At 49.0% G+C, this 144,179-nt stretch overlaps 1 long non-coding RNA gene across 1 annotated transcript; it reads right to left on the bottom strand.

Moving 5' to 3' along the window:
• Positions 1-61,124: 61,124 nt before the first annotated feature.
• On the bottom strand, positions 61,125-134,975 carry LOC117096295. The gene is made up of 3 exons (XR_004442440.1): positions 134,902-134,975; positions 119,507-119,688; positions 61,125-62,363 (listed from the first exon to the last, which is right to left on the bottom strand). It is a non-coding gene; the product is annotated as an uncharacterized LOC117096295 (long non-coding RNA).
• Positions 134,976-144,179: the final 9,204 nt, after the last annotated feature.

Genomic DNA, 144,179 nt, shown 5'->3' with positions numbered 1-144,179 from the left:
AGAGGCACCATGCAGTGTGTCCTCTGCAGGGCAGTAGGCAGGGAGCCGCCAGTCACACCTGCTAAAGCCGCTGTTCTGAAGGCCTCGATCCCATCAGAGAGAGGAGACTTCAGAGCCTCATCACAGGCTCCACATCTTCCCCCCATCACACTGGGTGCTGTTTCAACACCTGAATTCTGGAGGGTCCACATTCGTGCCACAGCAGGGAGCGTGACCTCATTTCCCTGGAATCTGGGGTGAGGAGGAGAGGTAAGGCCATGGGGAGACCCTGTGGTCACTGGCTGGTTTTACTTTTTTGAACACATAGAAAAAGCAAAGAAAAGAACGAGTTGATCACAGCAGAATTATATTCACATCACATCAAGAGATTTTATTTTATGAAATGTGAAAACAAGATGAAACTGTTAGCTAAACATCTAAACATAGAAGGAAGGGCCACAGGGAGATGCCAATCCCACAGACTCTGCCTGAAATAATCCAGGATTCATGTCACTTTTTCCTTAAAGTGCTTCAGTGCTGCAGGGACGAAAGGAAGGTAACAGGTGCCCCGAGCAGCTCCTTCCAGGCCGAGAGGGGCACATGCGGTTTCCGTATGGGACTCAGATGGAGCCCCACGGCCACTGCAGCACTGCCAGGCCCAGGGAGGAAGCCACAAAGGTGACCCATTTGCGGGACCTGTCTCAGTGCCCTCTGCAGGGGGCAGGAATAGAAGCTTCATGAACTCATCGGGCCCTGGTGCAGGTCTCAGCTTCTGTGTTTCCTGAGCAACTCCTCGGGGATGCCCGCTCAGGCACATGGGTGCTGGGCTTTATCCTGCCATGTGCACGATCACAATGTCACCATCCAGGAATTGACAGGTGACTATTACATAGCTATTAAAAATCATGTTGCAACATGATATTCAATGTTCGCATCACCAAATAGCATCATGAACATTTTAATTCACTTTATTGATGTATAACGAATGTACCATCCAAAGTGTACAATTGGAAAAGTCATGGCAAATGTATACGCCAGTGGCCCCACCACCGTGGCCATGATGACAAGCATCCTACAGTCAGCAGCGGGCACCAGGGGTCCAGGTGACCACCATCGGGACATTGCATTGCTGTGAGGTCAGCCCTGAGTAACTTCACCCTGCCTGGGGGCTGTGGTCAAATTCTTCAGCTGACACATCCTGGCAGCAGTTGTCTGGCAATGCATTTGCTCACTTCATCGAATCTGTTAAATCTTTAAAATATTTAACAACCTGACACATGAATGAAACGTGGGACTCTCACGTGCCGGTTGTCAGGGTCTAAGATGACTGTCCTCAAATTTATGCGGGCAAATAGCAATGCCCTTCCAGTTCCTCAGTCTGGGACGATGTGGTCTGAATCAGTCACTGTTGGAAATTCTCATTTTGTGCAATTTCAGGCATATATTTCGACATTTATCAGCTCAACTATCCCTCAAATTCAAGAGTACATTCTTCGTAATTCTTTGAGCAAAGCAGAACATTGAATGGTTTGACTGATTTATGTCAGCATTCATAGCTGATGAAACACAGGAGAGATTCACCCAGAATGTTTAATGTTGGAGTAAAAGCCTCTGCAGTTAAAATGGAGATCGTTTCCTTGAAGTCCATCCCTGAAGCCTCACACTTTCCTTATATTTTTAATAAGCTGTGGTCTGATTAAAAATAAATTTCAAGGCCAGGCGCAGTGGCTCACGCCTGTCATCCCAGCACTTTGGGAGGCCGAGGTGGGCAGATCACTTGAGGTCAAGAGTTTGAGACCAGCCTGGCCAACGTGGTGAAACCCCGTCTCTGCTACAAATACAAAAATTGGCCGGGCGTAATGGCGGGCTCCTGTAATCTCAGCTACTTGGGAGGCTGAGGCAGGAGAATTGCTTGAATCTGGGGGGCGGAGGCTGCAGTGAACAGAGATCGCGTCATTGCACTCCAGCCTGGGCAACGAGAGTGACACTCCGTCTCAAAATAAATACATACATACATACATACACACATACATACATTTCAATAGATGAAGAAAGCAAAGTGGCTGGTCATCCTTGGCAAACTTCATTCCATACTCCCAGTGAAAGAAACGCAGCCATGGTGAGGTTGAGGCCGGGGACATTTGCAGGGGACAAGACCGGACCTGAGCGGGGCCCCCATCCTCCTCCAAATGCATAGCAATTACAGAAACCATAATGTAAACCAAAGCCACAGCCAAGCTCTAAACCATGACTGGGAGGCCCATGGGTGCCAGGAGTGTGGAGGGGCAGGGAGAGGGATGAACAGGAAGGGAAGCCCGTGGGATGGAGCTCATGGTAGCCCCAGGACAGGGCTTGCAGAGGACACTGGCCAAAAGCTCAGCTGCCCCCTGCATGCCCCCTGGTCGGCTTCTCTCCTCCTGACGGGCCCCTGGGTTTTGGCTCATCCAAAGCTGAAGCCAGCACTCCACACCACCCATGCCTCTGTGCAACTAACTCGAGCATCGGCCGACTCGTGCCCGGGGCCAGCACAGCGATGCCGGCCCCTGTGACATCGCCCTTGTCCTGCTGTGTCCTCAGAATGTGGCGCCATCTTCTTCCTGGGTGAGTAATTGGAGGGGACACAAAGCAGGAGTCAGGACTTTTCTGGCCTCAGCAGTTGAGCATTGGCAGAGACCTGGAACTGCAGAGATTCCGACGCCCTGTGGACGGGAAGAGAAGTGGATATGGCCACCGTGGAAAAGAATTTGGCATAACTGAGCTTTGCCACATGTGCACAGCCCTCAGATTGATTCTTAGGCACGTGATCTAGAGCAGCACACACACAGGTACCCAGAAACAGCTCCCGGTGTGTGGCCTGTCCACAACCAAGGCTCGTCAGCCACGGAGCCACTGGCCCAGGGCATATTCGCTCACCAGAGGGTGGCACGTCGGTGAAAACTCAAGCATTTCCCCCGTGCAGGCCAAACAGGTGTCCCTCGGGGAGAGGCGTCAAGTTCCAGAATCAAATATGCAGCCTGACTCCACCTGCTTGGCCCTCAAAGGCACCTACAACTCCAGGACACTGTTTGGCGCAGCCGTTCTGAAAGTTTTGGTCTAGGGGCACCTTTATACACCCAAAGGCTGTTCACGGCACCAAAGAGTTTTGTGATGTGGGTCATGTCTATCAATATCTATTGTGTTCAAAGTTGACATAGGAAGTTGAAAATATTTTTATTAATTCATTTCAAAGTAGCAGTCATACACCTATTACCAGTTGATGTAAATACATATTTTAATGGACAACGACTGTATTTTCAAAAAAAAAACACCTAGTGATAAGTGAGGCACCCCTTCCTGTAGCTGCAAATCTCTCAGATGCCCGGATTCATCGACAGCTTCTCGAGACTCATCCCTGCTTCCACATTCAAGCCGCTGTGAGGTCGCACGTCATGTGACTTCTGGAAACTCACAAACGCACACATCACGCCACACTGCACACACACAGAGACACACGCACTCCACACACACTACACACACACCACACACCACATATACTACACCACACACACGCAGACACACTCTCCAAACACCACACTCTACACAAACACCACACACCATATATACTACACCACACACACAGACACACACACCACACACCACACACCATGTATACTATACCACACACAGAGACACACTCCACACATCACACTCTACACACACACCACACACCACATATACTACACCACACACACACACACACACACAGACATGCACTCCACACACCGCACTCCACACGACACTCCACACACCACACACATGCAGACACACTCTCCACACACCACACTCTACACACACACCACACACCGTACATACTACACCATGGGCGCGCACACACACACACACACACACTTAAATGCATGCAGACTGGGATAATTGCTTAAGGAAAAGTGTAGACAACAGGATATCCAAGCAGAGAAGAAGGAAAGAGAAGTTTTCTCTGGAAACAGGTTTGCTGCTGGGAGGAAGGTTTTGCTGTGTCTACCAATGGGGGTGGTGATCCCACGAGGGTGTGCTCGGGTTGGGGAGGTGGAGACACATTAGAATCAGGTCTGGGAGGGCTGGAGGCGGGAGGGGTCATTTACACCTTTGCAGGCCAGGGAGGCCGACTGCGACGTCCGCATACAGGCTCTGCACGGGGCCTCCAAGCTTGGCACCAGCACCTGCAGGACTTTGGCCTCCCTGGCCTGGGTTTGGGGGAGCCCAGAACAGGCCTGCATGGGGCTGCAGGAGGCAGTGGTGCAGATCCACCAAGGGAAGGCTGCCTCACAGAGCCTCCGCCCCGGGGACGGGCAGCACCCATGCACCAGAGTCCCAGCGGAGTCCCAGCGACTCACTTTTCATTCCTCAGTTAACAAGATTTGTCCAGAGCAGCGTGTTCCCTACAGAAACTCAGACGTTGCTCTAAATGGAGTTTCCTGGAGTTCCGTGCTGGCCACAAGCGTCCTGTAAATAATGCAGAGAAAACGGAGATCGCAGTTTGAGCCTATTTCCGCCGCCCCGCTCGAGAAACAGCCTCTTCCCTCCTTCTCACGAATCAAGATTCCACGCCACAGGTTAGCATTGCACACAGCCAAGCCAGCAGCCTCGGAACTAAATTTTTGATGAATTCAACTGTAAAATATTTACAACCTGGAAATTCATAAGGTGGTTCATGTTTTTATCATTTTTTTCTATGTGGTCTCATAAATGCCACAGGAAATATTAGTCACGAGGCAACATGAGGTTAGGACCTACGTGAAGAAACAGCTTCCCCCAGGAAAATAGAATGAATCCTCCTCCCAGGACTCAAACCGCCCTGGGGGAGCCACGGTGTTTTCATTTTAAAAGACAGTCAAAATAAATAAAGGTGCGTGGATGCAGAGCCAGCAGTGGCGGCTGCTCCCTCCTGTTTCATTTCGCAGAGGGGATACTCCTAAATGAACCTGCTCCAGAAACTGAAGTTTGAAACGGAGCTCCTAACTCACTTTGTCACGCAACTGAGAAATGCCCTTTTTAATGGAAAGACACGGAAACGGCCGATTTCGTCTTTGATTGATGGACTGCATTACGGGGTATAAATAAAGGGAAGGGTGATAACCTCACTGAGGGACAGGCCAACCGCAGAGGCCCTAATTGGGGTGGCTGTGTCCACACAGGACTCCCAGAGGTGGCCATGCGTGGCCTGGTGGTCAAGGGCAGTGAGCATCGATGGAGAACTTGCACCCCATGAGTGGGACCAGCAGAGGGCCCCCGAGACATCCCCAACGTGAGCAGTTCATTTTCAGGTGGGGAAACTGAGGCCCACCGAGGTCTGTCCCACCCGAGGTTGTCTCATGACAAACCCGGGCGCAGGAATTCCCACCCAGGTCTTCTCAGGAGCTAGAACGTTCTACCCGCTTCTTCACGGTCTGTCATCTCCAGGAAATTACTGGAAATTAAAGAGGATTTGTCCACATTCTACTGAGCAATGTCTTTGATGCTGTAGAGGAAATTTGATCTTTGAATTCAAGTGGGAGCCCCGCTGTCCACCGAGCCCCAGTGGAGTGTCTGGGGCCCTCCTGCAGCGCACAGGGCATGGGGCACACTGTGCCGTCATTCCCGCGGGCTCCTTCCCAGGCCTGGGGTCGCCAGTCTTTTTTGACCATGGGGAATGCACGTGGGGAGGCTCTAGGTAGCAGCTGGTGTTCTTGGAATGTCAGAAGCTTCCTGAAGTGCAAAGTGCAGGGAATTTCTGTTCCTCCCAAGCCTTGGCGAAAGGTGGCTCACACCAAGCCGCCTGTTCCCTGAGGTGCGATGTGAGTCCTCGGGTGCTGACGGCCTGGTGTCCATATGCCCCCGTCTTCAACACGCAAAGTTCTGTGAGCAACACGAGCCTGGATTGTATTTTGAAGCTGAATGTTAAAAGTCCAGGTTCTTTTTCAATCATTTAGAATACAGCAATTATTCTTGCATTGTACATGGATAGTGTCCCAAGCTTTTGTTTCTGTGGGTGCCCCTGGGCTCCATTCGGGTGACAGCAATGACCTTGGACCTTCCTGAGTGTGGGAAGGACTAGCCAGCGACCATCCCCCTCCAGCGGGGCCAGTGTCTGGGGCACCTCCCTCACTCGCCTCCCCACAGGGAGTCCACGAGATACTCAAAAAGTCTACTAGCTGCTTCCCAAGCACATTCCCTCCTCCTCCTCCAGGTAATGTCCGAGTGTTCCTGGCAGTTGAGTGTGGCCACTTTGCTGAGGAGGAGCCTGTGGACTGTCGTAGAAATGAGGCTGCGATCTCTGGGCCTGGTGAGAAAAGCTCCACGCATTACTGGTGGGACGGAACCGTGTAAGTCTGCAGCAACCTCATTTTGCCTCCTCAGAAGAAGGAATTTGACCAAGAGGCATGAGGCAGAAGGAGAGACTGAGGCAGGGTTTACAGCAGGAGCGAACGTTTATTAAAAAGCTTCAGAGCAGGAACAAAGTGCACTTGGAAGAGGACCAGGCAGATGACTTGAGCGACCCAGTGCCCAGCTCCACCTCTTGACTCGGGGTTTACACGCTGGCATACTTCCAGGCACCTGCGTTCCTTCTCCCCACTCCTGAGATGTCATCAGGATGCTGCTGATCACGAGTTTCAGTGTTTTCTATCTAGTAGGAGCCTGCCTTACCCTGGTGCCAGCTCTGCCAATTTAGAGAAACCTTTAAAAACCGCCTGACCATCACCTGATGGTTGCCGGACACCCCTGGTGTGTGGTGGGGGGTAACCCCCTCCTTCCCTGCTCATACCTAACTAGCTACCCACCGTGGCGCAAGCATCACCCTTCAGATTCTCTCTCTGGCAGCCTTGGGCAGGTGGGCTCAGAGTCCTCAGGCACCACAGGTCGGAGGTGGGGAGGTTGTGGGATGCGAGGGCCTGCGGCCCTGAGTCACCAGCTGGAGCAGAGCAGACCACCGGTCAGGAGCACGGTGGGTGAGCTTGACTTTGGTGTTACTAAGACACTAGGATGTCAGAGTTCATCTGCTGTAGCCTCTGGCATTGCCTTACACAATAGAGTGACTTTGAATAATAAAGAACAAAATTCTGCAAGAGTTGAGAATGATGCCCCAGAGAAGCTGAATTAAGAGAGGGTAAGATGAGATTGAGTAGAGCCTGGAATTTTTCATTATAAGCCTCACAGAGTTCTTTAACTTGTAAAACCTATACGTGTATAACCTGGACCAAAAATATTAAAATTTCAGAAAAATGTAAAAGCTGATGACAAAGGGAGTCATGGTGTATGAGTGAGATTTTGGCTTCAAACAGTAGCAAATAAAAGGAATTCTAACAGTAAGGATGTGTTGTTGGTTTAGGAGATGTAAATGTCCTATTCATTTGTTTGAGTACAGACTGTTCTAGTTCACGTTTCCAAGCTAACGGAAGTTATTTTGAAGAAAGGCATGTGCTAAAAACAAGAAAAAGAAGGAAGACAAGCAAGCAGGTGAAACCTTTAAGACTTAACATGGCTGGAATCCAGGATTCAGAGCCTGGATAGAGGTGGGACCTCCCTGTGTTATAATAGGAGGAAGAGAGAGATGGTGCAGATGTGGGAAGGTTTGCAGATTTGGTAGCAGAAAGGGTTTGAACAGCTCCTAGATGACAGCAGCCAGCCTCTCTGTGGAACATCAGGCAGGGTGGTAAGTTAGAAAACAGGGGCAGGGTGGGACAGGGAAGGGCTAGCCCTGAGGGAGGGGTAACCCTGTACATGCAGCATGGACAGCCGCCAGCCAGGAGGACACCGGGGGCTCCAGAGTCTGGGGGCCCTTGTCTGAGGTCGGCCGTGGCAACCTCACCATGACTCCAGCCTCCAGACCCTGCGATTTTCTCCGGAGGCCTCAGCGGCATGAAGTCAGGTGCACAAAGGCCAGTGGTGAGATTCATCCAAAGTTGGGTTCTTTGGGCAAAAATCGTAAGTCCAAGGAGGAACTGCCGAATTCAAGCTGGAAAAGGCGGAGAATCAAGAACGAAGGGGCTGGGTGGAGGGACGGGGATGAGCGCTGTAGTAGTAACAGCAGTGAGTGTTCACGTCACGCTGATTGTGTCTGCCAGGCAGTGTTCCTTCTCCTTTAGACTGTCCACAGATTTACACCTGTGACATTCCTCCAGACACCATGGTTATCCCTACCTTACAGATGAGAACACTGAGAGACGGAATGGCCCCACTGCTTGCCTGTGGTCACAGTACGGGAGCATGGCTGCAGCTGGGAACCACCTCCTGGTGACAGAGCAACCCAGCACGGGAGGGTACGGAGAGGCCGTTCGCCGCGGGGCAGTGCGTCTTGCTCACAGCCTGGGGGTGGCCGTGCGGTGCTGCTCATCACAGCGGGCACGTTGGCCGGGGCTGACTGTGAGAACTCAGCTCTGCCCCAGAGGCCTGGCCTTGGCTGGTTCTCAGAGGGAGGAAGAGAGCCCAGAGCAGTAAGCACAGCCTGGCAGAGAGCGGGCAGAGACGCACGGTGCTTCCTGAGACCACGGCTGTCACCGGCATGCACCGCGTCCCTGCATTCTGCTCTTCAAAGACACACACAGAACCATCAGAGTGTTGAAAGGGGCCGCAAAGATCACAGCTCTCAGCGGGGGAGTGGTCAGTCGGTCACAGCGGTGGAGTTGGTGTTGAAAGCTGGGGATGGTGACTGACTGCTGAGCCAGGCTCTGCTGCTGTGCCTGTGTGAGCCGAGCTCCAGGGCTGTGCCTGTGTGAGCCGAGCTCCCAGGGCTGTGCCTGGGTGAGCCGAGCTCCAGGGCTGTGCCTGGGTGAGCCGAGCTCCAGGGCTGTGCCTGGGTGAGCCGAACTCCAGGGCTGTGCTTGATCAGGGCAGGGTGTGTCCATCCAGTATGTTGGAGGTCAGATGAAGAAACGCATGGAGTTAAAAAAAAAAAAAAAAAAGAGGGGGGCTTAAAATGTTTCCTTTATGAATTTTAAGAGTAAGAGCAGAAATTTTCATGTATCTTATGCCCTTGAAGATGTAAAGTATGTGAGTGACAAATAAACGGATGGAAGTCACTGATGAAATATTTAGTGATGGTTTTTCCCGGGGTGCGACCACAGAGACAGGCAGCTTGTTCTTTCTATTTGTATAAATGTTCCAATTGTTCTAAAATAAGAAGGCGCTAATTATGTCTCAAAAAAGATGATTTAAGGAAAGCTAATAGTGTTTGCCTTCTGAATGTGGATATACCTTGATTGTAAATCCCCTAAAAGAGACGTCTTCTGAACAGGTGCCTCAGGGTGAGCGTGGCTTCCAGGCCGCCACAGGGAAGCCTAGTTTTGGACTCTGGGCCTTGGGGTGGGGCTGGGGTGGGAGGGTCTTCATTCAAGGCGCCTGGGTCTTCAGTACCAATTTTATCATAGTTTCCTCTCGGACTATGGGTGGACCCAAGTGTAAGCATCACAGTCCCACCTGTGCGCTGGTCCGGGTAGGAGAGTCACAGCCTCACCTGTGTACTAGTCCAGGTAGGAGAGTCACAGCCTCACCTGTGTGCTGGTCCAGGTAGGAGAGTCACAGCCTCACCTGTGTGCTGGTCCGGGTAGGAGAGTCACAGCCTCACCTGTGTGCTGGTCCGGGTAGGAGAGTCACAGCCTCACCTGTGTGCTGGTCCGGGTAAGAGAGTCACAGCCTCACCTGTGTACTGGTCCGGGTAGGAGAGTCACAGCCTCACCTGTGTACTGGTCCGGGTAGGAGAGTCACAGCCTCACCTGTGTACTAGTCCGGGTAGGAGAGTCACAGCCTCACCTGTGTGCTGGTCCGGGTAGGAGAGTCACAGCCTCACCTGTGTACTAGTCCAGGTAGGAGAGTCACAGCCCCACATGTGTACTGGTCCAGGTAGGAGAGTCACAGCCTCACCTGTGTACTGGTCCAGGTAGGAGAGTCACAGCCTCACCTGTGTGCTGGTCCAGGTAGGAGAGTCACAGCCTCACCTGTGCGCTGGTCCAGGTAGGAGAGTCACAGCCTCACCTGTGTGCTAGTCCAGGTAGGAGAGTCACAGCCCCACCTGTGTACTGGTCCAGGTAGGAGAGTCACAGCCTCACCTGTGTGCTGGTCCAGGTATAAGAGCCACAGCCTGACTTGTTTTTATTAAGAAGAAAGAGGATATATTATATTGAATAAAAATGACACGCTACTTTACAAATGAAAATAGCTATGATAATCTAATTTATATGGATAATATAGGAGCCTCTCCCACACCTCAGCTACTGTCTAATTTATATGGGTAATACAGGAGCCTCCCCCATGCCTCAGCTACGGTGCCGGCCATTCTCATACAGCGTCCTGTTCCGGGCGCTACCACCTCACCCCAGCGTGTGGTCAATTATCATAGCAGAGGCTGCTTCTCACACTGCTGTCCTCACACGCCAGGTGCTCTTTGAGAAGCCTTACAGGTTTTAACTCCCTGAATCCTCACAGCCCGCATGGAGGGAGACTCCCCCATTCCTCCTACTGTACTGATGAGAAGATCGAAGCACTGAGCCTGGTGTCTTGCTCAAGGGCACACAGTTGGTGAGATTTTGGCTGAATTCCAAACTGCCATGTATGCTTTAACCCTATCCAATCTGTGAGCCTGTTCAGAGGCGACGAGTTCCGAATCCATGCACAGCCATGGTGTGAATAGGGAAGAGGGAATCAAGCACAGCACAGACTTAAAAGGACGGGGCTTTCAGGGAGACAGACCCCAGTGAGGGCTGTGCTGGCAACACTGGCTGCTAAGGAAACATTATAATTTTTTTCTGCCAGGCAGTGTTCTTTGTACTTTGTATTATTCACATACTTAAGCCTCATTGCCATCCTTCTGAATGGTAAGGCAAGGCATGAGAAGGTACGCCTTGAGACAAAGGAGAAGACATTTGGAAAACACCGGAAAGAGTGTAGGAGCATGGGGAGCACCCTGTGTGTGAGCAGAGCCCTAGAAGGAGGGAAGGTAAAGGATGAAGCAGAAGCAATATCCAAAGAACTCATGCCCAGGAATTCTCCAAACCAGATGGAAGGTTCTCAAGCCGAACGTTTAAAACACTCTGGGAACTCGAAGCAGGAGTCCTCCCCGCAGGGTAAACGCTGGGGGTGTCAGGGAAGGCATCTCTCCTAAGGGGCGTCGGACCACCAGGAGCAGGCTGTGGTCCTCGGGGTGGGAGAGATGGTGGCAGCAGCGGGCGTGGAAGAGCGGGGTCTGCCCTGAGCCCAGGAGAGGAGGTGCTCTGGCTCCCTCCTGGGAAGGACAAGAGGGGAGGGAGGCGGCGAGGGAGGGCTGGGCTGGTACCAGCGGCGTTGACAGTCATAGGAAGGCATGTGCGTTTCATCCCAGGAATACGAAGGGGCCCCTGAGGCTCGCAGCATGATCCCACGTGTGTTTATGAACATCAGCGGAGCGTGGGGATGAGGCGTGGAGTCAGAGTTCACAGGAGGCTTTCCTAATGCCTCAGAGGAGATGGGACGGAGCCTTGGACCAGGCTGTGGGCATCAGGGTTCACCGGAGTCTTCCCTAGTGCCCCAGGGACTGGACAGAGCCTTAGACCAGGCTGCGGGCATCAGCATTCACCGGAGTCTTCCCTAGTGCCCCAGGGACTGGACAGAGCCTTAGACCAGGCTGCGGGCATCAGGGGCTCATCCAAGTGAGTGGACCACAGTGGTCACTTGGAGAGAGAATCAGCAACCCCTGCTTCCAGTTTAATATGCAGAAAAGCAGATAGTTCTTAAAATAGTTCTCCCTAAAACAGAACATACACAATGAAGAGGCGATCGCATGTGCCAATCACTGAACACCATGACAGGAGCAGGGATGGTGAGGCAGAGACACAGAGAGGGACAGAGAGAGACAGAGAGAGACAGATGGGAGAGTCCTGGGGTCACTGGGCAGGGCCTGACCTGGAGGATCCACTGCAAAGCTGCTTCTCCACCTCCCTGGGAGAGGGAGGTTGTAGGAGGGGTGAGGGGAGAGGGGAGGGGAACATTTTTGTGACGCATCCTCACACCTCTCAACAGGTTGGCGTGAAGAAGAGGCATAGGTTGAATTTTCACCACCATGTAAAATACTAGAACTACTTTATCGCTTCCTTTGAGAATTCTCCGATGACCTAGGAGCTGTCAAAGAGAGCCCGGCACATTTTCCAAGCACTGCGGAGTTCCCCTGTAATCACCCTGGGGTGAGAGGATGCGGTCTGACTTCGGTCCTTTGACCTTGTTGAGACTCGCTCCATGATGAAGCACAGGTGCTCCATGAGAACAGAACAGAAATGCGTAGCTACATTCTTTAGCATCATGTCTCCATATCTCTATTAGGTGACATGTATTAATTATGTGCTTCAGCTCTTCAGTATCCTCCCTGATTTTTCTCTCTTTCCAACAGTTACAGAGCACTGAAAATCTATATATATGATAGTAGATTTGCCCATTTCTCTTGAACAATTTACAAATTAGTCAATGTTTACAAATGGATAGCTGTCATATACCCCATTGCTTTGGCCTTTTTATCATTATGAAATTTTTTATTTCTGTTTTTTTGTTTTTTTGTTTTGTTTGAGATGGTGTCTCGCTCTGTCACCCAGGCAGTGCAATGGCCCAATCTCGGTTCACAGCAAACTCTGCCTCCCGGGTTCATGCCATTTTCCTGCCTCAGCCTCCCAAGTAGCTGGGACTACAGGCACCTGACACCACGCCCAGCTAATTTTTTTTTGGTTTTTTTTTTGTATTTTTAGTAGAGACAGGGTTTCACCGTGTTAACCAAGATGGTCTCAGTCTCCTGACCTTGTGATCCACCTGCCTCAGCCTCCCAAAGTGCTGGGATTACAGGCGAAATTTTTATTTCTAATATATATTTTTGTTGCCTCAAAGTCTACTTTGTCTGATATTTGTAAACCCATTCCAGTTTTCCAGCTGGACTCTAATGTGCTTAGCTGTGGGTTTCTTTGTATTTATCTTGCTTAGGTATCCGAGATTTTTGAATCTTTAGTTTGACTCTTTCATCACTTTGGAAAACTCCCAGGAATCATTTCTCACATGCTGCCTCTGCTCCATTCTCTATCTCCTCTCCTTCTAGGATTCTGTCCGCACACACATTACATGTTCACCATGCCCAGTATGTCTCTGGCGATCTTTCAATGTTTTCCACGTGTTTTCTCCTTTGTTTAGATAAGGATATTTTCTCATGCCTTGCTTTCAGCTCACTAATCCCTTGTTCTATACATGTTGTGCTTCCATTTGACCTTCTGCTATGACCTGGCCTCTGATGCTCATCTCCACCTTCCTCTCTAGTTTCTGCACATATTATTGGTAGTTCAACTCCCTGCCTAATAACACCAATATCAAAGTCACCAACTTCTATTGTTTCATTCCTTCCTCTTGATTTTCAGTTATTCAGTTATACACTTTTTAATGTACCAAGTCTTGTAATTTTTGATTGCATGCTAAACATTGTGGGCAAAAAGTTAAACAGGTGCAGAATCGAGCTAGCTTCCTTCCGCCAAAAAGAGCTGACGTGTATGTAAAGCTGTTATCATTTAGGGTACATGGGTGGGAATTCTTTGACAAAGCTTTGCAACTTTCTTGTAAGCCTGAAATTGTTTTAAAATAAAAAGTTAAAAATAATAAAGTAAAAAATCCTCCCTCTAAATTTGGCATCCATTGACAGCACGCATCCCCATTCTTACTTAAACCAGTTACTTCTGTGGTGATTGCAAAATGCCCTGTTCCTCGGTCAGCAGCTACTCTGCAAAAGAGCCGTCCTAGTATCCACCAACCCCATTCACGGATCAGTTGACGAACTTATGAACTCATGATTTCTGTTGCTCAGTGATCTATAATTAATTTCCATCCTCAATTATTTTGATGTTTAAGTGGTCCTGGATTTGACCAGGGGCTCCTGTGTCCTCAAGACAGTTCTCCACCATTTGGGGGGCAGTTTCTCACTCCCTGGCACAACAATGCACCTTCCCCATTATAGCCCTGGAATTGGCCATTTCACCATGAAATATGTTTTGATGGAAATATTTTAATCAGAATTGTCTGAATCTGGTGAGCATCCATTGAGTTGAAATTATATATATATATTTATATTTTTTATTTATATATAAAATGTATTTTAAATATAGTTTATATATTTAATATTATATAATAATTTTATATACACACACACACACACACACACACACATATTTTGGAGTCTCACTCTGTCACCCAGGCTGGAGTGCAGTAGTGCGATCTTGGCTCACTTCAACTTCTGCCTCCCAGGTTCAAGCAATTCTCCTGCCTCAGCCTGATGAATAGCTGGGATTACAGGCACACACCATCACATCTAGCTAATTTTTGTATTTTTAGAAAAGATGGGGTTTCACCATGTTGGCCAGGCTGGTCTCCAACTCCTGACCTCAAGCGATCCACCCACCTTGGCCTCTCAAAGTGCTGGAATTACAGGCGTGAGCCACTGTACCTGGACAGAAACTTTTTAGATTCTATTAATCCAATTCAATTATTGAGTCAAATTTCAACACATGGGCAGATAAAGCAATATTCCCAATGTTTTTGTTTCCATTTCCATTAAATTGACTTATTTTCATTTGGATCACACTTTTCACAGTTTTATTTTTCATAAAGATATGACTAGTAGTTCTTTCCGCCATGTCAATCTTCCTGATGATAGTTTTTGCCTTTAGGGATTTTTTAGGGCAATTGTACCAATAAAGTTCAATTTGAGGGTATTAAATTATACATATCTAATTTATTTTTCAAGCACAATTCATTCATCCGTCAATCTTGAATCAAGATTCAATCTTGAATCAATGCTCAGTTTTAGCCACTGCTAGTTTTACTTAGGTTTGGCTACTTCTAACTGTAATCTTTATTATTGACTATATAAAACTGGCAGGTGGCACTGATGTCTCAGCTCACCTGTTCCTGGCCCCCCACCACTGCTGCTCTTCCCCAAGCCCTGTGAAATGTCCCCAACATCTGGACCCAGCCCTGTCCTCTCCTGCCCCTGGACCTTCTCCTGCCGTGAAGCCCTCGCCCACCCTCTGCCCTGCCCCTTCTTGGTCTTTGCATTTCCTCTGCGTCTCAGCTTCCCAGATCCCCTGGAGCATCTCCATCATCCCTCCATGTGCGCAGCTCACTCTTCTTTCCAGGCCGTGACTCAGGATCATAAACCTGCAACACCTCGTGTCTGTCACCGCCTCCACCAAGCGGGGTCTCAGCTCCTCTTGTGATGTTGCTTTCAACCTTCACAGACATCCTTTGAGTGAGATACTAATTTTCACTCATTTTGCAGGAATATATATAATTAATATAAATATTCACATATATTATTTATATAATTATAAGTGCAGAATAGTTGTATTTATTTTATACACATTATATATTTTATATAATATATTTTACATATCAATGTATAATATTTTCAAGTATGTGATGTCATATATCATATTCCTATGGATACTATATATCTAACAGATATTATAAATACTTATATAATGATTGAATAAAATTCTATATATTATAGTTGACTCTTGAACAATGTGAGGGTTAGGGACAAGGACCCCCTTACCCCCTGCACAGTCGGAAATCCCCATGTACCTTTGACCCCCCAAAACCTTAACTATTCATCTCCTACTGCTCAACAGAAGCCTTACCAGTAACAGCCAATTAATGCATATTTTGTGTTATGTGCTGTAGTCATGCAATAAAGTAAGTGAAAATTGTATTAAGAACATGGTGAGGAAGAGAAGACACCTTTACTGTTTATTAAGTGGAAGTGGATCATGATCAAGATCCCTATCCTCGTCTTCACGTCGAGTGAGTTGAGGAGGAGGAGGGTAGGGGTGGGTCTTGCTGTCTCAGGGGTGGCAGAGGTGGTAGAAAATCCACATCTAAGTGACCTGTGAACTTTAAACCCGTACAGTTCAAAAGTCTACCGTGATATTGCATATATATTATATGTTTTGCATTATGTATATTTAATATTAATATAAAACTAAAAGAGATCCATCAGGGATGTGGGTGGCACAGAATGCCATGGGCCTACATAAGCCCTGAACTCCCAAGGGGCCTCTTTGCTTCCCCATGGGACAGAAGGCTCCAAGCACAGACCCTGGTCACCAATGTCTTGGCTGACCTGGCGGCAGCTACTGCTTTTTTTTCTTCCCCAAATAAATGACGAATAAGGTAGGACTTGCCTGTCAAAATTAAAAGGGTGTTATTTTGAAACGTAGTCTTAAAAATGGATTATTCATTAAGTGGCACCAGCCAATCAGTTAAGCATTTGAGGAAAAATAATGTCTTCTTAATACAAATTAAATTCCCAAAGGTTAATGACTCGACATAAAAAAAGAACCAAAATAAAATATAGAGTATGTTTTATTGTTTTTATAAGGAAAGTCATTTTTTATTTTTAGAAGTTTTAATCCAGACCATAAAAAAGAAAGAATTGAGTGTATAAAAGTGTTAAAGGCAGCACAAAGAAGACAAATATATAAATTGCAAGCTGTAAAAAACTTTTGCATTCCTTATGCCAAAAATTCACATCCATAAAACATGAAATTTTCTTAAAGTCAACACATGAAATTTTCTTAAAGTCAACACAAACACCGCAACTGAAAAAACAAATGGGTCAAATCTATAAATAGGCAAATCACAGGAGAAGGGAAAAATCGGAAAATAACCAAGAAAAAGGATTCAACCTTAAAGGAACAAGACAAAGACAACGTGAAGTCACAGTAAGCGATTATTTGTCCAGGAACTCGGCCAGGACGAAATAACGGGAAGCCCCAGTGCTGGCCGGGTGTGGGGGGCCCACAACCCACCCAGGGGTACAGCTGGCTGGACTGCCCTCGAGACCAGCGGGTCAGAATTGACCAAAACTCAGTTGCAGGCTGGTTTTAAGCTGGCATCTCCTCTTCCAAGCATCCCCTGCTGGGACGTGCTGGGAGACCCCAGGGATGGGAGACATTCCCCCATCCACAAAGTGCATTTGCAAGAATATTCCTCAAATCTTCCTCAAAACCAGAAGCTCCCCAGTGACCATTTGCTGTGAATGAGTGAGGAAACACAGAAGGCTGTACGTTGGAAAGATAGGCCTGTCTGTTTCTGCACCTGGAAGGAAGGAGCCACAGGCTCTTGTGGAGTGACAGTGGGACCCAGGATGCAGGTGTAGACAGGTGCTGGTGTAGCAGGATGAGCTGCAGACAAAACTCCTCAGACACCAGGTTAAAGAAGGAAGAGGTTTATTCGGCTGGGAGCGTCGGCAGGCTTGCGTCTTAAGAGCCGAGCTCCCCAGGAAAGAAATTCTTGGCCTTTTTAAAGGCTTAAAACTTTAAGGGGTCCACATGAAAGGGTGGTGATAAATCGAGCAAGCGCGGGAAACGTGACTGGGGGCTACATGCATCAGCTAACAGAACAAAAAGATTTGCAATGCTTCCTTATACAGTGTCTGGAATTTACAGATAACACACGTCATTTAGGTCAGGGGTTGATGTTATTATTATTACTTTTTTAACTCCTAGGGCCAGGTGGTGGTGCCAAGGTTGTCTGGCTATTTATCTTACTTCTGTTTCTTTCCAAAGTTTTGCTTTCTCTCTTTCCTCCTGTCTTGTAAACTAGGCAAGGTGGAGGGGAGGAGGGCAGCAGGAGTAATAGTGGCCTCCTTCCCAAGCTCAGACCCTGCCTATCCCCACCGGATTGCAGGAGAATGGAATCCTGGCCTGGTGGCACCTACCAGTCCCAGTGCTTTATCAAATACACCCATCATGGTTTCAAAAACCTATGGGAATATTCCTCTGGGAAAGGAGCCCATGAGGTTGCTCCCTGGGCTGGTTCTGTGTTCGTGCTGCCCCAGCTTGAACCTGAGCCCAGCTGCCCCCAGGAGAGCTGGCCCACTGCGATGCTTTGGGTTTCTCTGCATCCTCCTTTGTAAAGTGGAGTGCATCATGCTGCTGTGTAACAAAGCACCGCAGGCGGGCAGCGTGCACCACAGACGTTACCTGCTCGGGGTCCTGGAGGCTGGAAGTCCCAGATCCACACATGGGCAAGGCTGATTCCTCCAAAGGCCTCTCTCCTCAGCTAGTGGACGGCATCCTCCCTTGGTCTTTCTGCTGCATGGGAGCAGCCCTGCTGTCACCCTGGGTGTCCTAATCTCCTCTTCTTATAGGGACTCTGATCCTATTGGATTAGGGCCATTATTGTGGCCTCATTGTAACAATCACCTCTGTAAAGGCCCTGTCTCCAAATACAGTGACATTCTGAGAGTCACTGGAGGATAGGGCTTTACCCTGTGAATCTGGGGGGACACCATCGGCCGATAGCAAGGAATGATAATGGTGGGGTCTATTGTACAGGTGCTGAGGCCACCAAACAAGCCAGTGCTTGTCAGCCCTGTCAAACACACAGAAGCATCTTGGTACCCTGAACCCTGCTGCAGCCGGGATGCATAGCCACAGCTGCAACTCACACTGGCCTCCTGAAGCCCCTGGAACCTGGTAGGATTACGTTCGATTCATTACAGGATGTCTAATCATAATAGGAACCTACTCAAGTGTTAGCAGCAGGACTCAACCCTAGATCGCCTTGCTTGGAGCCCTCTCTCTGAACCACCTTCCAAACACAAATGGCATACAATTGTGAGGAACACATTTCATCACGGCCTCACTTCTATTATAAGAGACAGGGTCTCACTCTGTTGCCCAGGCTGGAGTGCAGAGACACTTTCACGGCTCACAGCAGCCTTGACCTCCTGGGCTCAAGTGATCCTCCTGCCTCAGCCTCCCAAGCAGCTGGAACCACAGTGCATACTACCACACCCAGCTAATTTTTGAAATTTTTTTATAGAGATGGGGTTCTCACTATACTGTCTAGGCTGGTCTAGAACTCCTGGCTTCAAGTGATTCTCCTGCCTCAGATTTCCAAAGCATTAGAACTACAGGCACGAGCCACCATGCCCAGCCCAGTCTCGTATAAATATTTAAAAGGAAAACAACATTGGTGCTTAAAGGTGGGAGGGATGGGGGATAAGCAACACAGTTTCCAACAAACAAGGCCAAGGTTTGTCTACACTTTTGGCAGAGTCATCTGTGGCATCCTCCCGGTGGGCGTCACCTGTTGGGAGCTCAGCAAAGACGGTCACCAGGTCCTCACTTGTCATTCTTTGTCATTCTTCTTGCCACACTGACATCCTCTCTCCACTGCCTTCTGGGAGCAGGTCAGTTGGAGAGGGCTCCCTTAGATAGCAGTAACTAAGAAAATCAGGTTCCCATGGCTTGAAATCCTCATCATTTTACTCTCGTGCATCAAGAAATAAAGTTCATAGACTTGCTAACAGACTTTGCAAGGAGCACTCTTCCCCCCGGCTCCCTGCCACGCATTTTTTTGGTTACAGTAATTGCTGTCTGAGCCTCAAAGGCTAGAAATCGTTTTTCATCTCATGCATGAAGAATTTCCATCTGATTGATGACAGCCACGGAACCTTTCCTTACCCACGGAGCTGCACTAATTTGCAAGCTAAAACAATATTAGCAAATTGTTAATGGCCCATGAAACTGCAGGAGCAACGTTAAGTGCCGTGCTCAGGACTCCCCGGCAACTACAGTTGCTCACCTAAATTCCCAGGGTGGCAGCCAGAGGAGGCTTCTCAACTCTGTCATGGAGAGAGAAAGGGGCTGTCTCCCTGCAGCAAAGTCCTCTGCGGGGTTGGCACGGCAGGCATACCCTCAGTCACCACTGCTGTGGTGCAGACTGAGCAGGTCTGGGTAGCAGCTGGGATTGAGTTTTCATGTGGTAGGAAAGCTGGCACCAACTCCCCAGCCAAGCGGATGCCTATGATCTCCTTTTACAGCTGAGCCAATACCCTGTGTTTGCCTTTTACAGCTGAGCCAATACCCTGTGTTGCTTCCTCAAGGAAGAAGCCGTTCTGCATGGGCCATGGTGCCCACTCAGTCCCATGTCAGCCTCACAGGGCTCAGCAGATCCCATGGCATTCCTGCCACAACTGCCCCACGTGTGCCCAGAGCTTGGGATGCTGTACAGGCTGCCCAGGCTTGGAAGAGATGGCCCATCCTGTGCCAGTGGGGAATGAGCAGTGCTGTCATGTCAGGACACCTGTGCCAGGCGAGTTGGCAGCAGGTTCCTTGGTGGAAGGTCTTGCAGCTGTAAAAATACAATATTTAGGACCCATGATGGCAGGATTCAGGTTACGAGAAGGTTGATTATTTCAGAACAGATAGGTCAAGAAATGCACGAGATGTGGCTGTAAAGTGCAGGCACTGTCACTTAACTGATGCACTAAACAGGACTGGAGAAAAGAGTGGCTGCCTTCCAAGGAGTTTTATGGGCTGTGGGGCTTCTCGTGCCAATGCCGATACCGCTCCAAGAATATCTGGAGTTCTGTGCTAGCATCGTCTTTAAATGGCTGGGCTGGAAAATAAAGGCAATCCTGTCACTTTGTAGGCAAACAGCCATCCGTCCAACGGCGACAGTCTACACATGGCTTACCTCCCTGAGCTCAACGGCGACAGTCGACACGCGGCTTACCTCCCTGAGCTACCTGGCTGCCTGGGATGACAGCTCATTCCGAGGTCTAAACCCGTTTCAAGCAGATCATGAATTCTCATCCTGGAGATACTCCAAGGAACATGCCACAGGTTCCGAAAAGGAATATCGAAAGGGTATCGTAAATATGTGTTGCATGTTTCAGAGTATGTTAAATCCTCCAGAGATTCCAGTTTGAAAGAATAACCATTTTGTTTTTTTGTTTGTGTGTTTGTTTAATTTTCTTGTGAGTTGGACGTGTGGAAGCAAGATGATGGGGGGGAAGAAAAGAGGAGGAGCAAGGCTGGTTTTCATCCAAGCCCGGGCAACTCCACTCACTGGGATCAGGTCCCATTGAGAAACCTGGAATCCTAGACCCCCCAGGGGTTCAACATTGGAAAGGATCTCCCTCCATATGGAGAAAGTCCATCTCTAGACTCTGATAAATGGGCTTCCTGGAAGTTCCCTGAAATCAGATCCCTGCTGCTTGGCAGGGCCGCCTGCTCTGTTTGGGACACCCTAATTGTCAGTGGGTTCTCTGCAGTCCACCTGCCTCCAGCTTCTGATGGACCTAATTCTGGAACATCACATTTTCTCCTAAAGGATCTGTCTAGGCCAAGAGCAGCTCAGTGCCAGCTCTCCCCAAAATACAGCAGCAAAGGAGATGGGCACTGCAGGGAGCAGAAGGCCAAAGCTCCTTCATCCCCTCCCCCAGCCCGAGATGCCTGAGAGCCCCCACACTCCCTCCCCAATGCCCCCACACAGCTCCCTCGGCCGAGGCCTCTGGGCTCTTGGCTATCGGCACTTGACTGACACAACTGTCTTAGTCCATTCAAGCTGCTATCACGAAAATAGAGTGGCCTGGGTGGCTTTGGAGGATGGGAGCTAGACTGCTGGAAATAATATGTTATTAAATCAACAAAGGGGAGATCATCAACATGTGACATCATCCGGTTCTTATTAAAAAGCCTGATTGCTGCATTGTAATAAGTTTTCCAAAAGAAGAGTCAGCAAGAATCAGTTTCAAGATCAATAATCTCAGAATTACATGTAAGTCAGATAAAAGTTTAATTCTTCTAATTGGGAATTTAGTTAATTTAGACAGTGGCTGAGCTGTTTCCTTTTGATGTATAAAGACATAATACACATTTATGGGTAAGATAAATGCAGAAGCAGAAGTTGGCCAAAACCACAAATATCATCTTTGATGATAGTCAATGCCGCTTACAGATCACTATGATTTATCGTCAAATCTTAAGCATCCTAAAGACCTTCCTGGGCAGCCCTTCAGCGGCAGTGTTCACATACTCACTCATTCATTGGTTTGGTCTAACTTCACTGGACGTTTTAACTATCTAGAGTACATGGGGTTTGGGAAAGGACAGGACACAGTGCCTGGCAGCCTCAGGTGACCTCAGTGTCTGAGGAGGAGGAGAGCAGCAGTGTTGGGTGGCAACAGAACCGTCTCCACCAGGGTCCCTGACGTTGCAGCAGTATCAACACCAGGCCAGGTGCAGTGTCTCACGCCTGTAATCCCAGCACTGTGGGAGGCCAAGGCAGGAGAATCACCTGAGGTCAGGAATTCGAGACTAGCCTAGCCAACATAGGGAAACCCCATCTCTACCAAAAACACAAAAATTAGCCAGGCGTGGTAGTGGGCACCAGTCATCCCAGCTACTCTGGAGGCTGAGGCAGGAGAATTGCTTGAACCCAGGAGGTAGAGGTTGCAGCGAGCCGAGATCACGCCACTGCACTCCAGCCTGGGTGACAGAGCAAGACACTATCTCTAAAAAAAACAAACAAAAAAAAAATTAAAAAGAGCAAAAATTATGTTTGCTCCAGAATTTTCTTGTTTTACGGATATCTTACCTCAAACTCAACTCACAGTTTCCCCAAGAAAGAAACTAAAAATCAAATACATTCACTCTAGGGAATAAGATTACCAAGTGCTAAGGGAAATTACAATTAAAAGGTGATTTGGGGCTTTGCGTGGTGGTGCACGCCTGTAATCCCAGCTACTCGGGAGGCTGAGGCAGGAGAATCCCTTGAACCCAGGAGGCGGAGGTTGCAGTGAGCTGAGATCACCACACTGCACTCCAGCCTGGGTGACAGAGGGAGACTGTGCCTCAGAAAAAAAGAAAAGAAAAAAAAAATCAACACAAGACACTTTCAGGAAAGCAGGTGTTATTAGATCCCACAGAAAGCATTCTTGTTTTTCAGGATTCAGGAAGTCATGGAAATTGCCAAGGAAGCGGGATCAGAAGGTCTGGGCTGAAGCAGCTTTGGAGGTAGCACTCACAGGCCGGGGGGCTGCCCTGGGGCGGCTCTGCGGTGGGGAGAGCAGCCTGGGTCACGCAGGGGCGGGGCCTCCTGATGAGCAGAGTAATGGTCCTGCCACAAAGCCACGCAACCCTCTCTGGAGAAGGGACAAGTGCAGCAGTGAAGAGAGACCACCAATAAAAGGAGGTGCACCTGAACGAATTTCCTACAATGCATCAAGCAGAGAGAATGAGACGGAAAATCTGAAAGCAGAAAGTATAGGAGCTTGCCAGGTGGAGCACACATCTGCTCAGACCACACCACGGATGACGGAGAATAGAAGATGGCGTGCCAGGCACAAAGCAAACCCCAGCAAGTGGCCAAGAAGGCCCGTGTTTAAAACCCACACTCCCAAATAGCCCATGAGTCAAAGAAGGAATTATCAGAAGAATGAACAATGCTTGGAGGTGAACGACAGTGAATACATCACATACGAGGTATGGGAAATCAGGAAGAGCTTGGAGAAAACAGCATAGACTATAAAACTAGAATATGGAAAACAAAAAGGCATTACGTATAAGAAAAGCTGAAAACAAATCAACTAAAGACTTTAGAGAAAAAATAGAAAAATATATAACAAAGTTGGTGTTGTGAAAAGACTGATCAAATAAATAGTGTCTTACGAGATTGATAAAGGGGAAAGGAGATAAGAAACTATTGGATTTTATTAATAAGGCAATTGAGAGACCAGTTAATAATGTAGCAGATGTCGAAAAAACAGAAGGAAAAAACTTTGAGCAACTTTCTAAGATATATTTGAAAGCCTAAATAAAATAAACCATTTCAAAAAATCAAAACTGACTTAAGAAAAAATAGAAATTCTGACAGTCCTATAAATACTCAATAAATTTAGTATATACTTAAAAACACCAGATCCAGACGGTTTTAGAGGTGAATTCTGTCAACTTTCCAGGAATAGACTATCCTCTATTTATAGGAACTCTACAAAGACTAGAAGAGGAATAAATTTGGTCTCCAAACCCTTAAATTAGCTGACTATAACCTTGGTAACAAAATAAAACACACATGCTAAAACTCTATGCAAAAATATTCAGAGAATAATCCAGTGATCAATTAAAAATTGTGTTTGTTTTATCCAAGGAATGCAAGAGTGGAATACATAAGAAAAATATATAATTTTCACTCACCGAATTCACTTATTAAAGGAGAAAAATCTTATAATTAACCTATGCAAAAAGTATTTCATAAAGTCTAGTATGTATTCATTATTTTAAAAACTTGTCAAATAGAAATAGAATAATACTTTCCTAACCCAATAAATTTAATCTACCAGAAACAGGTAGCAAACAGAATCCTTAAAGACAAAATGAAATTTAATCCGTACCACACATTATATGCAAAAATAAGTTCCAGATGGGTTAAATGTGAAAGGCAAACCTTAAAATTCTGGGAATACCATAACATAAAACCACCTCACGGTAGAGAATAATTCCACAAAGCAAACAAGTACACAGCACATAAAAGCATTAACCATAAAATTAGAGACTGATTAATTTGTTTATGTTAAAATGTAAAATACCAGTTCAGGAAGATGCCATTAACTTGTGACAAAGTCATAAACTGTGTAAAGTTAGGAACATGCAAGTAACAAAAGAAACTACTGATCAGAAACAAACAAAAAAAATCAATAGAAAACAGATAAGTCACCAAACAAAACAAAAGGATAACACTCCTGGGGCTTGGCTGGAAGCTCATTTCACAGGTTTTTCTTTCACCCACACGACATATATGATTGTCCATGTGTTCAACATAGAGGAGGCTTATTAACCCACAGGAATTAAATTCCAGAGCCCATGTGATGCAAAGCTGACTCACGTCGTCCAAGATTCCCTTTCTTGGGGATTGTTTACTGTGCCTTCCTTTCCGTTGGGCAGTCTGCAACCTGAGACTGGCTTCCTTCTTGGCCACAAGAAGATTCTCCGTCTTCTCTGTCACAGCTCCCGTGAGACTCACCCCTAGCTCCTTTATTGACCTGCAGCCCAAACAGACACAGTCCTTTCCCCTTAATGGACCTGCTGACAAGACTAAACAGGGGCTCTTCCCCTCCCACCCCTCACCAGCTCCTCAATCTCTGCCTCATGAGTGACTCGCTAGGAACAGAACTCTGACCCCAAAACCAGCTGGGCACAGAGACAAACATGTCCTGTTTTTGTCTGAGTGACAGAGGGTTTTCCTGCTTAGGAAGCCTCCTTGCTGTGGTGTGGTATCTTCAGGTCTGGGTGCTCTCGGCCTGAAGCAAATCCATCCTCTCACTTGTTCATGTTTTGCCTTTGACATTGCTAGCCTGACTTGAGTGCTTACCAATTTGGAAAAGTTTGGGGCAACAATGTAAGAATGAAAGGGTGAAAACTATTCTGAACTGTTGTGGAGGCTACAGAACTGTTGATCCACCCCTTGGGCACAGCTTTGAAAACAGAAAGTGTTTCCAGGACGTCAGGCACAGAGGCAGGTGCACGCCCATGGGTATCCCTGTCTCCATCTCAGAGGCCTCCACACCTGCAGCAACCCTGATGAGCGGCCATGTGCATGTGCATGTGTGCTGGGTGAAGGCAGAGGGCGTCACTCTTGAGTCTTACCCACCCCAGGATGCAGCACTGGTTCAACAGTTAGCGGAGGAGCGAAGGAGCTTGCACCAAAAGTCAGGAGAGTGTCTGTGTGTGGCCGGGGCTGCAAACCCTACCCTGGACCCATCTTCCCACACTACACCAGGAAGGGAGGGAGAGGAGGTCACCAGCACCTAGAGGCTGCCATCTCTGTCTCCATCGTGCCTGGGGCTGCTGGGTGGCCACGGGCAAGATGAATTTTCATTCAAAGACGTCTACTGTGGAATTCATTGGCACTTCTGTTTTGTTACGTAGTATTTTACAATGTGCCCCATCGTGGAATCTTCATGACGGGCAAATAAAGAGAATATGGGGACTCAGAGATGCCCCACATTCAGGGATTACCCTGGACATTGTTCAGCACGTCTGTGCACGTCCCCAGGACCTGAGTGTCCAAAGGACTGTTGTCCACTTAGTCAGGGTAAAGGAAAAACGCGGATGCTAGTTTGTGATGGCTGAGACTTCATTCTATCAAAATAATTCTAGAAACACACAATTTTGCAGGAAGAAAATAATGTTTTTACAACTAGAGATGTTCAACCTGACTTCCTGAATTCTTTCCCCTTGAATCGGTGTGAGCACAGGCCTCTCCCATGAGCTCCGGTTCTGGGACACTGACTCAGCTTTAGTTAATTAACAGGAGCAAGTCAGTGAGGTTGAAAATACGTTTTGCACATCGATGTGAGGAAGAGCTCCAGCTGTCTGAAGGATCGTGGGGTCTTGGATTTTTAAAATGCACCTCTTCGTTTGGCTCCTATTCCAGTTCATTCTCTTGCCAACTTGAAAACTTGTAGACTGGTCATGTCATAGAAAGGGTTATTGCAGCTCCTAACGTAGAGACGGCTTCTTCCTGTGGACTCACAGCTGGTGGCCTCTCCACGCTGAGCTTCTCAGGGGCGTCTGTGGCTTCTGGGTAGGGTAGGAAGGCTGAGCTTAATGGATAAAGCCTTTCACGATCTGTCCCTGCATCATTTTCTCTCCCGATTCTTCACCAACCGTCACCTTCTCTGGAGACTTCTGCTGGAATTCCCAGTAGGTTGTTCCATAGGCTCCTGGCTCCAGCACTGCTCGCCTCCTTCAGCCGCCCAGGCACTGGGCATCTTTACCGCCTCCTCCTTGAGACTCCCCACCCCCACCCCCACACACACACCTGTTGCTTTCTCCCTGATCCCTGGCTGCTCAGATCACAGGTCTCCCTCCAGGCTCCCGCTCAGGGCTGTGTGGAGCCCTGGTATCCCGGAGGAGGTGCGCCGGATCCCGCCCGCAAAATTGAACAAAGTGCAAACAAGGAATCAAACGTAGCTGCAACGTTATCCCAGCGAAAGTCAGAGTTCACACTTCAATGCCGTGCCAGGCTTTCTCTCTGTCTGTGTACACTGAAATGCTAAAATGGGGCCACGGCGCACCTGCTGGTTTTCAGCCGGGACCTGCCTACTGGTAAGTCAACCTCTTGGACCTGGTGACAGAGCGAACTGGTGGGGCTCAGTCTCCTGACCTCCTTGGCTGCCTCAGTTACCCTGCTGCTGATGAGGACGGCGACTTTCTGCTATCACCTGCGGCTCTCTCATTCAACTGTCCCCAACCTTTTTGGCACCAGGAACTGGTTTTTTGGAAGACAATTTTCCCACTGATGGAAGTGGGGTGGGGAACGATTTCAGATGATTCATTTACTGGGCACTTTATTTCCATTATTATTCCACTGTAATATATAATACAATAATTCCACAACTCACCATCACGTAGAAGCAGTGGCAGCCCTGAGCTTGCTTTCCTTCAACCGGAGGGTCCGATGTGGGGGTGATGGGAGACAGGGACCGATCACCAGGCATTCCATCCTCCTGCGCAGTTCACAGTGGGGTTTGCGCTCCTCGGAGAGTCTGGTGCTGCTGTTGATCTGGCAGGAGGCGGAGCTCAGACGGTCATGCTCTTTCGCCCATCGCCCATCGCTCACCTCCTACTGTAGGGCCCTGTTCCTAACAAGCCTCCGACTGGTATCATGGGGTTGGGGACCTGTGCTCTAACTCACACCTGGAATCACGCCCTGTTACAGACCCTTGGAGGGCTGTGGGTGTGGGTCAACATCTGCTGAAGTGGAAAAGCCAATTCTAACAGCTCACTACTTAAGTGTATTATTTTTAACTTTTGATTCACTTTGTTAAATTGGCCTTTAAAATTTTGTTCCAGTTGACATTCCTACCCATTATGTATAAAAATATCTTTTTCCCACAGACTTGCTAACATTAAGAAAATCATGTTTAATGCCTAATGTAGAAGGAAAAGGAAAAACATATGAAATGTAACTTGTTAATTAGTGGCGCCTTGGTCATTTAAATCGCTTACTAGAAATATTTCTTTCATCTTTCTGAGTTTGCTACTTTGTGTAGTTTGACTCTTTCCCTGATCGTCTCAAGAAAAAGTTAAAATAAATCGTGAGAAACATTGCAAGAACTCCTTCTGAGACTTTGGAGGTAAGAATTTCCAACTTTCTCTGCTGATGGAAACCGCCTGAGATGACTTCTCCATCCGGAGGACAATCTAATTTTCCAGCAGAAAGCAAAAGAGTTTATTTCTTTATTCTTCTTCTCAGAAAAAAAAAATCATTCTAAGCTTTTATTTTAATTCCCTCCAGGAAAACAAAGTGGAAAAAAACATTGTTTCTGGGCCTTCTGTGTTCCTCCCGCACCCCCTGCCTCTTAGCTTGGATTGGCAAAGCTCATCAGGCATGAAAATTCTCCCAGCGCCTGCAGAAGTGGCTTCAGTGCCAACACCTGTTAGAGGCAAGCGGCTGTGTTTTAACTTTTAAAATATTCTCTCTGCTTTTTCAAGCACCACATTTTCTCCCAATCACCCACATTGATATGAAGTTTGCACCTGAGGCTGAGTCTACGTGTTATACGCCCAGGCTTCCCAGAAAGTCGTCCTCAAATTCTCTATAATGCAGGTTTGCCTGGGCTGGAAATTGGTGGTCCTATCTTGAGTATGTGTGTGTAGGCATGTATGCAGAGTGTGTGTGTGTGTGATTTGTTTTAACGAACTGGCTCGTGCAGTTATGGAGGCTGATGAGGTTGAAATCTGTATGGCAGGCCAGTGGGCTGGAGATTTGGGCAGAGCATCTGTGTTAGTCTCAATGCAGAAATCCACCTCCTCCAGGAAACCTGTTTTGCTCTCAAGGCCACTAGCTGACCAGGTGAGGTTCCCCACATGCTTGAAGGCCACCCACTTAAGGTCAGCTGTTGTGGTTGTGAAGCACATCTACACAACACCTTCACAGCACTGTCCAAACTGGTGTTTGAGCAAACAACTGGCCACCACAGCATAGCCAACCTGACACATAAAATCAGCAGTCATACATGCATGTGTGTCCATGTGTGCATGTGTGTATGCTTGTGTGTGTGTGCATCCATGTATGTGTGTGCATGTGTGTCTGTGTGCATGTGTGTATGCATGTGTGTTCATGTATGTGTGTGCACGTGTTTCTGCACATGTGGCCGTGTGTATGTGTGTGCATGTGTCTATATGTGTAAGTGTGTGCGTGCATGCATGTGTGTGCATGTGTGAACGTGTGTGCACGTGTGTCCATGTATGTGTGTGCATGTGTGTATGTGTGTGCATGCATGTATGTGTGCATTGTGCATTCATGTGCGTATATGTGTGTGCATGTGCCTGTGTGTGAGCACGTGTCTGTTGCATGCATCCATGTGCATGTGCGTGCACATGTCTATGTGTGTATGTGTGTGTGCATGTGTCTACGTGTGTACGTGCGTGTCCGTGTGTTTATGCATGCATGCATGTGTGTATGCATCTGTGGGTGCGCATATACAAGTGTATATAATTCTGCTCCAGGTTGGTTGACCTGACATTTTCCCTTAATGGTGACTGTGACCTTGTTAGCCGTGACTCAGTTCCTTCTGTGAGGAGTGAGAACTCGCTGTCATGAGGCCTGAGACAGATGTCTCTGGCTATTCCGCACCCAGTCCATCTTTCTGAAAAACAACACAATGGCAGCGTTGGTCCAGTTTGGGGGCTCACCAGAAGCCTCACTCCAGCTGAGTCACAAGTGTGAGGACAGGAGGTCCCCATCCAAGCCCCACACTCACCATTGACCCAGCCTTCTGCAGCGGGTCTAGGGTTGTGACTCCCAGCCTTGGGGTCATCACAAGCATGGAGTTCAGCTTGGCCAATTCATGGCTGGATCTTCTGCCTGGGTGTCTGCCATTTTGCCTTAGACCCCCTCCTCCCTTCCGAGACCCCCCTCCTTGGGCCCACACTGCAGACTCTGGAAATCTGTGCCTCTCTTCCTGCCGGGGTGGGGGATCCTCCACCTGAGCCACTGCATCGGCCTGAGCAGAATCTAAGCCTCTGAGCCGCACTCAGTGAAGGCATGCCAGCATCCTCGCTCAGCCCAAAGACCATCTTCTCAACCAATGAGGGGCCCCTCCCAGCCCCTGGCTCCTCGCAGTTGGTCCTCCCTGGGGCCACACTCCCCATCTCAGTGAAGTCATGCCAGCATCCTCGCTCAGCCCAAAGACCATCTTCTCAACCAACGAGGGGCCCCTCCCAGCCCCTGGGAGGACCTCACAGTCGGTCCTCACCTGGGGCCACCCTCCCCATCTCAGAAGCTCCCCCACCCCTCAGTCCAACCTCTTTCTGTCTCTCACCTTTAACCTCTCTCGCACTAAGGGATGGTTCCCAGTAGGAATAGGGTTTCTTTTGTGCCATCCTCCCTAAGATCAATGTAAAAAGAAGGTGTAAATTTCTAGAAACCCGGGCTGCCTGCTGGCCTCACCTGCTCCTCCTTGCCACCTCCCTTCACCACCGGCACGGGGAAGCGTGGAGCCACTTCAGGACCGCTGCGGCTGAGCTCGTCACACGCCATGCCTGGTTTCATCACAGAATTCTCAGAGATACCCATGCAGAGCTTCCATGTTCACTTGCAAATCAGGAAGCTGAGGCTCAGGGTGTATTCAAATAGGGCAATATTTTTATAACATATGGGATCATGTATGATCAACTTTCCTTTTTTGTTATTTTTTCTTGAGACGGAGTGTCACTCTGTTGCCCAGGCTGGAGTGCAGGGGTGCAATCTCAACTCACTGCAACCTCTGCCTCTCGGGTTCAAGCAGTTTTCCTGCCTCAGCCTCCTAAGTAGCTAGGATTACAGGCGCATGCCACCATGCCCAGCTCATTTTTGTATTTTTTAGTAGAGATGGGGTTTCATCATATTGGTCAGGCTGGTCTCGAACTCCTGACCTCAGGTGATCCAGCCACCTTGGCCTCCCAAGTTCTGGGATTACAGGAGTGAGCCACCGTACCTGGCTTTTTTTTTTTTTTTTTTTTTTTTTTGAGACAGAGTCTTCCTCTGTCTCCCAGGCTGGAGTGCAGTGGTGTGATCTTGGCTCACTGCAACCTCCACTTCCTGGGTTCAAGTGATTCTCCCACCTCAGCTTCCCAAGTAGCTGGGATTACAAGTGTGTGCACCATCACACCTGGCTAATTTTTTAGTAGAGACGGGGTTTCACCGTATGTTATCCAGGCTGGTCTTGAACTCCTGACCCCAGGTGATCTGCCCACCTCGGCCTCCCAAAGTGCTGGGATTACAGGCCTTGAGCCACCGCGCCCAGCCTCTGATCAACATTCCTGACAAACTATTACGGTAATAGGGACATTCTAAAACCATAGGAATTAAGGCAGTGAGGTATGAACTTAGAGACAAAGAGATCTCCAAGAAGCTTCAAAAATAGATCCACACATGTATGGAAACAACATTTGTGGTATTATAGAAATACTATGGCTGAGACAATTGACTGAAAGTTTTAAAAAAAGAAACAGGTAAATGCAAAACTGTTCATTAGACCCTGAGGAAGAAACACTGTGTGTTTGCCACAGCACCCCCTGCTGGGACACAGGGAGACTGCTCTCCGGGCCCTCCAAGGGGGAGCCACGTGACTGAGTTTTGGCTCCTGGAGTGTAGAGGAAATGCTTCCCATTCCAACCCTGAGAATGCCTGTTCCGCCTCCAGCCCTCAGTTCTGGTGACTGCCCTTCGGAGGAACATATTTAAGATGACAGCCTGAGGGCCCGGGAGCAGCCTGAATCCCTGAGTCACCGCCTGTCTGCAGAACTCCGAGGGCAGCTCCCAGCCCATGTCAGGATGTGAGACTCCTGGGAAGTAACATCTGTGTCCAGCCACTGAGATTCCTGCTGCCCCTTTACTTGCCCCCAACAACACAGAATATCCTGCCCTGATTAATCGTACCCCTGCCTCACCATCCACAGGAAGCACCTTTGGGTATGTTATGTCCTGGAGTGAAAAAGGAGAACTTTTAAGAATGTAGTAAAAAATACAGTTCTGCATCCAAACGCACAGGTTAGAGAAAGTTCTCATTTTTCAGAATTTCAAAATTGTTTGGCTACTCTAGATCCTTGACATCACCATAATGTTTTATACCAGCTTGTCAATTTCTGTTTTGTGTTTTTGGTGTTTTTTTGTTTTTTTGTTTGTTTGTTTTTAAAAACAGAGTTTTGCTCTTGTCTCCCAGGCTGGATTGCAGTGGCGCGATCTTGGCTCACTGCAACCTCCGCCTCCCAGGTTCAACTGATTCTCCTGCCTCAGCCTCCTGAGTAGCTGGGATTACAGGCTCATGCCACCACGCCCAGCTAATTTTTGTATTTTTAGTAGAGACGGGGTTTCACCATGTTGACCAGGCTGGTCTCGAACTCCTGACCTCAGGTGATCTACCCGCCTCAGCCTCCCAAAGTGCTGGGACTACAGGCGTGAGCCACTCCCCACCAGGGCCTCTTTCATTTTTAAAAAGGCTGTCAGGATAAGTAAATTTGGAAAGAAGAGTTATCTTGCAAATATTTAGTCTCCCAACCCATACACGTGCCATACATCTATTTCCATATCTTTAGCTCTTATTTAATTTCACTCAGCAGATATTTTTAGCTTTCAGTGTAAAGAGCTGGGATAGCTTTCACACAATTCATTCCTAAGTATGTTTTTCCTGCTATTGCAAATGGATTTTTTTAATTTCACTTTCCAATTGTTCACTGTTCTTTTACACAAATACGACGATTTTTGCATGTTGACCTTGTTACTATCCTCATATTTTTCTGTAGATTTCTTAGAATTTTCTGCATAAGCAATCATGTCACCTGCAAACAGAGAAAATGTTACTTCTTCTCTTGCTGTAAATGCATTTTACTTATTGTTCTTGCCTCAGTGCTCTCTCTAGAACCTCCAGTGCACTGCTAAATAGGTGTGAGTGAACATTCTTAACTTTTTTCTGATCTTAGGACAAAATATTTAATGTCACAATATTAAGTATTGTGTTACTTGTATAATATAGATATATGATTATCTATATACCCTATACATATATATATAGATGATTTTCATCAGGTGGAAATTTTGTTCTATGTTATTTAGCTGAGTATTGTGATGAATAAGTGTTAAATTTTGTGAAATTATCATTCTTCATCTATTAATAACATGTTATGGTTTTCTCCTGTAGTCTGTTAATGAGTAAATGGCAGTGATTAGTTTTTGAATATTTAATCCACCTCACAGGGCCTCTATTGGTCCCAGTCTGTTTTTTTATTGTTATAATCTTTTTTAAAAAATTATACTTTAAGTTCTAGGGTACATATGCAGAACGTGCAGTTTGTTTTTTTTTTGTTTTTTGTTTTTTTTGGTTTTTTTTTTGAGACGGAGTCTCGCTCTGTTGCCCAGGCTGGAGTGCAGTGGCACGATCTTGACTTACTGCAAGCTGCACCCCTCGGGTTCACGCCATTCTCCTGCCTCAGCCTTCTGCGTAGCTGGGACTACAGGCACCCACCACCACGCCCAGCTAATTTTTTGTATTTTTAGTAGAGACGGGGTTTCACCGTGCTAGCCAGGATGGTCTCAATCTCCTGACCTTGTGACCTGCCCACCTTGGCCTCCCAAAGTGTTGGGATTACAGACGTGAGCCCCCACACCCAGCCGGAATGTGCAGTTTTGTTACCTAGGTATATACGTGCTGTGGTGATTTGCTACACCCGTCGACCTGTCATCTATGTTTATGTAGTCTTTGTAGACTGCCGGGTTCTGTTTGCTAATGTTTTGTAGAGCATTCTTCCATACATATCCACGAAGAACATTTGTCATTTTCTCTTCTTGTTATGCCTTTCTTGGGTGTGGCATCATGGTGTTGCTAACCTCATGAAAATAACTGACTGGCCATGTGCAGTGGCTCACGCCTGTAATCCCAGCACTTTAGGAGGCTGAGGTGGGCGGATCACAAGGTCAGGAGATCAAGACCATCATGGCCAACATGGGAAACCCCGTCTCTACTAAAAATACAAAAATTAGCTGGGCCTGGTGGCGGCCACCTGTAGTCCCAGCTACTTGGGAGGCTGAGGCAGGAGAATTGCTTGAACCCAGGAAGCAGAGCTTGCAGTGAGCCAAGATCGCGCCACTGCACTCCAGCCTGGGTGACAGAGCAAGACTCTGTCTCAAAAAAAATAAATAAATAACAAAAATAAAAAACAAATAAAAATACATCTGGAACGTATTCCTTCCTCTTCCATTTGGGGGAAGCGTTGTGTGGAACTGGTGCAATTTTTTCCTGACTCTTTTTTTTTTCAGAATTCACAAGTAAAATCCTGTGTCTTTGTGGTTTCCCTTTGGAGAACGTTTACAATTTATTTCTTTAATAGATAATCAAGCTCTCCAGAACTTATGTTTATTCTTCAGTCATGTCTTACATTGTTAGACATTTATACATTTTATTAATACTGTCACAGAAATTTTTCTGTTGTTGTTTTATTGTATTTTTCTATTAGTTTTTTTACACCATCAACTTATAGCTCATATTTTATCACTGATTTTTTTCCACTCCTTTAAGTTGCTTTCCTTTTTATATCTGCTTATGTTGAAAAGTCAGATTACCAATTTTAAATTTTTCTTCTTTGCTAATATAAGTGATTAAAGCTGTAAGATTTTCTCCAAACCCGATTTATCTGCATCCCCAAAATGTTATATATCCTCAAGAGATTAAAAGAAAAGATATCGGAATAATTAAAGAAACCATGGCCTTGAGGAGGACGTGCATGGAGAGGTTCCACAGAGGAAAGCAAACGGAAAAATCAATCAATTGGACTCTTAGATTCAAGCGCCCTGATCCCATCTGGACCTCACCTTGACCACCGCTCATGGCCACTCCTGGGGAGGAGACAGCAGCTCCAGTGTTCCCTTCGGCTCCAACCTTCAGCGGCGGTGACCTCCACACTCCTGAGGAAATGGCTCCTTGGGAACCACTTGGGACTGGCAGGAAATTGCATGTTTAAAGCAAATGCTGTATATTCAAGTTACTTAGAAAGTTCTCAGGAGAACGCAGGCCTGAGAGGAGGGTGCACTGGGGCAGGTGTGCTGTCCATGGGGCTTGCTATTGCTTTGTTCCTTGTTTGCCTTTGAGCCTGTGTGAAGTTCCCGGGAGAGCAGAGAGGCTGAGCTCCCAGCCTGCCCCTGCCTCGCACCGGCCCTGGGCTGGCCTCCTCCAGGTCCCATCCCCCAGCCTGCAGCCTGCACTCTCTCTGGGCCCCTCTTCACGCAGCAACCCTGGAAAGGCCGGCACTGGGGAACTCAGCCTCCCGACGGCCCCAGGGGCGTGAAGCTGCCTCCGTATGCCTTCAATGTCCATGTCCCAGCCCGAAAGACACAGATGCGTCCTCCCATTTGTTCTCTAGGTCATGACTGTAATCTCCATCACTTTGCTAATTAATGCAAATTGCAAGCGTTCCTATTGGAAACAAGCGTTCTGGCTTTTTTCAGTGGCCATCCATCTTCCGGGCTTGCCTCTGTGACCTCCCAGGGCTGCGGACAATTTTTCTGGGGGCAGCGGCCGTCCATCTGCCCTCTCCCTGCCTGGCGAGGTCCAATACTGCTGCATCATGAGAAATGCTGGGGAGTTGGGGCAGCGGCCGTCCATCTGCCCTCTCCCTGCAAGGGAGCTCAGGCAGTGGCCGTCTATCCACCCTCTCTCCCTGCCTGGCAAGGTCTCCAGTACTGCCCCATCATGAGAAACGCCAGGGAGCTTGAGAGGGCGAAGGCCGATGGGATGGACTTGAGTGGCCACTCCACAGGTGTCCCACACCTGGGGTATCGGATCTAAACAGGGGCACCAGGCCTTCCTCAGTTTCTGTGGATTGGCAGCTGCACACAGGGGCTGACACCTCCGAGGGCTCAGGGCCAGTAGAGGGTGGTGGTTGGTCAGCCACGGGCGGGGAGGACGGCAGACGAAGGCTGGACGGGAATGGTTCTGCGGCTCAGCATCAGGGAAGAGATGGCCCCTGCTCACCCGATCCCCCGCTAGCCTCCTGGCCATGGGGACGTCCTCAGTCCTCAGCACGGGCCAGGAGTGAGCTGACAGCACTGTTGGAGGGCTCAGGGCACAGCTTAATCTGTGTTGTTCTCATCCTCAGGGGTCCTCAGATGAACCGTTCTCATCTGTGATCACCCTTACGGGGCAGATGAGGAAGCTGAGATGTGGACCCCAGGACAGATGAGAAAGAACCCAGTTCTTAGCTTTGTGGCTGGTGCACTGGTGTCCTCCAGCACTTCGCAGAGAACAAATCACGAATCCACCTCCCACCTGGATCTGTCCCGGCAAAACCCTGGCCTTCAGACAGGCTGAGGTGGGCAGAGCTTGTCGGGGCAGCCTCAAGAGGAAGGAAACTGAGCACGTCCTCCCCAGCCCCGCTCTCTAAGGCAGTGTGGCCGCCATGTGGCACAGCCGGCTGAAGCTGTCCTCGTCGCGGGAGCTTGGAGCCCCATGCCACAGCCTCCTCACACGTCCCGCATGGGAGCTGCTCATGCCCTAATAACCTGCACCAATAACCGAGCGAGCACAAGGAGAAGTGACACCTGCAGGGTGTGCTGTGCCGGCATGATGCTGGGATGGTCGTCAGCCTTCCGTGAAGTCCCGTGGAGGTTCCCGTGAGGCAAGCCTGGCAGGTTTGGGATGGTCCCGGGGTGGAAGGGCTTCTGTGTGTGGGTTTTGGTGGCCTTTGACCGCTGACGACAATTCAGTCGTTCAAGGCTGACTCTACAGAAGGGATTCCGGCAAAGCCCACGTGCATTTGGCAGGCCAGCTGGCGGGTCAGTGAAGCCCGGAGGGTCCGTGGGTCAGAGGCCTGCACAGCTCTGTGATGCGCTTTTATGTCTGCAACTGTGTTTTCATTTCCATGATCTTTTACTGGCTTTTTTCAAAGTCACTTGTTCTTGTTTCGTGGATGGAGTGCAATTATGGTGACCACATTTCAGGCACTATTCTAAGTGCTATGCAGATAACTATCAACTCACTCGACCCTCAGGAAACTATGCATTAGAATCCATTACCAGAACTTGGCTGGGCACAGTGGCTCACGCCTATAATCCTAGCACTTTGGGAGGCCGAGGCAGGTGGATCACCTGAGGTCAGGAGTTCGAGACCAGCCTGGCCAACATGCGGAAACCCCGTTTCTACCAGAAATACAAAAAATTAGCTGGGCATGGTGGCAGTCACCTGTAATCCCAGCTACTTGGGAAGCTGAGGCAGGAGAATCTCTTGAACCCAGGAGGCGGAGGTTGCAGTGAGCCGAGATCACGCCATTGCACTCCAGCTAGGGCAACGAGTGAAACTCCATCTCAAAAAAAAAAAAAAAAAAAAAAAGAATAGAATCCATTACCAGAACTTTAGACTCGAGGAAACAGACACAGGCCAGTGAAGGGGATTTTCTGAGTCAGGAGAGGCCTTTCCTCCTCGTTCTGGGGGCACTGAGTACAATTCCCTTAAGATGCTTCAGCAGAAATGTCTCACCTCAAACAGAAGTGCCCAGGGGTATAAATTCCCTTTTTAATTTGATGTGTGCAGTTTATCATTGAAGGATTTCTCACAAAATGCCCCGTCTCTCAAGAACCCCCTCCTTTGCTGTAAGCACGGTTATGTATATATGCACCTTACACGCTTCTGAGAGCTGCCCGTCACATCAGAGTACAGACATGGGAGGGAAAGACTGCAGCCCCCACATGGACTTGTCAGGTGACATCGATCCCTTTAGCGGAGCATCTGCAGGAACTGGCCCCACTAGGCCCCCTGTGAGCCCATCCCGCTGAGGCACACATTGACACCACGTTCAGCATGCTGGCTTCCAGCAAATGGACGCCCTGTGACCCGTGCTGGCCGTGTGACCCGTGCTGACCATGTGACCCGTGCTGGCCATGTGATCCGTGTGATCCGTGCTGATGGCCATGTGATCCGTGCTGGCCGTGTGATCTGTGCGATCCGTGTGATCCGTGCTGATGGCCGTGTGACCCGTGCTGGCCATGTGACCCATGCAGACTGTGTGATCCGTGCTGACCATGTGACCCGTGCTGACCATGTGACCTGTGCTGACCGTGTGACCCGTGCTGACCGTGTGATCCATGCTGACCGTGTGATCCGTGCTGACTGTGTGACTCATGCTGGGGCTTCAGTTCCCATGGATAGAAGCCATTTCTCCACAGATTGTCCTCACCAAGCAAGTCCTGCTTGTTGCTTAAGTTGGCTGCCGAGCCCCTGCTGATTTCTGTGTCCATAACCCGCCTTCCTCACCCATGCCCGCACCCCTGCTATCAGGGAGACCGACCGCACCCTGAGTCCCCACTTTACCTTGCAGCTGCTCACAGGACCTCAAGCAAGGAATTATCTGTGTAAACTATGACTCTTCACACACATTCACTTTTAAATTATCATTCAAAGTTATATCAAGCTTTGTAAAGAAAATAAAGGGTGTGCATGTGGAGAGACTTGCAGGTGCCTACAGCCACACAGCCGTGCCCACCGCCGTGACCCCTGCCCGTTGCTCCCAGGAGCCTGCAGATGAAGCCAGTCTGAGCCACTCTCTCCCACACACTGGGTCATCCCAACAACACTGTGTCATCTTGACCTCACCCCAGTCCAGCTGTCATTCTCTGTCAAAGAAAGAAATTAGTCAGGTTTCACGAGGCTTAGGCCTGGGAATTTACTACTCTGCTTTAGAAAAAAAAGTTTCTTTTACAAGCACAATAAAAATGCAAATTAAAGTATAAATGAATCAGAAAAAAGATCTCCATCTTTCCAAAGCATAACCCCAGTTACATTTCCCATGAACACCTCCTCTGAACGTGTTATTAGAGCCATGAAGTTCCAGACAATTGATGGGTTTTCCTTCTACATTAAGCTAAATAACAGCATCTTATCGGTCAACAAAAAGACGTCTGTGCCTTTTGGCTACAGTTAAGATCGAGGTTGGATTTGCACTTCACTTTAATTACTAATAGATTAATCCAAGTCTAAAAGACCATCCATAATTACCATTTTGTTGATTGATTTGTTGCAAAGAAATGACCCTGATTATGTTCTTAGTAATCAGTTTATAGCTAATTGGCTTTCTTTCATTAAAATATAAAGAGCCATCCATAAAGAGTGGTCAAGGTGTGTGGGGATGGTAAATGGCACAGAAACGCTGTCACTTGTCAGAGGTGGCTCTCTTTGATTTTTATGGAAATCTAATTATTCAGTGAATTAAGGGATCTGACCTCCACGGGAAGGCAGTGGGTGACTTCCAGACACTGGTCACCCAAGGGGAAGGCCAAGGTTGTGTAAGATGCTGAGTGAAGATGGCACTGTTTGCAGCCACAGCGAGGAGGATGAATTTATTGTTGACAAAAATGGCAGAGTCAGTAGACAGTAATTAAAGACTTGTCGCACAGCTCAAAAAAGCCAAAATATTCAGATTGCAATTAATTCCTTGGCAGTGACAGTGCCTAATTAGGTATAATCCTTCTTACTCTAGATAAAAACAAAACAAAACAATTCCCGGAGAAGCAAAAACCAGAATGGGAAAATTGATATTCTAAGCAAAGGTCAGCTGTAGCTCTTGCTTTCCACATCTGTTTGGCTCTAAGAGTCTCCACTAAAAAGCCACCTCTGTTATTATCACCTATGTGCTTTTCAATTGCGACATGAGCGGGACCGAGTCAGGAAGTCTGAGCGTGTCTACAGGAGGATGCTTGCTGGGGAGGAATCCGTGCTGCCCTCCCTCTCTTCCCCTCAGAGGAGAAGCCACCAGGACCCCGTCCCAGTCACGACGCCAGAGCCCAGAGCTGCATGAGGATCCCAAATCCACCTGCTCGGGCACAGCTGCCAGCATCGGGGCCCGTGCCTCACGCCCAGGTAACAGTGGGCACCTTCACCACATCTCTCCCTTTTGCTCACTGTTTTCCTTTCCTGCCATTTTTAGTAAAGATTACCTACTGCCGCCCTCGGTGTTTCTGCTTCCCAGCGCCTAGGGTGAGAGTAGCGACACGCTCTTCTCTGATGCGTGAGGAGCCAGTGGAGGAACTCAGATGGCCAACCCCACACCTGCAGCAGGTGCGGAGGTGGGAGGCAGGAAAGAAAGGACCCCAGCAGCCGTCTATCCCTCCCCGGAGAAATTGGCAGTTACACAAATCACTGAAGGAGTGAATGAATGAATGAATGAATGTGTAGGAAAAGCAACCCAGCCCAGCTTCCTTCCTCCCACCTTTCACTCTGGAAAAGCCCTCAGAGCCATGATCCTCTGTGGCCATGGTGGCCGTGGGCTGGCCTAGTGGAGCTGGGCTGTCTGCCAGGCAGACAGAGGCAGCAGATGCCCCCAGGCTCCTGGTCAGAGGCCACACAGGGCAGAAAGTATGTCCACACGGGTCCAGGACACTGGGCACCCATGTGGGTCCTAGTGCCACTGAGGGTCTCTGTCTGCACAGAGCAGGAGGCTTTCAGGGAAGGCCCTCGGAGCCTGGCTCAAATCACCCCGGACAGCAGCCTCAGACGGGAGTCGGCCCCCATTTTTCTTCTTAGTATTTGAATTGTCTGGAGTTCAGAGCCGGCGACATACGCTGAAGCCTCTCTAGCCTCCCAAACTGCGCAGGCCGAATCCAGCAGCATTGCTGCGTGTGTGCTGTTGATTAGGCAGTGACCTTGCGTTTATACCCAGGGATTCCTGGTTTTGGTGCTTGATGGGGAATAATAACATTTCCCGTGAAGACAAATGACTTAGACTCATAAAGTGCATGGATTTCAATGACACAAGGGAGTCCTGTCATGAGGTGTCCTTCCATGGGAGGGGAGAGGAAGGAGGAGCTGGCCTGAGCCCGAGGGCACCAGAAGCCCCCTCTGAGACAGCCCAGTGGAGGAAGGAGGAGGTTGGCGGTACAGTAGGATGGCGGCTCCCTCTTGAGCCTCCCTGAAGCTGGCCCACAGTGGGTCTCCCTCGCCCTTCATCTTCTGTGATTCCATTTTCATTTCTATCATAAGAACATTCATGCAGGTTTTAAAAGGTAAACACCACTAAATGCAATTCTTTCTTGCTGAAACCACTGCCACGTGGGGATGTCTGATTCACAGTTGGGCGTCACGCCGGGCCACACAGGAATCTAATTGGAATTGCCGTAAATTTACATATTCATTTAGGAGAAGTGACAGTTTTCATAGTGTATCCTTACCCCAAAACACCTGAGATGTTTTGTTTTGTAGATGTTTTCTTGTCATTTAGTAATGTCTTGTGCTTCTCTTCACGTGTGCTGTGCCTTTCTAGAGAAATACTGTCCTATGTTTGTGCCTGTGTGTGTGCAAGAGAATATATTTCTAGTTCTATTTCTAGCACTGATTGCTAGAAGGGAGGAAACTGGTTTTTTTTTTAGACGAAGTTTCGCATTGTTGCCCAGGCTGGAGTGCAATGGCACAATCTCGGCTCACTGCAACCTCCACCTCCTGGGTTCAAGTGATTCTCCTGTCTTAGCCTCCGAGTAGCTGGGGTTACAGGCATGTGCCACCACACCCGGCTAATTTTGTACTTTTAGTAGAGGTAGAGTTTCACCATGTTGGCCAGGCTGGTCTCGAACTCCCAACCTCAGGTGATCCGCCCACCTCGGTCTCCCAGAGGGCTGGGATTACAAGTGTGAGCCACCACGTCGGGCCTATGTTTCCTTTATATCCAGTCACGTGGCTGAATTTTCCCCTCTGAGCTCCCTCGGTTCCAGGGCACCTCCACCTGCCCACAAGCTTCCGCAACCACCACTGCTGGAGACTAGATGGGGACCATGAGGGGTCCTCAGAGCATCTCCTGGGAGGCGGGGCCCTCCCCTCCCCTTGCACGTCATTGGCCAAAGCAAGTCACATGGCCTGGCCTGTCTTTCCAGAAACACAGGAAGCACGGAAGAACCAGAAATATGAGTGAGCACCAGCAATTTCCAGAATATTATTTAAATAATTTGTTTTAAATGTGATTGACTTATGATCAAAGAGTGGGGTGGATCCTATCAGCATTACGGGATTTGTTCAGGTCCGTGTGTGTTTGTGTGTGTGCTCACATGTGTGAAGGATTTTTGCTAATTTTTTATGTCCGTATAAAAATGCACATTCTCTGCTTCAGGCATGTAAGTCTATCTAACTTCAACACATTTGTGGGTTTTATCACACAATTCTCAAAGGCATTTGGTTGTTTGTCTCTACATCTTTAAAATTCTAAGACAGGCCAGGCGCGGTGGCTCACACCTGTAATTCCAACACTTTGGGAGGCCAAGGCAGGCAGATCACCTGAGGTCAGGAGTTCGAGACCAGCATGGCCAACATGATGAAACCCCGTCTCTACTAAAAATACAAAAATGAGCCAGGCTTGGTGGCACATGCCTGTAATCTCAGCTACTCGGGAGGCTGAGGCAGGGGAACTGCTTGAACCTGGGAGGCGGAGGTTGCGGTGACCTGAGATTGCACCACTGCACTCCAGCCTCGGTGACAGAGCAAGACTCCATCTCAAAAAATAAAAAATAAAATTCTAAAATAGATGCATTGAAATGGCACATGGGATTTTTCTCAGGACTTTCTTCTCATGCTTACCACAGTTCTTGCTTCATGCATTTAGCTGCTGGGTTTTTCGTCACATTCACCAGGTTGATGTTTTATTGATATACAATCAGCCACTCTATTCAATGTAATTATTTTAACCTTAAATGCTACATTGTCTAACAATAATTTTTACTTCTTACTCATTGGATTTGTATTTCTCTGGCTGTATCCTTGCAGATCCTTTTATTATTTCTCCAAGTCAATTACTAATGATGTATGTCTGACATAGTCACAAAATGGTGCATGCAAGGTACAGCTCAGTGAACTTTCACTCAGCGGGACGCGCGTGTCACCAGATTAATAAAGAGAACATTACCACGCCCAGAAGTCCTTCCTGTCTTCTGCCCATGCCCAGAGATAACTACAATCTTAGCTTTTATCAGTGCATTCGTTTTTGCACATTATATAAATAGAATCATACAGTACTTTGTATTTTCTAGTTAGTTCCTTTCGCACATTTTCTTTGCGAGGTTCATCCGCGCTGTTGAGAGGAGCTACAGAGGGTTCATTTGGGTTACAGGATAACATTTCATCCTGAATATTTACCCGTTTCCAAGTTATCGATCTTTTCTAGCATAGACAGGTATTACAGCTGTTTCCCTCTTCCCTCGTGAGGAGGAGCAGGGCCGCGACGTCCCTGTGAGCATCTTTCGGGGGTGTGCAGGCCTTTCTGTGGGCTGTGCTCCCCGTGATTTGGCAGAATCGGAGAGCACGTGTGTCAATGTCACTGGGTAACTGCCACAGGTTTTCTGCCGTGCTTGTACCATTTCCTTCTCCCACCAGCACCAGCTACAGGCTCTTTCCTCCTGCGTCCTGCCTGGCGCTGGACATTGTCTCTGTAAGGCTTGTCCCTCCTTCCATGTTGTCTCCATCCGGTGGCACCTGCCAGGGACAAAGTCCCTGCTGAATCGTTCCTCCCTATGCCATTGATAACCAACAGTTGAAATGGAGGAAAACAGAATAATGAAAAGTACTTGCTCATCCAAAAGATTACAAGACGAGGAGAGGAAAAGTAAGATAAATGATGTGGGGAAGCAGAAAATAAATAATACATTGACAATTAGAACACAGATATTTTAGAAATGAAATTAAATGTTCAGTTAACAATTGTTGGTTGAAAATAAATACATAAAATGTGCTGCATAACATTTTTACAATTTCGATATAGAAACACAGAAAAATTAAAATACTATATAAAAATAGAAAAAATGCATATCATACAAACACTAACCAAAAGAAGGCTGGTATAGCCCAATTAATATCAGACAAAATAGGCTTTAAGGCAAGAAACATTCATAAGAAAAGAAATGTTGTATTAATAACAAAATGTTATTAATAAAAACAAAAATATTAGTCTACCAGAAATATATAACAGAACTCCAACTGCCAGCATCTAACCAAAGATCATCAAAATTCGTAAATAAAAAATGATGAAACTAAAAGGAGAATCAATGAATCAATCATCATCGTGAGAATACTTAACAAGCTGCTCTCATTAATTGAAACAAAAATAATTAATGATAGCCCAGGGGTGAGCCAACCAAGAGCCATGGGTCAAACTGCCTTCCCTGTATTTTTGTAAATAAGTTTGTATTGAAACCCAACAATATCCATTCACGTGTGTGTTTTCTTCGGCTGATTTTGCACACAGTGGCAATAACTGAGCTGAACAGCTGTAGCAGAGACTGCAGGACCTGGAAAGCTCAACATGTTTATTATTTGGCCGACCTTGATAAAGACCTAAAAACACAAACGACAAACTGCCCCTACTGATCCCTGGTGATGACGGACATGGCGCTACGCCCAACAGCAGAGGCGTGGGTTTTGTTGTCGTTGTTGTTGTTGAAACAGGGTTTTGCTCTGACACCCAGGCTGGAGTACATGGCGCCATCTCGGCTCACTGCAACCCCCAACTCCCTGGTTCAAGCAACTCTCCTGCCTCAGCCTCCTGAGTAGCTGGGATTACAGGCACGCACCACCACACCCAGCTAATTTTTGTATTTGTTGTAGAGACGGGGTTTCACCATGAGGACCAGGATGGTCTCGATCTCCTGACCTCATGATCTGCTCACCGCAGTCTCCCAAAGTGTTGGGATTACAGGCATGAGCCACTGTGCCCGGCTGAGTTGTGTTCTTTTCAAAGCATTGACTACATGTTTTACCATTAAAAAGTCTCTTCGAGTTCCAGAGATTTATATCATTCTAAGAATGTTTTCTGACCACAGCAGAATTCATCCAGAAAGCAATACGTTAAAGATAACTATAAAACTTTAAAGTGTTTGGAAATTAAACACTACACTACTAAATAACACATAGGTCAGAGAAGAAATCATCAAGAAATTAGAAAATTATTTTAAACAAATGATAAAATTCTCCATGAAAAACTTGTGGGTGCAGCCAGAACCACGATTAGAGGGAATTCAACCCTTAAATACTATGTTACCACAGATAGAAAGCTACAAGACAATTATCCAGCTTTGTATCTCAAATATTAGAAAATATCAGCAAATTATACTTAAAGAAGGGAGTGGGAAGGGAGTAAGAAAGACGTGAGTAGATCTCAATACTTTAGAAAATGATCACACAGCACGGAAAACCGACCAAGGCAAACACTAGCTCCCTGAGAAGCCTCCTTCAAAGTATCACCCCTAACAAGACCGACAACAGGCACAAATGACCAAACCCAGAAATGAAGAGTGGGCAACTCCACACAGCCTAAAGACATAAAATCGATTCTTAAAAAAGGAAATTATGAACAAGTTTATGCCAGTCAGTTTAACAACTGGATGAAATAAGGGGTGGACAAAAAGTGCAGCCACACAAAGCCCACCAAAAAACAGAAAATCTGAAAGCTTTCATCTCTGGAAAATAAATTTAATCTGAAATAATAATTTTTAAAAAAAACCTCTACACAAAAAATCTTCAGGCCTAGACAGCTCTATTAGCAAATTCATCTAAATTTGCTTCAACATGGATAACAACAGTCCACAGCCTCTTTCAGAAACAGGAAAAGGGGGAAAATGTCCCAGAGTCACAGGGGGCTGGGCATCCAAGACACCAAAGCCTGGCAACTGACTTACAGGCAGGAGTGCCACACCCCATCTTCCTCGGAAGCACGTAGTGTTAAATCCTAAACCAAATACAAGTAAATTGAATTCAGCAACTTGCAAACGATAGGATACATCATGATCAAATGTATTTAATCCCACCAATGCAGTGGTAATTTAATGTTAAAGGAATTAATTAATGCACTTAACTCCTTGACAGCAAAGGAGAAAATTTATATGATCATTTGAATAGAAGATGCGAAAATCGCTTGGTAAAATTCAACATCTATTCATGTTAAAAGCTTTTAGCAAGCTAGGCATTGAAGGTAACTGATTACAAAGCCCTAGTAATCAAGGCAGTGTGGTGTTTCTGTAAGCAGAGCAGGTGCACTCAGTGACCAGCGTGAAGAGTTTTGCAAAATCACCCCACTTGCACGTGGTCTCTGAACTCAGAACAAGGTGACATTGCGGGGCACAGGCAGATGAGATCTTCCTACTATATTCTGTTTGATCCATTTGAGGAAAAGAAAGTGAATCCTTGCGGCTACGTGATATTGCCCTAAATAATTAATTCTGAGTGAACCACAGACCCGAATGTGAAAGACAAAACAAAAAAGCTCGTAGAGGAACGTGTGGGAGAATGCTCCTCCTGACCTTTCATTGGACAGAGAACTTTGACTTGGCCCCAAAAAGCACCCACCACAAGTAGAATGTAGACATTGGTAGACGTTCAGATTAAGAACTTCTGTGCTTGAAAACACCTCTAAGAGCAGACAGGCAAGCGCCAAGAAGATATCACAGGATTTCTCTCCACCTCGGACTTGCAGCCCACACACAGAAGGGATGTAGAAACCAGTGAGAGAAAGAAAGACGGGTCGACTGAAAACTGTGAAATCTGAAATAGGCACCTCACAGAAAGGATGTCTGATGTGCACCGAGCACAGAAGAGATCTTCAGCCCCATTAGTCTTCACAGTCATGGGAGTGAAACCCGCGTCTTGCTAACACCATCCCCAGAGAGGCCAGCGTGTGAAAGCAGACGGTGCCCGGGGCTGCGGAGGAGCGGGAAGAGGAACTGGGGTCCTCACACCTCCTCGTGTGAATGTTGGTGGCTTCAGCCTTTTTGAAAAACTGTTATTTCAGTATCTACCGCAGGTAAAAACACCCCGACTGTATGGTCCAGTGTATGAGTCCATTTTCATATGAGTCTATTTTCATTTCTTCTGCTATGAAGAAATACTTAAGACTGGGTAATTTATAAGAAAAAGAGGTTTGTAATCCCAGCACTTTAAAAAACGAAATAGAGACCCGGGTGCAGTGGCTCAGGCCTGTAGTCCCAGGACTTTGGGAGGCCAAGGTGGGTGGATCATGAGGTCAGGAGTTCAAGACCAGCCTGGCCAAGATGGTGAAACCTGTCTCTACTAAAAATACAAAAATTAGCTGGGCACAGTGGCAGGCACCTATAATCCCAGCTACTTGGGAGGCTGAGGCAGGAGAATTGCTTGAACCCAATAGGGAGAGGTTGCAGTGAGCTGAGGTCACACCACTGCACTCTAGCCTAGGTGACAGAGCAAGACTCTCTCTCAACAAAAAAGGAAGGAAGGAAGGAAGGAAGGAAGGAAGGAAGGAAGGAAGGTTGGTTTAATGGACTCACAGTCCCACATGGCTGGAGAGACCTCACAATCATGGCAGAAGGTGAAGGAGGAGCAAAGGCATGTCTTACATGGCAGCAGGCAAGAGGGCGTGTGCAGAGGAACTGCTCTTTAGAACACCATCAGATCTCGCGAGACTTATTCACTATCATGAGAACAGCGCGGGAAAACCCCATTGCCATGGTTCAGTTACCTCCAATGGGTCCTTTCCATGACCCATGGGGAAGATGGGAGCTGCCATTCAAGGTAAGCTTTGGTTGGGAACACAGCCAAACCCTATCACCCAGCAAGTCCACTACTGAGTTTATACCCAATAGCTGCAACCTGTGTAACAGCTAAACCAAAAAATGTTCCCACTGAAATGTGCAGCAGTGGCAGGAAAGGTGAGTCAAATACAGCATCTTCACAGCTGCACCTCATCCTGAGCTACAAACAGCTGCCATGCACAGCAGCAGGCACTCACCCTCCACACCCAGTATCAAAACACAGCAGCCAGTCCAAAGGCGCAAGCTGCAAAATTCCGTTTACTTCTATTTCAAAAGCAGGCAAAGCTGAGGACTGCAGATGGCGGCCCAGATACTCAATGGGGCTGAGTCTAGAGGTCCCCAAGGGGCTGAGAATGCCCGGTCTCTCTCTCCAGCTGGCGGCTGGCTCTCGGGCCTCTGCGTCCGGCTGGCAGCTGGCTCTCGGGCTGCCCTCAGCAGGCCCTTCCTCGCCAGCTCCCCAGGGGAAGACCGCCTCTGTTCCCTGGCTCCACTGACTCCCCTGTTTTAACAAAAATTGGCACTACTAAAAACAAGCAAAATTTTGCTTTCTATCCACTGATAGGAACAGGGTCATCGTTGCTTTCCCTTGACAGGAGGCCCCTGCGGGAAGTGACAGACACACGCTCACTCTCAGTTTCTCATCCTCTATCGAAAGGCGACGGCGAGTCTGGAAGGGGCGCTCTGCAGCTGAGGTCTGCCAATCCCTTAACCAGCTCCCCGCTGTAGGACCCCCTGGGTTACATCCATCTTCTCCCATCAGAAGCAATGTGTTTGTCAACAATCCTTGCCTGTTTGAAGATTACGATTCAAGTGGAAAAACTGGCGTCTCATGTATCTGTCTGGGTCCTCCCAGGAGGATGATGGAAAGCCGACCCTGTGGGCTCTGAGTCAGGGAGAGCCCCGTCCACCCCCTGCCCAGAATCCTGAGTCAGGGGGAGCCCCGTCCACCCCCTGCCCAGAGCCCTGAGTCAGGGGGAGCCCCTTCCACCCTCTGCCCAGAATCCTGAGTCAGGGGGAGCCCCTTCCACCCCCCGCCCAGGGCCCTGAGTCAGGGGGAGCCCCGTCCACCCCAGCCCAGAGCCCTGAGTCAGGGGTAGCCCCGTCCACCCCCCGCCCAGGGCCCTGAGTCAGGGGGAGCACCATCCACCCCCCGCCCAGAGCCCTGAGTCAGGGGGAGCCCCGTCCACCCCCCGCCCAGAATCCTGAGTCAGGGGGAGCCCCGTCCACCCTCCGCCCAGAGCCCTGAGTCAGGGGGAGCCCCGTCCACCCCCGCCCAGAGCCCTGAGTCAGGGGGAGCCCCGTCCACCCCCCGCCCAGGGCCCTGAGTCAGGGGGAGCCCCGTCCACCCCCCGCCCAGGGCTGGTTCGAGCATAGACACCACAGTGCTCTTCTGCCAGGTAAGCATCCTCCACTATCGGTGGGCGGAAGTCCTGAGTGTTTCCTGGCCTGCTGATGGCTCGTTTGTGAATATCCCTTTCTGAATTGCCAGACGGTTCCCTGTGCCCATTTTTAAGCATTTTTCATCACTTCCTTATGGATTTGTAGAAGCGTTTTCTACATAGGGAATGTTCACTCTTTGTCACATAAATCCCAAGTATTACCCAGCTGGCAGCCTTTTAATTTTATTTTGGCATAGAGAAGTCATAAATATTTATTTGCACAAGCATCAACAATTCTCATATATGGCTTTTGCCATCGTTGTGAGCTTCTGGAATGCCCTTCCCACACAGTTATTATGTAAGACTCTTAAGCATCATCACACAAGAAAGTTGCCATTTACTTTCTTTATGAGAATTCCAGAAATATCGTTTTTGTGTGTTAAATGTGGAACATCACGTTACAGCTGTCTGACCAGCCGACTAGCTTTACGTGGCCCAGCCTCGAATCTCGGCTGTGCTTTTATGCGTGTCTGGGAGACACTGCATCTAGACAGGGTTGGGGGGGTCCTGAGTTTTGGAGTCTGCTGTGTCTGCTTCTTGAGGCCATCAGTGAACTTGAGCTTGGTCTCTCCTCTCTTTTCGGAGACACCTGCATGATCCAGCCCATGCTACAAGTGCAGACCGTCAGAACAATGCTCCCACAAAGCCCCCAGCCCAGCAAGGAGGCAGCACGCCGTTCCTGCGGGGCCCCCGAGAGACAGCCCCCTGCTGTGGTGGGCCGTGCTGGAGAGGCTGGAGGGCATGGACCGGGCAGGAGGCACGGGGCACCTTCCGTCCTCCCTGGCTCAGCGGGGCTGTGTGTGGCCAGCCACCTTGGGCTCTTTCCCTGTCCATAATACCATGCAGTCAAGAACAGGGTGAGCTGTGAATGAGTTCCCTTGACTGAGGTGCTGGTGGGAGGGAGAGGAGAGTGAAGGTGAAGTCTGAGAGCCCTGGAGGTTACTCGGGGGTTCAGGTCCCCCGGGCCCTGAGGACACCCAACTTCACCTTTCCTGCCACTTTCCAGCACTAGGGCTGCCATGGCCTCCCCGATGAAATCAATTATCCCATTGCTACAGTCAGTTAAAAGTGAAATTAAATGAATTCTGAACATTAATAACAGGCTGTAATAAGACAAACTACCTCTTAATGATGCATAGAACCCTGATGAAAATAAATTTCCTTGTGGGGTGTGTGTGAGTGTGTGCGAGTCTGGTGGGGAACTCAAGGGGGAGTCTTATCCGCGGAATTAAAATGAATATTGATTACACAGCTGATAATTAATGATAGCAATTTTTGATTAAAAATGAGTTCATTTAGCAAACAAGTGGAGTGTGGTAACACATTACATCTAAAAATAGAATCCAGAAGAAAGGGCCCTTGTTACGCAGGCAGGATTACAATGAGCGCTTTGATCCTGAGGACGATGCCTCCGGATTCGAAATGAGCTTCTCACTCAGCAGCCCCCGGAACACACAGGCCTCCCGGGAGATGACCGCCTCCATCTCCTCAGCGGGAAGGCAAGACGGTGCCGCTGAGGCCCAGGCTCCAGCCGTCCACAAGATCCAGGGGCTCAGGGAGAAGCGATTGTGCCTTCGGGTGCTTCTCTCCGAAATCCTGTGGCTTACAGGGATTCAGCAAAAATGGGACAAAATGGGGCAGTAACCCTGGAAGTGCTGCTGCGCTGAGAAGGACTCCTCCACCCCGGGCAGGTTTGTTCTGTCTCCCTCTCACATACACACACACACACAGACACACGCATACACGCGCATACACACACACACACATACAGAGACACACACACGCATACACAGACACACATACACACACACACAAACACACATAGACACACGCACACATACACACACACACAGACACACGCATACACACTCATACACAGACACACACAGACACACACACAAACATACACATACACAGAGACACACATACACACGTAGACACACACACAGACACACATACACAGACACACACACACACACGCACACACACAAACATACACATACACAGAGACACACACACACGTAGACACACACAGACACACATACACACAGACACACACATACACAAAGACACACATACACACATAGACACAGACACACATAACACACACATACACACACACACACACGGAAATGTTTATGTGAATTCAGAAAAAGCATCTCCAAACCCGTCTGACTCAGAGCAGCCGAAACGCGGGGTAAGATGTGGAAGCTGTGGCTGCGCTGGTGATAAGGACCGAAACGCCGCCAGGCATGGGGGCTGCCCTCAGGGGAGCGGGACGGGCAGGAGGGCACTGCGGGTGGCTTAGTCCCAGGCCTGAAACCAGTTGCCGTGGACAGCACGTGGGGGCAGAGCGGGGCAGGGCCCTAAAAGCGAGAGAATTCGGAATCCAGATATCCATAAAGCCAGAACACCCCAAAGGGCAACAATTTGGAGCATGAGCTAGAAAAGGGATCCTGGTCTTTCTTCCCATGACCTCACCGGAGAGGGTGCCCCTGCCTCGCTCTGGCAAAGCAGAGAAAACAGAAGAGAGCCCATCCATCCATCCACCTCCCTCCCAGCGCCTCCACCTTCACCGACTTGTGTAGCCCCCACCTGTCCCCACAGGAAAGGCCAGCGATTTCAGGGGGCCGACGCCATCCACGGGCAGTTCTCAGTGACAGATGCAGCACTCAGCCAGGGCTTCTCACACCTGCAAGCAGCACAGGGTTGCATTAAACAGACATCACAGCCTCGCCAAGGAAAAGCCACCTCACCTGTGAGTCAAGGGAAGCAGAGAAATGCAGGATCAGGGTGGAGGCCTGGGAGGACTGGGAGGCTGCAGCTCAGAATTCACACAGCAGAGCTGAGTCCAGGGGAGAGCCAGGGGGAATGTGGTGGAGGAACAAGGATCTCAGAATTAAACAGGAGCATCGTGAAAGAACACAGATGGGTGGAATTGAAAACCAACTGCCAGTCAGACACAACTCAAGAAAATGGAAAGTGGCGTCGTCGAAATTTTCCGGTGAGGCAGGACAAAAAGACCAAAAATGTGAATGAAAAACGTTAAGAAACTCGAAGGATTGAGGAAGCCCAGTGTGTCCCCGAGAGTCGCAGGAGGAAAAAGAGAAGCAGCCATGGTGAGCAGGTGTTTCCTGGGGAATAGAGGGCTCACAGGATGGCGTCTGAGACAGGCATGGGCGCTGTGCCCCGAAAGGCCCCCTGACTCCCTGAACACACACATCTAAACACCTCCTGGTGAAAATGCAAATCACCAAGTCAACAGCTGCAGAGAAAGAAAGGCCCCCTGCGCAGAGGGCGGGGACTCCACCCAACAGGCGGTTCCTCAGCAGCCCTGGAAGCGGGAAGACAGTCGGATAAGATCTTCAAAGCCCTGGGAGAAAATAACTGCGGAACTTGAGAACTTGAATGGTAAACTCGCAAAAATCGTTTTGATAAGGAGAGAGATAGAAAGATATTTTCAGAGGAACAAAACCCAGACTTTGCAATCAGCAGACAATCACTCATGAATTCCAAAGCAGTGTATTTCAGGAAGAAATAAGAGAATTCCAGAAGGAAAGTGTTTTAGCTACCAGCCCACATTTGCCTTCTCTTTCAGCCGAAAACACGGGCTGAGAGTCAGTGATTGCTTCTAAGCAGAACGTCACCGCGCTGTGGTCACTGCCCCCTCTGCCTGTCCCTGGACATCCCCAGAGCTCACACCCTCCTTGCACCCAAGAGTGATGAACATCATCTCAGCAGAGGAGCTGCCATCCGCTGTCCATGCTGGCCAGTCCCCAGCCACTTTGTTCTCTATATGTGTTCGCAGACCCCAGAGTCAACGTGTGGTGTGTCCAGTGTCTGCATCTGGCCACCCGGGCATGAACATCACCACTCCAGGAATTTTGCCCTGTCCACGGCCCTCCCCCATTGTTGAGGTCAGGGCGTGGTTCACTTGAGAGCTTGGTAAACCTTACTGAGTAAGGGTATTATTTCATTATGTCTTCCAAAGGATTCATGTCAAAATATTCATAGACTAATTCTCAACATGAGAAAACTGAAACCCGGAAAGGATGTGGCCACTTACTCAGGACTGAAAAACGATGCATTTTTCAGGACCCTTGATTTGAACCCACCAGAGAGTAAGCCCCAACAGCCAGCATGGAGCGGATGACCCTGGAGTGTAGCCAACTGGAGTCTCAGACCCACGTGGGCAAACTAGAGACGCTGAAACTGGGGCCACTGAGAAAGAGCAGCCACGCAGGACCCACCCTGGCCCCTACCGCCTGCCCTACCTGAAGTACACCCACACCCACCCCTCCAGCCCTGCCCAAAACACGCTCACACCTTCCCCTCCATCCCCTTCCCCTCCAGCCCTGCCAAAACCACGCTCACACCCTCCCCTCCATCCCCTTCCCCTCCAGCCCTGCCCAAAGCAGGCTCACACCTTCCTCTCCATCCCCTTCCCCTCCAGCCCTGCCCAAAACACGCTCACACCTTCCCCTCCAGCCTGCCCAAAACACGCTCACACCTTCCCCTCCATCCCCTCCCCTCCAGCCCTGCCAAAACACGCTCACACCTTCCCCTCCATCCCCTTCCCCTCCAGCCCTGCCCAAAACACGCTCACACCTTCCCCTCCATCCCCTTCCCCTCCAGCCCTGCCCAAAACACGCTCAACCTTCCCCTCCATCCCCTTCCCCTCCAGCCCTGCCCAAAACACGCTCACACCTTCCCCTCCATCCCCTTCCCCTCCGCCCTGCCCAAAAACACGCTCACACCTTCCTCTCCATCCCCTTCCCCTCCAGCCCTGCCCAAAACACGCTCACACCTTCCCCTCCATCCCCTTCCCCTCCAGCCCTGCCAAAGCAGGCTCACACCCTCCCCTCCAGCCCTGCCCAAAACACGCTCACACCTTCCCCTCCATCACCTTCCCCTCCAGCCCTGCCCAAAACACGCTCACACCTTCCCCTCCATCCCCTTCCCCTTCAGCCCTGCCCAAAGCAGGCTCACACCTTCCCTTCCATCCCCTTCCCCTTCAGCCTGCCCAAAACACGCTCACACCTCCCCTCCATCCCCTTCCCCTCCAGCCCTGCCCAAAGCAGGCTCACACCTTCCCCTCCATCCCCTTCCCCTCCAGCCCTGCCCAAAAACACGCTCACACCTTCCCCTCCAGCCCTGCCCAAAAACACGCTCACACCTTCCCCCCATCCCCTTCCCCTCCAGCCCTGCCAAAACACGCTCACACCTTCCCCTCCATCCCCTTCCCCTCCAGCCCTGCCCAAAACACGCTCACACCTTCCCCTCCATCCCCTTCCCCTCCAGCCCTGCCCAAAACACGCTCACACCTTCCCCTCCATCCCCTTCCCCTCCAGCCCTGCCCAAAACACGCTCACACCTTCCCCTCCATCCCCTTCCCCTCCAGCCCTGCCCAAAACACGCTCACAACCTTCCTCTCCATCCCCTTCCCCTCCAGCCCTGCCCAAAACACGCTCACACCTTCCCCTCCATCCCCTTCCCCTCCAGCCCTGCCCAAAGCAGGCTCACACCCTCCCCTCCAGCCCTGCCCAAAACACGCTCACACCTTCCCCTCCATCCCCTTCCCCTCAGCCCTGCCCAAAACACGCTCACACCCTCCCCTCCATCCCCTTCCCCTTCAGCCCTGCCCAAAGCAGGCTCACACCTTCCCTTCCATCCCCTTCCCCTTCAGCCCTGCCCAAAACACGCTCACACCTTCCCCTCCATCCCCTTCCCCTTCAGCCCTGCCCAAAGCAGGCTCACACCCTCCCCTCCATCCCCTTCCCCTTCAGCCCTGCCCAAAGCAGGCTCACACCCTCCCCTCCAGCCCTGCCCAAAGCACGCTCAAACCCTCCCCTCCAGCCCTGCCTTCTCATGATGCTCTGTTGTTCCCCAGTTGTTCCTTTGTCCAGGCTGTCTCTCATGACCACAGCCCTCCCTCTAGGATTGTGCTCACATAGAGCCTCCCCAAAGCCTTCCATAAACACCTCAGGTCTAAAATAACAGCCACCACCACATGAAGAGCTAACGACCATGGGCTTGAATGTGGGCCAGGCATTGTGTTAAGTCCACATCTCTAGTCTAATTTAATTTTCCCAACAGCTCTAGGAAGAAGGTGTTATCATTTCCATGATTTTGCATGGAATCAAAACCACAAAGAATGAGATAACTTGTGCACAGACCCACAGCTTGTATGTCACAGAGACTGAGTTCAAACCTAGACAGCACCCATGACCCTCAGAGCTGAATGTTGAGATTGATGGGCGGATGGATGGAAGCAAGGAGAGATGAATGGATGGATGGATGGATGGATGGATGGATGGGATGGATAAATGGAGGATGGATGGATGGATGGATGGATGGATGGATGGATGTGTGGATGCGTGGGTGGGTGGGTGGATGGATGGATGGATAAATGGGCAGGTGGATGGATGAGTTGGTGGATGGATGGTGGAAGGATGGAAGGATGGGTGAGTAAATAGATGTGTGGGTGGGTAGATGGATAGGTACGTGAGTGAATGGATGTGTGGATGGGTGGATGGATGATGGTGCATGGATGGTTGGATGAATGGATGGATGGACGGGTGATGGATGGAAGGATGGATCATAGATGAGTGGGTGGATGCATATATGTGTGGATGGGTGGATAGATGATAAATGGGTGGCAGATAATGAATGAATAGATGTGTGGATGGGTGTATGGATGATGAATGGATGGATGGATGGATGGATGGGTAGATGAGTGGGTCAATGGATGGTGGAAGGATGAATAGATGGATCATGGATGGGTGCGTGGATGGATGTGTGGGTGGGGAGATGAACAGGTGCCTGTATGTATGTGAATGTGTGGATGGGTGGTGGATGGATGGATTGGATGTGTGGATGGGTGGATGGATGGGCGGATGAATGGATGTGGGTGGAAGCATGGATGACTGGATTGTAGATTAACGGGTGGATGGATGTGTGGATGAAAGGATGGGTGAATAAATGGATGTGTGGGTGGGTGGATGGATAGTTGCGTGAATGAATGGAGGTGTGGATGGGCAGATGGATGATGGGTGGGTGCCTGAATGTATGTATGATGTGGCTGTGTGGATGGGTGGTAGATGGATGGATATGTGAATGAGTGGATGGATGATGGATGGATGGATGGATAGATGGGTGAATGGATGGATGTGTGGGTGGAAGGATGGATCGTGGATGGGTGGGTCGATGGATGTGTGGGTGGGTAGATGGGTGGGTGGATGGATGAATGGATGATGCTTTTGATTTTATTGGACTGGGCTGATAAGAGGTCCTAAAGTCCCCTGGAAGAGATGTTGCTGTCTGCAGGTCTCACAGGGCACCTTGATTGTGGTTAAGCCATAGAGTGTGAAGGACATTTGGCCCTTTTGGCATTGCCCATTGACACCCTCCATGCCCTTCCCAGTACTGTGCCTCCTCTCCCTTTATCTCTTTCCTGCTTCCTCTCTGCTTCCATCTCTGACACCTGGTGACTCCTGCGGCCTTTGCCCTTCCTCCCACAGATCCTCTTGTCTTGCTTCTCATTAAGCACTGCAGTGGACGCTCTGAAGAAGCTTTGGGGCTGTGCCAATTTGCTCTGTGACAACGTCACAGAGCTCAAAAGCTCCTCTTTAGCCAGATCTGTCAGTCAGCAGCTGCCTTGTGAGGAGGCAGAGCTCCTCTGCTGGTAAAGAAGGAGCAGGGAGGGAAGAGCGTCTGTGCAATTAACCTGGACACTGCCAGGACACACACATGATCTGATCCCACCCGTGCTCGGTGTTGGCCCTGTCTCTTGTGGGCTCACCTTCCAGTGGATGTCTTTGCCCTTGCATGGCTGGAATGCAGCATGCTCACCAGGTGTGTTCATGTGTACAAATGTGCTTTTTAAACATCTCCCTTTTCATTGTTCACCAAGCAATTCAACTGCTCTCACTTGGAAGAAAAGGGAAGTGACATCTAAAGGTGCATAATTAGTAACATATAAAAGAAATGGTAATGAGTGCACATAAGGTGAAAATGCAAATGGCACAGGTGCCTTTGCAGATGAAGGGCTTTGAGTCGACTTCAGGTCCTCTGGGCTTCCCTTAGCATGCTGGCAGAAGCCAATTATTCAGCAGGTATTTAATAAATACTCAAGGTGAGTTTGTGCATCTTGTACATGAGTTCCCATTGCCTGTGATGGAAGCAGCTCTCAGATGTCTGGGGAGATTTTCTACTAAAAAACTTGAGATTTAAAGTTTATGGATAATTGAGCAGATCTATTTTTTGCATGTATCTCAGATACAGAGTTTGTATTACCAATTCTCTCTCTTTCTCTGTTCTGAGTCTGGGACAGCTTATGTACCTTAGGGCCACGCAGGATCTCTCAGTCAAAACCCGCCACACAAAAGAATCCTAAGGCGTGGAATGGGGAGAACAAGCCAGGGAGGGAGGTGAGGATGACTCCCAGCCCCCTACTTGAGAGACGGTTCTGTGGGGATAGTCAACAGGGAGGAAGGCGTCCTGGTTGCTGTCACTGGAGAACAGGGGCAGCTGCCATGCAAGGCCAGTGTGACCCACCACCTCTACCCTGGGCCACCTGATGAGGTCACAGATGGGAAGCCTTTTGGGGAAAGCCTATCAGGGCTACCCTGGGGGCCCCAAATCCCCACTGCCTGCACGAAGCGTAGGCATTAGCATGAGGGCACGCTGTGGAGTCAGTGTAGGGAACACTCCTGTTCAACCTTCAAGTACATTTAGTGACAGAGACCAGGGTCTGCTTCAGCAACCAGATAAGAACATTTGGAATTCGCGTCTTAACCGTTCCTGGTTTCCTGAGGGTGCCACTTTTGTCATGTCCCCTCATCACATCAATTTATATATGAATTGTGAGCCATCGGTTGACTTTTCTGTACTTAACACCAAGCGCTAGGCTTTCTGGGGGACCCAGGACAGGGCACTCCCTGAAAACGCACAGCTCGTGAGGGAGGGGTCACGCACTGTGTTCCCCCCACCCCACATCCGGCATGCAGTCACTAAGAGCTTCCGGGAGGAGTGGCTAAAAGTGAGTGGTTACAGACGCATTGAGAGAGGCAAGATTCTCGTAAGAGGCACAAGAGGAGAACAGCATGGCTGCTGAACACCTACTGCCTAAGCCCCACTGCCTGCAAGCCACTGTTCTAAATGGTGGGGACACCACAGGGAAGAAACAGCGGGAACTCTGTGTCCTCCTAGAATCTAGGTGGGAGAGACAGACGGCACATCAAGTGCATAAGAAAAACGCTCATCACGTGAGACGACCAGCGCTTTATGCAAAGCGTGAGGCAGGCGAGGGTGGGGAGTTCTGTGTGCGTGTGAATGTGTGCACACGTGTGAGCACATATACATGTGTGCACACATTTGTCTGTGGCACCTGTGCATGTGTGTGTTCACACGGCGTGGCTAGGGAGGGTTGCATCGAGAAGGTGACCCTTGGCAGACCCTTGCAGGAAGGGAGGGAGGGATTCCCGCAGACACCGGGGAAGCTCTGCAGAGGGAGAACAGGCAGGCAGCCGAGTAGGGGTCTCGGAGAGCCAGGGGGCTGCACGGGAGGGACTGGGAGGGGAGAGGAGACCCCACCAGCAGCATCCAGAGGAGCAGCTTGCAAAGGAGCCGATGTGAATGAGCAGGACCTAAAAGAGAAAGTTTGACATTCTGATGAGGAACATAAAATAAAAATCCACATCTGTCCCGAATGGGCAGACTTGATGCCATCAGGATCCAACATCCAGCAAAGCTGCTGAGCCCAGTCCCTGCTTCAGGTTCTGGGGACGCAGCTGAGAGCCAGAGCGGCCAACGCCTCTGCCTTCCAGAAGTCGTGAGGTGCCTTCCAGACAGCAATGCTTCCTGATTCACTCACACACTCACTAAGACTCCAAATAAAATACTAGCAGCGTGTTTGGAAATGCTGTAAAATAATTCTAAAGTTTATCTGGAAAAATAAAGGTATGACCAAGGAAACCAGGGCTGGGAAGGGCTGCACCTCTCAGGTGTGATAATGTAATTTCTTTTTTTTTTCTTTTTTTCTTTTTTTTTTTGAGATGGAGTTCTGCTGGAGTTCTGCTGGAGTTCTGCTGGAGTTCAGGCTGCAGTGCAATGGCGCAATCTCTGTTCACCGTAGCCGCCACCTCCCAGGTTTAAGCAATTCTCCTGCCTCAGCCTCCCAAGCAGCTGGGATTACAGACACCTGCCACCACGCCCAGCTAATTTTGTATTTTAGTGGGGGGGGGGGGTTCACCATGTTGGTCAGGCTGGTCTCGAACTCCTGACCTTAGGTGATCCGCCCACCTTGGCCTCCCAAAGTGCTGGGATTACAGGCGTGAGCCACCACACCCGGCCAATAACGTAATTTAAACTGGATGATGAGGGTGCTTCTAGACGTCTGCAGGTACAGATGGGCAGACAAACCCAGCAGGTTTTCACAATCCAAACAGGTCCCAAACATGGATAGGATTTAGCACAGGGCAAAGGATTTAGCTCCAGGGCTGAGGTGCTTCCTCAGTAACCACTGCAGGGCCCTGGGCAGCCACGGGAAAAATGTTGGAGTTTTTATCACTTTAAATATAAAGTCACACACAATTCCAGATGGATCCAGGGCTGAAAAGGAAACCATGAAGAAAATACAAAGGAAGAAGAAGAAAATACCAAAAAAGAAAGCTTTCAAGGCATTATGCACAACCTGTGAGCTGTAAAAGAAAAAATTTGAGAAGCTTCAGGCAATTTAAAAATATCATAAAGATTTAAAGGCAAAGGTGCAAAATGGAAATACACTGTCACACGTATTGTAGAAAAGGTTAATAATGTCATTAATACACAAAGATCTTTTACAAGTTGTAAAAACGTAAATAATCCAAGAGAAGAGCAAAGCAGCCCGGGACACGAGCAGAGGCAGCCCTCAGACATCGGGGATTCGTGGGGGAGGAACCCACGGGAGGGGTCCTCGGCTCACCAGGGGATCGGGGATCAGCAACGCCCTCATCGGCAGAGGAGGAGCCTGGTTCAGACAGGACTTGGAAAGACAGGACTTGGGACTGAGCAGCCCCCAGAGTTGGGCGGATGTGGGAGACCAGACGTCCCCCGTGCACTGCTGTGGGGAGACCAGACGTCACCATACACTGCTGTGGAACTTAGGGAGACACCAACCATCTGTAGACAATTGACAACTTCTTTGCAACTTAAAATGCAGATACCTTGAACACATACATCCACGTCTGGGGGTTATCTCAAAATAAACATATTTGCATAAGGACACAAACATTTGTGAAAAAGAATGTTCTTTGTGACATCTCAGAAACGAGCAAAAAATGGGAAAGCCTTCATTGCCTACCACCAAAGGACATGTTAATAAATCATGGTCTCTGCACCCAGCAGTGCCATATGCCAAATCCACATGGGTGGTCATGGTAAGGGATTCCAATATTTTCAAATAAATTGTCTATTATTAGATGCTAAAAATCAATGTCTAAAATATTAAACTCATTTGGGTAAAAATGTGTCTTTCGCACACATGTGACTATAAATATGTATCTATTTTATGTAATAGGGAATGAGTATAAAAATCACTAACAGAGACAGCACCGTGTTCTACTAAAAGCCATCCGTGAGAGGGGGCACCTTGGCTAAGAAGCCCCGGAGGGCATGGCTGAGGGCACAGGAAACAGAACCCCGAACCCCTCTTCTGAGTCCAGGATCCCCTGCCCCTCGTGCTGTCCTGATAGGACGGCTGCCCGGGTGGGAACAGAGATGGGCAGAGAGGCTGGCGGGCTCCTGTTAACCCTGCAGGACAGGCACAGTCCCGGAGCTTGGGAATCACCCACGGCTGTGCATCCCTCCACAAAGGAAAACAGTCTCCCGACCACTGGCCACACCGGCTTGGCCGTTGGTAATCGTCAAGGCCTGGCCCAGGATGGGAGCCAGAGGACACATGGCAGAAGTGAGTGGGTGCAGAGAGTCAGCGTTGTGAGTGCAACCAATGTGTGTCTCTGTGGCGTGTGTCAGCAGGGTGTGTACGTGTCAGTGTTGTTTGCATGAGCCCGCTGGTGTGAGTCCATGTTGTGTGTGTCTCAGCTCTTGCTGTGTGTGTCCACACTATGTGTGGGTCAGTGTTGTATGTGTGTGTCCTGTCATGTGGGTTGACATGTGTTAGTGTTGTGTCTGTGTTGTGTGTCTCAGTGCTGTGTATGTCCACACTGTGTGTGTGAGTCGGTGTTGCTTGCATGTCCCTGTTGTGTGAGTGTGATGTGTTCGTTTGTGTGAGTGTGATGTGTTAGTTTGTGTGAGTGTGGTATGCGTTAGTGTTGTGTGTCTGTATTGTGTGTGTGTCGGCATTGTGTGTCCATATTGTCTCTCCCTGTTTTCTGTGTCTCAGTGTTGTCTGTGTGAGTCTTGTGTGTGTGTGTATTTGGTGTCCCCATGCTTTGTGCCTCAGTGTTGAGTATGTGACCCCCAGCCTCTGCAGGGGTGTCCATCCCACCCTTACAAATGGACGGACCCACCCAGGCACTGACATCACCCTGCAGCTGAGGGATGCAAGCACACGGGACGCACGGGGCACGGGATGACCCTGGCCAGGAGACCTGGTCAGCCCTACACTCCCTGACCCCAGGCTGACTGTCCGCGATGGGAGGGCACTTGAACGCTCCTTCCACCCTAGCTTCGTGTGCACACCTGCCAGCTCTTCAGGACAGGTAACGCCATGTTTCTGGATGGCATGAAGCTCTCACCTTTCTGTGGAACAGCCCATATGCACGGACAATGTGGAGCCAAGTCAGAGTCCAGGATTCAGTCAGACGTCAGTTCCCTGAGATGACAACTGCGGGGTGAATTTTAGAATCACAAGGAGTTCGGAAATGGGACACAGAGGTCAAGGAGCAGTTGGCCAAGGGTCATTTCTCTCCACCATCGCTGACCAATCGGACTTGGGCGGGAGTCTCGTGAGGAGCAGGTGCCGTGTCTCCTGGCCCTGCACCATGAGTTATGCCGTGTGCAGGGGGTTATGCTGTCTTTTTGAAAGGCTCCTCCAGCCTCTGGGTCTGATGCATTGGACTGAGGGCTGCGGATGGATGACTTCATTGCCATGTTGGTGTCTTCGTCTCGGAGAACTTCTCTGCCCTCACTGCGGATGTGCACCGGCCTTCCTCACTGGCCATCCGGTGAAGCCTTGCCTGGCAATGAGACCGATTGTGTATCACACACTGCAGCGTGGGGATCTGCACTTTTCATTTTTCCTCCTTCAACATCATGTATCCCGTAAACTAGCATTTGCAGATGTTAATGCCTGTAATAAATTCCCTCGCTCCCTCTATACTCCTTGCCAGGACACAGACTGTGTGACATCTCCTTGTCTGGCTAAGGAAAGATGGAAGGACAGACGGAAGGGATTTGGGAGAGGGAGGAAGCAAAGGGAAGAAGGGACAGAGAGAGGGAGGGGAGAGCAGAGTCCTATTCTCAATTCTCAGGAGGTGCCGGCTTCTCAATGTGCCCACCAATGTCTGTGTGCGATTTCTGTTCACTTCACAGGAAATGACGCTTCGGGTGACTTCTGACTGAATTAGGATATCATAAGATGCCTCTATTGAAGAGAAAAAATATATAATCAATTTTCATTAAAATGTGCACTAGATGGTTCTTGAGAACCTATTGTGTGCCTGGCAGTGTGTAAGGCTCAGGGGACCCTCTGGGGACAGGGGGCACGAGTTTGGGCTCTGCAGGCTGACAGCAGAGTCGAGGTCTGCCCCACACTTGCAGGTAGCTTGGGACAGGCTTTTAGCCCTCTAATCCTTGTCTGTAACATGGTAAGAGCAAGAATATTTGTGGAGCCGTTTTGCTGTGATGATGCTGTCAGCAATTGTAGCTGTATTTAGCTTTCACCTAATGGTAAAGTGGATTTTTCCCCCCAGTAATCACATTCCAACATAAGCCAGCATCTAAAAGAATCCTCAGCCCAGTCATCTGTTTTCTGAGCTCTGAGCTTTCTAAGATGCTCCAGGGCATCTCCCTCCCGTGTCCTCCCCTGTGTGGGGGAATCTTGTTCTTATCCCTGGCGACATGGGAAGGCGGGTTCCTTCTCAGGCCTTGGAGGAAGGCACATCCCACTGTCAGAACGCCCTTCCATGCACCTCCAGTCTGAAAATTTTCCACCCAAGTCACGGTGTTTCCCAAGAGAACTCAGAGTTTTTGGAAACAGGATGGAAGATGCACATTTTGGTTGCTGTAGATGAAATGTACTGGTATATGCAGATTTTATGGCTAAGTCCCTCTTCTTAAAAAGCTTCCATCCCACAATTCCTTCCCCATTGACAGGCCATTCCAGATTATCTATTGTAATTAGATTTAGACTTTCAGCCAACCTTCTGCATCACTTCAGCTATTTCAGAAAAATGAAGGAAGCTTTCCAAATGTTTTCCACAGCGTGACGCGGTGCCCGGGGAATGTCGCGGTGCCGGGCTCGGAGGCCCCTCCTGTTGCTGTTCTATTTCCTTGCGCTCCCAGATAGGGACACCCCCGCAGTGGCCCCGAGTCCAGGGACACCCTCACCCTGCCTGGAGCAGGCTGACCCCTCGCCTCGATGCCCAGCCCACCCGGCTCATCCTCGCTTGTCTCTACAAGGGCAATCCTGTTTTTATTTCAACTCTTCTGAATTCTAACCGCGCTGCCAAAACAAGGAGGGAGAGGGGAGAGAGGAAGAAAGAAAAAATAACCTCTCTCTAAGTAAATGAGGCTGCTGGGCTTTGGGAACCTGCCAAGCCCTTTCTATGAGGAGCTGTTATATCAGATTTCTCAGCAAGAAAGAAACAGGAAAATTAGTGTGCGGTTGAATTGGAGACTAAAATTAGCCATCTTGAAAAACAAATCTCCGACAAATACAACGAGGATTTATGGCTAAAATTACAGGCAGCACAGATGGCATCTGATGGCATTTTATCTCAAGGGGGAAAATACTCCTTTTACATTAGAGCATCAGCATTATAGGTTCAGGGATGATTGTGTGGGGTCTTGCACCATTTTCAACACATCACGGCAAGTGGCTCGGCTTCATCAGCTCTTTGGGAGACGTTAGAAGCACAGGGCCAGCGTCCTGAAAGGTCACTTCGGCCAATCCACTGCCTGTGGGCTGATTCTTACTTCCCCTGGTATAAGCAGGGAAGGAATCTCTTCTGATTTCGAAGGCTGTTGTGAAGGAAACCCCACCCCAGTGACTCCCCACCCCGTGTTTAGAACGTTCGCCTCCAGGTCGGGGTTTATTTGGTTTGCTGGTGACTCCTCGTCCCCGTCTACCCCCTGCATATTCCAAGTGTCCTCCTGGGCCTCCTCGGCTGAGATTTTAGGGTGCAAGAGGCAGTGACACGGAAGCACGGAAGCACAGCTATCCGACAAACGGGGGGACGTTGGGCCCCAAAGCAGACCTTGCCTCAGTACAGATTTGGTTTCCTGTAATGACCCTCTGGAATAAAACAAAGGCGTAGGCTACGGCTCTTCAGAAGAACGAGGCTCGTGTCTCTGGGGTGGTGCCTCCAGGTGGGCGGTGCCACAGGAGCGTGTGGTGGCAGCCGAGACCCAGAGGTGTTTGTCGGTGGCACGGCCAGAGCCATCACAGGGAAAGGCAGCCACAGAAGGGGACCTGCCACATGGTCGTCATCGCCCGAGGCTTCCAGCCTGGAAATCCACCCTCCCAGGCGTGGGTTCCCTCAGCCATGGTGGCCATGTACTGTAAGGTAAGGCCCCAGTGAACCCGGACGGGCCTGGCCTGGATGACCCCTGAGCCCACAGATGGAGCCCAGCTGGGACAGAGGCTGTGGCCTGGAGAGGTGCAGCTGGTGTATGGCGGGCTTCAGGGCCCCGGGTCCAAAGCAGCTCAGCTTTGAGGGGGCCTCGGCCTTCAGTCACGATCCATTCTCTACCACACTCCAGAAGCCCCCAAGAGTGTCCCCGACGCTTAACTGGCTGGACTTTTTTGTATTGTTTTCCTTCTAGCTCATTAATGCTGCAAATATAGATCATTGAAATAGAGGCTCGGAAGTATTTTTTGTTTTGCTTTGTATCTTGAAATAATTTTAGATTTATGGAAGAGCTGAAGAGATGCCACAGCAAGCGTCCACAGGCCTGTCACCTGCTCCCCTTCTGCTAACGCAGCTCACATCGATGTGCTTATTACGCTGTCTGTAGCTCTGGGAAATTAACGGTGATACCACACAACGAACTGAATGAAAGACTTGATTTAGACTTAGTTTTCCCTCAACATCCTCCCTCTGTCCCAGCATATCACGCTGCATGTGGTCACCAGGTCTCCTCACCACATCCTCCAAACTCTGACAACTGGAAGTGATTATTTTAACAGAAAGATTGAAAAGCTGGCCGAAAAAGAGGAAAAAAGACAGAGAAATTTTCAATAAAATAAAAGACTGAGAAATTGTCAAGACTGGATTCTGGTCATGGATTTTATAGAAACTTGTATTCTCTAATGCTTTCTCGTGGTGAGACCAACACGGTGGGTTTGGGGGAAGAGACCCCCGGAGGGGCGGTGGGCTCCGTCTCCCGTCACACAGGGGCTGCGTGTCACCACACGCGTGCCGGGCGCGCCAGCTCTGTCCCTGGCCAGGCTGCTGTCTGCCAGCCCTCTGCTGCACGGACGGTTTTGCTCCTTCCTGCTCTGTTGTTAGAAGTGAGTCACGAGTCCAACCCACACTCCAAGGTAGGAGAGGTAAGCCCCACCTCCGGAAAGGAGGGGCACGAGAGAGTTTGTGGACATCAGGTACAACCACCAGAGTCACAAGTGCAGGCTTTGGGTGACACGCTCTGAGGCCGTGCAAATGCCCCGTTTCTCCTCCAAGGCCCCTGCCCTTCGGGTCAGTCCTGCAGCAGTTAAGACTGCGGTGTTCTTGGGGTGGTTCTCTCCCTCCCTCCGTCCTTTTCCTTTTATTCTTCAAAATTGTTATTAGTTTTGTTTCTTTATTTTTTTTGAGACAGAGTTTGACTCTCCTTGCCCAGGCTGAAGGGCAATGGTGCCATCTCGGATCACTGCAACGTCTGCCTCCCAGGTTCGAGTGATTCTCCCGCCTCAGTCTCCCAAGTAGCTGAGATTACAGGCGTCTGCCACCACGGCCGGCTAATGTGTTTTGTATTTTTAGTAGAGGCAGGGTTTCACCATGTTGGTCAAGCTGGTCTCGAACTCCCAACCTCAGGTGATCCACCCACCTCAACCTCTCAAAGTGCTGGGATTACAGGCGCGAGCCACCACACCCAGCTATTACTCAAAATTCTTACACACGGAATGCTGGTGGACCCTTCGCTATGTGTTTACTTATGAAATCGCGTGCTGCCATCAGGGCAGGTGCAGGTGCATCCTCTTTGTGGCATTTCCTGGTTTTACGGTGCTGTAAGATACCCTGGGCTCATCTTGTATTTCTCCTGTCCCGTCCCTCGAGTCGCCCACTCACCCAAGTAACTTTGGTTCCCTGTATTAGGAAACGGTTAGAAAGCAAGGTCAGCGCTTCCCCCTATCAGGGAACTGTTAGAAACCAAGGTGGGGACACAAGGCATCATTGCTTCCGGGTGTCACTGCTTCTCAGCCATCTCAGGGACCCAGCTGGGGGCGCGTTTGTCATTCGCATTCGTGTGTGTGTGTGTGTGTGCACGTGCATGCCTGCATGCATGTGTGTTATGTTTCTGAAGTCTCTGAGTAAAATACAGCCCCAGAGACCATTTGCCTTTGCTTAGGTGCAACTTTTCCTCCAACAGTGAGAAATCGGATCCCTGCCTTCTCCTGCTTATTCACTGGTTTATTCCAGCCGGGTAAACGTGTGAAGTGGCTACATAGTTGCTCGGCTGCACCCCTGAGAGACAAACTTACGGCCTGGAGCGAGCACTGAGACCAGTTCCTTTTGTCTTGAGTCAAAAATCCCTTTGCTGAAATTGCTCGGATGAGCCCCACTCCCCGCCCTGCCCCCAGCAAGGTGTGCTGAGCCTCTCTAATGCAGTCAGATTGAGGTGTCTGTTTGCTTTTCCTCCCAGGACCCCGCATCGGCTGCTGGATCGTTCCCATTTTCATAAAGTTCACTTTATTCCATGGGCTTTGACCGAAGCACAGAATCGTGTAGCCACCGCCAGTGTCCCCGAGGCCGCTCTGCCACCCTCCGACTTACCTTCTGCATCCCCTTTTTGCCAATCCCACCCCTAACCCTAAACCCCAGTGATTATGGGTCTGTTTTCTGTTCCACAGTTGTGCCTTTTCCAGAAAGGCATGGAAATGGGATCCCACAATACGGAGCCTTGGGGCCTGGCTGTGTCAATCAGCAAAATGCCTCAGGGCCAGGCCCACTGGCTCACACCTGTAATCCCAGCACTTTGGAAGCCTGAGGCAGGCGGAACACAAGGTCAGGAGTTCAAGACCAGCCTGGCCAACATAGTGAAACCCTGTCTCTACTAAAAATACAAGAAAATTAGCCGGGCGTGGTGGTGGGCGCCTGTAATCCCAGTTACCCGGGAGGCTGAGGCAGGAGAATTGCTTGAACCCAGGAGGCAGAGGCTGCAGTGAGCCGAGATCATGCCACTGCACTCCAGCCTGGGAGAAAGAGCGAGATTCCATCTCAAAAAAAAAAAAAAGCCTTTGGGACCCCTCCGTCCATGTAAATCCTCCTCCGGCCGCATGAATCGTCGTCTGCGTCTCTTCCCACTGGGTCAGGGTCCTCTCTACGAATGCTGACAGCTTGTCTCTCCTGCTGCTGCTAAAGAACATCTTGGTTGTCTGGTTTGGGGCAATTAGGGATAAAGCAGCTCTAAAACCCCACACACAGGTTTCTGGGTGAACATCGGTCTTCAGCTCACTTGGGTAAATGCCCACCGGGGGCGGCTGCCTGGACAGGGGGCGTCCATTCACCTTTACGGGGAGACAGCCAACCCGTCTTCCCCAGGGTGGCCCCACTTCACATCCCTTCCAGCCACGAGCGAGGGGCCAGCTTCTCCTCATCTCCTCAGCTTTTGACATTGTTGGGGGGGCTTCCTTTGTTTTTCCTCCAATCCCATCTAGAACATCTAGAATTTAATTTTGATCTGGTCTGAAGGAACGATTTCTGCTTCTTTTTCAAGAGTTCACCAATTCTCCAAAACCCGTTCTCGAGCCAGCCTCCCCTTCACATTCCCTCACCAAGGGACTCCGGGGGTGCAGCGCGGCTGCCGTGCTCACTGGTCTGTGTCTCTGCTTCTGTGCTGCACCTCTGTGTCAGCTGACATGAAATCAGTGGATTAAATTATTTCATTATGTAAGAAATCAAACTAAATCGTTGGTTTTCTTTTTTCTAACTGCCATGTATACAGGAAAAGAGAGAAGGGACGACCCTTTACATCTGGCTTAAACAAAGCAAGCTTCTAAATCTGTCATCAGAAGACAAACAGGAACTTAAAGGCCACTGCCAGGGCACACGTATTTATATATATATATACACACACACACATATATATACTTTAAGTTCTAGGGTACATGTGCACAACGTGCAGGTTTGTTACATATGTATACATGTGCCATGTTGGTGTGCTGCACCCATCAACTCGTCATTTACATTAGATATATCTCCTAATGCTATCCCTCCCCCAGCTCCCCACCCCCCAGTAGGCCCCGGTGTGTGATGTTCCCCTTCCTGTGTCCAGGTGATCTCATTGTTCAATTCCCACCTATGAGTGAGAACATGCGGTGTTTGGTTTTCTGTCCTTGTGATGGTTTGCTCAGAATGATGGTTTCCAGTTTCATCCATGTCGCTACAAAGGACACGAACTCATCCTTTTTTATGGCTGCATGGTATTCCATGGTGTATATGTGCCACATTTTCTTAATCCAGTCTGTCATTGGTGGACATTTGTGTTGGTCCCAAGTCTTTGCTATTGGGCACACATATTTTTAAGGCAGTTGTAGAGGTTGGCCTTTGTCTGGCTCGCTTCTCCTTCTCATGGGCCTTCCTAACTTCAGAGGCCGGGGTGCCAGGAATTGCACGTGTGTTCTCTGCACCGGATGTGGCACTCCGCCCTTGCTCCTCCATGTGCTGGGGCAGGTGGGAGTTCTCTGCAGCTGGGCATGACGCTCCCACCTTGCTCTGTGTGCTGGGCCGGTGAGAGGTGGAAGGAGCCCCTGGCTTCTGGCCGGCATTCTTGCTGTGGCCTCAGCAGTTCCCATGTCAGCCTCTGGCTTTGGGCATGTCCAGGGCCAAGGCTTGGCCCACGGTGTCCTGGCTGGTCTGGGTCTCCGCTGACACAGTGAGGGGATGGAGCTTGCAGCTGTGGTCAGTAGCCTCGCCTCAGAGCCTCTACTCCCCAAACCAGCGAAGGAAGCGCAGCTTCTGGAGCCAGCAAGTTCACAAGGGGCTTCCAGTGTGCCATGTTTCCTGATTGGTGGGCCTCTCTGGATTGTTCTGGAAATCACTGGTGGAGGGCTTAGAGCCATGTTTCCTGATTGGTGGGCCTCTCTGGATTGTTCTGGAAGTCACTGGTGGAGGGCTTAGAGCCATGTTTCCTGATTGGTGGGCCTCTCTGGATTGTTCTGGAAATCACTGGTGGAGGGCTTAGGGCCCCCCATCTTCCAGCTCCTGTGCTTCTGTAATCCTTGGACACTGTTTTATGTTCCGTCCCCATGGAAATAACAAGTGGTTTCTGTTGCCTGTAGCTGAATCCTGGCTGATACAGTAAGGGGTGGAACTGCGGGCTCCAGAGTTCAACTTCCTCGGTTCTGGGGCGGTTGCACGAGACAGAACAGCCTCTACTTTTCTGCGGCTTAGCAGAGAAGCTACTTAGCAGAGGCTTAGCAGAGAGACTGCTTTTGCCAGCAGGCAGAGGGGCCTACCGTTTCAAAGCTGTATTCTGTTATTTCGTGATTAACTCAGGCGGAAATGAAAGCAGCCCTGCGAATATTAAAAGTTAGAATAGAAGAAGGAAGGGACATATGGAGAGTCTCTGCAAACGGAGCTCAGGCGTCCACAGCCCCCCACGGTTCCTATCGCTTCACGGTGGTACAACCACACACCTGGCACGCAAGCCCCTGCCACCCTCCTGAACAGGGCAGCTCCACGACCCCCTGATCCCTGAGCCCAGCACTGCCCCAGCTCCAGCCCTTGCTCTCTCATGTGTGATGCGACGAGCTTTGCGACAGAGGCACAGAGTCGTGCCCAGAATGCAAAGCACCCCAGCCTCCCGCGTCACTGGCCGGTGTGGGGTGAGCGAGTGGGGTCAGGAAAGGCTCTGGGAAGAGAGAAGAGAGAAGCCAGAGCTGAGAAAGAGGCCTGCCCGGAACGGGCGTTCTGGGTGGAAGGAGCAGCCTGCAGGAAGGCATGAGAAAACATCTGTTCCGTGAATGGTGGCACAGAACCAGTGGTGCCTCAGTGTGAGGACAGAATCCTGGACAGGTGAGCAGCCCTGAGCTCAAAGGGTCCCAGATGCCATCCTCCATCAGGAAGGGGACCACTGAGTGACGTTAGCATATCTCCAGGTTCTACAGCCAGCTTGCTGTCCCTGGGACATTACAGCCAACTTAGGGCCACTGTCTCCCCGAGCTAACCTCCAGGTCTTGGCATGCTCCTTCTCCAACCCTGAATACCTCCTTCTTCGACTTCCCCTGCCAAGAACACATTTCTCCTGGAGAGACAAACAGCTCATGGCCAACCCCCTGCAAAATAGGGTCATGTAGAACAAGCCCTGGCCCATCCGCCCTCCACAGTCATCAGGAAAACGAGCTTGACCGTTGGCTTGAACTCTGCTCTTCCCCTCACTGTGGTGCGATTGCTCAAGTGAGCTTAGAGGTTTCGTCGAAGTGACTGGGTGGCCTTGGTTTGCATTCCCTTAGTCATCGGTGACGAAAGTAAATCGTCCGGTTCCTGCCTGTCTTCTGTACACTAGTCTCTCCCAGAGAGAGGCCAGGAACCCTGGCTTTGTTCACACGTGTGCTGGGCACAGTGGGGGGAAGAGATCTCCGCAGGGGAAGCATTGCTGGAAACACAGAATCTCTTCACTGCAACATCTTGGACCTCCAAAGCCGTACGTCTTCATTTTCTCCTTTTGAGAGTAAAACCTGTCATCTCTCCCCTGGCTGGAGTGTTTTCTCCTCGTGCTTCTCCGTGGGCATGTGCGGGTCAGTGGAGGGAAAAGGAGGAGGAACCTGAATCCACGGATGGGCAGAGGCCACACTCTAGACAGGGGAAGAGTCTCCAAATACTGGAGTGATTGAAAGAAAAACCAGTCCGAGAGATTTAAACAGACAAGCATTGTGGATTCAGAAAGATTTGAGGAAAACTTCCCCCAGCATAATCTGCTGGGTATGTTTAAGCCTCCTATGCAACAACCTTTAAAATAAATGCAGTTCACACACGGATACGAGATAAATTATTTCCAATCTTATCTTCAGATGAATCTATGAATAATAAGTCATCGCAGCCTTGTAACAGAGGCTATCGAGAACGGCTGTCGCAGGCTGGCAGCCTTGGTTCTCATTGCCTTGATTTTGACACATGACAATGTATTTCAAATAGACACCCAGGAAAGAAGAGAAATATTTTTTCAAATTGCAGAACTTCATAAATATGCAAATCACCAAACTCCAAATGCAACATAGTGTTTCTATTTTATTTTTCATTGTTTTTAACATTTTGTTTCTAAGGCAACTTCCTGATCATCGGTGTAATTCCACCTATAAACCACATAAGTCATGCCCTAGGTTTATTTGTGAGATGTACTTAGTTCTTGAAAGACGTTTTCCTGGCCGGGCGCGGTGGCTCAAGCCTGTAATCCCAGCACTTTGGGAGGCCGAGACGGGTGGATCACGAGGTCAGGAGATCGAGACCATCCTGGCTAACACGGTGAAACCCCATCTCTACTAAAAAATACAAAAAACTAGCCGGGCGAGGTGGCGGCGCCTGTAGCTACTCGGGAGGCTGAGGCAGGAGAATGGCGTGAACCCGGGAGGCGGAGCTTGCAGTGAGCTGAGATCCGGCCACTGCACTCCAGCCTGGGAGACAGAGCAAGACTCCGTCTCAAAAAAAAAAAAAAGAAAGAAAGAAAGACGTTTTCCTCTGGAAAGTGTGATAAACGGTAGCTCCACCAAGCAACAAAGGCTGGCAGTGCAGGGGAGAGTTCCAAACGAGCCTGAGGAGTGCGGCAGCCAGAAAGCCCTGCTTGTGAAGGACAGAAATGACACCACCTCCCCCCAACAGGAGAAGCAGCTGAATAACACAAAACGTAGACAGGAAGGGGCTATGCCTTGGGAAAGCCAGAACGATGGGCTTGACCGTGGCAGGATGGCAGGTGTTCCCGTCGCATTTCAGTGTCTCTCCTACAGGCTGGGTTCTAGCCTCCCTGTGTTTCTAGCAGACGAAAGACCAGGGGTTCACCAACTCCAGGTTCCAATCCCAGAACTTCCTCTGAGACGTGGGACCCAGGTGTTCACCAACTCCAGGTTCCAATGGCAGAACTTCATCTAAGACATGAGAGGAGGCATTCACCAAGCCCAGGCTCCTGTCCCAAAACGCCACCTGAGACGTGGGACCCAGGTGTTCACCCACCCCAGGTTCCAATCCCAGAACTTCGTCTGAAATGTGGGACCAGGTGTCGCCAACCCCAGTTTCCTCTCCTAGAGCTTCCAGAATAAGAGCGAAGAGGTGGCCTCCATCTGGGGTGAAATCTGCAGCACTTCAGGAGATTTCTGTGGCTGTCTGGTTCTTTCCACAGGACCATCAGAAACAGCCCCTGGTAAAGGGACAGCGTGATCAGCCACCCCCAGAGATGTGGAGAATCGGGGTGGGCAGACCACACTTGGCTTGGGTTGTTCAAAATCTCACCATGAAAGAGGCCTGACTCCAGGCCAGGGGCCGGAAGCCTCCATGCTGAAGACCCTGGGGGAGGAACTGGGGTGGAACGGGCAGTTACGGAAACCCTCGGGTGGTGGCGAAGAGGGAGGGGGGCAGGGTCACTCCCAGGTGGAGAAAAGCAAGGGAAGCCCCCGGCTGTTTTCAGTGGTTGAAGCGTCAACATCCAATCACAGGGTTAACAGGTTTACAATCGGGGCTTCTGAGTCCCTAGGACACAGGAAACTTCTGGAATCCCCTCGGGGCTAGTCAGAGACACAGAAACCAGGCCCCGTGTTGCCACAGAGGACGTTTTGTCTCAGAGGGAGTAGTAAACACTCGGAGGAAACAGCGGAGAAGGGTTCTGCAGGGCTTGGCAAGGAAGGAGGCCATGAGATGGTCCCACACCCACGAGCCAGGGGACCCGCACGCCCCTGTCCAGAGGAGTGGCTGCAGCTCAGCTTCAGTCCTGCATCCCTGTGGGAATGTGGGTGGAAGACGGCCAAGTCCTCCGGCTTATTCAGGAGAAGCCGGTTGTGAAATGTTTCAAGGTAGCAAACAAAACATAAGCCAAGCAGCTTCCACCGGCCTCTCAGTTCTATGTGTCTCCTGATGAGATTCAAAAGAGAAGGTGGACGAAGACGAAGTGCAGGTGACGCCGAGGAAAGGCGCCCAGGACGCCGGAGGGAAATGTGTGGACGTGCTCGCCTGCAAACCGGCCACGCGGGAGAGGCCTCCAAACAGCAGGAAACCCGCAGGCCCGGGTTGTGGAAGGAGGACGGAGCCAGGCCCCCTCAGGTGGTCATCATCGGTCTTGGTGAGAGCCAGTGCAGCAGGTGTGAGGAATGAACAGACGTCAGGGGAAGGCGGGATTTCCAAACACCTTTCCTCTGACTTCACCCGCGAGAACCAAAGGAGAGGGAGGTGCCTGGAGGGATGGTGGAGGCTGAGCCCAGGTCCCACCCCGTCCACCACGGGTGTCCGTGCTGTTTCCTGGGCTGCTCTGGCTGGACGCCTCTGTTGTTTGTTTTGTTTTGCTGCCACACACACACACACACGCGCGTGCGCGCTTCCAGAAATATCCACATACATCACATGTGGTTTCCTATTGGCATTTTATTCCTGTGTGGTGGATTCCCAACGGGTGATTGCAGGGTGACTGGTGGAAACATATTTTTGCATTACCCCTCGCTCCGCCCACTACAAATACACACAAAAGAGACTGGGATGGTGGCATCAAAAAGAGTATCACAGGGCATGGGCGTCATTTCCAGATTGCTTTCCAAAATGCCGTAACAACTTAAATTTGCATGAATATTAAAAACGGTGCCATTTTTCCTGCCAACAAGAGATGTTATGCTTCCTTGTATTTTCTTTAGTCTAAGGGTGATAAAACATATGGTTTCTTTCACTGGCAAATCTTTAAGCAGCTGTGTGTTGGGACATCTCTTTCAGACATTTGTTAGTCTGTTGCTTTTATTCTTTGTCAGCTTTCTAATAATATATGTTTCTGGGATGTTACAAATAATAATGTCACACATGTAATGTCATTTAGGTTAAAAAATATTCTACCAATATATTACTTTTATATTGGCTTGATATAAAGTATCTTTTTTTTTTTTTTTTTTTTTTAGACGGAGTCTCGCCCTGTCGCCCAGGCTGGAGTGCAGTGGCCGGATCTCAGTTCACTGCAAGCTCCGCCTCCCGGGTTCACACCATTCTCCTGCCTCAGTCTCCCGAGTAGCTGGGACTATAGGCGCCCGCCACCTTGCCCGGCTAGTTTTTTTGTATTTTTTAGTAGAGACGGGGTTTCACCGTGTTAGCCAGGATGGCCTCGATCTTCTGACCTTGTGATCCGCCCGTCTCGGCCTCCCAAAGTGCTGGGATTACAGGCTTGAGCCACCGCGCCCGGCCTAAAGTATCTTTTTTGCCATGAAAATACTTTAATCACTATCTGAGCACAAATGACTTTATTTTATGGCTTCTAAATCCCTTATTAAAAATCATTTCGGGCTGGGCATGGTGGCTCACACCTGTAACCCTAGCACTTTGGGAGGCTGAGGTGGGCAGATCACCTGAAGTCAGGAGTTCGAGACCAGCCTGGCCAACATGGCGAAATCCCATCTCTACTAAAAATACAAAAAGTAGCCAGGCATGGTGTTGGCACCGGTAATCCCAGCTACTTGGGAGGCTGAGGCAGGAAAATTGCTTGAACCCAGGAGGTGGAGGTTGCAGTGAGCCGAGATCACGCCTCTGAACTCCAGCCTGGGTGACAGAGTGAGACTCTGTCTCAGAAAAAAAAAAAAAAGAAAAAAGTCATTTCCTCATTTGCAGATTGCCTGCAAAACCTCTAAGGTTCTAGATGTAAATATCATTATCGCTTCTGGATGTAAATATCATTATTGTTATTATTATTGTTGAAGCCTTTGGTTCACCAGGCGTTTGTGTTTGTCACTGGTTTGATGTTGAGGACTGACTCATCTCCAACCTGATGGACATCTCTGTGCAGGCCGACTCACCAGGGGAGCCGTTCCCTTCCCCTGAATTGGATGCCATTCTTATCACAAATCAGACCTCACAGACTAGGTTCTGCTTCTCCATGCCCTGGTTTGCTCTTCCATTCCTGGCCCAGTACCATATTGATGTGACTAAAGTGCCTTGCAAATAAGTTATCATTTTCACATCAGACGATTTTACAATTGCCGTTCTTTCTTAGAGTGTGCTTGACTGTTCTTGGGAATTTATTCTTCCCTATGAACTTTCAGTTAGTTAAATAAGACGCCTGGTAATCTCACTGGAATCACATTAAACTTTTACATCAAGATTGGAAGAATTGCTGTCTTGGGAGATTAGGCATTTCCCTATAAGGACGAGCTATCTCTCCGTGACTTCAGATCTTGTTTTATGCCCCTTAATAAGACCTTCCATATAGCCTTATTCTATATAAGACCATAATATAATGTAAATATTGTACCAGGTTAGTCTACCCCTAGCCTTATATCGTCTTGCACCTTTATTTTCAAGATAGATTCCTGAGCATTTTATAGTTTCTGCCAATGCTGTGCACAATGTATTTCTCCTCATTTCCATTCCTAGGTACTTATTTCTAGCATAAGAAACACTATTGATTTTTGTAAGCTCATCTCCTGCCCGGCTATCTCACCAACATGGAGTAAACATTTCTTTCTGAGTCAATATTGGTGATTCATGTTTTCCTAGACTATGAGCCATTTCATCCAGATTTCAAATTTGTTACTATACAGTTGTACAGAGAATTCCATTTTAAAATATATTTTCATTAATCCTACAAATGTTTATTGAGTACCCACTTTATGTAGTTATAATCCGCTCTTAAAATCCATAAAATGTATGTGGTCACATTCTTATTTTTTTCTTGACTAGCTTTGCTAGACATTTATCTATTTTATTAGTCTTTTAAAAGAAAGAGTTATTTAATTTATTTATAAAGCCACTTAATACATCTCTTGTCATCTAGTATTTTCTTCTTTACTCAGGAATCCCAATTTCTTTACTTTTACTTTGTTATTCTATTTCTAGTTTATGAATTGAATACTTAGTTCACCTAATTTCATCTTCCATCTTAAACGATGAAGTGTGGAAAGTTTGGTGTCTCCCCCTAAGTGCAGGTTATCCTACAATGTGTGGGAGCTGGACCCTCATGCTCCCCTCACCGTCAGTGGCAAATGCTCCTTGGCCTGAACTCCTGTTACTGTGAATGTCTGAGGCCAGACGGGCCAGGGCCGTTGACAGTGGGGCCCCGTCAATCAGTCTCCAGCACAGGGGGTGACATGAACGGGCTCATCTCCAGAGGTCAGCAGAGGGACCGTCTGCAACCACAGCTGGTTTGGGGCAGGCGTGGGTGTGGAGGAGGCAGCTCCTGCCCCGCACTGGACTCAGGAGGACTCGGCTTTGGGGACTCTGCTGGTTCTGCTCCTCCCCCAGGGAGAAAAGCCTGGGAGGGAGTTGGTGCAGGGCCAAGTTGAGCTGAGCAGTGGGTGGGCTGAGTCCCCCACCCTTCCTGAGACCCAAACGTCTCTGCAGCTGGCGAGGGCTCTCACGCTGCACGTTGCATTCAGGATTTTTCTTTTCTTTTCTCTTCTTTTTTTTTAAGACAGAGTCTCACTCTGCCGCCCAGGCTGGAGTGCAGTGGTGCAATTCTCGGCTCACTGCAAGCTCCGCCTCCCAGGTTCACATCATTCTCCTGCCCCAGCCTCCCGAGTAGCTGGGACTACAGGCGCCCGCCACCACACCCGGCTAATTTTGTTTTTATATTTTTAGTAGAGATGGGGTTTCACCGTGTTAGTCAGGATGGTCTCGATCTCCTGACCTCGTGATCCGCCCGTCTCGGCCTCCCAAAGTGCTGGGATTACAGGCTTGAGCCACCGCGCCCGGCCCATGGCACCCAGGATTTTTCTAAGATAAACTATAATTTAGAATTTTTGCTTTATTTCTTCAATTTAACCAGTAAGAAATGAAGTACACTTTTCAGGAAAGCAGCCTTTTCTCCCCAACATTTATTTTTTCTATTAACGTCAAACTTTATTCCATTGGGGTTAGAGTTTGGTCCGTAAACCGTCTGCCTGGTGGAACTGAGATTTTATTTGAGCCTTTTTAGTATTTGTTTTCCCGTGTTTTATCCGGCCAGGGAGATGTAAAGCATTGTTTCCTTGGGATGGAGAATTTGTGTGTAACTTACATTATTGTTTCATTTGCTTACTTTTGTCTGTCTTTCCCGCCTGCCATGTAGTGAGTATCATGAACACAGGAGGTAGGACCTGACTTATTCACTATTACAGCCACGGTTCCTAAAAGAGCACCTCACACAAAAGAACATGCTATAAACACCTGTGAAAAAAGCGGCCCCACGAAGCAAGCTTACGAATACAAGCTCACATGCCAGTCTTTTGAATTGTCTACTTTATACATCAATGATTTTAAAAGATGTTGCAACCTCCCACTGATTATTTATTTAAATTTCCTCTTGAATTTCCATCTGATAGCATCTTGATGTGTTTTTATGCTAAGTAATCCCAACACAAACCTTGTCAAGACTCCGTGTCTCACTGCGACAGCATCAGTGGTGCCAGCCTTTCCCTCCTACTGTAAAACCTTGAAAACTAGAAAAACACACGAAACAATTGATTTCAGATATTGACTAACAGGTAGCCCAAGAATGGAAGGAATCCCGAGAGAAGAGAATGAATGTGATGAGGCTGCCCTTGCCCGGCCTTCTGCCTGGAAGCCGACCCCACCACACAGAGGGAAGTCAGGCAGAACACAAGTCCCACTGAGTTGAGGGTACAGAGACCCCTGTTGTGGGATGTTGAGGTGGCTAAAACTTGGCGGGAAGAACAACATCGAGAAAGGATCTGTGCAGCGAGAGGGCTCCAGAAATCGGCACGGGTCTCCCTGAGTCTGTGACTCAGCGCGGAAGTAGGCAGACAGAAGGCAAAATTCCATCAGGCCATTCTCGGAGATCCTAGGATCCATACGTTCAACAATTCCAGGAATCCAAACAGGGCTGGGACTCACTCGTGTTTCCATCCGCCCACGTAGAGAGAACCTGGTGAACACATTGTGTGCTCAGCATAAACCGGAGAGTCTGCGGCTAAACCAGCCTTCCAGGAGAGAATGCCCCAGACCTGTGCTCTCGAGTTTCCAGATAAAGACCAGGAGAGACCAGTGTGGTCTGAAGGTTACATAAATGTCACCGAATCAAAACTCGAAACTCTTTAAAGGAAGACAATAAAACACAAAAACTCATCACCAAAACAATCACAGTGTCAAGCATCTAATTAGAAATCAGTCACCATGTTAATAGGAGAAAAATATGACCTGTAACCCCAAGAAAAGTCAGTTAACAGAAAAATACCCAGAAATGACAGAGATGTTGGAATTTTCAGACAAGAAAGTTAAAACAGCTATTATAAATTATAAATGTGTTTAAAGATTTAAAAGAACACATGATCATAATGAAGAGAGAAAAAGAAACTGTTAAGAAGAAATAAACTAACGCTAAAAAGTACAATATCCACAGTGACTAATCACTTATCGGTCTTATGAGCAGATAAAACACAGCAGAAGCAAATAAAATCAAGCTTGAAAATATAGCAACGGGAATTATCCAAAGCAAAGCATAGAGAAAAAAGAAAGAACAAACATAATTAACAGAGCCTCAGTTACACACAGTACAATTTCAATCTAACTTGCCCGTAACTGAAGTTCCAGAAAAAAAGGATACAGAGAAATATTTGAAGACATGGCAGACTTATTTTTTTTTTCTAAATTTGATGCAAACTTTAAACTCTCATGTAAAGAAAAGTGTTCTCACCAGCCTGGTGTAGAACAAAAAGAAAATCAGAAAGAATGATAACTGCAATAGATTAAAACACATCAAAGGCATAAAGTCCGTATGTGTACCGGATGCTCATAAAGCCTCCTCTCGTTGGTCAGAATGGGAGGGTGATGGAACCAACTCTTGACGAAACGAAAGAAGGTTCAAATGCTTATCTTTCTTTTCTTAGCTAAAAATGGAGGAAAGAAAATTTTTGTTGAGAGAAAATTTCCAGCTATTACTCAAAAGTGAAGTTAGAATTAGAAAGTCACCGTTTGGCAGCTCTTCATGACATAATTGATCGATTCAATAATCACAAATGGCTGCTTTCCACATTCATTAAGTAAAATGGTGGTTGGGGGCGGGGAGCAGGGTAAGTCTGACCCTGCCAGTCTTAATGTCATTAAGACCTAATGGGCCTCCTGCTGTGAAGCAGACACTGGTGCCACCTGCAAGCAATTCTTGCAAAAACAAAAAAAGTGAACTAGAATCAAATCGAACCTCAGATCAATTGAGCGGTTTATATGACACGCAAGTCAAATGACACCAGTTTCTCCAATCAATGAACCACACGAATGGATGGATAGATAGATAGATGGATAGAAAGATACATATAGATATTGTGTTTTGTATTCTTTTAAGTAAAAATGCATAATCAAGTATTTATAGGTGAAATGACATGATGTCCAGCATAAGCTTTAAAATAGCTGAAAAAAAAACTGGAAAAATAGGTGAAGCAACGTTGGCACTTTGTTGTTGTTGTTGTTTTTTGTTTTTTGTTTTTTGTTTTTGAGCTGGGGTGGTGCAGTTCAAATCTTTGAAATTTTTTATAATAAAAAGTTAAAATATTTTGTTAAGTAAAAGAATCAACTAATGAATGTGCCACAAGACTGTGCTGTGATGTCTACCTTGAATATAAAGAATAATTGGGAGTCAGTGAACATAATTAGCCATGAAAATTATGCTATTTGATAAAAAAAAAAATTTAATGGAGAGAAGGTGGCTACAGCAAAAATAAAATCATTGCACAAATGAATGAGTGAGTGAATGAATGAATGAAGAAGCTCATGCCTTGACCCCCGTTCTCACTCCTGTAAAATGGCAGCACAGGGCCAGATGGAGTCTAAAGTTCCTTAGTTCCAGTCGAGCTTCTCTGATTTCACCTGGAAAAGGACATAAAAGAGATTCAAGGATGCATCTCTAGGGTTTAAATCATTCAACGAAATGCATTAGTCCATCTCACACTGCTGTAAAAAAACTACGAGAGACTGGGTAACTTATAAAGAAAAGAGGTTTAATTGGCTCACAGTTCCGCAGGCTGTACAGGAAGCATGGCCGCGGAGGCCTCAGAAAACCTTCAATCATGGTGGGCAGTGAAGGGGAAGCAAGCAAGGCCTTCTTCACGTAGCCAGAGCAGGACGAACAGAGGGGAGGGGGCATCACACACTTTTAAACAACCGGGTCTTGCGAGAACTCACTCCCTATCGTGAAACAGCAAGGTCAAAGTCTGCCCCCATGACCTAGTCACCTCCCACCAGGCCTCTGGTCCAACATTGGTGATTACAGTTCAACATGAGATTTGGGTGGGGACACAAATCCAAACCATATCATGAAGAAATCTTTTAAAATACCAAAACACTCCATCTAAGAACTTTGCATTGGCCAGGTGTGGTGGCTCACACTTGTAATCTCAGCACTTTGGGAGGCTGAGGTAGGTGGATCACCTGAGGTCAGGAGTTCAAGACCAGCCTGGTCAACATGGCGAAACCCGTCTCTTCTAAAAAAAAAAAAAAAAAAAAAGTTAGCTGGGCGTGGTGGCAGATGCCTGTAATCCGAACTACTCGGGAGGCTGAGTCAGGAAAGAGGTGGAGGTTGCAGTGAGCCCAGATCGTGCCATCACATTCTAGTCTAGGTGACAAGAGCGAAACTCTATCTCAAAAAACAACAAAAAACTTTGAATTAAAGTCCATGTGATGTGATGATGTAGAAGCACGTAGGGAAGTCTGGGCTATGTAATGAAAGTAGAAAACTCAGAGTGTGAGAGCATGTGGTCCGCGGGGACTCTGACCCAGCGTTGAAGACCTTCTGTCTGTCCGGGTCCGCTCCAGGAGGGCACGGCATGGGCCCTGGGCAGGAGGCATTCGCTGGGACGCAGCGCCCACACAGAGCAGGGGCTCGTGGCGTGTGCACGAGTGTTTCCTCGGCCGTGGCAGGGACTCCACAGTGTCTGCCGAAGCTGGGTGGATGTTAGAGTGATGGAATCTGGGACTCTAACACTCCAACAGCTGAACGTATGGATGGTATTTCTTTGTGTTTAACTTACGCTGTTAGAGGTAAAAACCTGTAACATGTAACGAAGGATTCGTGACCCCACCCAAATCTCATGTCGAATTGTAATCGCCAATGTGGGACGAGAGGCCTGGTGGGAGGTGGTTCGATCACGAGGGCCGACTTTCACCTTGCCGTTCTCACGATGGGGAGTGAGTTCTCGCAAGATCCGGTTGTTTAAAGGTGTGTGGCTCCCCGTCTCCTCTCTTCCTCCTGCTCTGACCCCAAGGCCTTGCCTCATCGTCTTATCCCCGCGATGACACTGTGAGCTGCTTCTGTTTGGACCTCGCTGGAGGCCGGGAGCAGCGGCAGCATCAACTCCAGCAAACAATTTTCTAGAGGAGATTCCGGGATGGGTGAGCGTCTCCACGTTGAGAGTCTGAGATTCTCCCCCAGAAAGCGGGAGACGATCAGGTACAGGGTGTGTGTGTGTGTGTGTGTGTGTGTGTGTGTGTGTGTGAAGGACACACAGAGAGGGACAGATTGATTGAGAGGGACTGAGAGGAAGGGAGGGGAAAATGGGGAGACAAGTACAGCACTGCCCTCCTTCTGGTCTTAGGCCTGGGCGGGTTAAGGGAATCCCTTTATTAACATGTAAAGAGGAACAACAGGAGATTATCACATGAGCGTAGCTTCAGGGAGGTATCAATGACACAGACAAAACCCAGGACGTTTGTTTCTTAATACCCTTTGACACAAAACCCAAACAATCAGTGTCCCCTTGAGAACCTGCACATACTCCACTTTTCTGCACAGAAACCAGGTAATCTAGGCCAGTATCCTTGTCGACTGTTTTTGGATGGTAAATGCTGCTTGTATTGTCTCATTTCTTGTCTGTATTTTTAATAAATAATTGAATACATACGCTGACTGCAGTACTCTAATCCCTAATGCTAAGGATAATAAAATAAATGATGTTACATAAAGATGCATTATTAATTGGCAGCAACCATCTCAGTAATGTTCTGACAAGCACTAAAGTGCAATGAATTAATCTCGCATCCATTTTTTGTTCTTCAATCTTTCAAGATCTCTTCAGTGGTGCCCTCAGTGGCGTCTCCCTGCAAGTGGGGACCCGGTTCTGAAAACAGCAGACTCGGCCGGGCGCGGTGGCTCACGCCTGTCATCCCAGCACTTTGGGAGATCGAGGCAGGCGGATCACTTGATGTCAGGAGTTTGAGACCAGCCTGCCCAACCTGGCAAAACCCCGTCTCTACTAAAAATACAAAAATTAGCCAGGCATGGTGGCAGGCACCTGTAATCTGAGCTACTCGGGAGGCTGAGGCAGGAGAATCACTTGAACCTGGGAAGTGGAAGTTCAGTGAGCCGAGATCGTGCCACTGCACTCCAGCCTGGATGACAGAGGGAGACTCAGTCAAAAAAAAAAAAAAGAAGGAAGGAAGGGAGGGAGGGAGGGAGGGAGGGAGGGAGGAAGGAAGAAGGAAGGAAGGAAGGAAGGAAGGAAGGAAGGAAGGAAGAAGGAAGGAAGGAAGGAAGGAAAACAGCAGACTCATATCTGTGCCTTCCCCTGGATCTCGGAGGTGACCTGAGAGAGGGAGCCCTCCAACGCAGGCTATGACTCCGGCCCCCGCCTGACCTCAGGGTGATGGGGGGCTGGGCTGCCTAAACTCGCAGAGCTGCAGAGCGTGCTCATGACGTGGGGACATTTTAAAGGAGACGTGGACACATCCTTCCAGGGGACAGGCGAGCAGAGCAGCCTGTGTTCTCTTCACTGTCGGGGTGTCTTGTTGGGGGTTGCTTGTGTGGGCACTTTGCTACGCCCTTGTCTCGTCTGGCACACACCCAGGTGGGCTTCCCCAGCAGGGTGCGGAGGTGGCAGCTCTGGGGACAAGGGAGGTGTCAGTTTAGCTGATTGTAGCCGCGTGAGAATTAAGCTCTTGGTGATGAGCAGAGCGGGATGGATTCTGTCTGTCGGGAAGTCAGGGATAGGAGCTGCCTGAGCTGAGGGGCTGGCATGGAGACTTCCGCAGGAGACAAGATTGAACGGGCCCCTTGCCTCACCCTAATTTGCATCTCCCCCTGAATTTAAGGCTGAGCACTCTGAAAACTGACCCTGGGTAGGAGACGCGTCTCCCATGGCAGGAAACAGAACGGGATGCAAAGGAGCATCTAAGAAGGGCCTGGGCTGTGGGCAGGACAGAGTTGCAGGGAGAACTGCCAGGTCCTAGGAGGCCCAGACGGGTGTCGGCATGGTCAGCTCCCTCCCTCCAGCTTCTGAAACCCGTGCTTAACAGGCAGCTTCTGGGCAGGGCGAAAAGGAGACGGTGGCCGATTTCTGCACACATGTAACACTATCTCCCACCCGAGGCTGCATGCAGCCCACCTCCATTCCACTGGGATCCTCCTCCTGGGCATCCACGGCCACTGCACAAGTGATGACTTAGAATTCCTTCCTGGCTGCCGAGGTGAGAAGCATGACTGGCCGCCTCCCCTCACACACGCGTGTCCACCTGCCGGCAGGACCCCCACAGCCTGCCCGCGTCGGGAGGGAGCTCTCGGCCTTTTCTAGAAGGAAACTTAATGCCTGAGATGGAGAAAAGTTGGTCAAGACTTTCCACGGGCTTTTTCATTTCATTCACACTGAAGCTTTTATTAATTTAGTGGGGCTTCTTAATTAAAGGCTCAATGAATAATTGAAATGTAGTTTTGATGATTCTGAAGTTGGTGCCATTTTGAGTTGTAATTGTAACTAATAAATTAGTTAAATAGGTGAGATGATGAAATCCTGTCTCAAGGAGGGGGGTGCTCTTCATTTCAAGAATTTATCTACATGTCATTCAGAGGATTTATGCAGGAAAAAATAGATGATCAGAAGAAAACCCAGAACTGAGTCTTATTAATCAGCTACCTCCTCCCTTAAGTGCTGGAGCTTGCTAGTAATTCACCGTCAGCCCAGTGTGAGAGGAAGGAGGGGCAGCACCCGCACCTCCCCGGAACCCCGTCAGATTTCTCCCTCCAGTCAGAAGAACCGGAGACGGGAAGGGGTGTGGGTGTCACTGTTTACTGGGGTCCACCCTCCGGATGCCTGGATGCAGCCATGGATGAAGTAACCATTGGTCCCACCCGCTGGGAAAGGGCAGACCCTGAGCGAAGCCGCGGCCGCACTTCCACGGTTTCTGCCGACGGTCAGGGTCGTGAGCAAAATTAAAGCAGGAGGGAAGAGTGAGTGGGGCCGGAGCTGGTAACGGGGGAGGGGAATGTTTGAGCAGACACCAGAAAGAGCTTCGGACACATGTGGTGGAGGTCACCTTCCAATGGGGTCCTCGTGCCTGGGGGCCCACCCCCTCCTCCTGCCACAGGTCTGAGTCAGCTGCGGGTATGAGCCCCACCCATCCCTTCCCTGGCACAAATGAGCCAGGAGTCTGTGAGAGGAGAGGACACTGCACATCAGATGAGACCCTGGAAAGAATCCGGACTCCATGGCTTAATAAGCCCATTAGAGCCAGAGCAAAGCAACAAATGATGAATTATTCACCCTGGTACGCAGTTACTTGCAAAATAAGTCTAGGCCCAGTGAGACGGCCCTTTGCCTCCGAATTCCTGGGGTGATGCGCACCCCTCACCTGGCAGGGGCACTACCAGAGCTGCCCTGTTCCCCTAGCGATGAGCCACGATCTCATTCACACCTTTGGATGCAGCACGCCGCAGGGACCTACGGGGTACCCACGGGGGGTTCCGCTGTTCCTGTCTGTTAAAGCCCATCCCGTTCCCCAGGAGCCTCTGAGGAAGGTGCAAAGTCTGTGCTGGCCTTCGCTCCCTCAAGCAGCCGGCTGTCATAACAACAGAGATAATAGAAAGGTACTGTCGGCACTATTATCAATAAAACAGGACCTCCTCCGTGGTGTGTGGCGAGGGCCCTGCGTGCAGCAGCGGGAAGCCTGTGTCCCGTGACCCACCGGGTCTTTGATCATCTCGGTTTTGCCCGCTCATAGTCCAAAAGCCTGTGCCACAGAACCCAGAAGCCTGTGCCACAGAACCACTCAACCTGCTCATTAACTCACAGCTCCCCAGACCTGACCCCAGATGGGATCCGGGGCCCAGGGACCTGCCACTGGTGAGGAGCCTGTGGCTTTTACACACGGGATGTCCTAAAACCGTGGGCATGTGCTTTCCTCTCCTGCTAAACTGTGGGTTGTTTGGGGGTGTGGCTGATGCCTTCGGTTTACACATCAACACGGTATAGCACCATGAAGGGTTAATGCTGCGTTCCTTTGCCCCCTGCCCCCACTCATTATGCTGTAAAGCTCATAGCAGGTGGAACCACCTCCCAGGTGCAGGCGAGTCTCCTCCCAGCAAGTACATCCTGGATGGCCGTGCGGATTCCCCGCGACCTCACCTGGGCATCCCCCCGAGGTGACGGACACACCTCGGCAGGTGACACCGTGCCCGTCACATCGCGCTGGGGCAGAACAAAGGCCGGTGGGATCAGAGAGGTGCAGGTGGTCCTGCGCCCTTCCTTCAAGGAAGGAGGGAGGAACATCGCTGGGTCTTAGAACTCCTCATGGCTTGGTTGTCCTGACAGCTCAGGACAGGCTTTGTCTCAAATGACCCCTTTATCTGCACAGCTCAGTGCTGCATGGTGGGGACCCTTCCGATGGATGGAAGGGTGGAGGCTCGGAGGCGGAAAACTGATTCTGCAAATCCAGCCCTTCGGGTCATCTCAGAAAATGGCACAAACTCTCATCCACAAAGTTGGGATAATTATAGTACCTGTCTCACAGACTTGGGGTGAAAATTAAATGCATTGCCATATCAGGAGAAATTCCTGTCACAGAGGTTTACCAAGCGAGAGCTGGGGTGCCCGTTCAGGTGGCCACCTGGTAACTCACCTCGTTTCCATGCCCAGCGTCATACTTCCTACACGTCGAGCACAGACTGGAACACGAAGTGCTTCCTCCTCTCAAGGAACTCACCTCAGAGAAGGTGGTAAAGCTTCAGGGAAGCCTGCACAGCCAGGGAAGGATGGTGGGAGGGCCAGGGGTGGATGTCTGTCCAGCCAGGACTGAGGGACTTTTGAATATGAGCATCAGGCTCAGAGCAAACCAGACCCATGACAAAGAGCCAGTGAGTTCCTGCTTTCCTCTCCGAGTTCCCCACTCTCCCCCGTCCTCTCTGTGCCCCCCATCCTGAGTCCTCCCACCTTCTCTGAGTCCCCTTTTTTCCTCTCCAAGTCTCCCTGCTGTCCTCTCAGAGACCCCCCATTCTCCCTGATCCCTCTGTCCCTCTGGCACGCCGACTTCATCTGAGCACGTGCAGGAGGCCTCTCTGATCAGCTGTCGCCACCACATCTGTCTCCAAAGGCCGTCACAGCCACGCAGGTCAGCGGCAGGCCCAGCCTCTGGGCTGTGCTGGTAGGAGGCCATGGGCAGGGAGGGGAATGAGGGCATTCCCCCAAAGGGAAGGTGAGGGCGGTTGGGCTGAGGTCACTGGCACCAGCACAGGTTCCTGGAGGTGAGGGTCAGGGGACAAAGAAGAATGAAGGGAATAGAGGACAGTAACGGAGCTCCAGGCCAGGGTAACCACAGGGCTGAGGATGTGAGAGCAGAACAAAGAGAGAGACAGAGACAGTGAGAGACAGAGACCGGGAGAGAGACAGAGACAAGGAGAGACAGAGACAGGGAGAAACAGAGGCAGAGAGATGGAGAGACAGAGAGACATAGAGACAGGGAGAGACAGAGGCAGAGAGAGAGACAGGGAGAGACACAGAGAGACAGAGACAGGGAGAAACAGGGAGAGACAGAGAGAGAGAGAAACAAGGAGAGACAGAGGCAGAGAGAGAGACAGAGAGAGACAGAAATAGAGGCAGAGAGCGAGAGAGGGAGGGAGAAAGGAAAAGAGAGAGAAAGGAAAGGAGAGGGAGTGGAGGTGGCTTGGGACTCCTTGGGTCAGTCCTGGAGCTGCTGAGGCCTGTGCCCACACGCAGGAGGACCACGGAGGATCCACTCAGCAACCAGCAGGTGCATAGAACTGTTCTGGGGGGAGGGGGACAGGGCATGTGTGCTGCTGAGATTCAGCCAGAGGCCGTGGTGCTGGGCGCCTGTCTGAGGCCGCCACGTGGAGACCTTGGGACGATGTGCTGTGAAGACACCCTCTCCCTTTTCTCCCTGAAGGGCCTGGACGCCGGTTCCTCCACTTCCCAGGATGAGGGGACAAAGAGGCAACTAGAAGAAGAGACCCAGATGGCGGCTGCGCCTCTCCCGACACCAGCTCCTGACACCCTCCCTGGCCGTGCACATCTGGGAACGCGGAGGATGAGGCAAGTTTTCCATTCAAACTCCATTTTCAGCTAATAGTTCCTTAAATGTGCACTGTTAACAGAAGGCTCGGTCAATGTTTCCCCTTCTGTCGACTTGGAAAATTACAAAAAGCTCGGCTTATGTGTGGTTTAGCTGCGCCTCGGTCCCACCTCTCCTGCCGGGCCTCTGAAACGCTGCACACGGGGCTGTTTCTGGAAGATCCATGGGGGTGAAATGGGGTTAGATGAGCCGCATCTCCGTCACCACCTCAAGCTCGGACTATCTCAGAGGCCTTTGTGTTCACAGGGAGGGGTCTGAACGCTTCTACGCTTATTTAAATGGGTTCATCCCTGCACATGCATAATCGAACCTCACACAGCTGCTAAATACCTTCCCTCTGCAAATGTTCACCACAGTCGGGCCACCTTCCTTTCCTATCAAGCCCCACGGGTGCTGGGACCCACTCCAGCTCCCACAGACCACGTTGTTCATTCCCTGGAGGTTATCAAATGGTTTTCATTCCTACATCTCTATAACTTAACGCCTGATTATTGAATAGTCCTCCTAGAACCACTGCTAGAGTTTGCATGTTTGTTCCCCAGGCCCCAGGTTGAAACGTGATCCCCGGCGTTGGAGGTGGGGCCTGCTGGGAGGTGCTGCGGTCGTTGGGCAGGTTTCTCAGGAACGGCTGGTGCCCTCCTCACGCTGGGGAGGTCTCACTCTGCAGGTTCCAGGGGCTGCTTGTTACACAGAGCTAGGATCTTCCTCCTCTCTCTCTTGCCTCTTCTCTCACTGCTGATCTCTGCACACAGCTCTGCTTCCTCCAAGAGAGTAAGCTCCCTGAGGCCTCCCCAGGAGCAGATGCCAGGACAGTGCTTCCTGTACAGCCCACAGAACTGGCAGCCAAATAAACCGCTTTTCTTTAGACATTGCGCAACCTTGGGTATTTCTTTGTAGTGCCACAAACGGACTAAGACAACCGCTGATTCCTTTTATGATTTTCTTGGCATGCTGAGACTCTGCCGCACGGACTGGAAGATCATCCTATCCACTCCTCACAAGCAAGCTATGGGAACTTTCATCCTGAGTCTCACTGAACTTTTATATCAGTTTTGGGAGAATTGACTTTGTTTTTTTCTATGAAGCCTTTCCCTCCAAGGACGTGGGATCCCTGCTCCAACGAACTAAATGTTTTGTGCCCCCAGAATTCGCATGTTGAAGCCCTGATCCTCACCGTGAAGGCCTTTGGAGGTGAGGCCTTGGGGAGGTGATTAGGGTCAGAGGAGGTCAGGAAGGTGGGTCCCATGACGAAATTGGTGCCTTTGTCAAAAGGTAGAAAAGTCAGGAGGTCTCGCTGTGCACCACCAAGGAAAGTCCATGTCAATCCATAACTAAAAAGAGCCCTCACAGACAAACCTGGCATCACGGAGAAACCTGCCACCATGGAGAAACCTGCCATCATGGAGAAACCAAGAAACCTGCCCTCACAGACAAACCTGCCACCATGGAGGAACCTGCCATGTTGGCGCCCTGACCTTGGACTTCCAGCTCCAAGAACTGTGAGAAACAAATGTTTGCTGTTTGAGCAGCCCAGCCATGTACTCCCTTGCAGCAACCAAGCTAAGACAGCGTCCCATGGACTCCCACAGTTATTTTTAACAGCAAACCCATGCCTATTGTAAACAAACATTTTTCTGATTTTAATTTTATATTGAATTTAAAATTAAATATAAGGAATCTATTAAATTATTAAATTAAATCTATGAAATCTATGAATTACATCTATTAGATTTCCAATATAAAGGAAATCTATTGGTTTTGAAAATTCGTCTTATGCCCAGCAACTTTTCCAAATTTTTGAAATTAATTATAGTAGGGGGTTTTGTTCTTGTTGTGGTTTGGTTTTTTTTTTTGTTTTTTGTTTTCCGGTTTGCTTTTTCTTTTATAGAAGAATCTCTTTGGTTTCTTAGCTGCACAATCAGACCTTTGGCTAAAAGGATGCCTTTTTTTCTGATTCCCCAATATTTATAGTAACTATTGAGCATTTGCATTCTTATGTTAGCTGGAGCCTCCAAAGCGCTGCTGAATAATGGTGTTTAGTGGCCCCAGTTTTAAAGCAGGGCCTTAGTGTTTTCAATCATCTCTATCATTTCCTAATTTCCTGTCTAAGCATACATTTGCTTTGGATTTTTGTGTTAGGTTTTTATTGCTTCGTGACAAGTTACCATAAAAGCAGTGGCTTAAAACAGCATAAATGTTATTATATTAAAGGTTCATGGGTGCAGAATTGCAAGGTCTAGCTTACCTGGTGTGGTGGGCTGAACTGTGTCCCCTGACAATTCATCGGCTGAAGTTCTGACCCCCAGTGTGGCTGCATTTGGACACAGGTCCTTTAAGGAGGTCATTAAGGTTCAATGTGGACATTAGGGTGGGGCCCTGATCCAACAGGACTGCTGTCCCTACATGAAGAGGCACATTCCCTCTCTGTCTCCCTCTGCCATGTGAGGACATAGCAAGAGGGTGGCCAACTGCAAACCAGGTATCGGGCCCTCACCAAAGGTCAACCCTGAGGGTGCCTCAATCTCAGACTTCCAGCCTCCAAAACTGAGAAATAAATGTCGTCTGTCATTTAAGCATCCAGGTTGTGGTATTTTATTAGACTCCAGAGCTGACTGAGACAGCTGGGTCCTCCGCTCAGGGTCCCAAGGGGCTGAAACTGTCTGCTGGCAGTGTCCTCATTGGGGGTCTGGACTGGGGGTGCTTCCTGGGATGGCTGGCAGAATTCATTTCCTTGTTGCTGTGCAACTGAGGCCCAGCCTCCTAGCTAGCTCTTGGGGAAGGGCCACACTCAGCAGCTGAAGGCCGCCCCAGGTCCTGCCACCTGGCCCTAGGCAGGATGCAACGTGGCTGCTCTTCATAGCCAGTGGTAGCATCGGCCTTGGATCGGCCAACATCTGGCCTGAGAAAATGCTGCTTTTAAAGGGATTGGATTGCCTGATGAGGACCCACCCAGACAGCTCACAGGTTCCACCAACACCCAAGGGGAGGGAATGCTACAGACCCCGTGTGCCCAGAACACCACGAAACTCTGTTTACCACAGGTTTTATTAAGAATACCTTCTAAACATTATTACATGTGGAATCCCAGCACAAATTTAATAATATTTAGCACAAATTTGGGAGGCTGAGGCAGGTGGATCACCTGAGCTCGGGAGTTAGAGACAACCCTGACCAATATGGAGAAACCCTGTCTCTACTAAAAATAAAAAATTAGCCGGCCGTGGTGGTGCATGCCGGTAATCCCAGCTACTTGGGAGGCTGAAGTAGGAGAATCACTTGAACCCAGGAGGTGGAGGTTGCAGTGAGCCAAGATCGCGCCACTGCACTCCAGCCTGGGCAACAAGAGTGAAACTCTGTTAAAAAAAAAAAAAAAAATTATTTATTTTCTCTCTACATTTGTTGATATCTTGCATGATGTTAGATTTTTTAACCATTTTTGCATCTCAAATTACTGGATTATAAATAGAGTTTACAATTTGTGAGAATCTTCCCTTTTAAATTTGTTAAGGGTGACTTCGTGGCTAAAGGCAATCTATTTGTTTGAACAGTCACGTGATAGGACAAAACGTGATCTTTTTTCTTGTTGAAGAACATACGTTATGTTGTATTGTTTATTGTTTGTGTCCTCTATATTCTTTTTTATGTATTTTCTGCTGGGGTTCCGAGAGAGGTATGCAGACACCCCATTTTGCTTCCTATTTTTGTTCACACTACTCCGGATTTTCTGGTAGTTTTTGCTCCATACATTTAGTGGGTATACTGTTTGTTACTTAGCAGTTTTTGTCAATGTAATTAAATTTCTTATCAATTGGACAATTTTTCATTATGTAATCACCTACTTTCCCCTTGACCGCTTTTAAGTTTATATTCTTGCTTGAAGTTAAAATTGCCACTAATTTATATTTGACCTTTCTCTGCTACTTAATTTCAAGTGTTTCCTATAAGCCATGAGCTGACTTTTGCTTCTAAATGAATCAGTGATTCTTTCACTGAAAGGGGAATTTATTCGGTTCTCATTGAGACCTCGTCCATATTCTTGATTTTCTTTTCTCTTATTTGTTTTAAGCTCTACTTTTTTGGTACCGTCTTTTTCCTCTTCTCTTTTCTGATGCTTTGCCAAGTTTCTGTGTGCCGGGTCCATGTTTCTTTCGAATGTGGGGGTCCTGCTGAGTCCTTACAGCTCACTGGTGGTTCCTGTGCCTTCCTGACCTGCAGGCACGGACAGGCGACATCACCATTCCCGTATGATTCCTCCGCCTCCTCTAGTGAGCACACGGGGCCGGCCTGCTGAACCGGGTCACCTCGTCCGCCCAGCCCAGGCCAACCCAGGTCAGTTGACTCTCAGCCGACCCAGACAAGTGACGCGGCCCCGCTGAGGGCAGGGAACTGCCAGCCAACTTCTGCTAGAATCACTGACCCACAGTCCTGAGCTGAGCCCAGTGTCCACTATGTCCTGTCCCTGAGGCGCTGGGGTCTTTGTCATGAGCCGAGTTCACGGTGACCGATGACAGATACACCGTCTGCTCAGGGCACCACGCTCCAAACCCCCAACACAACAGCCCCCACGTTCCTCAGACGTTTCCCCCAAACATCAAAGAACTTACTGGAAAAATAAGTTTGATAGTTTTGTTCATAAAAGAAATCAGAGAGAAAGGCTTTATTTCTAGTCTGCACACAGAAAATTAAATGAAATATAAATTCTTAATCAGACGCCCACTAAAGCAGAAAGAACCTTCGCTGCAGGCACTAAATCGGCTTTGACATTTACAACTTCATTAAACAATGAAACAAAGTCACAGCTTTTGTAACTCGTAAAATATGACAGCAGGCCGGGCGAGGTGGCGGCGCCTGTGGTCCCAGCTACTCGGAGGCTGAGGCGGGAGAATGGCGGGAACCCGGGAGGCGGAGCTTGCAGTGAGCCGAGATCGCGCCACTGCACTCCAGCCTGGGCGACAGAGCGAGACTCCGCCTCAAAAAAAAAAAAAAAAAATATGACAGCAGTGGGATCCAGCCCCAAATTTAAGCAACATTTAGACACTGCAAGAATATGAGATGGAGGCTTAAGGGGCTTAGGGGGCTTATCTCAGACTCAGAAAGTTAGCAAACTTTTATATTTATTGAATATTCATTTGAATAAGTGACGACGCTTTATTTTAGGCATGACAAGGAAGATTTCAGATAAAGATTATGCTGGACACGAAGTCCTCACATGGGGCCACATGACTGTCTGCTTTCCAGAAAAGACATTAGTGCTCCTTGGAGGTTAAAATGGGTGCAAGTTTATCCACCTTCAAACGACAGCTTCTAAACCACGTGCCCTCTGCAGGCTCAGACAACGATTCTCCAAGAAAATTGCCTGGCAGTTGATCGCACCATGGGTGGTGACCATTCAGGTGCCAACGACACGCAGGTTTGTCCTCGTCATCCTGAGCACTCTGGCCAGGGTCGTGAACAGGCAGGTTCCACAAATACACAAATACACAAATACACAAGCCCGGCCAAAGCAGCACCCTGGTCTGCAGGTGGCACCTCTGCCTCAGGCCAGGCTCCAGAAAGCCAGATGGAAGTCGGGGCTGCTTAGGTACACACCCCATGCCGGGAGACAGAGAACCAGGAGGGGCCCCCCGGCCTGGTTGTCAGGAAAAGAAGCAGAATCTACGGACACCTGCAGGCCTCACTGGGGGGACTGGCGGGGAGCAAGTGTGATATCTGCCCCATGGGTACAGATGCCCTCCCACTGTGATATCCACGCTGTGGGTACAGATGCCCTCCCACTGTGATATCCACACCATGGGTACAGACGCCCTCCCATGTGATATCCACACCATGGGTACAGACGCCCTCCCACTGTGATATCCACGCTGTGGGTACAGACGCCCTCCCACTGTGATATCCACGCTGTGGGTACAGATGCCCTCCCACTGTGATATCCACGCTGTGGGTACAGATGCCCTCCCACTGTGATATCCACGCTGTGGGTACAGATGCCCTCCCACTGTGATATCCACGCTGTGGGTACAGACACCCTCTGGCTCTGCTGGTGACTGGCAGCAGCCATTGCTTCCTTAAGGAACCCCGGGCCTGATCTCGTCGCTTCCCCAGACGCATGGAGCCCTCCAAGGTCCTCATTAGCTTACGCACTGCCTGGGCGTGACTGCCCACCTGCTGCCAAGCCGGAGGGCTGGGCCACCTCCACCTGACTCTGGGGCGTCCTCAGCCTCAGCCAGGGTTCAGCAGACCCCAGGCCTCAACCCCCACTGCCACGGCCCCACTCCAGGTAGCTCAGCCTTAGAACCAGCCTCATGTCACCACCTCTGTGCTGAAATGGGGTCTTGGGTCACACTCACCTGGAACAAGAGGCCCTGACTTGGATTCACCTGAAACGACCCCCGCCGGCTCCGCAGGCCCAGCCCCTCACCTGCACCAGCATCACCTGTGAAGGGGCGTGGCCTGCAGAGAAGAAGGCCCGGCACCAGCCTGGCACCTGCACCCCTGCCAGGTGGAGGCTCTGCACACTCCCTTCCCTCCCCAGACCTGCTTCCCTCCGTCTTCGCCCAGCCCTGGTCAGCTGATCTCCTGGACTCTCTGCCCTCTCTCCGCTCCCCCCATCACAGGGGAGCTGCCTGCAGTTCCACTCCCACCTCTTCCAAAGGTGACCCCACCACCACAGCCACGGCTACCAGGGGGTCTCTTTCTGAGAAATAAAAGCACTGCTTACTAATTTCAAGCACACTATACACCAAATAAAGAAAAATGAGACACATAGAAATCCGTGCAAGCAAAAGAAAATTAAATGAGAGCCGTTGTAGTCCCTCCCCCGTCCTGGGCGCCAGAGTTGACGTTTTGCTCCGTACTAGACCCTGCAGACGGTGGTGCTTGTGGCCTCGTGTCTCTGTGTGTCACAGGCTTCTCCCTCCGTGGGATCTGCTTTATGTCGTTACCATCTGTTCATGGGGTCTTCTGTAAGCTACACAACTTTTGGAAAAGGGAGTGTGGGTTATGCATGTTTCTCTTGTCTATAAAAATGAGATAACTTAAAAATCAAAGCAGGATGAAAATGTGAAACCCTGATCTGTAAAGCTGTATGGACCTGGAGATGATCTAGAACTAATATTTTTGGCGAGAGTCTCATTTACTTTTATAATTATTGCTCTGAGCAATCATTCTGAGCTCATTTTGGTAACTTATATTTTCCCGGAAATTCATGCACTTTATCCATCTTTTAGAGAACACGGAGTTTCTGGCATTGCCCCCTCGTAGGGCGTCATATTTGTGATTTTTTGATAGATGTAGATCTGTGTAATTTATTATATCATCTAAAAATTGTATTCTAATTTATCAGTTCTACAAGACTTTTTATACGTGACAATGATTAAAGTATCATCTTTCATAATTCTTACCACCTTTCTTTCTTGGAGCTGCTTAGTCGTCTTTTTCATGATTTTTTTACTCAGATGCTTCCATGACTGGGCCATGGGCACAGAAACAGGCTCAGATGAGGCTGGGAGCTGCTCCCTGCAAAGGGGACCCTGGCAAGAAGACGTCAGCCTGACCAGGGATGACAGTGCCAAGTTCCAAGTCGCTGGGTTCCGAAAATGTGATACCTGCACATGAAGGGTGTTTGGTATTTGTCGGTCGTGAGTCTGGCCAGTCTTGAAGCTGGTGAGTAACACCCTGACCCGTCTCATCTGACCCCACAGGGAGGAGCCCAGCCCAGGGAGAGTCCTTGGTGACTGGACTCAGGGACCCTGCAGGGATAAGGAAACCTCTCGCTCTCCCCTCAGGCCTTGAGGACCAAGGGGCTGTAAGTTCCCCTGCTGGGAGGAGAAGGCTGGTTCTGGAACCCTCCTTAAAGGGACAGTGCCCTGGCATTAGGGACGGACTTCTGGCCCTGATCACGGGAGCCCGGGAGGGGGCACTGGCAATTCTTCATCAATGTCTCCATAAGCCGTCCTCACAGTTAGAACTCTTCTCTCACAGCAAACAACATTCTTTCTACGGGTGGAACCCCAGCTGTTCCGCGTCACATCACCAGCCTTCTGGTTCACGGCACAGGAGGAGGGGGCAGGGCGGGGCATCAGGAGACCCAGACCTGGGGGTGCAGGGCAGGGGGGGCGGGCTCTGAACCCCGGGGCCTGTGGGTGGAGCTGAGTGCCCACCCTGGTATCAGGCTAGGGGGAGAACGAGGCATTTGCACCCACAGAGCTTAGATCACAGGGGGCACAGGGGCAGTTCCAGCCAGGCAGCGGCCACCTGAGGCTGCTGGGAAGGAGCCGACTTGGAAGGAAAAGAGCAGGAGGCTGGGACCCAGGCATTCGAGCTTTGAATTGTGGAGGAGAGCAGCTGGCAGCCCCCAGGGAGCTCCTGGGAGGAAGGGCTGAGGGTCACCTCTCCTCAGGGTCCTTCCCTGCAATGCTCCAGGGCCACAGCCTTCGGAGGACATACTGGGAAGACCCAGAGATGTGATGGGGCGTGGCCGTGGCCCATGGACCTGGGTCTGCCCTGCTGTGTCCCTAACCCACCCCATATCTTGATGTGGCAGGAGAGGCCTGCTCGGCTCACTGCAACCTCCACCTCCCTGGTTCAAGTGATTCTCCTGCCTCAGCCTCCCAAATAGCTGGGATGACAGGCATGAGCCACCATACCCGGCTAATTTTGTATTTTTAGTAGAGACGGGGTTTCACCATGTTGGTCAGGCTGGTCTCGAACCTCCCAAAGTGCTGGGATTACAGGCCTGAGCCACTGCACCCGGCCTGGCTTACTTTAAATTGTCCAGGATCCGTCCCGGGCAGTGCAGTCCAGTCCAGGACTCTGACAGTGAGAGAAGAGTGGGCAGTGTCATTGGCACATCCCATCCCCTTAGGACATTTCGGATCTATTGCGGGGGACGTACTGGGCCTGGAGCCCACCACCAACTCTCCACCTCCCATCCTCCTGCTCTGGGGAGCCATGCTCCCTGCCAGGCCCCAGGCTCAGAGGTGAAAGTGTTCAGTGCAGGCTCTGTTCCCACAGCTGGTGGACAACTGGGGACAGAGCGAGCCAGTCGCCAAGTACAAGAAGTTGATGGCCAGGTGGGGCCCTGGACTGTGCAGGCAATGGGGAGGGGCCCTAACAGGGAGGAGGGTGGCTGCAGGACAAGGAGACTCATGCAAGAGACAGTAGGGACTGGGGATGCTCAGGGCCAGTGGGAAGGTGGTGGGGTGCAGGGGATGGGCTGCCCTGGGACACAGAGGATGCCAGGAGAGGCCTTCAGGAACTCTGGGGCACCAGCCGTTCAACCGGCGTTTCATCTTTGTGGATTCTGTGTGCAGGACTCAATTCTGGGCATTAAGTCCAGAAACTCAGGGAGAGGCCAACTCCAGATCACCATCCACTCTCAGAACCAGATCCCTGGGTCCTGCTGGAACCCGTCAGCCTCTTCACACAGATCCATGAACAACCGTCCGGCCCTCTGCGGGTCCCTGGTCAATTTCCGAATCCAGGCCTGGAACTCATTCTTCACGTGTCACAGTCGGCCACTCAACAGCACAGATCCATGAAGCACCCCAGGGAGGGACAATTTCCAGGAGGTTTGCGGACGACCTTTGAGACAGAGCTTGGACCTCGGCCACGTGTTTATGTTGACCAGTCCCACAGGGCCAGGCCCACCTGATCAGACCCAGACTGAAGTTCATCCCATCATTAAAAAGAGCTTCCAGCCTATGAAAAACCTGGCTGCTGCTTCTACCTTCTGCCTTTTGATTTATATGTTTCTTTTTAAGTTGAAATTTTAAAGAGAGTGTTCATCCATTTTACAAAAAACAATGAGAGCAAATATTTAATACAATTTGCCAAACTCCTTTTTGATGATGGACAGTATGAGCTTTGTAGGCCAGCACTGGTAACAACAAACATTTACTGAGTAGTTGTTGCGGCCAGGCAGATGCTATGTTCCACACCAATCACCCACAGGTCTTACAGTGAGCCATGGAGGGGCCTTCCTATCCCGGTTTACATTCCTATCCCAGTTTACAAACCGAGGCAAGGAGCGGCTAAATGATGCTCCACAGGTCTCCTGGAGCCGGGCGGCCAGGGAGGAGTTGCTCCCGGATCTGCCTGATGGGACGAGGTCGGGTCTTCCTCCTCCGGCCGCCTCCCCTCTCTGCACCTGCCCTTTGGCGGGGTGGGCTGTTAGGATCAAAGGCAGAGCTCTCCCACCCATGAGAGCCCCTTGCAGTGGAACTAACTCCCACTGAGTTGCAGAATCTATTTCTCCTCCCCTGGAATCTGCTGGGACATTGGACAGTGTGGCTCAAGCAGAAACTTGAAAGTTTGCACCTGAGAGCTTGGGCTGTCTTGGTTCACCGGGAGCCAGGAGGCCAGCCTGGGATGGTGCCAGAGCCACTGCTGGGCAGGCCACGGTGGAGAGATGAGACCGCCACCCCACCTCTCTTCAGGCATGCGAGAGGGGCCAGCCTCTGCCATCCAGCCCAGGCCAGTAGGGTCCCCAGCCAAGCCAAAGACCTTGAGAAACAGCAGCACTTGTGGACGGAAGGCCCAGTGCTGGGGCTGCTTGTTACGCACCGTGGGTAGCTTGGACGCTGAACTGCACATGTGCCTCAGGGTGAGTGGGCCTCCGGCTGCTGTCTGGGATGTGGATCTTCACTCACAGTTTCTCTTCTTCATCCTCATCTCCTGCTATTCAGGGATCTGACTGGGCTCCAGCAGGATCTGCTCTTGAAGATGACAGGGAACCCACCTCGTATCTGCCTAATAGGGTCTTGCATCCTGAGGCTGCTGTGAGGTTGTGGAAAGGAAAGGGGATTGGGCTGGGTGGGCACCACGGGTGGCCTGGCCGGGCAGGAGAGCAGGCAGACCCCACTCGCCTGTCAGCGGGAGCTTCTGCTGGGGCCCTGACCTTCTCCCAGCCTTGTCCCACTCCCGCCTCCCCCAGGGCCCCTTCCCTTCCTTATCTTCCCACAGCTGCATCCTGGACCCCGTCCAGGTCTGTCCTGTATCTTGCTCTTCTTCTGGTACTTCCCTAAAGAGAGCAGCACCGTCTTCTCCCATCCCAATTCCCATCCCCAGATCGCTGAAGAATCTGTGATAACGACACCATTAAGGCCTCACTAGCATAGAAATGAACAGCCAGACACCTGGGCCCTCCACACAGCAGCTTCTTCACTGGGGACCTGGAGGAGGCCCTGGAAGGTGGGGAGGAGCCAGAGCCACAGGCCCTGCTGGAAAGGCTGAGCGTGAGGGCTGCAGGGACCTCAAGGCAGGCAGCCCTACCCTGGTGCTGGATGTGGTTGGAGCAGCCCAGCCTGGCTCAGCCCCAAGTGCTGGGTCTTTGGATCCCAAACCAAGAGTCCTATCCCCCTCTCCCCCTCTCTCCCTCTCCCAGACATCCATGGCCTGGGTCCCAACCCACAGACCTCCTGGACCCACGTGAATGGCGAGCCCCATGCCCACAGTGCAACTAAAACCTCAAGGAGGAGCCCGGCAAGCCCAGCCATGGAGATCTTGTGCAAATCTGTCACTGCAGGTTTGAAAGATGGACGCAGTGTTTGCTGCGGGCTGGATCAGCCCAGCTCCCAGGCCAGCAGGTAGAAGAAGGTAGCGCACAGGAGCTCGTGGACAAGGCCCAGGGCCGGTGTCCTGAAGGGCAGGGCCTGGGTGGGACAGAAGCGCCCTAACACCTCCCTGCCCATTCCTTTGTGCCCCACGAAACAGGGAAAGGAGGTCAGGACTGTCCTGTCCAGCGCAGGCCAGAGGTGCCTGCAGAGATGTTTGGTTTCACTTCCTCCATCGAATCAGGGGTTGTGTTCCAGGCCCAGCTCCTTGAGGCTGCAACCAGGCCCTCCCACGAGCCAGGGGTCCTCCTTGCAGCTGCCTCTTCCCAGGCCTAACCTCACTATCCTCTCTGATGCCCAGGACTGGCTGTCCCTCTGGCCCCAGCTGGATGCCAGGAACGTGGTCCAGATCTGCTTCCTGTGGCTCTGGGAGACCCAAGAAAGGGATCCCACCAAGGAAAGCCACTCAGGCCACCGGCCACTCCATCCCACATGGGAACGCTCTTCTCCAGTCCCTCCTCTCCGGGGCCTCTGAGACCAGGCAGCTCGGACAGGGGTTTGTGTCCAAAGTGAGCTGGGAGCCCCTTCTTTGTAGCAGCCCTGGCACCCCTTTGGAAGGGGTCCTGGCACCTCTTTGGAAGTGCTGGGGCCTGATGTGGCTCTTGTGGCCTCCTGGGCCATCTACTCTCTCATCCCTCCCTCCCCTGACGCCCTCCCATCCCTCCTGCACCTAAGGCCTTCCCAGGCCATCTACTCTCCCATCCCTCCTGCACCTAAAGTCTTCACAGGCCATCTACTCTCCCATCGCTCCCTCCCCTGACGCCCTCCCATCCCTCCTGCACCTGAAGCCCTTGGTGCTTTGGCCTTCACTCCCGCAGGCTGTGCGGGTCCTCGCAGGAGGGTGAGCTGTGGTTTGGGGATGCTGCCCACACCCGAGCAGCCTTCCAGCTTCCTTCCCCTCCTTCCCGCTGTGGAGCAGCCAAGTCAGGCACTGGGCCCCGGCTCACTGTGAGAGCCGTGCCCCTCGAGGTGCATTCTGCAAGCGTCGTGAAGGTGTAGCACTGGGGTTCACATCAGGGGCTCACCCAGCCTGGACCCCGGAAGCCTCCAAAGTACACCCAGACGGTTTTCCCCTAGGCTGAGGTCAGCCCCAGGTCCTTGGCCCTCCCGTGCCTGGCCCCATCTCTAAAATGCCTTGCTCAGGCCCCCAGGTGGGCACACCCTGCCTTCCTCCTACTTTCCCAACTGCTCTTCCTCTGTCTTTGCTGTTTCTTGACCACCACAGCCTCAGGGCCTTCAAGGAGCTGTCACCTTTCCCTGGAAATTCCCATGGCGGACATTATAAACCTTTCAAGCCCTTACTCAAAGCCCACAGCTCCCCAGCTGTACCCAGGGGCCCCTCCAGGCTCTGTTCCAAGGCGCCGACAAAATCTCCTAACCCGACTCCTGTGCGGGGTTCCTCCTCTGTGCGGCCGGCTGCCCAGGAAGGAAGGTGGCCCACTGTGCACCTGGTGGCACATGGAAGAACCTGTGCAACTGTCACTTCCGGACTCCAGCAGGGTCCACAGGCTGGTTGCGAACTTGCCCGTGGATCCTCCGACTCGTATTTGGCTCCTGTCCAGGGCTCATCGGGGACGGTGAGACCTCCACGTGGGTTCCTGGGCCTGCACTGTCACCCACGCTCACCCACAGCCCTCGGAGATAACATCAAACTCTTAAACCCAGGAAGGTTTGTGCAAACAGCGGTGACCTCAAGAAGCCATTGTCAGTAACTAAGTGCCCACTTTTCCTTAGAGGCCGTCTCCTGGCGTAACATGCCAGTGCAGTCCCGAGCTATTTTCAAGTCCACCGGCAGAGGCCGAGTGATTGAATGTGCTATTATCCAATGATGGCTGGTGATCGTCAATTACTTAACCGAGAGAATCAAAATACAAATTGCCGGGTTCACTCAATTACTGCTAAAACGGTATAAAAGCATTTTAATTGTAATCAGAACATACTTTCTCCAGTGTGGATATTAAAGGGAATAGTGAGTCATAAATACAGTGACCCATTTATCTCCTTATCTGCTTACCAAACAGAAACATTGCACCCCGGCAAACGGATTCAAAAAGCAGAACCAAGTTAATTAGGTTTACTGAATTCATGGAACATCTAAATTGGATTCCATTCTGCTGTTTAGTTGAAGTTTATCTTAGCTTGGAGCTGGTTTTCCAGCTGAAGAAGGAGTGTCAAGTAAAGTAATGAACCTACCACAAAATTATTTTCTTAAAAAAATTAAAGTAAAAGACCCATCCATCAGAGTTATTTATCTTTTTATTTTCTTTTGCAGAGATGGTTTGAGAACTTCATTGATAATTTTTCCCTCAAGAGTCACACCTTACTCCCTTATTACATCAGGGTCCTTTCTTCCCGCAGGGGCAGGAGGAAGGGGCTTGTCACTTGAGATCAGGGTTTTAGATTTAGTACAGAATGGGTGCCCCTGTTCCCAGGCCTGGGCTGCTGCCCTGGGAGGCTCGCATTTGTGGGCTCCCTTTGTTTTTTTGAGACTGAGTCTCACTCTGTCACCCAGGAAGGAAGGAAGGTGGCCCAGGAAGGAAGGTGGCCTCCTATGGCCAATAGCATGATCTCGGTTCACTGCAACCTGTCTCCCGGGTTCAAGCGATTCTCCTGCCTCAGGCTCCTGAATAGCTGGGATTACAGGCACCCACTACCACACCCAGCTCATTTTTGTATTTTTAATAGAGACGGGTTTCATCATGTTGGCCAGGCTGGTCTCGAACTCCTGACGTCAGATGATCCACCCGCCTCGGCCTCCCGAAGTGCTAGGATTAGAGGCATGATCCACGACCCCCAGCCTCAGTAGGTTCCTTTTCTTTCAGTTGTCTGAGCACTGTTCTTGGTTTTGCTCCTCAATAAAGGGATCACAAGAAAGTCTACGCGAGGGTGTGGAGAGCTAGCGAGAGCTAGCGGAGAGCAGGGCCAGGGAAACCAGTGGCTTCCATGGTCATTGTTTGAGTTTGGCTGAACAGCCTGTGAGTATGGGCTGAGCTCCCTGGGCACAGCTGGACACAGTGGAGGCCTGAGCCTTCTCACTGCAGCTCAGTCAGCCCTGTGGGTTGGGGGGCCATGCTCCCACTCCAACTTCCACTGCACTTGGAGCAGAGGGCAGAGGGCAGGCTCTCTGACCTGAGATGTGGAAGCCAGAGACACCTTGACCTGCGTGCTTGGTTTCCATAGGAATGGAGGTAGCAGCTGTCCTGGACCCAGACCCAGGCCAGGTGCAGGGAGGCAGAGCCGAGGAACCCAGCCCTGCCCTGGGGCAGTGCCATGGGAGAGGCAGGCAGGCCAGTAGCAAGGGCAGAGCCACAGGTGCAGTGGAAGTGCTGGGCAGGGGTTCCCAGGGCCATGTAGAAGTGGACAGGGGTGCCCAGGGCCATGTGGAAGGGCTGGGCAGGGGTACCCGGGGCCCTGTGGAAGTGGGCAGGGGTACCCGGGGCCAGGTAGTAGTGGGCAGGGGTGCCTGGGGGCCATGTGGAAGTGCTAGATAGGAGTGCCCGGGGCCGTGTTGAAGGAGTGGGCAGGGGTGCCCAGGGCCGTGTGGAAGGACTAGACAGGGGTGCCCGGGGCTGTGTGCAGCCTTGCTTCACCGGCAGGAGCACCTAGGATACAGAGGATGGGCAGATACCCTGGCACGGAGGTCTCCAGGCAGCGGGAGCACACCCCAGCAGGCTGCAGGCCTGGGGTGGGAACTGGCCTGACCTGGAGACTTTGGGCCATGGGAAGCCCCCCTCCACACCGGCAGGGGAATCTGTCATTCTGAACGGTGAAGCAAAGCACAGGAGAGCCCACTCGCGTTCTCACTTCTAGAGAAGTGGCAGCCTCACCTGTCTTCCCAGCTTCAGCCAGGTATGCATGTGCTTGCAGAGGCTGGCACACTCTGAGAGCCAAAGCCAGAGACGGGAAGTGGGAATCACTCCAAGGCTGGAGAGACACACGGACCCTTCCCCTGGCCTCTGACACACGTCCACGAGGATGGCTAGAGGAGGACAGAGATAATAGAGGGAGGACCCATTCTGAGAGGTTGTGGGTAGGAACCTTCAACAAATGTGGGAGGAAAACCCTCTCCTGAGCCATCTAGGGCAGCCAGACACATCACACACAGAGGAATTCTACACTCCCCACAGGTCAAACACAGGCCATCTACAGAGCAGCATCCTGGAACCGAATGCAGGTTCTCACCCGCAACAGGACGCAGAGGCAATGCAGCCTTCACACCGGAGGAACCAGCAGGGCGAGCCCCGAATTCTGTACTGCTGGTAACACAGAGACACATTCGTGCAACAAATCAAGGTTCAGCAAACAAATGGTGAAGCCTCATCATAAATATCAAAAGGCATTGGCGATAAATAAGAACAAAAAATAACATCCGACAAAATAATTGATGACACTATCGTGGGTGCTGTGGGGACAGGTGAGTGTGGACAGAAGTTAAATCACGCTAATTTCCCTGTCTCATCCAGGAGGAGGATAGATACACTGAATGCTTTTGGATTTATTTTAAAGGAAATGCTTAAAATGTAAGGGTAATAAATATGTCTTGTGTGTTTATACACAAACGTACACACATAGAATGCACCAAACTGGCAGAGGGAAATAAACTGAAAATAATAAGAGTTAGCAACTATATACTTCTTCTCTGCAGTTTTATATGACACCTAACAGACGTTAATTTAGTTACTCTTCACCCAAATGCTATGGTAAGAAGTTATTATTATATCTGTCAAAATTGAAGTCATATCAACCTAGGAAAAATTTTAAAGTTTATTGTCAAACAATTAGAGAAGGCACAGCTCACAATGCGAGAGACTTCAAACCAAGTGTAAAAAGTGTGGCTTATGGTAGTCACAGCACAGTTAATAAAGCACAAAAAGGAAGTATTCCAGGAAATTTTTCATGATTAACTAGCACACTTCAACTTTTTTGTTTTGTTTTGTTTTGAGAAGGAGTCTGGCCCTGTTGCCCAGGCTGGAGTGCAGTGGTACGATCTTGGCTCACTGCAACCTCCGCCTCCCTGGTTCAAGTGATTCTCCTGCCTCAGCCTCCCGAGTAGCTGGGATTACAGGCCTGTGCCACCACACCTGGCTAATTTTTGTATTTTTAGTAGAGACGGGGTTTCACCATGTTGCCCAGGCTGGTCTCGGACTCCTGACCTCAAGTGATCCATCCACCTCGACCTCCCAAAGTGCTGGGATTACAGGCATAAGCCACTGCGTCTGGCCCACTTTAACTTTTTTTTTTAGCACAAGTAGTGCTGTTTTGTCAAAGGTTTAATTTCACTGAATCACAACGGTAAGAATGTGAAGCTTACGTTTTGTGTTTCATTTATGACTAGAGCTAGAATTTTGAGGAAATCAGGATGATTTGTTTCGGCTGTGAGGTTATGGGTGGCTGGTTATGAGGTATGTCTAAAGTGTGGCCTCCATTTTTATTTTTCTTTAACATCAACATTTCTCAGATAGAGAATCTGAGCCACTCAGAGGTGAAGTAACTTGTCCAAGGACACTCAGCAGATAAGTGATTGAGCTAAAATTCAAAACTAGGCCAGAGTCCGTGTCCTTAATCACTATTAAATATGGCCACTGAAGAAAATTGAATCAATCACAATAATGTCAAGAAAAGAGGGGGAGAAAAGAAACAAAGACAGGGATTGATATGTACAAAGCACAAAACAAGTTGACAGAAATTATTAGTTCAGCTGTATGAAAAATCCAATAAATATAAGTGTGTTAAATATACTTTTTAAAGCATAGAGACTCTCAAACAAATTAAGTTAAAAATAATTTAAGCTATGTGGTGTTTATAAAAAGCATGCCATTACATGCTGAGCATGTATGCCATTACATGCTGAGCAAGATGAAGTTTAGCTTTATTGAGAATAGATAAAAAACTATGCACAGTTACTGTGCACCGTGTACGTGAGCAAGAATGTTTGGGAACATGGTCAGCTCAGTGCCTGAAACACACAAACCAAAAAAACAGGTGAGTACTCAAGATTAAATAGAGATGTGCAACCCATTTGTCTTGAACCTGAGAGTGATGCCCGCCCACAATGGATGTTAAGTAGAACTTTTCCACAATGTTCTTATTGAGTCTGAGGCCCAACAGCTGAAGACCCTGCTTTATAGGCGGCCAGGATCATCCCTGTAAACCTGAATTTGAAACTCTCAACCCAGAGCCCAGGTCTGAAGGAGAAGGCAGGTGAGTCATTGAAAGAAAAGAATATGTTCATGGAGTAGAGAGTTGTGTGGCATTTCTCCTTATCTTTACACGTGGGGAGGGAGGAAAGAGGTCACTGGTCCTAGTCTGAATGCTGGAAAGAAGGTGAACCTGCCTCTTGAGACTACTGGCTTGATAGCTTGCAGGACATCCCAGCAGAGCCCAGGGAGAGAGTTCTTGGGAAAGCCTGGTATGACCCCCTGGAGCTGGTGGTGCACACCAGCTGAAGACTCTGGCCCAGAGCCACTGAAAGTTCAAGACTGGCTGCAGAAGCCTACCCCATGACCCTTGAGGAGGAGGAGGGCCTCCCATACAGCAGAGAGGACTCCCCTCCAGAGTCTGTGGGGCAAAGACAAAGGGGCCTCATGCACCATAGCCAGGTTAGAGTCCCAGAAAGACCCTCAGCCAAGAGTACAGTGTGTAGAGAGACCCTAAGGTATAGACCGCATGAGTAGAGTTTGAGGGGCACATAAGCTCTGTCAGAGGATGTGTGGCCTGCATTGGACTTGCTTTAGAGAAGGTGCAGGCTTGAAACATCCAGTGGGGGCACAGCAGGTGTCTAGAAGCCCACAAAGATGCCCCATAAGAGGGAGCCAACTTTGGGGCATTCAAATCATGGATGAGAACATTTTACCTCCAGTCTACATGTTTATTACCATGATCATCACCATCACTATCACCATCACCATAATCATCACCACCATCATCACCATCACCATCATCATCACCATGATCGTCACCATCATCATTCTCATTATCACTGCCATCATTATCATTATCTCTGTCATTAACACCATCACCATTGTTATCACCATCATCATTATCACTATCATCACTACCATCACTATCACTATCACCATCACCACTATCATCATCACCATCATCACTATCATCACTATCATCACCATCACTATCGCCATAACCATGATAATCACCATCATCACCATCACCACCATCATCATCACCATCATCACTCTCATTATCACTACCATCACCATTATCCCCATCACCATCGTCACCACCATCACCATTGTTACCATCATCATCACTATCACTATTACCATCACTATCACCATCATCACTATCACCATTATCACCATCATCACTATCACCATCACCATGATTATCACCATCACTATCACCATAACCATCAACTATCACTAGTCTGTGTCACACTTCAGCCCATATGCACCACCAGCTCCACAGGGTCATACCAGGCTTTCCCAAGAACTCTCTCCCTGGGCTCTGCTGGGATGCCCTGCAAGCTATCAAGCCAGTAGTCTCAAGAGGCAGGTTCACCTTTCCAGCATTCAGACTAGTGAACCACCATCATCATCACAATCACCATAATCACATCACCATCATCACCATTATCACCATCACCATCATAATCATCACCATCATTATCACTATCATCACCATTATCATCATCACCTTCATTATTATCATCACTATTATCATTGCTACCATCAAGATCACCATTATCATTATCCCCATCATCATCATCACCACCATCACCATTGTTATCATCACTACCACTATAATTATCACTATCACCATCATCATCATCGCCTTCACCATCACTATCATCACTGTCATGATCATCACCATCATCTACGATCACTACCATCAAATAATGAATTATCTTTTACTGTCTGTGGACGATTATCCTAGGACAAGATTTCTCTATCTTGGCACTATTGACATCTGAGGTCTGGATAATTCTTCGTTGTGGGAAGTTGCCCTGTGCACTATAGGACATTTAGTAACATCCCTGACCTCCACCCACTAGATGCCAGCAGCAACTGCCACCTCTAGTTGTGACAACCTGTAATATTTCCAGACATTTCCATATATCCCCTGGTGTCACGGTAGCCCCTATTTGAGACTCACTGCTCAAGGACCATTTGCTCTTACTCTGAAAGCAGGATCCTACGTTCATAGACTCACATTCCAATGCAAAAATGAGCATGCCTGTGTCTGCCTGTGGTGGGGCATATGGGGAAAGGCAGGATTGAATTTAGATTCTTATGCAGCCTACCAAGGACATCATATGGCAGAGAACATCACATTGATTATTTTTTCATGTACACTGAAATTGGAAAATGTAAATCCGGTGACACCTTGTGAAAACCCAGATAGAGTCCCCAGTGTGAACCTGCGGGAAGGATTGAGAGTCATGATGACTTGTCTCTGTTGTCAGGACTTTAAGTTACAGATTGAAAGATTCATTTTACCCAAATGCCAAACACCAATTTTGAAAACACACTCAAACATTTCCCTTCCCCTCAGTTGTGTTCAGACACCCTCTGTTCTTTGATGTCACTGCTGAATTCCAAAATTGCCCAATTTTACTTGGGACTCATCTTCCCTGATATGATGGTTGAAGTTGGGAGTTTATCAGCTTCACCTCCCCCAGCTGTGAGGAGATTCGGAGAGTGGTGGTATTGGAAGGGACGTGACTCACTGAAAAGATATCACGGAAATGGTGCAAAGGGCAATTGAAAAGCTGCGAACAGCAGAAACCGCCGAGATGCCTGCAAGAGCTTCAGATCCTTAATCTTCATTTTCCACTTCTTTGATCTGCACTTTGATTAGCTTCTCATTTCTCCATCTGTTTGAATTTGTCATTACTAATTTACAATAAATTTCCTTGTGCCCTTATTCCAACTGTTTCTCTCAAGTCAGTGGAGTTCTGACAATCAGAGGACCTCTAGGGGCAAGTGAGCGTGGAACAGCGTGTCCACATCAGCACAGATATCCAAGAGCACTGTTCCGTGGGGACAGAACAAAGGCACAGCTCCCTCTTCACACCAGGTATATCCCATGCTGTGTGACATCTTCTGGCCTCACTCTCATAACCGTTGAGATGCCTCAAATAGAGCTGCCTTCTCGGAAACGCTGCCAGCTTCCCATCTGGCAGACTAGGTTGACGATATACTCTTGATGTCTAACAGAGACCTATTTTTGTTGAATACTTGATGTGGCCCCCAGGGGTAGGCAAAGGAGTGACTGTGGGGGTAACAGGGGAAATTGAGGCACAGGAAGACGCCCAGAGTGGAGCATATCCTTTTAACCTACACCACGCCTTCCAAACTCTTTCTCCTTTAGCTCCAGGAAAATCTCACACTCTTGGAGGTCTCTGCCTCCCATGGCACCACTGGGCTCTGTCCTCGGTGCTGAAATCTGCCACCTAAAGCCACATCTCTGGACTCTCATTCCCCACCATGGCACCACTGGGCTCTGTCCTCGGTGCTGAAACCTGCCACCTAAGGCCACATCTCTGGACTCTCATTCCTTCCCCCCTACAGTGACATCTTGGGGACCTGCACCCGCTATCACTCTTTCCACCTCTACGTGTGAACTCACCTGGGCCAATTTCAAAATTCAAGAAGACGGCCTCATGGCCTTATGTGCACAGATCTTACAAGTGCTTATTAGGATAAAATTGTGCCTAACTCCTGGAGGACCAACTTTACCACACACCCCAGTTCACCTAAGTTTCGATTAGGCCCAGATGTATTTTTCGCCTACACAACTTCCAAGAAAAAAAATGCAAGAAGTGCTCAGCTCTGGCTGAGCTACACCAATTAAACAATTTTTTTTTTTTTTTTTTTACATTGTCAAGTAGAACACGTCAAGTAACTCCTTGGTTAAATTATCATGTAAGGCCAGTCCCGTTAATTTTCTCGAAACCAAGTTATAATCAGCCTCAGTGTGGTTTGGCTGGGTCTGTCTCTTGAGGTTGAAAGCCATTTGCACATTATAAATAACAGCCTTCACTTCTCATCAAGATTTTTAAGTCTTGAAATCAGGTTGGAACCCCAGCAAAATGTTAAATGCAGACAACACTCAGAGGCCTGGAGTAACTTACTCGGAGTCTCTCAACTGATAAAGGCCCCACGCGCTGGTTCTCTAGCGGAGGTCGGTTTGGCCTCAGAGCCCTCTGGCCACTCCTCTAAACTTGACCTCTCTTTCTGTGTCCCTCCCACTCCACGGCCCACCTCCCACACTCACTCCTTTCCTTATGCCTCAGAAGCACGGCCAACTGGAGCGACTTTCATAGGACGAGCGTGATGCAGGAACATTCAGACATGGCTTAACAAAACCCACATTATTATAGTTTCAAGCACTTTTATTGGTTTTACAACAGTCACAACAAAACCTGAAGCAACCCTGCCTAACAGGAGCTGAGGCACAGGATAGAGCTCTCCATGCCGCCCTATGCTCAATTCTCTCATCCCTTTGGGCTCGAGGAGCCATCATGCCTCCCACCGCCTTGCATCTGGTGGGATCATGTGTCTAGCTCTGTGATGGTCCTGAGCAGCTGCAGGACAAGCCATTCGGGACCAGAGCCCTCACTCGCTGGTGTGATTCCCCCAGTGCTCTGCTGCCTGGCCACCGCAATCCTAGATTTAAATGGAGGTTGCTTAGGGTCAGAGCAGCCTGAGGAATTCTGAGCCAAGTCATGGGGGATGATTACCTGAGAGACAGAGGGACTGGCCTGGATTTGCCTGAGTGAGAAATAAGCTTTTGACACGTCAACCCACAGAGATCTGAGGTTTCTGGTTACTGCAACAAGCGAAGACCATCCCCACTGATCTTACCCTTACTGTGTCACAGATTCCTGCTCCAGCTGCCTCATCCCCTCCTGTGTGTACAACAGACCTGAAAACCAGTGTCTCCCAGCATGCTGACTTTCCAGATAGCGAAACCAAGTCTTGGAGAAGTATGATGAACATTCTAAGGTTACACAACAGAGCTCGGACCCCTACCTGGGCTTGTCTGAATCTATAGCTCTCAGGCGCTCTGCTACCCACCAGCCTTTATGGATGCCCAGCCTTTCACAGCACAGGCCTACTCACTCTTCCCTGAATACTGTTCCTTTAAGCTGAGCTTAACTGAACCCTGAGTGACCCATTCCTCATCCCACCCTTCCCCCAGTTCAGGTCAGCCCCAACACTATCCTCATTCATCCCGGTTAATCCTAGGCCATCAATATCTCATGTGTTAAGACCCTACTAGTGTTTCAGAAATCTTATAGTCCCACACCTGACTAAAAGTTCAATTGCCAATCACTTGAGGTCAGGAGTTCAAGAACAGCCTGGTCAACATGGTGAAATCCTGTATCTACTAAAAATACAAAAAAAAAAAAAAGCCAGGTGTGGTGGCACATGCCTGTAATCCCAGCTACTCAGGAGGCTAAGGCAGGAGAATCACTTGAACCCAGAAGGCAGGGGTTGCAGTGAGATGAGATTGGACCATTGCACTCCAGCTTGGACAACAAGAGCGAAACTCTGTCTCAAGAAGAAGAAGGAAGAAGAAGAAGGAGAGGAGAAGGAAGAAGAAGAAGAAGGAGAGGAGAGGAGGAAGAAGAAGAAGAAGAAGAAAGAAGAAGAAGAAGAAGAAGAAGAAGAAGAGAAGAAGAAGAAGAAGAAGAAGAAGAAGCAGAAGCAGCAGCAGCAGCAGCAGCAGCAGCAGCAGCAGCAGGAGGAGGAGGAGGGGAGGAGGAGGAGGAGGAGGAGGAGGAGGAGGAAGAAGAAGAAGGAGAGGAGGAGGAGGAGGAAGAAGAAGAAAGAAGAAGAAGAAGAAGAAGAACAACAACAACAACAACAACAACATCTCTGAGCCATCCCAGCCTCAAATCTAAGTGATTTCTAGGAGAAAATTGGTTGATCTGGGGTAGTGATATTGATCACATAATCTTGAGTCCACCCAACACAGGTTCTAATCTCAGATGCCTCCTTTAACCATGTGATTTTGAGCATGATAATGAACCCCTGCACCTGTCAGTTTCCTCCCTGTAAAATGGGAATAATAATGACCCCATCCACAGACATTAAATGAAGAAACCCATGTAAAAAGCATGCCAAGTACCTGCCACATAGTGAAACTTCAAGTAATAAGAGGGCATTGCGACTCCTTTGCTGTCATAGGCCTAAGCTGTGGCTAGCCCTGCTGGATTAGCCCTGCTGTATGGGAGGATGGGGGCAGCAGCCCTGCCTCATCAGGTGATGGTGATGATGGTCATGATGATGACAATGGACAAGATATTGAACCAGGACATATTAGGCTCCCTGCCATGCCAACAACCCACAGTATTTCTCTTCTTGCTCCTGTGGCTTCTGTCTTTATGGCATTTCACGTTATTTCTCAAAATCACCAACAAGAAGAGCCCAGAAGGAGTGAGTGAGTCAACAAACGAGTGTGGGTGGGAGGTGGCTTTGCCGGTCACAGCCAGCATCACAGATGGGTCCACGGTGACTTATTTGGCAACCGGCCATGTGGGGCCAGATGGGCAGCACAGGGAGGTGTGTTGTGCCGTTTCACTCTCCATTCCTTACACATGGAGTCTCATGATGTTCGCTTTTGTCTGATTCGAAATGGAAATAGCTTGACTTTGTGGCCAATGAGAACTGGCTTGAAATGTGGGTTCCATCCCACGCAGGTTTGATGGGTTTTGTTCTTTTGTATACTCATCTAATTACTCCACAGCTTACTGAGTGTGTGCTACATGCCAGCCCTGTCCCCACCCATGTGCACGATAGAAACGGGCCAGCCCTCATGAGCTTCTAGCCTGGGGAGCACCCGTACAGTAATCCATCATAAATAACAGTGAAATGCACACAGCGTGCAGTAAGAAGGTATAATCGTGGTGTGAACCCTGCCCGCTCATAATGAAAAATCTGACATTGGTTGGATAGGTGGAAGCTGAAGAAGATAAGGGGAGATGGAAGACGGTGGAGACGTCACAGCTGCAGAGAACAATAGGGCCCGTGGGTCCACTGAACAGAAGAGGGGAGCTGGGGATGACAAAGAACAATTAATTCCGGGGAATAGGGTCACAGTTCATTCTTTTTTCTTTTTGTTTTTTGAAATGGGGTCTCACACTGTCTCCAAGGCTGGAGTGCAGTGGCGCAATCTCGGCTCATTGCAGCCTCTGCTTCTGGGGTTCAAGCGATTCTCCTGTCTCGACCTCCCTAGTAGCTGGGATTACAGGCAAGCATCACCACCCCGGGCTTAAAAAAAAAAAAAAGAATTATCTAGAGGTCTCTGCACAAATTATACCTTCAGTATTGGAAATGACGTGAAGATGAAATAAACAGAAGACCAAACTGGCTCCATGTGTGAAGAGGCGGGAGTCCTACGCCGCTGAACAGTTTGGCAGCAGAGACTCCTCACATTTATTGTCAGCCTTTTCGCTTCTGTGATCTTCAAGACACTTGCCGCATGTGTGTCTAGACTGTGGCTGTGGTCTGCAAATTGCATAAGTGTCTGCTGTCCATTCGAAAGCCCAGTTACTGCTCAGTCATTGCAATTAAGCAATTTTCTGCTTTTGAGGCACCGATAATAATTAGCTTCTGAACTTTCATCTTCCACTGTTAAGTAGCATCGTCCACTTAGATGACCACAGCCTTTTTGCGAGGGAGAAATTTTGCAGGTCTCCTCTGTTATGTTGTAAGGAGTATAGTAAGAAAAATTAATATCCAGCTTCTCCAATATCAAATCTGTATTATTCAGGGGTCTCTAGAAAGACCAGTAAGATATGAATACCTATATATGAGAGAGAATTTATTAGGGGAATTGGCTCCCACAATTATGGTGGTTGGTAAGTCCCACAACAGGCCGTCTGCAAGCTGGAGACCCTAAAAAGCCGACAGTGTGGCCCAGCCCAAGTCAAAAGGCCTCAGAACCAGGGGAGCGGCTGGTAACTCTCAGTTTGAGGCCAAAAGCTTCAGGACCTGGGGCCTACGGTGTAAGTCCTGGAGTCCAAAGCCAGCATGCCTGGAGCCCCGATGTCCGGGTCAGGAGAAGAAAAATCTGTCCCAGCTCTCGGAGAGAGACCAGTTCACCTTCCACATCACCTTCCACACGTGTGCTCTGTAGGCCCTGGCCAATGGGATGGTGCTCACCGACGTGCAGGGCACATCTTCCGTGTGCAGTCCGCCCAGATCCACACACCCATCTCCCCTGGAAACAGCCTCATGGACACACCCACCACACTTTTAGGTGTTCCTTAGTCCAGGGAGGTTGGCAGCTAAACGGAAGCCTGTACGGTCACTCCTTGTCCACTCAGCAGCCATATGCGTCTCTTTAAACCATATTGATTTTCAAATAATGACAGTAGCAAGGTAGTAGTTCTCCCTGATTAATACGATGCAAGGACCCTACATACAACCGAAAACGCCCCAATCCCTTCCCCAGAAAATGACTTTCAGGATTTCGGCCATTTGCGATTTTAACGTTTGGGGATTGTGACTTTGGGGATTTTAGACGTTAGGGGTTTTTAGACTCTCGGGATTTGGGTCTTTCGGGATTTCAGCATTCAGAAGTATGGCATTTGGGATTGTGTCTTTGGAACTATGATTTGCACCAGTGGGTGTGTGTGTGAGAGAGAAGGGGAAATAATTAGCTGAAGGGAAATAAGAAGATTTCTGTTTATTGTTTGGTTTCCATTTCTCTTTGGTTTGTTTCCATTAAGTTGAAGACACTCGTGTACAAAAGCCCACAGGAATGATGTAGTTGAAGACTTGTCTCTTGGACAAATTATTTGCCTTCACTTAGTTTCAAATTCCACGTGGGTAAAATTAAAATAATCATACTTAACTCAAGGAGCTTTACTAGAAACTAAACATGTGTATATCACTCACAGATCTTTGGAGCAGGCATTCAGTTAATGGTGCAATTATTCAGATCATTCTTACTATGTCTTACCTACCAGACTAAAAAAAATACAAGCGCAGGGATGTGGCTCATAGATATTTTATTAATTTTAACTTTTAATTTCATATAGTAAAATGGACTGTTATGGTGTACACTTCAAAGAGTTTTAGCATGTACAGATTCACCCGGCCACCACCGCAACCAGAACACAGGACAAGTCCATTGCCCGCAAAATTATCCTGTCATGTCTCCTTATAGTCACACCTCTTTTACCTCTAACTCTGACAACTATTGATCAGCTCTCCATCACTGTAGTTTTGTCTTAGTTAGAACATCACACAAATGGAATCACACATAATATGTAACCATTTAATACTGGCTTCTTTCACTCGACAGAATGTCTCAAGATTCGCCCAGGTGGTGTGTATATCAATCATTCATTCCTTTTCATTGCTAAGTAGTATTCCATTCCACAGCCCAAATTTGTTTAACCATGCACCTGTTCAAGGGTATTTAGTTTGTTTGCTCCCATATATCCTCTTTGGTGAACTGCTTTAGGTTTTGAACAATGATGAATCAATATAAAAACATTTATATAGAGATCTTTATGTGGACAAAAAATTCTCAGTCTGCTTGGGTAAATACCTAGGTCTGGAATCAATAGGTCATATGGCAAGTGAATGTTAAGCTTTAGAAGGGGCTGCAAAACTATTTTCTAGAGTGGCATCACCATCTCACATGCCTACCAGCAATATCTGAAAGTTCTATTTTCTCTACATCCTTGCCAGCACTTAGTACTGTCAGTATTCTTTATTTTGGCCATTCTAATAACTGTGTACTGCTTCCTCAAGATGTTTTAATTCACATTTCCCAAATCAAATACTAATGATGTCCAAGAACATACTTTGTTTAACTTCTTTCCAACTTGTTAAGGTTTGTTTTCTGACTCAGGGCATGTTCCATGTGCACTAGAAAATAATGAGTATTCTACTGATATTGGAGGATTACAAAAATCACACAATAAAAAGTTACTAGAAAAGAAGAGAGGCAAGAAACTATGATGGGTGATCAGAAGAAAAAAACATATATGATAGAAGAAGACCCACATGAGATTCTCACATTGGAGTTAACAGACAAGATTTTAAAATAATTGTCATTACCCATGTTTAAGAACATAGAGAAAATGGATGAAAAAGATGGAGAACCTTAAGACAGAATTGGAATCTATAACAACACATCAGAGGGTTATTCTAAATTGAAAAATACATAGAATAAATCTTAAAAAGCAATATCTAAAACTAGAAAGTAAAATAAAACAAATGAACCCAATGGTATCTAGTTGGTGACATAAATACAGGAAGAGTGACTACTGCAAACAACATGAAAACACAGAAATTCCGCTGCACACCCCCGGTGAGATCTGCCCTCATGACAAAAGTCACTGCAGAAACAAAAGTCTGAAGCCATTTTCCATCATCACAGTGCTTCTCGGTGCTGAGACCGATATTCTAAGGTTCCTATGCTTGTGCTGTGGGGAAAATTCTGTCAGTGTCAGTGAAAAATGGGATTTGGGACCTCAGTGAAAGGAGATACAAACGTCCTATTTGTGAAATTTAATTTAATTTAATTTTGTGAATTTAAATTAAAGACAATGTAGCCCTGAATTTGAAAAATAATTGTCACAAGAGGTCATGAGGAATTTTTATCTTTAAAAAATGCCTTTTCACTGACTGGGTGCAGTGGTTCATTCCAGCACTTTGGGAGGCCAAGGTGGACAGATCACTTGAGGTCAGGAGCTCGAGGCCAGCCTGGCCAACATCACAAAACTCCATCTATACTAAAAACACAAAAACTAGCCAGGCGTCATGGCGCACACCTGTAATCCCAGCTACTTGGGAGGCTGAGATAGGAGAATCACTTGAACCCGGGAGGCAGAGGTTGCAGTGAGCCGAGATCATGCCACTGCACTTCAACCTGGGTGACGAAATGAGAATCCATCTCAAAAAAGAAAGCCTATTCACCAGCTTTGTCTTTTGAAAAGGTCTTGAATTACTGACCAAGTCAACAGTAAAGAGTATAAATCATAGTACTTAAATATCATTCCCATTAACACAGACCATCATTCCTCGAAAAAATCGCTGTTTCCAAGGCGGGGGAAGAATAAATACAAGAGGAGCCTAAACATTTGGACCTCCAGCTTCCACAACTGTGGGAAATAAGCTTCTGTTGCATATAAGTCCCCAGCCTATGACATTTTGTTACAGCAGCATTAAACGAACCAATACAGTGACCATCCGCTTTATAACTACATATTTTTGCTGAAACTAAACTGTGATTTTCCTGACTGTAAAAAGAGTACAGAGTAAAGACTTCACGCAATTCCTAAACTTAAAAAAAAAAAAAAAAAAAAAAAATCCAGGCCACTTTAGCATTCCCTAGCAGCTTTGCAATCAATCCCATCTTTCACTCAGCTCACCAGCGATTCAGCAAGGGGTTGAAGTCATCTCTTGCCTTCTAATCTCTAAATCCACGCCAGATCAAATGGGCACAATAAACACCAGCACTTTTGAGCCAGAGACTCAGAGTAATTGCATTACAAGCCTGGTCAGCCCAAATGTTTGGGGATCTGGGATAAATAAAAAAGAAATAGCTTGCAAAGTGATCTCCAGTGTTCCATTCCTGGACGGTGCTGAACCCTGCTATTCTATTTGCATGATTTAGCGAAAGGAAGTTTGCATTGATATGTAAATAGTAATGCAAGTAGTTTACATTGGAAAACAAAAGCAGGAAGCACTGCCTATTATATTTTATAGCCATTTGACTACAGCCTTTGTTGCTGCCAGAATACACAACAGCAATTATACTGGACCTACAATTTAAATAGCTCTGCTTCACACAAGTGTTTCAGCAATAACATTCAACAGTGGAATTACTTTGCCATTTGCATATGGTGTTCTTGTTTGAAGGTGTATTCTGAATTTATTGGGCATTTTTATTAGCCCTCAATGTTGAGTTGGTATGCGCATCTTGTAGAGAGAAAAAGGTCTTCAGCAGAGAAGACTCTGAGTGCACGAAGATAAATGGCACCCACTGTTTCAGAAGGTGGCTTAGAAGGACGGCTCTGAGTGCACATGTTTCATTATTATGGGATAGAGAGGACATCCATTGCATACTCAGACCTCTGCGAGAGTGTCCAGATGACCCGAGTACTTCTTAGACTCAACTCCTTGAAGAGCGCCATTGATCTGAGCTGCAAGTAAGGATCTGTGGAGGACAGGCTTGTGGGTATTAAACACTTGTATTCATGACCCAGAGTCCTGTGCCAGCTGCATGAAGGAGGTGAAACCACCTTTGCAGAAATTTTATCAATGTGGAAATTATGACAGTGAAAGAGATCTGATGTCACCCACCCCACTCTTGCCTTTGGCTCTCAAGCTGCCTTAATTAGTCCCTGGCTTAGACTTAGCTAACTTTGGAAAACCTTTAGGTTATAGTTTAGATGATAATAGGCTGTCCCCAAAGTTCAACAGCTTTTGCCTTTGTAAAGCTAATGAGAAAGCCTGGGGCTAGGTGAAGGAGAGGCACCTGAGTCTTGCTAAGGCACAGACGTAAAGGATTGCCAGCAATTATTCTAGAGGTCACAGGATATCCAACTTCACCAGTTACTCCCGCAGATAACACCACTAGAGTAGAACCTAAGATGGGTCTTTTGAGATGTCTTTTCAGGTTTTTTTGCATGTCTGACCCACATGGTTCCACCTGGAACTGCCAACCACTTCTGTGGCCCTAACCACAGGCAACTCAGCTCTAGCGGACAGCTCCCACCCACTATGATTTCATCTCCACCCCAGCCAAGGAGTAGCAAGCACCCATTTTCCAGGTACCTCAGCTCCACCCCTATGATTTTAGCCCAGCCAATCAGCAGCAAGCACCCATTTCCCAGCTACCCCAACTCCCATCCCCATGATTTTATCTCCATCCCAGCCAATCAGCAGCAAGCACCCTTTTCCCAGCTACCCCTACTCCCACCCCCTATGATTTCATCTCCATCCCAGCCAATCAGCAGCAAGCACCCATTTCCCAGCTACCCCCACTCCTTCCCCCAAACTACCTTTAAAAAACCCCTAATCCAGAAGCCTCAATGAGATCAATTTGAGTAATAACTTGTCTCCCACATGGTGTGGCTGGCCTCGCCTCAATGAAACTCTTTCCTTACAGCAACACCATGGTCTTTATTTGCACAGTGGGCAGAAAGAACCCCCTGGTTCTTCCGCAGCAGGCGGAGATGCCATCTCAGTGTGTTCAGGAAGCCTGCCCCTTCTTGTGCCCCCCAAAAGAGCAGGGGCAGCATTACTGACAGCTTGATGGAAATGCAGAATCTCAGGCCCCTCCCCTGACAGATCTGCTGAGTCAGAATACACATTTTAACAAGATCCTCAGACGGTTGGTGACCACACTAAAGTTTGAGAAGCACTGCTGTCATGTAGAGATAATTGCAATATTACCAGGAGTGAGAAATACATTTACATGGAAACCAGTTACCCATATGTTAGATGCAGTAAGTTCCTCTTCAAAGGTTTAACTTGTTCAACTTCCTTGTTGTTTGTTCCTAAGAACAACTTCCTTGTACCTCCTCGCCCCTGGTTACCTGCTTAGTTACCTGCTTTGTAAACAACTCTTCCCGCCAGTCCCGACCTGTAACTCACATCCCCCTTGCCCTTCCTTACTTGGGAAAAAAATTCACAATAGCCAATTGGGTCAGCTTAGATTGTGCAGTCCAACCCCAGCCCGTGGGGGCATGACACAGAGGTAGGGACTGCATTAGAGATAAAAACCCCTTCCCTCTTTTCTTTGGTGTGCTCTCGCAGCAGCCAAGAGCACCAGCAACACCCTTCTGCAGAAGTAAACTTGCCTTGCTGAAAAGTCTTTTGCTTGAGTGCTTGTTTTCTTTGCAACTCCGAGCTCTTATTTCCAACATATATATGCATACATGGTGTATTAGTCCATTCTCAGACTGCTATAAAGAACTACCTGAGACTGGGTACTTTATAAGGAAAAGAGGTTTAACTGATTCACAGTTCTGCGTGGATGAGGAGGCCTCAAGAAACGTACAATCATGGTAGAAGCGGAAGGGCAAGCAAGGCACGTCTTACAGGGAGGCCGGAGAAGAGAGAGAATGCAGGGAGAAGTGCCACACAGTTTTAAACCATCAGATCTCCTGAGAGCTCACTCACTCTCAGGAGAACAGCAAGGGGAAACTCCACTCCCCTGATTCAATCACCTCCCACCAGGCCCCTCCTCCAACACGTGGGGATTACAATTCAGGAGAGATTTGGGTGGAGACACAGAGCCAAACCATATCATATGGGTGCGCCAAACTCAAAGTTCAATGACAGGTTACTTACTCTTATGATGGCTGATGAACTATGATATTTTCTGTCCCACTCCATTTCATTCTGTTCTGTTTTAAAATATCGGTAACAACTCTCTCAATCAATCTCATAACCCATTAATGGATGGTGACTCACAGTTGTAGAAACTCTGCTCCAGGATTTCAGTTTGGCAACGTGAATATCTGGACTGCCTCCTGAAGACAAAAAAAAAGAAATCAGATAAAAATTGTTTTAATTAAGTGCATACATTAACTAACAAATAAAGCAAGTAATGCCTGAGCCAAAAACTAAAAGGAAACAAAAAAAAAGAGATGGGCAGAGCATGAAACCCAGTTTTTACCTTGAGGTCATTTGTGGTGAACTTAAACATTAATTGTCAGGGACTTCTAGAAGAAAGAAAGCAAAACCAGAATCTTCCCAAGATGGGGACATCACATGAGACCCTCCCTCCCTAACAGGACCTTATAGGTGAAATACAAATGCCCAGTCCCCACAAGACAGTGCAGGAAGAGGTCTGTCTCTAAATGTGTAGGAAGGGAAAATTTCCCTCTAAGTATTCTTAACAAAAAGTCAGTTCTGGTGTGGATTAACAGCCCAAACTTGCTAACTGCATGGTCCAAACAACATGTCAACTAAGCTTTCATGTTAAAGAGACTCTAGACTATATTTCCCTCCAAATCCCCAAAGGCAAGTCAACCTAAAATAAACTGCTCAGGATCCAGGTTTCTTCAAGCACAAAGTGTGAGGACAGCCATCCAGGGACATGGGACACCAAAGAATGGTGGGCAGTGCTCCCCATGTGGGCAGTTCTCCCCATGTGGGGAAAGGTAAGGACCAGTTATATAGGCAAAAGCAGAGGTGCTGAACAGAGTTACAACATTTTCCATAATACAAACAGGAGAGATTTGATTGGCTACTCTTATTTATTTTATTTTAGTTTATTTTTGAGACAGAGTTTCGCTCTTGCCCCCAGGCTGGAGTGCAATGGCACAATCTTGGCTCACTGCAACCTCCACTTTCTGGGTTCAAGCAATTCTGCTGCCTCAGCCTCCTGAGTAGCTGGGATTACAGGTGCATGCCACCACACCCAGCTAATATTTGTATTTTTAGTAGAGATGGGGTTTTACCATGTTGGCCAGGCTGGTCTCCAACTCCTGACCTCAAGTGATCTGCTCAACTTGGCCTCTCAAAGTGCTGGGATTACAGGTGTGAGCCATCGCACCCGGCCTGATTCGCTACTCTTGATTGCACTCTTGGAGGGTTGCCTAACATTTTAGTGTAGAGAAGTAACAGCCACAAAGGTCTACTCTCTAGTTTGAATGAGTAACAGGTAGTTGGAGTCACGTACAACATCTCAACACACAGGTCAGGAAGCAACGATCATACCTCAGAGAAGAAAAACAGCCAAGTTATATGATTCCACTTCTAGAGCTTAACTTTTCCCCTTGGTGTGATAAATTTGGAAGGTTCTAAATTTTATTTTCTTTTTACAGAGACAAACACAAATTCTCTCTGGAGTAAACCACTTCCATCCCAGGGCTATGGAACATCTCATAGGAAAAGTTTCAAAACAGTAAGCACTTCCTGGTGAACCAAATCACAAAGTAGACAAGGAAAAAGGGACAGTGAGCAAAAGCTGGCAGAAAAAATGATGAAGAGAATTAAAGACAATAAAAGACCCAGACCAGTAACATGTTCCAAGAGATAAAGACAGATTGTGAAGGCGAGCAGCAAGCAAGTAGAGTTTGAAAGAAGCAAATGTAACCCCTGAAAGTGAAAAACATCACTGTCGGAATTAATAATTCACAGGACAGATTTAATGCCTGATTAGGCAAAGCTGAAAAGGGAGGAGGATGAGGAAAGGAGGGAGAATTAACAAGTTAGACATTAAATCAGAATAAATTATACAAAAAGACATTAAGACAAAGAGACGGAGACTAAGAGGGGTCAGGAAGCACAAAGGCAGAGTGAGAAGGTTTAACACACATTTAATTGGAACTCCCAGAAAGAGATGAAAAGAGACAGAGACAGTATTTTAAAAGATAATGGCTGGTAAATTTCCAAAAAAACAAACCCCATAAAATCAATTAAACATATCAAAAAGGCCAACTACTTCCAAACAGAACAGATATGAACAAAATTTCCACAGAGAAACATCATAGTGAAATTATAGATCATCAAAGATAAAGGGAAGATCTGAAAGTAGCTGGGGAGAAAAGAGAAATTACTTTCAAAGAACGTTGAGCCCAAACGCTGATTTATCAGCCTCAGCAACAGAAGCAGCAAGATGGCTGAATGAGATCTACAATGTGTTGAGATAAAATAACTGTCAATATAGAAGTCTATCACTGGAAATAACATCTTTCAACAAGGATGAAATTTAGACACCAATATACACATGGTGTGCACCAATATACCCTATCTAAAATTGGTACAGAATTAAGTATATATTTCACACAGAAGGACAGCGTTATCAGAAGGAAAGTCTGAAGTGGAAGAGAAGAAAGAAGTGCAAAGAAATTGGGAAATGTGGGATAAACTTACCTCTGCCAAACTACAGTAATAATATCTCATGGAGTTACAAAAAAAGAAATATTGGATTTTTGACAACTAAGGTAAATCAGTCAGAAAGAGTTGACTAGAATATTCTGAGGTTTCTGTAATACATGAAGAAGGCTTAGGAGATTGATTTTATAGTTTGATTAATTAAGTGTATGAGTGACAAAATGTGTAGACTAATCACGAAAATAATAGAAATACAGTGTACAATGCCCAAACTGTTAGAGAAAAGTTTTAAAGGGGAAAATTCGCTGCAGAATAAAGTAAAAATGGAGGAAAAACTAAAGAAAGATTAGAAGAAAAAAAAAAACATATGAGAGTGATTATACTGTCAGATCTATTACCGGCTCACACAAATGTACGCAGCGCAAAAACTCCATCAGAAAGACAAAAACAACCAGACTATAGTCAATAAAATTCAACTATAGTTCACTAACAAGAGTATGTTAGGTCATTCTTGCATTGCTATAAAGAAATACCTGGGGCTGGGTGCAGTGGCTCATGCCTGTAAATCCCAGCACTTTGAGAAGCTGAAGCAGATGGATCACCTGAGGTTAGAAGTTCGAGACCAGCCTGGCCAATATGGTGAAACCCCATCTCTACTAAAAATACAAAAATTAGCTGGGCATGGTGGTGGGCACCTGTAATCCCAGCTACCCAGGAGGCTGAGGCAGGAGAATTGCTCGAGCCTGGGAGGCAGAGGTTGCAGTGAGCGGAGATTGCGCCACTGCACTCCAGCCTGGGCGACAGAGCAAGACTCCATCTAAAAAAAAAAAAAAAAAAAAAAACACACAAATATCTGAGATGGGGTAATTTATAAAGAAAAAAGGTTTAACTGGCTCACGGTTCCGCTGGTTATACAGGAATCATGGTGGCATCTGCTTCTGGGGAGGCCTCAAGAAGCTTCCAATCACGGCAGAAGGCAGTGGAGGAGCAGGCACATCACATGGCAAAAGCATGAGCGAGCAAGAGAGCGAGAGAGAGAGAGAGAGAAATGCCACACACTTCCAAGCAGCCAGATCTTGCAAGACCTCACTTGCTATTGTGAGGACGGGGACTCTTGTGAGGGGATGGGGCTAAACCATTCATAAAAAATCCACCCGCATGATCAACCATCTCCCACCAGGCTCCAGCTCCAACATCAGGAATTACAAGTCAACGTGAGATTCAGGCAGAGATATGTATCCAAAATATACCAAAAAGTAATAAGAAAAATATAAAAGCATAGGAAAGTTGAAAGATAAAAATTACATAGTGAATCTAGTTATATTAATATCAGAAATAAATACATTTTAAAGTTATTATTAAAGGCATTATTAAGAAGAAAAAGAAGGACCACTATATAATGCTAAAGTTTTCAAGACACCAGGAAGTTGTGTTTGAAAATGTTTCTGTACCTCATAATGTGTATCAAAGTGAAGACAGCAAATGTGAACCCGCAGTGATGGAGATACCACTCTCGGTAACTGACAGAACAAGCAGAAAAGGAATCTGCTAAGAAAATAAAAGATCTAAATAGCACAATTAACAAGCTGCACAGAACAACTGAAGAAGGGACATTATTTTAAAACACACCAAGCATGTTGGTGAAAGTGGCCCCCAAAATCCCAAATTTGGTGAATCTATAAATATAATAACTTTGATGAGTCACAAACAAGATAATTAAAAGGAGACACCAAGGCACAGCGAGGTCAAATTATTAAAATGCAAAAACAAAATCTTAAAAGCAGGCAATGAGAAATAATACGTTACACACAGAGGAACAATGATGCGACCATTTCTGATTTCTCATCAGAATCTAAAGAGACCAGGAGACAATGGAAATACATCTCTAAAAGAGAAAAATGTCAACCCATATGCACACATAAAGAAAGTAACTTCAAAAGTTAAGGTAAAACAAAATATTTTTTTTGTTGTTGTTTTTTTTTTTTTTTTTTTTTTTTTTGAGGTGGAGTCTCGCTCTGTCACCCAGGCTGGAGTGCAGTGGCCGAATCTCAGCTCACTGCAAGCTCCGCCTCCCGGGTTCCCGCCATTCTCCTGCCTCAGCCTCCCGAGTAGCTGGGACTACAGGCGCCCGCCACCGCGCCGGCTAGTTTTTTGTATTTTTTTAGTAGAGACGGGGTTTCACCGTATTAGCCAGGATGGTCTCGATCTCCTGACCTCGTGATCCGCCCGTCTCGGCCTCCCAAAGTGCTGGGATTACAGGCTTGAGCCACCGCGCCCGGCCAAAACAAAATATTTTTACATGAATCACAACTGAGAAAATTTTTTCCCTACAAAATATTGCTTAAGAAAGTTTTCAAGCTGAAGGGAAATGTCTATGGTCTTTTGACAGATCTCAACAAAGGAATACAAATTTTCAGAAATGCTAATTATGTGGATATATACAAAAGAATTTTAAAATGAATATATATATATGAATGTCTGTTTTGGAGGTCCCTGAGTTCACCCTTGGTCTTGATGATTCACAGGAGGACCACACGGGACTCAGAAACAGTTACGGGTATGGCTACGGTTTATTACAGCGAAAGGAGACAGACTCAAAGAAAGAAACAGGTACACAGAGCTGAGTCAGGAGAGACCAGGCCAAGCATCCAGTTGTCTCTGCCCAGTGGAGTTGCATGGACGGTACCCACTTAATTCTCCCAGCAACAATGGGTGATACTGCGTGCAAAGTGTTGCCAATTAGAGATGCTCGCCTGAGCCCTGGCGTCCAGGGATTTTACTGGTGATCAGTCACATAGGCATGGAGCCCCCAAAATATTGACTTCAACTACTCAGACTCCAGTTCCCCCGGAGGATAAACTGATGAAGCACAGCCCAAGGCCTCAGGCATAACCCCCAAAAAAGCATTCACTGCGAGTCCCACTGTTATTAACATGAACCGTTTATCGAACTCAATCAGCATGGCCCAAGACTTCAGACATACAAAACACTCATATCAAGCAGAACGCCCCAAGGGCTCAGAGTTAATCTTGGTTAAGGTTTAGCCCCAAATACAGCCCTTTCTTGGGAATGTGCAGGCTTTGAGCAACTCAGACCTACTGAGTTAACCCTTTTCTGCACAGTAGATAGACATACATAAATATACACATACCGTTTTTTCTTTTCTTAGTTTATTTGAAAGACATAGAACAGCAAAAATATATATGAGATTTATAACCCAAACAGCAGTAATGCACAACAGCAGCACAAAGGACTACCCTGTTATAAGGATCCTCTGTTTCGCAAGAAGTCTTACCAACTCTAAGTAGATGGTGGTGTGAACGCCAAATCCCTGAGAACGTTCTCAGTTTCGGAAGTGTATTTTGCTAAGTTAGGAACGCATGCCCAACCCTAAGTAGATGGTGGTGTGAACGCGAATCTCTGAGACCGTTCTCAGTTTCGGAAGTGTATTTTGCTAAGTTAGGGACGCATGCCCAACTCTAAGTAGATGGTGGTGTGAATGCGAATCTCTGAGACCGTTCTCAGTTTCGGAAGTCTATTTTGCTAAGTTGGGGACGCATGCCCATGATATAGCCTCAGGAGATTCTGACGCCATGTGCCCAAGATGATTCAACCATACTTGGCTTTATACACTTTAGGGAGACATGAGACATCAATCGGTAGATGAATTTTAGTGGGGAGGGGACTTGCACACTTTTGTGAGTTTTACCTCCAGGAGCCCCACCAGGGTCCCACAAAGAAGACAGGAGAAAAGAACCTCGGGTGCTTCCAGCAGGTGAAGGGAAAAAGCAACCACAGCATTCTGTTCTCCTCAATGAGTCCCGCCCTCAGAAGAAGCTGTTTTACCAGAGCCAGTTCGACAGGAGAACTAACTAACCTGGGAGAAGAAAGTGGCCAGAGGAGTCTGACTCCTCTTAGCTCCTTAGTTCCTGGCCCCTCTAAGTCTCCATCTCTGTCTTTCTCAGTGTATTTGTGCATCATTTATTCTGATTTAATGTCTAACTTGTTAAACCCTAACTCGGGATAGAAGGAATAGAAAATATTGTTTTAAAGTCTTTGCACTACCTGTAAAATAGTTGATGTTATTTTAAAGTGGACTTCACTTATTTGTAAATTTAAATTGCTGACTCTAAAAAATTGTTAAATAGCATAATTGGCATGCTAAGAGAGAAGAGAGAATGAATTAGATAAAATGCTTAATTAAATCCAGGGAAGGTGACAGGGCACGATGGTATACACGTGTAATCTCAGCACTTTTGGAGGCCAAGCCAGGTGGATCACTTGGGCTCAGGAGTCCAAGACTAGCCTGGACAAGGGAGCAAAACCCTGTTTCTACAAAAAATACAAAACTTAGCCAGGCACGATGGTGTGTGCCTGTAGTCCCAGCTATCTGGAGGCTGAGGTGGGAGGACCATTGAGCACGGGAGGTCAAGCCTTCAGTGAGCTGAGATCACGCCACTGCACTCCAGCCTGGGTAACAGGTTTTGCGACCCTGTCTCAAAACAAACAAACAAGGAAGGCAAAAAAAAAAAAATGGAGTGGAAGTAACACAAAAAAGAAACCATAGAAAACAAAAACATATGTGGCAGATACTAATCCAACTATATTAAAAATCACTTTAAACATCAATGGTCTAAATACACCAATTAAAAGACAGAAACTGTCACAGTAGTTGGAAAAAAAAAAAAAAAAAAAAAAGACCGAGGTATATGTAGTCTACAAGAAACCCACCTTATATGTAAAGACACAGATTCAAAGCAAACGGGTGGAGAAAAATATTGCATGCTAATACGAATCAAAAGAAAGCTAGAGTAGATACATTCATTTCAGGCAAAGCAGACTTTATAGCAAGGAAACTTATCAGGATAGAGGGGGCGTTACATAATGATAAAAGGCTCAATTTTCCAAGGAGATATAATAATCCTTAATCTGTATGTGCCAAGTAACAGAGCATCAAAATACACGAGGTAAAAACTGATAGAACTGAAAAGACAAATAGGAAAAAAAAATAGCATGCATCTGTCGGGACTGCCGGAACTCCGTCCGAGAGCAGCACGGAGAACTCTGTGGGCCTCACTTGCCGGAGGCCAACAGACCTCTCCTTACCCACCTTCTTCCCCTGAAGCTAGGTGACAAAATAACTTGCAGTTTTGCTCCTACCCTTGCCTAGTCGCTGTTCCTTTGCGCCCGCTCTAGTGGTCTTAGAAAAACAAGTCAGTTGGTGCCGAACCGGGAGGAGACCCCTCCTCGGGGCCCCCAGGGTCTGGGGAGCCTCCTCCTCCTCCTCGCTCCACGCCGCAGACGGACCAGGACCTGAGACCCGCTTCCCTCACTCTCACGGCCTCTCTGGGGTAAGTGCCCTTGTCTCCTCTTTACCTCCCTCGGCCAGAAATCCTGCGCAGGTCCGGGGTCCATTTGGAGCTACCAAGTGGCTCGGGAGCCCGTTCAGGACGGAGACGTCCGCCTGAAGGTAATCTCCACTTAGGCTTCAAGAGCCTCTCGTCTGTCTCTGCTGGTTCCAAAGGACGCTTTGAAGCCAGGCAGGGATCCATTCCCATGTCCATTGGGTCCATTGTGTCGGTAAAGAGGAACAAATGGGAAACCCCCAGTCCAAATTTCCAAAGAGCACCCCCTTGGGGTGCCTCCTAGCCAATTTAAAAACCTTACAGCTTGAACAAGACCTTAGGAGGAAGCGGTTAATTTTCCTTTCCACTGTGGCGTGATCGACCTCAGCAATTTCTGCCAGTGGCTAGGCAAGTGGTCTGAAATTACGTACATACAAGGCTTTTGGCCTTACGCTCTCGTCCCGACCTGTGTAGCCGGTGCTCTTCGGCCCAAGTTATGCTAGCCAAGGACGCCGGCTCACAGGAACCCAAAAAAGAGGAGTCTTCATTCCTTTCTGTTCAGCCGGAGGATCTAGGGTTTCCCTCACTTCCGCCCTATACTTCTCCTCCCTCCGCCCGGACTCCTCCTTCCTCTTCCTTACCTACTAGTAATCCACTCAGTCCCGTGCTTCCTTCGGGGCCCCAACTGGCTGTCTTGAGTCTCCTGTCTCTGCACACACCCGCTCTAAGTGCCCTGCTGATGCCTCCACTCCTGCCCCACACCCTCCTACAGTGTTAGCGCCTTTGCGAGAGGTGGCTGGGGCGGAGGGGGTAGTCAGAGTACATGTCCCTTTTTCATTGGCCGATCTTTCCAAAATTGAAAAGCGTTTAGGGGATTTCTCAGCTAATCCCACCGTGTACATAAAGGAATTTAGATATCTTTGTCAGGCTTATGACTTAACTTGGCATGACCTCCAGGTTATCCTAACCTCCACCCTAAACCCTGAGGAGCAAGAGCGCATCCTAGTGGCCGCCAGGCAGCACGCCAACCAACTACATTTAACTGATGCCACCATCCCACTAGGGGAGCAAGCAGTCCCCTCGGCAGACCCAGACTGGAACTACCAAGCAAACCAGCCTGGGCGCCGTAGGCGAGACATAATGGTTCAGTGTTTGTTGGCTGGTATGCAAACAGCCTCAAACAAAACTGTAAATTTTAACAAATTAAAAGAAATTATACAAAATCCAGAAGAAAATCCAGCCGCATTCTTAAATAGGCTGACTGAGGTTCTAACCCAATATACCCGGTTAATCCGGCCTCCCCCACAGGGCCCACCATTTTGGCGTCTTATTTCATTTCTCAATCAGCTCCTGACATTCGTAAGAAACTTCAAAAGGTAGAGGATGGTCCTCAGGCACCAATACAAGATCTGGTTAAATTAGCCTTTAAGGTCTATAACTCCAGAGAGGAGACGGCTGAGGCAGTGCGACAGGCACGCCTCAAACAGAAGGCCCAACTCCTAGCAGCGGCTTTACAGCCCAGTCGTAACCCCAGACCAGAGAGTACACACTCCGCAGACTCCAAGGCTACGAAAGGAGCCTGCTATAAGTGCGGCAAGGCGGGACACTATGCCAATAGGTGTCCGCAAGGTCCCCGAGCCCCAACGCAGCCTTGCTATAAGTGCAAGGCGTCAGGACATTGGGCCAATGAATGTCCTAAGCCTCGTCCACCAGCAGCCCCCTGCCCTGCTTGCCAGCAGGGAGGACACTGGAAGTCTGATTGCCCCATCCTGAGAACAGGTGCTGCGTCTCCACGTGACTCCCTTTCCCAGGATCCTGGGAGCTCCTTCCAGCTCCTACATCTGGACGACAATGACAACTGAAGGTGCCGAGACTCGGGGACCCCCATCACCCTCGCCGAGCCGCGGGTAACTCTCCTGGTAGCGGGTAAGACAATTAATTTTTTAATAGATAGCGAGGCTACCTATTCTGTTTTGCCGTCCTTCTCTGGACCTAGCCTTCCATCCAGTATCTCTATAGTAGGAGTAAGCGGAAAGCCATCCACCCCACGAAAACTCCACTCCTCAGTTGCTGCCTGGCCAACAACTACTCTGCACACTCATTCCTCATTCCCAGCTAAAGAGGGCCCCCACCGGGAACAATCAGTGGACATCAGTTCAACTTTCCCCCACTCGCCTCAAACTTACAAAACTTTCTTAACTAGTTCATGCTCCCTGACCCCTGGCGCTTAGCTCGCTTTCTCACCATCTTCTACATAAACCTATCAGACTTTCAATACATAACCCCAGACCCAGATCTACCTCCAGACAATAGTCCAGAGCAGTGGTTCTCCCATCTCCTAACCTTCATTGAACGTCTCCAGTGGCAAGGGACACTCCGTGACTACACGTAAAATGAAGTCTCATTTTTATACTTATATTGCTGTTTCACTCATACACTCAGACCTTTGCTAGTCCGCCTACTGTATGGCAATTTTTTTTCTCATCACTGAAACTTGGCCACAAGACAGCCGAACACACTCAGTAGTACATAGTTCTGCCAGTTGTCTTCCTTAAGGCTATCAAACTTCTCTCCACACAATAGAGACCCCTTTCTCATGGCTCGCACTTATCTGCCAAAGGCTAGACTTAACCTACACTGTGAATATAACCAATCTCTCCCACTGCTTCCTCTGTGAGGCTTTAGAAGGCCCCCACCTAGTGGCAGCCCCCTGCCCATGGCCTTCAACACAACTGGTCAAACATCCCACAATTCACTTACACTCCAGGCGTCACTATACCAGAAATCCAAACTGCCCAATCCTTCCTTTCCGTTATTCAACTCCAAATTCATCCTGAGGTAATCATACTCAGGCACCCAATGGAGGCCACACAGCCCCCATTGAAGGCTATTTCTCGTCCAAACTGCCCAATCCTTCCTTTCCGTTATTCAACTCCAAATTCATCCTGAGGTAATCATGCTCAGGCACCCAATGGAGGCCACACAGCCCCCATTGGGCTATTTCTCGTCCAAACTGCCCAATCCTTCCTTTCCGTTATTCAACTCCAAATTCATCCTGAGGTAATCATGCTCAGGCACCCAATGGAGGCCACACAGCCCCCATTGAAGGCTATTTCTCGTCCAAACTGCCCATCCTTCCTTTCCGTTATTCAACTCCAAATTCATCCTGAGGTAATCATACTCAGGCACCCAATGGAGGCCAAACAGCCCCCATTGAAGGCTATTTCTCGTGCAACTGATCTCTCTCTAAAACTCTTACCATACAGCCATTAACTGATCCCTCTATGTCTCCGGTCCTTGGTCCCCAGTCTAACTTTATACAGCCAGGCAGAAGTAGCAGAGCTTTTCCAGCAACTTTCCATGCCACTACGACACCCCCATAAAAAAAAAAAAAAACGGGCTGTTTTCCTCCCTCTAGTTATTGGAATTAGCTGAAAGCCTGGCCTCCCTGCAGCGCCGAACTACCTCAATAGCCTAAGTAGCTGCCCAAAACAGGCGAGCCCTAGACTTGCTTACAGCTGAAAAAGGAGGCACTTGTCTCTTCCTTGGAGAAGAGTGCTGCTATTATGTTAGCAAGTCAGGCCTAGTAGACACTAACATTCAAACCCTCAATAAAAATAAAAAACTGAGATACAAAACCTTACCACCCCAACCTTGCCAGGACCTTCCTTCTGGGTTTTGCCCATATTCCGACAAATGCTTCTATACCTCGTTCCTATACTAATACTGTGCCTTATTTTATTCTTCATCCGTACGTCCAAATGCCAACCATGGGCCCCGACCTTAACGACGCCCCTTAACAGCAGGAAGTAGCCAGACAGACCACGGCGCCCCTTTATCACTATTACCAATAAAAGTTGGACTGTTTGGACGAACGGAGGCAGATGGCGCACTTCCGGTTCTTCATCTCCCCCAACTTTTCCCGCGCGCGCGAAAATGCAGCCGACACCCGGAAGGTGCAGACCAACTGGGCATGCGCCAGGTGACGTCAATCTGAAGAGACCAAGATTTACCTGGTCGCACCTGCAGAACGCCCCCAGACACGCCCGTGCCCCGCCTATCGCCCTCCCACTCCCAGAAAAGCCGCTCCGGACCAGTGCCACGCGCGGACTTCCCAGCTTCCCCACTGCCGTCGGGACTGCCGGAACTCCGTCCGAGGGCAGCATGGAGAACTCTGTGGGCCTCATTTGCCGGAGGCCAACAGACCTCTCCTTACCCACCTTCTTCCCCTGAAGCTAGGTGACCAAAATAAACTTGCAGTTTTGCTCCTTGCCTAGTCGCTGGTTCCTTTGCGCCCGCTCTAGTGGTCTTAGAAAAACAAGTCAGCATCTTATCTCACACAATACAAATTAATTTGAGATCTATTACACAAATAAACATAACATGAAACTATAAAGCAATAAGATAAAACATAGTGGAATCTCATTATGATTTGGCAGTAAATAAAGATTTCTTACACAGCACTTAGAAAGCAATAACCATAAAACGTTGATACATTGGAATTGTTGAAATGAAGAATTTCTGCTCATCAAAAGATACTGCTAAGTAAATTATGCAAGCAGAGAATGGGAGAAAATATGTATAAAATATATAACTGACAAAGGATGTATATCTGGATAAAAACACACATACCTTTCAATAATAAAAAAGACACATAAAGAAAAATGGGCAAAAGATGTTAACAGACACTTCACTCAAAAAACTATATGAATAGGCAACAGACATTTGAAAGGGTGTTCCAAATCATTTGTCAGGGAAACGCAATGAAAACAACAGTGAGTTTCCATTACACACCCACTAGAGCAGGTACATAGAAGGAGACTGGCACTGTGAAATATCAGTAAAAATTTGGTGCAACTAGTACGCTCATACATCACAAATGAGGATGTAAAACATCACACTCACTTTGCAAAAAGGTTTACAGATTTCTTACAAAGCTAAGTATTAATATATACGTTTTAGCTCAGCAGTTCCACTGCTAGGTATTTATCCAAGGGTAATGAAAACGTATGTTTACGAAAACACTTGCCCACAAACATTTGTAGCTGCTTTACTTACAATATATAGTTATTGGTACAACACAGTTGTCTATGAATAGGAGAACAGATACAATTTAAATCTCAAAGCATGGCCGGGTGCGGTGGCTCACGCCTGTAATCCCAGCACTTTGGGAGACTGAGGCTAGTGGATCACTTGAGTTCAGGAGTTCAAGACCAGCTGGGCCAACATGGCAAAATTCTGTCTCTACTAAACATACAAAAATTAGCCAGGTGTGGTGGTGGGCCCCTGTAATCTCAGCTACTCGGGAGGCTGAGACAGGAGAATCCCTTGAATCCGAGAGGCGGAGGTTGCAGTGAACCGAGATTGAGCCACTGCACTCCAGCATGGAAGGCAGTGTGAGACTCTGTCTCAAAAAAATAAAATTAAATAAAAATTAAATAAAAACAAGTTTTAAAAAATCTGCTCAACATCTTTACCTCATTTTTCCAGCAAAGTGAGTAGCTTTGTTGGCCAAATTATTGACCCACAAATTTCCCTTAAACCTGTTTGGTCTCTGGCAGCAACACTCCCCATCTGGAATGGGGAGCCTGGCATGGGAGAGGAAAGGAACCATACATGTCCTTGTCCTGGAGTATTTCCCATTGATTCAGCCAACAGTGCAGAAGACAGCCTGTGTCAGGATGCGTGGAGGTGGCCGTGCGGTGCATAAGGTGAAGTTAGGTGCATTTATCAGCCACTGCTACGTAATGAGCAGCACACACAACAAACACTTTTTGTTACTTACACCCCTGCAGGCCACTGGGCAGTTCTGCCAGGCTGGACTGGGCTTGGCCCTAGCTTCATCCTGGGGCCAGGTCTGCTCCTCATGGTTCCCACCCTCCTTGACCAGCAGTTACCAGAGGAAGCATATTCTTCCCATGACAAAAGACAGGAGTGCAAGAAGCTAGCCCAGCTCACAGGTGCCAGTCAGGACTGCTCATGCCACGCTCACTACCATGCCACTGGCCAAAGCTAGTCCAGTGACCAAGCCCACATGGGTGGCGGAATAAAACCTCCTCCACCACTGTGACGGTTAACTGTAGGTGTCAGCTTGGCTGGGCTAAGGGGTGCCCAGATAGCTGGTAAAGTGTTATTTCCGGGTTTGTCTGCAAGGGCATCTATGGGAGAGACGAGCGTTTGAACCCACAGACTGAGTACAGAGGCTGTGTCCTCACCCGTCTGGGCAGCCATCACCTAACTGTGAGGGCTCCAACAGAATGAAAAGGCAAAGGAAGAGAGATTCTCCTTCTCTTCCCGAGCTAGCTCATCCCTCTCCTCCTGTCCTTAGACTCGAATTTACACCAGATTCTCAGACCTCTGGACTCTGACTCAATCACACCACCAGCTCTCCTGGTTTCCAGCTTGCAGACTGAATAGTGTAAAAGTTTGTGGGCAGGCTGCTGTGCCTCACGCTTGTAATCCCAGCACTTTGGGAGGCCAAGGCAGGTGGATCACCTGAGGTCAGGAGTTTGAGACCAGCCTGGCCAACATGGTGAAACTCCGTCTCTACCAAAAACACAAAAATTAGCTGGGTATGGTGGCAAGTGCCTGTAGTCCCAGCTACTTGGAGGCTGAGGCAGGAGAACTGCTTGAACCTGGAAGGCAGAGGTTGCAGTGAGCCGAGATCTCACTACTGCACTCCAAAAAGCTTGTGGTCTCTGTAATCCTGTGAGACGATTCCCATAATAAATTTTCTCTAATATGTATATCGATATCTATATCTATATCTATCTCTCTATAGACCTGGCCCCTCCTGTCATGCAGTATTGACCCAGTGGGGAGCTAGACATTAATCATAGCCCCACATCTATCTATCTATCTATCTATCTATCTATCTATCATCTATCTGTCTGTTTATCTATCTACCTACCTATTTATCCATCCTATTGGTTCCATTTCTCTAAAGAACCCTAATAAGGGAGAGAGATTTGCAAAGTCACACAGCAAAATGGGTAGGTACAGGAAGGACAAAGAATTGGAAATAATTCAACCAATCCTGTTCACCTGTGGAGAAGCTAACCATCCTGAAAAACAGCATATCCCCCCAGTCTTGGTCAGCTACACTAAGGGGTGGGAAATGATGACACGATCACTTTATCTCTGCCTCAGGTTCAGGAGGTATTTTCTTCCCCATTGCCGGCTAACTATGGAGTTGATATTCCATGAAGGAGGCTAACTCCAGAGGCCGCACTCTGAACCACTATGCACTGCAGTGGCTCCAATCTACATAGGCTGACTGCCTTGTTAGTGCAGAGACACGCACTTACCGATCACCTGCTGCATGCACATTGCTGTGTCATGCTAAGCTACCTGCGGACCCACCAGCCTGGTGCACGCGAGCCCCACGCGTTCACTTCCTCGTCTGCTTCATCTGCCGAAGTCTTCCCAAGCCCTGACCTCAAGTCTTGCTGGTAAATATCAAGTCAGCTCAATTTCCATCTTCTCTCTGAAACTCCTGATTGTATTCCAAAGGCCAGACAGATCCATCCCCCCTCTGCACCTGTAACGTTCACTCACTTATTTATTCATCCATTCGACAAGTATGATGTGAGCGCCGACCTGCATCCGCTCCTGTGCTGACCTGCATCCGCTCCTGTGCTGAGTACCCTGGGAATTCAGTGGTGAACCAAGCAGGCCTGGCCCCTCCCCTCATGCAGTATTGACCCAGCAGGGAGACAGACATGAATGCGATCACACGATTAACAATTCTGGCTCATGTTCCAGTGGGAAGTCAGGTGGTTCTGAGAAAAAGGTATGTATCCTGGCCAGAGGGCAAAGATAGGATGAGGAATGAGAAGGAGCTGGGAGAAGAGCCTTCTATTCAAAGGGCACAGTGGATGCAAAGGCTCTGGGGTGCGAGAAGCGGACTCTCCACAGCCCAGCATCAGCTCCACTCAGGCCACCAAAACTGAATGAAATGCCCCCACAGCGTTGGGTTTGCAGGGGTCTTTGGGCATGCTGATCAGGACCCAAAGGTGTGTACAAGTTAGGTCAGGAGTGGGTCCAGGGTTGTCTCAGAGGGGTGGTGGTCGAACCTCTCTGCATGGCTTTCCATGACGCTGGGATGGACCTGGCTATAGACCAGTCCACTTCTACCCATCCTCCCAGCATCTGGTCCAGGACCTCAGAGAGGCTGGCGGTCCATCGTTTCCTCCCTGTGCTCAGCAGAACCAGACCTCCAATTCTGGTCTCCCATGCAACCACGTCTCGGTCTTCTGAGAACTTAATCTCCACTACTGAGGGGTTTTTGAGGTGTGACTGATGCCTCGTGTTAAAATTGGGGTGTGGGTTCTCTTGAGAACGATTTCTTTTTTTTTTTTTTGAGACGGAGTCTTGCTCTGTCGTCCGGGCTAGAGTGCAGTGGCCGGATCTCAGCTCACTGCAAGCTCTGCCTCCCGGGTTTACGCCATTCTCCTGCCTCAGCCTCCCGACTAGCTGGGACTACAGGTGCCCGCCACCACGCCTGGCTAGTGTTTTGTATTTTTTAGTAGAGACGAGGTTTCACCATGTTAGCCAGGATGGTCTCGATCTCCTGACCTCGTGATCCGCCCGAATCGGCCTCCCAAAGTGCTGGGATTACAGGCTTGAGCCACCGCGCCCGGCCTTGAGAACGATTTCTAACGGCACCTTCCAGTTTAGAATCTCTGCCACCGAATTTGTCAAATTAAGACATTTTATTGCCTCCTAGGAGCATGTGAGCTTGCCATCTGCACCCTCCTTCAGCACAATAATTCTCTTTATGTCAGGTTTAATCCCATCTTGGACTCTAATTGAGATTTCTGGGGGAACATGTGTGTGGAGGGGTGGGGGGCAGGGGTTGTTACTCGGTGGGAAATGGACAGGAAGGTGCCTCATCCATCGCCTAGATTCCAAGGGTTATCAGAAGGCAGGTCGGGCCATTCTAAAAGAGTTTTCCAAGGATTGAGATGAAACTTTTTTGTTACTGGCAGCTCTGTAGAACTTCATATTCAAATCACCCATTGATCTCTCCTTAACTATGAGTCCACCCCACTTTAAGGAGAAGAAGAACGCATCAAGTTATCCTTGTGCTTCCTCCAAACAGCCTTAGAGTAAAGTATCGACTTCTTTCTGATTTACATTAAAAAGGCAGACGCTGATCTTCCTGCTTCTAAGGTGCTCAGCAGGTTCTGAGTGCAAAGGGCAAGACTCGCAACTTGTGACACACAGAGCCTCCAGGGCGCCTGCTGGCGTCAGAGACGCTGTCTCCAGGGCCCCAAGCCCTGACCCTCGAGCCCTCACTGGCCCTCAGGGAAGCTGCTTATCAGGGATGAAGTCCTCCTGCCGGGGCTGGTGTGACAGAAAGGCTCCAGGAAGCCAACCGCTCTCGGGGCACACACAGTGCGGAGCTGGGAGTTGACACCAGGCACAGGTACACTCAGGGTTCTCTAACACACCTGAGGCTGAATGCTTGTCTCCCACCACAATGGCGGCTGATGTGCACATATGTGCATGGGTTGACAAACTATGGATATTTCCAACACACACACAAACACACACACACACAAAAACACACAAACACATGCACACACACAAACACGCACACACACACAAACGCGCACAAACACACGCACACACAAACACACGCACACACGCAAACACACAAACACAGGCACACACACAAACGCACGCACACACACAAACACACATGCACACACGCGTGCCCGTATTTTAAAATGTGCATAGGGTGGGGGGCATGCATGGAACGTGACATGCTCCTATCTGCACAGCCTGTCCATGTCCCGAGGCCACCCAGGGTGACCAGCAGCCACTGCGAAGGGAGGGAGGGGCCGAGCAGATGACTGACAACCCACAGCACCGACAGGGGCCTTTTGGTTTCACTGCAGGGACAAGCCAGGACAAAGAGGGCTTTCTCCAGGTTCCACCCGCCTTCCCCAGGCTACTCATGCAGACGACCCACACTGGAGGGAAAATCATTGAAAATCATCAGGATCAAAAGCACCGGAGTGGCTCAGCCGCAGCCGCAGACGCCACCTCATCTCCGGTGGAGGGAGCCCGGGAGACTGACCTCTTCCCAACAGTCGACTTGGCTGGGTGACACCAGTGGGAATCATCCCCAAGAGACCACCCAGGAATCCAGGAATCACAGCTGCTCCCACCCAGGGAGATGGGAGAGAGCAGGGCCTCCGAATCTCCCCAGCCTCCACCTTCCTCGCCACATCTGCACGCACCGGTTCTTATCAGGAGCCCCGGGGGCCAGCAGAGGCAGCTCTGGAGCCCCCACTCCCAGGGGCGGGTTTTCTCCACCCCTTGGGGACTTGCCCAGAGGAAGGCCTGGAGGGACAGGTGCAGGCATGGACCCGCCTTGGCTGCCTCTCCCCACACCCCAGAAGGCGACACCCACTCAGGACATGACGGCCGTTGGGTGATGGTGGGTGCTGTTCCTGGACAGCAGTCCTGGGCCTGCCTCTCCCACCTCCTGGGAAAGTTCTCTGTGGGGCCCCAGGAGCCTCAGCTCCCAGCTCTGGCCACGGTGAATTCAGAGCCTGGGCCCAGAGGTCCTGAGAATCCACTCTGTGTTCAGGAAGAGAGGCCCCTGCTGGGTCCAGGTGTGAGGCTGACCAGGCCCTTTCCCCAGGGCCAAGGGTGGGAGGGGCATCGCACAGCCGGTGGTGAGGAGGACCTGGGACCCCTGACAGGTGCCGGGTGCTCAGCACAGGCCTCGCCTTCACCTCCTTGAGTCATCCTGGGGCTCCCAGGCCCATCGAGGCAGGAGGGGGGCAGGGGGCTCTACAGGGCTGGAGTGGGGACACGTGTCTGCCCCGATGCCCACATCCCTAGGTCAGTACCAGCTGACCCTCCTCGGGAGCTGATCCTGAAAGCGCCATCTCCCCAAGGAGCCACGAAGGGCCTGTGCCTTTCCAAGTGGAGGTGATCTGAGAGCTGGGCAGCAGGATGGACACCGGACACTGGAAGTGCCAGGGTGTTTGGGGCTCCCAGGATAATCACAGTGATGGGGAAGTGTGAGGCAGCCACCTCCAGCAGCACAGTGACACCCCCACCCTCCACGCACCCGCAGTTCCCGGAGAGCCTTCACCAGGATGTGCTGTGGGCAGGAGCTCCTTGTGAACAGGGCTGGGGCTGTAAGGAAACCCTGCCCAAAACATTCACCTGCCCGGGGTCCACAGGCACCCGTCTTCCTAGCCCCCTCCCCTGCAGCCTCCACCTCTCTGGTTCCCCAGTCCCCAGGAGCCCCCAGAGCTCAGGAGCCTCTAGAGCCCCCAGTGCCAGGAGGGAGTCGGCACCGTGAAAGGAACAGGCTCAGCCTAGAGCTGCCAGGACTGTGGGGAGTGGCCTGCGAGATCAAGGCAGGACATGGGGGCTGTGAGCTCACCAAGGACACATCCAGGCAGGGAGAGGAAGGAGCGCCAGAGAGGGAGCAGGAGGCTGGGCCTGGGGAGCGGGAGGTGGGGGCTGATGGGCGTAAAGGGAGCCTCACCAGCCACTCCCGCCGGAACAGAGCCCACAGCCTCCCCCTCCCTGGTCCCTGCACAGAAGCTCCAGATGCAGAATGTCTTTCCAACTGGCTGGGGCAGGGTACAGCACCAGCTCCCCACACCTCCCAGCCCGGGTGCCAGGGACCCACCTTACCAGGAAGTACAGCAAGGCCACACAGGACCCCTGATCCCCTCAGGGTCCGGCTCCCAGCAGCCTCCCCCACCCACAACTCCTGGGGTCCCCTCAGGGTCCGGCTCCCAGCAGCCTCCCCCACCCAGAACTCCTGGGGTCCCCTCAGGGTCCGGCTCCCAGCAGCCTCCCCCACCCAGAACTCCTGGGGTCCCCTCAGGGTCTGGCTCCCAGCAGTTTCCCCCACTCAGGACCCCTGATCCCCCTCAGGGTCCAGCTCTCAGCAGCCTCCCCACCCAGTCAAGAGGACAGGCACAGAAGGAACTGGGTGTGGCAGGTGGCACCAGGCAGGGCTCCAGCTGCTCCTAAGGCCCCTGAAGGAGGTTTGAAGCAGGGCCCAGTGGAAGCCCGAGGCAGTTTTCTCCACGGGCTCTTGGATTACCTGCCTGGGAAGGATGACAGGCCACGCTAGAGACTTTCTCACCCCACACCTCACTGTCCCCAGCAGAGCTGTGCGCGGGCAGAGCCCCAGGTGGCCGGCCAGGATCACACCATCACTAGGCGGGTGAGGCCCAGGCTCACCCCAGCCTGTGGCTCCCAGGTGGGACTGCAGTGTCCCGGGAGAACTCTCGACCCCACCTAGGGAGGTGGGATGTCCTCTCATCTCTGAAGTTCTTTCCTTTAAACACGGATGCATTTTTCCCTATTCGGAGCCATGTCCGTTCTGGAGAAATCGGGCACTGCAGCAACAAAGGCAAATGTGGCCCAGGCTCCCTCCTGCTGAGCCTCGGCTTTCCCGGGTCCCTGCCTCACGTGAGGATCTACAACAGTTCTTGTCCCGCCTGTTCTTGTCATGCGTTTTTCCAACTCCATCTGCTCCGCACATCCTCCAGCTCCTGTGTTCTCCAGAATGTGTGCAGTGTGCATGTGGGGAGGGTCCCCGTTTCGTGTCCAGCACCCCCACGGCTGGAAAAAGCAGCATCCCCCTTCTGGGGGCCCCATGCCCCCTGCCCACCCTGTTCTGAAGCAGCTGCCAGTTCAGGGCTCACGCTTCCTCTCCGCACGCCAGGAGGACACCATGACACTCGGGAGCTGGCGAGGAAAATGCTTCTCTGCAAACAAGCGCATATTGGACATGGCAAGACAGTCATTTTACAGGGGATGACGGGAGAATGGGATCATGGCAGCCGGTCCGGCAAGCTCCACCTTATCTTCGAGAGAATGCCCCTCCCGTGCCCCCAGTCCAAACAGCGTCTGTGCCCTGGAACACGGAGCCACTGCACCGGGGGCAGTCCTAAACGGCTTGATTTCCATTCTTTAAAAATCTTCTCAGCTGAGCCCAGTTAATTACAAAACTAGTTCACACTCTGTTATTTTGATGTGCCTCCACCTTCCAGGCGGAGTGATTAGGCAGAGACTTTCAGGGGCAGCGGAGCATGGCCTGGTGTCCCTGCTTGCCTCATCGCTTTCAAAGGAGTACCAGCAGGGGGTGGGCTCCATCTAGGATGGGAGCCGGGACCCGCTCGCCAGCCCCACCGCATTCATGCCTGGAAACTATTACAGAGAAATAGCCCCACACATTAATTAGCCATTAAAAACTTTATTTATAAAATCAATTCATGGATACACATCTTGTTAAAATGCAAACTATTATTTCCAGATGACTTTTAAATAAGAAACGAAATGCTAGAGCCTGACAGTGCAGGGCGCCAAGAACATCTTCAACAACAATTTGCTGAATATTAATGAACTGAAAATGTCATTTCTGGTCCAATTACTAGAAGTAATTAGTTTTTTTTAATTACGGAGGAAGTGGAATTTTAATAAGGTCAATTTTACAATTACAGTTTTAAAAATACTAATTGTATTGTCATCAAATCTTATATAATAAATGACATTAACTTGCGAACATCTGTTGATTTTAGTGTAAATAAAGCAAAAAAAATCATTGTATTGAGTTCTTTAGGGAGTGACATTTTATTAATCACGAGAATGAGATTGTGTACAGCACGGGAGACAGGTTGGACCATGCGGGATCCCCCAAGAGGTGGTGTGAAGGTAACACAGAAGGCCTGCAGGCGATGCTTTCTGAATTTTATAATCAGCAGCCATGGAAGGAGGAATTGTGCAATGCTTTTACTGGCATGCCATGAACATAAGCCTCTACAAATACCAGCTTCAAATTCAAACTTGAGCCTGAGCTGCAGGAAATAGCAAGATCCCACTCTGACATTCGTTCTGTCTCCCCCAGTAGGAAGTGACTCCTGAAATCCAGCGTACATGTACCCTGGTTTCCTATCCATCACCAAGCACACAAATGAATCCTGCCTCTCCTCCTCGGGAGCTCAGAGTGACAAGGCAGAGGTGTCTCTCCTCCTCCAATCACCACAGCCCATCTTTCTCAGTCACAAAACTGCAGGAATGCTCAGTCCAAAAGTCCCCGAATACCTCCCCATCCAACTGATGCCAACCCACTAACTCTCCCCAGCAGTGCTCTGTTCAGTCAAGTTAAACCATCTTTGCCCGAAATTGATATTCCAATGGCTTAAGCTACCCGCTCCTCCATAGTTCCACCCTTCCTAATGTTAATTCTTTTGACTCCATGGAATAAAAAGCAAAAAATCTCACTCAGGTAGCCCACAAAGCTCATCTGCCTCCAAGGCAAAGAGCTATGCACGAATGTGTCCCATTCAGTGTCGTGTGCCTCAGGCTCACCAGGGCCACGCGGCACCCCTCAGGGAAGCCGTGGTTCCAGTTTAGATGGTCCTGCTCAATGTTAGCATTCATGCGAATTATAAAAGACTATACATTACTAACACATTCGTATTTTATCTAATAATAACAATAAAAGTAACTTACCACTTACTGAACATCTATTATATGCCAAGACATAGGCATTTTAATAGACATTTTATTTATTCTTCAAGACCCCTGGATATTTCAATAAAGGATTTACATAAATGCACTGATACTGAAGTAAACTCAATTCTTCACAGTTCTGCTGAAGAAGTAAAATAATATCGAGGTTTAAGTAAAAAGCCACAGAAGGGAAAGATATTTGGACCCCACCACCCAGTTCCTTCATTTCACAGATGAGGGAGCAGGAACCCAAAGAGAGGAAACTGTCCCCACATTGCCTGTGCTGCGACTTTGGACACGGAGTAGAACTGTGTTGAGTGAAGAGGGGGAATGGGAGGGGCCTGTGCTGCGACTTTGGACACGGAGATCTGTGTTGAGCGAAGAGGGGAATGGGAGGGGCCTGTGCTGCGACTTTGGACACGGAGATCTGTGTTGAGTGAAGAGGGGAATGGGAGGGGCCCGTGCTGCGACTTTGGACACGGAGATCTGTGTTGAGTGAAGAGGGGAATGGGAGGGAGGGAGGAGGAGATGGGTCTTGACCTCCGGATCCTATGCCTAATCCAGCCCTTCCTGTTTTTCTCCGCCCCACCTTTCCCTAAAAAGCCCTTTTCCATTTGGCTCAGGGACAGTCATCTGGGGTAACTGCCCTCCTGCCACCTCCGAAGAGTGGCATCGTGATGATGGCGGCAGCGGCTCAGCCCCGCGCGTGGCTCACGGTGTCTCGCACTCCAGTCCATTTCCGAACCCAGTAGCTGGGAGAGGGGGGTACCGCAACAATTCTCAACTCTGCTGAATAATGTTGTGCCCTTGGGCCCTGGCCACCGCATCTTGTTAGACATCAGGCTCCAGGCCTGACCCACAGCTCTCACTGCTCCCAGCTCCTCTTAGAGCCCCCAGCTCTGTGGGAACCACAGGCAGCAGGTTCACCTCTGGCTGGAGGCCTGAACCCTGCTGACGCATGAGGTTCGGATTCTAGTCCAGGTGGGCTCCCCATGCTGGTCTGAGACACCTTCCCGTCTCAGCCACACCTGAGTCAGACGGAAGGGAGGCACCTGCCCTGGGGCAGCTCTGCTTCCTTTGATCCCTCGGTCCCTAAGAAGCACAGACCACTGCCCCACAGCCTCTCTGCTCCTCCCACAGCACTGGCACAGGACGACCCTGAAGGACTTCCACAGCCAGTCCCTGGAGTAAGGGACAGGACCAGATGCCATCTGAGGGACAAAGTCCCCGAGCCCTGACTCCTGGGCGCAGAGCTGGAGACCCGGCTTCTTCTTTGACCTCCCTGACCACTTTCCAGCACCACATCACCTCAACGCAGCTATAAGGCATGTCCTATCATTGCCCCCATTTTAGAGCTGAGAAACATGAGGATCAGAGAATCAAGGCTGTCTGAGCCAGGGGGTGCCTCACTGGCCCCCACCCCAAAACAGCACCCGCCCTGCCCTGGACATTACTGTCCCCCAACCTTGACCACCCTCCCCACTGCCCTACAGAAGACCCTTAGAAGGGGGCTGACTGATGGACCATGGTGAAGGCCAGCCTGGCCTGCTTCAGCCACAGTGTGAAGCGCAGTTCACCAAAACTGGAAAGTGCCATGCGTCCCAGTGTCACCAAACACCACAGCAAAGAAGCCAGGTGAACACACGGAACATCAAGCCGCAACCCTCCACGCCTCCTTGTGTGACCTTCGCAGCCGCTGGCCCCGCACCTGCAGAGCGGGTTTGCAGGAGACGTCATCCGAATGGATAAATGTCCATCGGAGCCCGGGGTCATCCTACCAGAGTTTCAGCAGCTCAGAGAAGGCCAGCAACTCACCGAGCCATACCACAGCGTGCAAGCACAGCGGCCCAGCCCTGCTGCGTTCTGTCATGCACTGCGTCATCTTACTCAAGGATCCAACGCAGGCTCGGAAAATACTTAATGAAAGCATGCCACCAGGTGCACATCCTGGAAGAGACTGAAGAGCTTTTTTCCGCCCGAGTTCTCCCCACCATGCCGCACCCCCGGGCGAGGACACGTCCCTTCAGGGGAACAGCTTGCGGTCGTTAAAACAGCTTGTGGGTGTTATATCTTTGGGAATGTCTTGTTGAATTTTAATTACCTAGATTAAGATCTATTGATATAATTATTGAGATATATAAAAGTTTTATTTAAACATGGATAGGCCAGAAATGAATGCTCCAGGGACAATAAATGACTTTACTACCCGGCTCTCAGAGGCGCCTGTAGGATGGGGCGGGTAACACCACAGCCCAAGGACGCCCCTGGAGTGCGACCTTCCTGGGCCCAGAGGTCCTAAGAAGCCCCTCTGGGCGGAGGCATGTGGGGTG

This window comes from Trachypithecus francoisi, unplaced genomic scaffold, assembly GCF_009764315.1.
Source record: "Trachypithecus francoisi isolate TF-2019V2 unplaced genomic scaffold, Tfra_2.0 Lachesis_group14, whole genome shotgun sequence".
Classification (NCBI taxonomy): Eukaryota; Metazoa; Chordata; class Mammalia; order Primates; family Cercopithecidae; genus Trachypithecus; species Trachypithecus francoisi.
Note: the sequence above shows the minus strand (reverse complement) of the source record. Positions and strands in the feature narration are given on the sequence as shown.